The following is a 119,595-nucleotide window of genomic DNA, read 5'->3' as shown; positions in this document are numbered from 1 at the left end:
CTACTATAGGCATGTTGTCCATCTTACCAAGCTAGGTGATTCTTGTTGCTTGTCTTCTTGCTCCTGGGCTAAATTTCCGAGTCTGAAGAACAGTAATCTCCAGCCATGAACTCTTCTGTAGTGAAATTATCTGCATTGGATTTGCTATAAAAGATATTTCATTCACTGTTCCACCCAATCTTTTCTTCTGTATTCAAATTCAGTCTATATTATACTTCAGTATTTCCCATTCAGAACACTAGACAATTCCCAATGCTTAATGTGAACAGGTTACTACAGGTAGTCTCGACTTACAACCATTTGTTTAGTGACCAAAGTTGCAGTGGCACTGAAAAAAGTGGCTTACAACTGTTTTTCACACATACAACTGTTGCAGCATCCCCCCATGATCAGAATCACACTAATTAGGCATGTATTTATGATAATTGCAGTATCCCAGAATCATTAGACCACCTTTTGCAATATTCTGAAAGCGAAGTCAATGGGGAAGCCAGATTCACTTAACAATTGTGCTATGAACTTAACAACTGCAGTGATTTTCTTAACAACTGTGGCAAGAAAGGTCATACAATGGGGCAAAAGTCACTTAACAACTGTCTTGCTTAGCAACGGAAATTTTGGGCTCAGTTGTAGTTGTAAGTCAAGGACTACCTGCACATCTAATGATTTCCAATGTTGATAAGGGACATTACTAATGGGCGTGGTGGAGACTTTGAACAAGGAAATCGTGCCAAGGGTTGATAAATCCTTTGATAGAACTGGCCTATCAGATGCTCTCGTCCTAGTCAAAGTATTTGGGGAAGGAACTCTTAAGCTCTGCAATCTAATCATTGGGTCCTTTAGCAAGTGTTCTTTCAGTAATGGTCTGATCATATAAGCTGCCTGGTGCCCAAACAGGCCATTGGGAGATCTTTCGAGCCCCCTAAGTCAGGCGTAGGCAAGTTTCTGGCACAAAGCAGCTTATTTGTTCCTAGTAGAACCCAGAAGTCAAGTAATTGGTGTAAAATACTGGCATGGCAACGGAACCAATTACCAACTTCACTAGACAAGCTAGAATGATTTGTAGTATGATTTGTATTGAAATTCATCTCAACTGTGCAGAACTAATTAACTGAAGGAGAAGAAAGCCCACCCCAGCCACTTTGCTCGTTCTGATTCAACAATTCTAAGCTGAATGTTCTCATCAATCTGTTGCAAATAATCCAGGACATTCAATATTTATCTTCTACCAATTTAGGGATGGGTTCATATTTAAGAATAGCCTGGACAAATTGGCCACTGGTTGCTTTCCCCCTACACTGACCTATCAGTGGCATAAAGTGCTTTTTCCAATTTTCTGCAATGGTCTGTAGTGATCCCAACTCAGAAAAGTTGGAGAATGGTGGGAAATAGAAAATTATGACTGTAAGCCAGGAATCAGAGCCAAAAACATCAGGGCAAATGAACCCTGGGAGTCACTGAAGAGAATGCGGGATAGTATAAAGCTCAGCATACAGCAAATCATTTGCTTCTTATCCCCATCACCAGGGACCTGGTCTGCGTCCTCTATACCCTTCCCCTCCACTCAAAGACAGAATTATATTCTCCAGCCAGAATTTGGGGATCCTGGATTCTAATGATTTTCTCATTTTCCCCCAAATTGCACAGTAATTTGTGTCCCCCACTTGGTTAGCACTAAATTTTAAGTTGTGTTTTTAGGTAGGGTTGTCTATGGGCAGTGGGTGGGCTGGTGTTATTTCAAAAAAGTCAAAATAATGGCCATATCCATGCAATCAGAACCCCTCCCCCCCTTTTGTTTTTAAAGATGTGTAAAAAGGTCAGGGCATTGATCACTTATGACTACCATTTTGACTTTGCTTTTTACTCCCCTGCAAACAGGCCTGCAAGGTTGAAGAGAGAGAGAATAACTCTTCCTCTTTTTTCATGAGTGAGAGAAAACCCATCTTTGAACAAGAGGAATTCTATCAAGATACCTAGCTTTTGAAAAAGTTTACAATATGGCTTTGTTAAATAAGGTGAGTTTTGCTTTTAAGTCCAGTATTAGTGCTGCTACTGAACTAAGTTGGTGAATGAGTTGCCAGCATTAAAAGAAGTGGAATACAGTGCAAAGGGTAGGCAAAACTAACCCCACTGCTCCTCTTCTTCACTAGAGCATTCAGAAGCTATAACCAAACTACTAGGACGGGTATGCAACCTTGGCTCTTTTATGACTCGTGGACTTCAACTCCCAGAATTCCTGAGCATGGCTGGCTCAGGAATTCTGGGAGTTGAAGTCCACGAGTCACAAAAGAGCCAAGGTTGCCTACCCCTGTCCTAGGAGAACCAGTTAGCAAAACTCTGCCATTGTTTCCCCAAATCCCCAATTCAGGGCATTGCTTTTTATCTCTGCCTGGTTTTCTGTGTTACTGTTCCACGTATCAGTAGTGAAGAACATTGCAAATAGTAGTTGGTTATAGCCAAGGGTCTTCCTCTTGTCTCAAAACACACATTAATGGATGCAAAGACACCTACAGAGAACCTCTGTATCCCATAGAGTTTATATTTGCAAATAAAACCAGTAAATTACATTAATTGCTCTGCACAGGCATTGAAGGCAGAGACAGGACCTCCAGCCCAGGATAACGGATTTGGTAGAGGAAGGTTTAAAGGAAGTTCTGTGTGTGTGTGTGAGAGAGAGAGAGAGAGAGGGAGGGAAGGAGAGGAAGAGGGAGAGGGAGAGAGAGAACATGTGAGGCAGATCTGCCTGAATGCCATAAGGTAATCTTAGGCAGCACAGGATTAAATACATTCATTTCAAAAGATTCTGCCCACAGCATGAGGTACAGTTCCTTTGGGGGTGGAGGGTACCGAAGAGGAATGTCTAGGAATCCTAGGTTCAAAAGAGATAGAATGGAGGTGGCACAAAATGCCAGTTTTCCCAGGGTAGGTGGAATTAAGTCAAAACAAACTTCAAATGCCAACCCAAGCTAGATTCTAAAGTATGAATCTAGTACCTCCGTGCTCTAGGTGATGGAGGAGCCAAGAGAAGCATCTAACAGGACAGGAACCCATCCTCCCAGCATGGGAAGAAGGGTGAATAGATTCAATGGAAATGAGGAAACTTTAGGTGTTGGATGCCATTTTTGTAGCTTCCAGACTTGGGAATCGAGCTGAACCTTGCAAAGTAGAGCCCAGCAGGAATCTCAAGCATGTGGTGGAATTCTGGTAGAATTGGAAGACACCCCTCTGCACTCAAGAGCCAAAATAGGTTCTTACCCCAGTGTTCTTGTAGGTTGAAGTTGAATCATTGACCCTGGATTATGTGGCCTCTCTCCAGTAATAACAAAAACTGAAGATGTGTATGTATATATGTGTATATATGTATGTGTGTATACACACACACACACACACACACACACTTAACACAAACACACACACACATTTGCATGTGTGTGGGGATGGATTGTATGTTGGAGAAATCTATTATACATTACACCTGGATGCTACAAGGCCAGGTGCAGACTTGTGGGAAGGAGAGAATGATCACCATGGACATTTACAGGAGAAGATTAAGAAAGATAGAGGGGAACAAACCGACTCTCCTCTCCACAGCCTCTGTCTCCACCCAGCAATCACAATAACATTCAAAACACAACCCTGTCAAATGCAGGCATTACCACCACTCCCACCCCCACCCCCACTCCCAATAATCATCCCAGGGAATGGATCCCTGAACCACAAAGTCAACATCACATACTTCATTTCAATACATTAAGGCAAAAGGACTCAATGCTGTAGTTCTCAATGCTTCTAGGACCAGTCCAACAGCCCCTTCTTCCCCCACTCTGAGAACCATAAGTCCTGCCGCCCTGCTCCACCCACAGCAAAACCCAAATAACATTTGGAGGAAATAAAAGATTTCCTAGGCAGTTCCTTAACCAACATTTTTCAATGTGGGAGGCCTTCTTATACGAGGACTAGAATCCTGACTAGTAGCGACATCCTCTAATTTTGTCTTAATGAAATAGTCAGACTTTTCAAAATCTGGGGAAGTTTGTCCTGTCCCCCTAAAGAAACCCCATCTCCCACTTTCAAGAATACCTCATGTTTTAAGCTACTGCCCCCATAAGAACACATCCCACGGTCTGGGAGATGAGAGACATCTTTTATGAAGTTCCACTGATTCTAGAGGGAAAAAAAACCCCTGGAAACTGTGGTGAACTTGGAATGAAGGGAACAATGTTCTTAGTCTTTGCCCAAAGATGTTCGTATGAAAGCCACGAATAAGTTGGGCCTGTAATTCTTTCTGCCCTTCTTTCTAGGCAGTGCAGAAAATTCCTTATTTCCCCAAGAAGAGAAGAATGGCTACTTCATCCTTCTAAAACAGGAGTCCTCTGATCCCACATTTAGCCCATTCAACCCCCATTCACATACTCCAGAGCAGATGCCTTTTTCTAGCTTCTCCCCATCTTTAAAATTCTTCACTAGACATCTATTCCCCTACATTACCCAGCATTCATTTTCCTACAAAACCACACGCTCCACATTTCCAGCTACCAGCGCTCTTTCCCATGAATCTGAGTTTGACCCATCCTCAGATTCTTCATCCCTTCCCCACTCTTAGCAAACCCAAGAACCTTGCCCCCAAACCATCACCCCATAATTCCATGCTTTTCAGAGTATAACTCTCTTTCCCAGAGCTGAACTGTTAGCCCACGTGGGCTGCCCATGCAAGAAGCTGAGAACAGCAGCATAGACTCCTTGCCTGGCGCTGAGGAGACCAGTGCTTTCCTGTCTCTCAGTAACATCATTTATGGAAGACATTCTAAAATTTGTTTCGTTTTGCTCCCTCAGTGGGGCCTGTGAATGAGAAGGGCCGGTGCGACCAGTCCGACAAGAGCCCTTTACTTTTGAGAAGAGTAAGAAAAGATGGCCGCATAAAGGTGCAATGCCGGCAGCACGTCATTAGCCACAAAGTGGGGGCGGGGAGGGAGAGGGAGCTATCACCACATGGCACTGAAGTGTGGCATCAGTGGCTGCTGGACTGTGGAGGGACAGGCAACTACATGCCTGAACCCAAGCGATGAGGCCACGAAATGGAGCTGTGGCTTTTGGAGGCACAATAGAAATAGCCACATGGCATGTTCAAAATGTGGCAGCAAAAGGGTGACCCACAGGAGGTGCACGTGGGTGGGACAGTGATGTGGCAAGAGGCATCCTGAGAGGGAGGCACAAAGAGTTACAGGGCAGTACCCTGGCATCAGAAGGGTTAACCCAGCCATGCAAATTGGTTGATGCCTCCACTCAAAATATCCTGCAGACCAGCCCAACATCACTCAGTATTGTTGGTATATCTTTGCCTAAATAGACAAGGCCATTATTTTGTCGGTATGAGTTTCACCCCTTTCATCTTGTCTCTCATATCAACATGGGGGCTGACTCCTTCCCACCTCATTCCATGATCTAGCTATTCCTATTGGTGGTTTCTAGTCTTTCCAGGGATTTCTGCCACCCCTTTACATACATTTTAGGCCTTCAGAGTCCAGACCCAGCCTCCTTCTCCATTTTAGGCTGCAGGGAGCCACACAGTATCTCAGAAAAATTGCTCATGTAGATTTCGTGATCCTGTATTTTCCCAAGCTAGGCACAGGGCAAGAGTGCTTGCTGAAAACAGGTGCTTCCTCCTGGAGATACAAGCACTTGCAACCTTGGCTGCACTTTTTGAGCATCATCCTTGCCCTGCATTTTCCAACAAGGGCCACAAGTTTCCCTTGTTTAATAAAAGCAAAGCTGAAACTTTTAAGGTTTGGTGAATATCCTGGCTGCCCATGTAAAACTTTATTTGCAGAGGGGGCCTACCACAAGTTAGATATTTTTTTTTTGCATGCCTGGGTTAATTGTGTGATCATGAACAGAAAAGGGTACATTGCTGGTCTCAACAGGTGTCAGATGTGCAAGTTACCCAACATCATGGAAATGGGTATGTGCCAAGATCCACATTACACAAATATGGCGTGGCTACGCCATGTTCTTAATGATGGTGGAAACAGGACTTTGCTATCTGACACAAAATGTTTTCAAGGAGCAAGAATAGGCCAACTACATGGCCCAAATGTGCCAGGGTGGTGGTAGTGGCAGCTAGTGGTAGAGTCACAGCATTGGTGAGGTGATGAAATGGGGCTGCCACAAGGCCTACAGCCATGGAATGAGTCCTGCAGACTTCTCCATAGCTCACAATCTCCAGTATAAAGATTGGGAAGGTAAGCAAGTGAAGAGGTACACCTGCTCCCATTCAGCAACCTCCTTAGATCCCAGCAAAGGGCAGGAGCAAGAACTCTCTTTATCTGAATCGTATCTTGCAAAAAAGCTGCCTGCTGAGGTCTGGCACTGTCTCTGTGTATGGGGGGAGGGGACAATTTATGGAACACCCTCCCCCTCATACATTGGAGTCTTTTTCTTTGGCAGCTCAGCATATGGGAGGGGGAAGGAATACTCCAACCACAGCACAGATGTGGTCAATATCTAAGATTCCCACCCCACTCCCACTCCAAGTATGGGCTGGTAGTAGGAAAACATGATAATACGGAAGGAGACCAGAATGAGAGAATTTATCCCTATCCTACATTCTGCCCCTTTCCGGCTTGTCTTTGCTACAATCTGGAGCTAGAATGTTGCCACAGATACTCCATAGGTAGAAGAACATAAGAGATGTCCCGCTTCAAACTTTGTTGGGGAAATACTCAAATGCACATCTCCGTATTTGGAAGTACAGAAATATGAGTCATGTGCAAATGAAAGCGATTCTGAAATGAAAGCAATATGAAGCCTGTTGCTGAACCTGAGAATGCAAGGAGTGGAGCAAGAGCACAAGAGCATGGAAGTACAACATGCATGGACCAAACCACAAGATATATGAAGGAACAGTATTTGTATACTGCTATGGTCAGGATTGTGTGTACTCTGTGGTAGAAAGAGATCGGGAAAGGAAGAGCCATTTATTCAGCTTAATATTATGCACTCCGAGTGTCCTAGGCTTGTTCATTAATGAGCCCAACAACACACAAGCATCAAATACAATCAAATTTCCTAAGGGTATAGACTTGAGATTCAAGTGGTCTCTATGAAAAGTACTAATCATATTAACAGGAAGTGATTGGTAGTGTCTGAGAGTATTATAGGCAAACCAACACCTTTGATTAGTGATCACCACACCAAGTATCAAGAACAGCTTGAAATGCAGACTACATTCTATCTTTATACTGTAGTGAAAATCTAGGATGCTGTCCTTTAGCTGAAACATAGCTAGGTCTACATGCAGGTCATTTAAATGCACATTTTATGGGAACCAGCCCACCTGCTTTGGCTCCACTATAGGATTAAGCCACACACAATCCATTGCTTAAATTGATTGTCTAATCGGAATCAATTATTACAATGAAAATAATTTCACAAGGTTTTGGCTACATTAGCAGAGGAATGTGCCATTTCCTTTTATGTAGCTTTTACCCACAAACTTTTTTGTAGGCTCAACACGTTCAATCTCTCCCCGACAGGATCAGAACACAAAGGACCATCCCACCCATTTGAAGTGTCTTGCAAATGGCCCCGTTAATGGAATATTAAGATGTGCTGTTTCATGACTGCTCTTTTTATCCAACTGAAATAACTTGGGACAGGTGGATCACAGGGAATACCCCATGCTAGTGTTGCTCAGATCCATCCTTCAGGATAATGCTGGCATCAGTCCCTACCATGCTGTCAATTCTAAGCAACCCTAACTTCCGAATTTCATTAGTGCTGATGTAGGGTACAGCCTCTCAAAAAGGACAAACCCACTTTCTTTTGTCAACGTAGTGACAGCCTTGATTTATAGACAGTACATGCCCAGCATACAAAAGCTACTATACTCTTATGCTTAGGTTTAGTACTATCAAAAATGTTTTCTGTCTTCCTAAAAAGGTCATATGCAATGGGAGTCAGAACTGTGCAACCATGGAGTACAAGACGTGCCATGGATTAGTCACAGCAGTGTGCCTACTTTGAATAAGTATATCATCTTATTTTAAGTCAAGCTTGATTCTTGGTGACTTCATGGACATTGTCTATGCCATTTTCTTGGCAACAGTAGCATTGTGACATTGCTTTCTTCTGGGATGGGTGATGTCCCAGTGTAGCCTACTACCGTGGTATCTGCTGAAGGAGCCCCATCTATGTACCAATGTGCCTTATCTTCCTATTACAAAGTCAGCCAGGTGTTGTTATTAAGGCTCATAATCCCACATCCTTTCTCTATTTCCACGGAAAATTCAGAAAGCAAGTTTCTAGCAGTATTTATCAAAAAAAGGAGACGTTAAATTTAAGACATTCTTCCTGAACAACGGTAGGTAGGTAGATAGGTAGGTAGTTAGGTAGGTAGATGGAGAGGGGGAGGGACAGAGAAAAACCTATGCAATGCCCATCTTCCCCATCTTGTAAATCTAGGCTGTTCCCCCATCCACCAATAAATGCCTGCATATGACAAATTTGTATATGCACATGCAAGTATGACTGTAGAAATTATATAAATATCTGCAGAAGCCACATCCCCAAAATGGCCAGGACAGGACACAACACTGTTAACTTACACTCGATCTGCATAAACCAAATACTTTCACACAGAAACACAGATCCCCTTTCCTTCTTCCAGCGGAAACAGTCAAAATGAAAATGAAAACAGTAACACAGAAGAGGATAAGAATAAATTTGATGGAGAAGGCAAAAGAGGAAAAGGTAACGGAACCAGAAAAAGGTGAAGAGAGAAAAGTAGGAACAAAAACAATTGGAAATAAGGCAATAATTGAAGAGAGATGGAAAAAAAGAGAAAAGCCCAATTTTGGCATCACCCAATGAAAACAAGTGTTGGCTTATCTTCCAAGGCACCCATGCTTTTCAGTAGCTATTTCTAAAAATTCTGCTTAGCTAATATTAAGAGCTCATTCCAATTCACGGGTAATGATTGGGAGGAGGAACCCAATATTCCTATCAGGTAACGATGGCACTTGAACGATCTGAGGTTCTCCCTAGAGAATGTTTTGCAAAGTTAAGGAAATATATGCAAATTTCAGTTTCTTGTAGCAGGTTTTTTTTCCTTTTCAACGGCAGAGTACTTAACAATCCTGGTAATTGTGGAGATGTACAGAGCAAGCTGTTACATGGTTGAATGAACTGATGTGTAAATAGCAGCCGCTACATAAGGACCATCAGCAACAACAGAAAGGATGAGGGATGGGGGCAGGTAGAAGCTGTTGCACTAATGGATGGCTAGTACCAACCATCTGATTGGCAAAGCTGGTGGCTATATTGATGGAGAATGAAGAGCAAGTGTATGTGTACAACTATAGACACACACACTGGGAAGTGATGATACACGGGTTAAGTGTTCATACACTGTCGGTGCTGTTGGGTTGGATATATGAAATGGGTAAAATGCTACATGGCAATGCAACAGAGAAAAGTGCACACCCATGTGGGTGCCCAGGCAGGCTTTGGTGAGCTTCTCCAAGATCCCCCACTCTACCCTCACCCCCACAGGGTCTCTCTTCACCGCTTCCCCTGTGCCCGGCCCCGCAGCTGCAACCCCCCACCTCTTTGTTCTCCCCATGGTGGAGGTCCATTGTACATTCAGGCAAGAGGCTCCCCGGGGCAGGGCAGTTTCCCCCATCACCTCTCCAGAAAGAACTTGAGGGCACGGGCGATGTTCATGCGATGCCCAACTCGCGTCACGCCCAGGTCAATGAAATCTTCTTTAGTGAGGGAAGGCAGGTGAGATCCATCGATTTCGTTGTCCAGGAATCGATCACGGTGTTCCCCCAGCTTCAGGTACTCCAGCCAGTCAGCCACATCGTACTTAGTCCAGAAAGGCAGCGGCTTGGAGCCAAACGGCTTGTCCGTGGCTGGAGGAAGGAAGTGGGTTGGGGACAGAGAACGGCTGCCTGAAGGAAAGCTGGGGAAGGGATGTTCACCCCCAGAAGTGGGTGAACCACGGAGGTCAAAGACGCCAGTATAGATGGGCACAGAAGGCAGGATGGGAAGAGAGGAAGGCCTTGGGGTGGGGCTAATCTTGTGCTCACTGGGCAGGGCGGCTGGACTCGGGGCCCGTCGCAGGGCAGGACGGATGTCAAAGTCCACACTTTTGGGATGCTTGCCCTGGGGGGACTTAGGCCAGTTGTGGAAAAGGCTGCTTACAGGCTTGGAGGAAATCAATGATGGGGATGTGTCATCTGGGAGCCTGCAGGGAAAGAAGAGGAGGAAGATGAGATAGTTATCATCTACCAAGTTCCCTGCTGGAAGAGAATTAACTAGGAATCCTTAAGTCTAGCAGGTGCTTCCTATTAATTTATTTCAATGATCTTTTACTAACATATTTCTCCAAGGTACAGACTTCAGGTTATAGTAGACATAATGTTTCAATGCATTAATACTCAGTAACAGTAATAGATCCATTAATATTAATCTTTATATTATCTCAAAGATGGGGCACTCAGTTCCAATGCTGGAATTATTACTGAAGAAATCTGAATTGAGTGTTAGTGGTTAGGAATACTAGGAATCAAATTCCAACACACCCGAAGGATACCATTATGAAGGAAACCCTTCCTTGTTGCTAACTTGGGAGAAATCTGTGGGAAAATCAGGAATAAGTGGCAGATACACAGCACTGCTGGAAAAAAAATGTAAGGTGATCATACATTACTGGAATAAGTGCTTTATAGTCCTTGATGGATTAAGGAATACCATTACAATGGAAAAAAATCACTGAGGCAAGAAACTCATATGAAGCATGCCTCAACTATAATACAGGAAATAATATGATATTGGAGGAACTTCATTGTATTTTCCCAGCACTGATGTGATTGTGGATGAATGAAATAATGGAGCAAATGAAATGTTATAATTGTGTTGAATGGGAAGATGCTACGAGTGCCCACATCAATCATGTGCGTTGATAGGTGTACGCATGCATGCAGAAACTACAGCAGTGTTTCTCAACCTTGACAGCTTTCAGATATGTGGACTTCAACTCTTAGAATTCTCAAGCCAGCTATGTTAGCCAGGGAATCCTGGGAGATGAACTCCAGACATCTGAAAGCTGCCATAGTTGAGAAAAACTGACCTACAGCATAACAGCTTCTACTTTAAATGAGCAGAAAAAGTTACAAGCAGCTTTAATAACAACAGAGATGAACCAGGGGTAGGAAATTCCATGATACAAAAGGGCAAAGATGTCAGGGCAAGTCCATAATCAGCATGTAAGTGATAGAAAAACTGCTTACTGGTTTTCTTCCATTACCCATTCCTTTTCTTAAAAAACCAAAAAGGTCAAGAACTTGACCATCCAAAATACACTAGGATTTATGAATCTGAGGCTGTGCAGGAAAGACCAAAAGCCTGTTATCTTCTATCAGTCTAGGACAGCAATGGTTATCATCCTTCCTTGGAAGTTGGGGGCAATATATCAAGTACCACCAGTATGGGCCTTCCTTCCTAGGAATCCTTCAACTGAAACAGCTGGCTTGCACCTTCTTAGTTTTCCTCTAAGCTTTAGCTTCAGTTCAGAACAGAGAGTTCATAAGTTTTTTTTAAAAAACATTTTTTCCTAAAATCCATTTGGGGTAGTTAAGGACTTTTCCTTTTGTGTTCATGCACAATACAATTCCCCCCTTCAGCTCTCCCAACTGTTAGGTTGACTGAAATTACAGAAGTATCTCTTTTCCCCTTCCCCTGGACTATTGGGCTGACTGAGCAGTCCAAATAAAGAGGAAGACGAAAGTAAAATATCTTGCATGAAACATGGAGTTGGGTCTGATGGTAGTGCTTGGCCCACTTCAGACCTGGAATTGACACTTTAGAACGTGGTCTAATTCTTTGCAAGTTTCATGGCAAGCAAAAAAAAAAAAGATTCAGCAGGCACATGTGGTGGAATGGAGTTCAGTTAACTAGTGAAATTCACTAATGCAATGGATATCTATTTGGACTGCCTTAAAGTGTATTAGACAAATCCCTGAAGTCTAAGTTTAGCAAAGGCTAGGAGTCACACTGGTTAAACAGTGGGGAGCGATAGTATCCTCAATTCCTATCTAACAGCATTTCCCAATCTTGGCAATTTTAAGATAGGCGGATTTCCGGAACTTTGGAAGTTGAACTTGAATTTCACACCTTAACTGAACTCCATTCCACCAGCTGGGCCGAATAGATTTTTGCTTTTACAAGATAATATTCCTCCCAAACAAATGTGAAAATTACTACACTGGAAATCATCTTCTTGCAGACTTTCAGTTCGAAATGGGAAATCTCACAGCTACTGACACATGCATGCAAATATTTGTTTGTAGCACACAGCCCGTATATATCTTCTGATTCACTACAGCTAATGCAGCTATGTATACAACTGATTAGGATTGCAATATATTGTCTAAGTTACATAAACGCAGAAAACAGAGGTAATTTGTGAGACAATAGATGACTTTCAGTTTTGGTGCTCAAGAAGCTGCAGGTTGTGGCATACCTGACCAGTTTCAAAAACCATGAATTTGGAAAAAAAGCTTTGCACTTTATCAAGGACTACCAGTATCAGGCATAATAAGCTTGCTCCTTTCACCAATGTAAATGACTGAACCATGGAATTAATTATATACCTTTTCAAAAGTATACACATACAAAAATGAATTCTGCTTCACTGCAAGACATCTGGTACATTTGTTTATATCTACAGTTATTTATGCCACATACCTAGTTTTTAAGGGTATGCTTTTAACTTTTGTGGGAAATTCTTGATTACTGTCAGTCAGAAGGCACCTTTGCCTAAATATGTCTACGTGCAGACAATAAAAAAGCTGCAGCCACATACATTTAGGGAGACTTTATAAATACATGCATTTGTAATCAAGCCATTTTGTGCTTGACTGTGCACATAATGGCCATGTGTGTCAGTTATCTATTCTGCCTGAGCGTAAGAGCAATCAGAGGAATGCACAAAATGTAGAGCATGTGCACATAACTGTAAGCCAGAGTTGTACAGCAAACATATGTACAAGGTACCATAAATACGCATTGCTATTTGGATATGAAGTATGAATTGCTTTGTATGTGGCACAACCTTGCCTTGTGCTGCTAGCATTTCAAATGATGTAATGGTAGTCAAAAAAAGCAAAAAAAAAAGAGAAAACAACAGAAATCATAACCAAGCAAGCACTGACGGGAGAATGAGAAAAGGAGACAAACCCAACTGAAACACGAGATGCAGCATGCACGGAGCTGGCTTCCTGCTTCCTGTTCCTCCTCCTCCTCCTCCTGTTCCAGTCGACTAATACCTTTGCCTCTGCAGGGAGCTGGGTCTCTCGGAACCAAAGGGAGCCACAGCATCAGGTGGTCGTGACCACGACACCCCGCCCATCTGCTGCAACTTGGTGCTCAGCTCACTAATGATGCTAGCTTTCACGGTGGACATGGGCGATGCCTTAGGCTCTTCCCACGGCAGTGAAGATTTCTGCGGCAACTCTTTGCCAGGCTCAACAGCTGCTGGCTGCTGGTGGTATGGAGGAGCAGGTGTGAGGGCAAACATATTTTCAGTACAGGCCGAAACTGAGATGGTGGAGCTAGTAGGGGTAGCCACCGGCAAGCGACCGGGAAATGGCCGGGAGCGTAGTTTGGTCTGCAGTGGACTCTTGTCTATGCTGCCACCACCGCCACCTACTCCACTACCACTGCTGCTGCTCCCCCCAAAAGCCTGACCATCCAAGTAGGTGATGTAGGTGTCCAAGAGTTCTGTGCCCTCCCCAGACATGCTGGACAGCGTTGAGACGCTGCTGATAGTCTCTAAGTGATGATCACTGCTACTTCGACTGTCCACCTCCTCAATTCCCGAGTCGGTTACTGCTTCAGATGCTTCTGCTGCAGGAATGGCAATGGAGGAGACAACAGAAGAAAAGTTGACATGAGGAGATTCCTTGGTTTCTGCTGTACCAGCTTGGGTCAAGGTGGCCACCTCACTGTCATAGGAGGTCAGGCTGGATGCTGTAGAATCTAAGGTGGCAGGGGCAGGTGGAGCGGCTGAAGGGGCTACTGCTGGGGGCAGTTCACCAGCAGCTTTGGGGGGAGATTCAGGTTTATCAAAGCTATTGGAGAACTCAAGGGGTGGAGGAAGTGGTTCTGTGAAGACAAATTCATCATCCACATCAATGGAAGGGGCGGGTGGGGGCAGCACCAACAGCGGGAGTCCATTCTCTTCTGCTGCTCGCTCCATCGGGGGAGCAGCCACCTCATTTTTCCCACTCTCCTGGCTGCTCTCCTCCTCCTCCTCCTCCTCCTCCTCTGCTGCTGGGCGGCAGTTCTCCACAAAGCGCACATGTAGCTCCAGTTTCTCTCCTTCTTCAGGCCTTTTTTCCCAAGGAGTTGCTCTAGTTGAGGTTGGATGGGGCTGTTGCTCAGGTTGGGGGCTCTCCTGCTCCTTTCGGGGTGATGCAGGCCGCTGATGATGAGTCTGCTGCTCTGATGTCTCCCAGAGGCGCAAGATGGAACTGCTGGGAGACTCAGGAGTTTTAAGGGCTTCCCCAAACCGGGGAGAGGATGGGCGTGAGTGCCTCTCTTCTTGGCTCTCTTGTTGAGACTGGGACTCCTTTAAAGCCCGCTCACGTGCGACTAATGCGAGTCCCAAGGGGGATCCAGGATCTAAAATCTTGCCAGTCAGTGGGTGAATGAGAGGAGTTGAATGGGGCTGGAGTTGTGGCAAGAAAGTGAAGGCACTAGTAGTGCTGGCTCCATACGTTTTAGCACTGCGAGACTGAAGATAACCAGGGCTGCTCCCACCACCACTGCTACTGCCAAAGCCAGAAGCCATGTTTAGCTGAATGTATGGCTCACTGGAAAACATACCTTCATCAATGGATTTGGAATGGCGGAGACGGGGAACAGGCATCTGCTGAGACTCATCATCTGGTTGCTCAGTGGAGAGGAAGAGGGCAGACTTGCGGCGAGCCTCACTGTACCATTCACGGTCTCGTCGGGCTGCCCCAACTAAGGCAGCCCCAAACTGACTAGTAAAATCCATGCTGTTATGAAGCTGGAGCGATGGGACAGGCACCACAGGCTCTGGTTGGGTCTCTGCCTCCATGCTGCTTCCCTGGCTACTACGCCCACTGCTGCTGGTTGAAGGAGCTTTAATTATAATGGTGGGTATTGGGATGGAGCTCTTTTCGGACTGTGTGGATGACTGAGATGGTAAAGACGATGCTTGCATCTGGGAAGAGGGGGTACCCTGCTGCTGGCGCTGCTCATCCTCTACTTTGGTCTGCTTGACCAGCGGACCTTTGCGGCGCATGGGCTTGGTGGGAACATACATGGCGGTGCTAGTTGCCCGAGGGGGCAAATTATAATATCGCAGGTCAGGGGTGTGGCCCCTCCATCCACGTGCTGTGGACCCTTCGGCCCCTTGCTCAGACTCTTGGCGGTAAAGAGACATTTTGTCACGGACACGAGGAGGCGGCTCATATGACGGATCCTGATGAAGAGAAGTGGAGTACAGCTTGGCCTCAGTGCTGGGATTGAAGGTTGAGCGGGCTGAGGGAGTAACTCGACCAGACGCAGGTGATGTACTGCTGTAGGGTGGATCAGGAGGGGAGGTGGTTGGAGGTGGGGGAATGTCTTCAGAACCAGGGACTGAAAGGCTGCGGCTGAATTTCATAACAGGGGGAGCCAGATAGGGCTTCTCGTCCTCAGCTGCTCCTGTGGAGGGAAGGAATATTACCATCACTGCATCCAGCTACCAGGTTATTTCTTCCCTCTTCTCTCAGCTGTTCCTTATTTATTTAGATGTGATGTTGGCATATTTTTTACAATTACTATAACCTAACCCCACAGGGATGGTTTTTTTTTTACTGTTATTGCCCCCAAGCCATCAAAAGCTTTTTCACACCAACCCACCACATGATAAATGCTTCAAGTAGTTAAGACTATTCTGTGAAAGTTACTGTTTCATAATTAGACTGCAGCAGCTGTAGCAGCAGATCGTTGGGTTCACTGTGGCCACAGATGGGAATTGGTTGGTGAGTCTTTGTCAAACATATGCACGGCTTACATTTACATATTACCTATGTACACCTGTACATGAATCCATAAACGCATACAAAGAAAAATTGCCCCTTTCCCCTCTTTTGTAGTGATGTCTGTGTTTCTAAGGAAAATGCCTATTAATTAACGAGTCTGGAGCTGCTGATTTTCTAGAAAGCCCTGTTTCTGCAAGGCCAGTGACTACAGAATTCTTTCATTACCAAAACCAGTGTCATATGGTCTAGCTTCTGTCTGAGAGGGCTCCATGGACACCAAACCTTTAGGAAGAGACTAATTTCCTGAGTTCTAGGTTCCTGCAAGGCCTAATAAGCGCACCAACTCAGTACAAATAAACCCACTCATTACAAGGGGAAGAACGTCAGGCAATCTGTCCTCCGCACAGAGAGGACTCTGGCTACTAACACACACACACACACACCCCGTTCCCCAAAAAGGAAGTTCCAAGAAATTGGCAGCAGATGAAATATTGTTAAATCAGACAAATACTAAAAGGGTGAATGGCTGGGGTGTTTGTGGCAAGCGAAAAGATGTTAGAGATCTTCCTAAATTTCTTCTCCAGGCTCAAATGCAGTGTTGTGTGCCAGCCTGCTACCGGCCCTGCAGATAAGGCAGGGACAACCCCTTTTACAAGAAGGCAAGAGGCTGGAACTAAGCCTGCCAAATTTATGGACACAAAAGCAAACAGAGCAAAAACAAGACACGAACCACGAAACAGGAGCTATTCAAACGGTTGCCTTCAGCAAACCAGCCCTCCCACGCATTCCCCCTTTTAAACAGTTCAGGGCGTGGCTTCTCTCTGCCTCCTTCCGAGGTGCCCCATTGCCTTCCTCTGTTTACTCCTGGTTGACTGCCTCCTGCATTGGGCGTCCTTGAACAGGGCCAGCTGTGGGTCATCTTCATCCACGCTGTCAGGCTCACACAGCTGGGTCTGCATCGTAACCAGGTGGGAGGGGCCTGGCTGAGGGCTCTCATCAGCAGGCTCTCCAACACCCTCAGCAAGCTCTCCAACACCCCCTCCTCCTCCGAATCGTCCGACCCAACTGCCGAACCCACAGGCTGACCCTGAATCACAACATGCAGTTCCTATTTCACACCTTCTAGACCCAATCTCACCAATAGATTTCTGGCGAAGCATCATGCCAGGGGGATGGCTACTTGGCAAGTATGATGGACGCTCATAACTGGCCTGACCAAGACGGTGTTGTTCAAAACTGGGCTGAAAGAAAAGAAAAAACAAGAGAAAAAAAGCCAAGAACTGGTAAGATGAAATGATAAAATATTTACAGGCATTAGGAAACACCATGGTCATAATTTCTTTTATTAGTAGTGAATTCAGTTGGCAAATGTTGCAGACATAAACCTTGCCCCCTCCCTGGATGTCAGTCTCAAAAAGCAAGAGTAGTAAAGTTTAATAGCCTGTTTGGAAACAAAGCCTAAATTCTTAAACAAGAGTGCTGTCATTAGGAGAATGAATACAATGCAATGCTTTCTTACACATCCCCAATATAAAATAATTGCAATAATGCTTTTAAATAATAGGTCAACAATTCTAACTTTCATTAGCATTGCTTACTAACATTAACAACAAATTTACATATTTATAACATCCTTTCCAAGATGTCAGAGCCTTGTATATGGTTCTCCTTCTTCTCTATCTTATTTTCATAGCCGATTGTTGAAGCAGACTTGACCAAGAGAATGTGAGTAATAGAGGTCCATAGTCATCGAATACATTTTGTGACTGAATAGAGATCAGAATTTCTGTAACGAAGATAGTTCAACAAGTTAACAGTTACTAAATTCAAGTTCTGTGTTAAATGGTCAATCTTCCATCTAAAAGAGATTCTAATTTGGAGAACTGAACTAGACCTCACAACTTCCTCATGAATACAGTTGTATTATCTTCAGTACCAAATAATCTCTTTCTAAAATTAAAGAGGATTTTACTACCTTTTTGGGATAATCTGGATGGCGAACTGAAGCCTCAAGTTGAAATACTTTCAGATGAACAAGATTTTGGACATAACCAATTAAAAGCAATGAGCCCTATCCTTTTCAATGCTTTCCCCCCCTTTGTTTTTGCATATTGCAGAACTTGGACTGACAGGCACATAATCCTCTGGCTTTCTCTAACAGCAATTTCTCACACACCTTTCCAATTATAGATAGTAAATTTAACATCTGAAATAATTCATGTTAGAAATACAAACTGTTCTTTAAGATGAAGCAGCATACATTGACATCCCATTCTATGTTCAATGGAATCTAGTCAGGGTTTCTTCAACCCAGTAAAGATCCCAAATAACTTTTTAGAGACCCAATGACATTAAAAACCATTACTGCTTAATGAGATCATTCGTGGCTTTGGAGTTGGGTATCATCAGTATGCTGATGATACCCAGCTTTTTCTTTCGACCCCAAACCAGCCCAGTGATGCCCTCAACGTGATGTCCCGTTGCCTGGAGGCGGTTCGGGTCTGGATGGGGAGGAACAGACTTCAACTCAACCCCGACAAGACCGAGTGGCTTTGCATACCTTCATCCCGGGTCTATTCGGATATTCCATCTCTTTCTATGGGGGGTGAATTATTACCCCCCGTAGATAGGGCTCGCAACTTGGGAGTCCTCCTAGATTCACGGCTCACCTTGGAAGATCACATGGGGGCTGTGACTAGGGGGGCTTTCGCCCAGGTTCGCCTGGTGCGCCAGTTGCGGCCCTATCTAAGCCAGGATGATTTATGCACGGTCACTCACGCGCTTGTGACCTCTCGTCTAGACTACTGCAACGCTCTCTACATGGGGCTTCCCTTGAGGACCACCCGGAGGCTCCAACTGGTACAGAATGCAGCCGCGAGAGTTGTATTGGGAGTCTCCCGATACTCCCATGTCACACCTCTGCTCCGTGAGCTGCATTGGTTACCAGTTGTCTTCCGGGTGAGATTCAAGGTGATAGTAATGATGTTTAAAGCCCTACATGGCAGGGGTCCGGAGTACCTTAGGGAACACCTGCTGCCGGCGTCTACTTCCCTCCGCCCTGTGCGTTCCCACAGAGAGGGCCTCCTCAGGGTGCCACCGGTCAGAGAATGTCGACTGGTGGCCCCCAGGGGGAGATCCTTCTCTGTGGGCGCCCTGGAGCTATGGAACCAGTTACTGGTTGAGCTCCGGACGGCGCCCGATCTTCGCTCCTTTCACCGTGATCTGAAAACATACTTGTTCGAGCAAGCCGGCCTGGCCTGAGGGGGGATTGGTGGGGTTTTTTACTATTTTTATTGGGGTTTTTTACTATGTATTAACTGTATTTTTAATCGGGCATGTATTTAATTATCTTTTATTTTTTGTAAATCTCTGTGTTTTATTCTTGCCCTGTACACCGCCCCGAGTCCTTCGGGAGAAGGGCGGTATAGAAATATTAATAAATTAAAATTAAAATTAAAACTAATCAGATGCTGCTTCCAGGGGCATTCAACCAATAATGACAGCGAATGGTAATGGGCGGAACTTTTGTTGCTCACTTTGTACACTTCTCAAAACAAAGTGTCAGCAAGTTGAACTAATCTTTATTTCTCAAGAAGGCTACTTGAGAAATCACAGGCCTGTCGTGTTGTCACACAACACTTCCTTTGGTTGAGATATTACTTGATGGTTCAATGCCTGGAGCTTGTAAGTTGAAGATTTATATTTGAACATACCTTCCACTCTTAATTTTTAATCAAGATATTGACAAATGGAGAAGAAAGAGGGGACAAGCCATGGTAGAAAAGGAACTGTGGAAGCAACAGAACAGCAAGTAATAGATGGCGGTGCTACCAAATAAAAGCATGAGTGTTGGAGAAAACATGCTGAAAGAGGAGCAGACTGATGGCCACCTCAAATCTCACAGGGCTGTTGTCTATGTTATATTAAAAATAAATATATTTAGTATGTTTCATTTGAAGTTTAAACCTTTGCTCTGAAGAAAAGAAAAATATTAGCAACTGCATTAAAAGTAATATGTTTTATCTCTATTTTTCTCACTCATCATAGCAGAATTTCAAAGCAATTAAAAAAAAACCCAAAGCAATACAAGATCTCATCTTCTTCAGGTCCATGTTCTTGAGTAAGACAGACAGCAGATAATTAAATGCTTCAAATATGATTTAGGAATGGTTTGGATTTCATATGAACACATAACTTTCTTCTATTTATTTAAGCATGCAGTTTTTTCCAGCTTCTATACAAATGTACATGCTGCTGCATTAAATGTTATATTAAAGGTGTGCTGCTTAAATCCAAAGCAACCCTCTGAAACATTTTTAAAATGCCTGTAACCATTTCCACCACATCCCTTCAATGGAAAACACCTCATGGCCTAGTGAAAACCTGGTATCCTCCACAGTTGTATCATCTGAGTGTCCATCTTACCTCAGAGGAGAAATAATTTTTCGCAGTGCCCCGCGTCTTCCCCAAGGAAGGAAGTCCTCCACTGCCACACCCATCCCCCACACTAATTGTCTGTTGAGCTGCTGCCAGAATCTCATCTAATTTATCTGCAAAAGAGAGTGAGGAAAAAAGAGGAAATGCCATCATAAAAGACGGCAACATTATAGTCAGTGCTCTAACCATCATTCCTCTTTTTATAAGCTGCTACTTAACAGAATCTATACAACTTTAGTTCCTTTTCTCCATCTAAAAATTTAAGTCTATGCTAAAGTAAGCAGATTTCACTTCCATCTGATCTGTTATTATTTATAATTACTATTCACTAGAATCCCCAAGTCCTGTTGATACATTTTAAATGTTGAAGGAAAAAGTACATATTCAAGATAATTTTTTTAAAAAATCTGGCTAAATTTAAGTTAGGGGCTAAACAAACAATGCTGTTTGTCTCAACCATTGTTTAGTAAAATTAGGGCTATGAGTGGCTCCTAGCTATGGAGCTCTACTTGCCTTCCTTTACTAACCAAATGATCAGCTGTCAGGTAGGTAGCAGAGGAACAAATAACTGTTTCCTGGAGCACTCATGGATTCATGGAAGAAGACTATTTGCCTTCACCTCTGAATACTTGCAGGAAAAATGGCTGTTTACTAACAGCTATTAGTAGTAGAGAACATGGTGATTCTACGGCTGGGAAGTGAAGGAAGGAAGCAGGAGGATCAGGTTAAAAGCTCTCTGTTCTCTTCAGCAATCCCACACTGTATGTACAAAAGCATACAACAGAATGGATATACAAGAATGAAAGAGAACACGCAAGGACATTTAAGGTAGAAGATGTGGGGGGAGAGGTGTCCCAGACTCATTCACCTTTTTGGTTCCTGAAATGTTAATGGGAAAATGGTGTGGCCTCCAACATGCCACCCATCCCTGGTATAAATAAAAAGGATTACAGTATTAGAAATCTAGTTTATGTCCAAAGGAACAATAAAATAGACCATAAATATTCCTAGTATAGGTTGACAGATATTACATGGACACAACTGACATATCTGACTAAAAGAACTCTAAACATGGCCAAACCCTTATAACATCTTGCCCAATAAGACTTCCCATACTAAAAGTATTTATACAAGAATTGTGTTTGCTATACAAACTACTGTGTTCTAGAAAGCACCAATGATGAACTCATTTCCTGTCAGCCCACCTTGTAATTATTTTTTATTTTTCCCAAGTCCTCTCTGTGAATCTTTGAAAAAAATGTGTATTTTTGCCTATAGTTCTCAAATGCATTTGTAGTGTTGCCATATCAAGGAAAGCTCCCTGCTTGGTTCCTATTGTATTTTTCAAATTTGTTCTTGAGAAATGGCAAGCAATACAGGGGACTGCTTGCAGGGGTGTCGTAGGTGTTACCATTGGGGTTCAGATATTTTGGGCTGCATTTTTGTACAGAGAATGAAATCCTGCAATCCCTGGGAAATAGAGGCCCAAACAGTTCTTAACTCCATGGACTGAACCAAATGCTGCTTGCTCTGTAGCATTATTACAGTCCATATGAGCATCTAAGCCAGAAATAAATCAAATTTAGGTCCTGAATTGATCTGCTTTTTCAGCATGTAACTCTTAGGTAATCTACTCCAAAGCCAAATGTAACCTCAATTCATAGCAAGTAGGTAAACAATCTAGTTGCTGTGATTTATTTAACAGTCTTATTTAACACTCAAAATGAATTATTTAAAAATAAAAACTGCTAAAATCTTATGAGGCAGCCTAATATTGAAAAATCTCATATGAAATCTCATTAGATTTAGGTAGTATTTTGGCCCTTGTGACACTGCATGACACACCACACAGGGATGTCTCATACTTTAAAAAGTTACGGATCCTTGGCCCGCAATAATAACTGAACATAAATGGTCACCAAATACTAAAGTGACATGTACATCTTATACAAGTCAACAGATTATATGAAGTTATTTGTGAGCAAGCACCCCAGAATCTCTACAGATATCCCCTCCCCCACCCTTTCCATGTACAGTTTACTGTGCTGAGGTAAGTTTGCGACTCACTCAAAGCCATCTGATAGACAGTCCGCTTCTTATCAGTGCTCATCGCTGGTTCATAATCTGTAGAGACGACAGGAGGGAAGGACAGTGGGAGTGCGAGATGCAGACTGGTGTTGACGTGTCACAGAAAACCGGCTTCTGAAGCTCTGTGCATGGAAGTGGGTGGCAGCGATGGATAAGAGCATGGGGCAGGGAAGTGTACAGAGCAGGATTGGGTGTAGGAGTTAATGAGAGAGAAGCAGGTGGGTCAGGGTGCGTGTGGAGTGGTGGGAAATGTGTGACACTCACCTGCTTTCTTCTTCCAAGGGGAGACTGAATGATGGGAGGGAGATAGCAAGAGGGGAAAAAAATTAGCATTTTCACTTGGGCAGGCCAGATAACTGGGAAGGAGGCCTGAAGCTCCATTACATTTTGATAAAATTGACAGAAATTTCCTGGCAGCAGGAAGAATATGTAGGGGGAGAGATGGAACTGAAGCTTTAAGTAGTCTACCGCTCAGGAAGGAGGTTAGGATTTCTGCTATTCAGGGTTGTAGTCAGAAGCCTAGTTTTAATTAAAAATAAAACCAAGTATAGAAAAGGAAGCATTCTTAGCCACTTGAGCGGAGGGAGTTGAAAAAAAAAAAGAAAAGCTTGCAGTGTGCCAAATGAAAAATAAAAAGTAAAACTGTTAAATAATTGTAAATATATTAGACTATCTACATAGACATATGTTCTGATTAGTTCGCAATGTTTCTCTAGCACTTTAGATTTCCCCATTACAAAATAATTTCCTGTGGGCTATCTTTCGACTGTTTGTTTTCCCAAGCCAAAAACATTAATGACAGCAATGGGTGGAACCAAGATGTGATCAAACTGGAGATAATAATGTTTCAAAAGTGACAGGCTGAAGCGTGTGAGTATGTATGTAATATGTACATGTATAATCCACTTAATATTTCTGCTATGGCTGGAGCAAAGTTCTGGAGGGCAAGGGGGCAGAAGCTCACCTTTCTCCACTGTGACAGACCAAGATTTTGGAAGTTCCAGGCAGCAGTGGATGAACAAAAATAAAGAGGAAGGTGACAAAAGAGAAGCAAAAAATACTGCTCCTGTCCAGCTCACAGCATGACCCTCTCTATGTGGAAGATCTACCAGAATAGTCTCCCATGTTTTTAAGAAAGAAATCTCCATCTCTCTCTCTGCCCCACGATTACCCTTCCACAGTGTCAAAACAAACTCCCACTACACAGATAATGGTTGAATATCTGTCTGGCCGTCTGGAAGGTACCATATGGGAAAAGGATGGCTAAGCACCTATACAGGATAGCCTTCAAACAGTCCCTATGGGATGCTAAGTGGGATATCAAAAAACTATAGTATGAATTGTCTGTGTGAATCTTCTCAAAAGGATATTACGACATAATATATTCCCCAAATGAACAAAGAAGGTTCTCCTAGACCTAGACTGATTTGTTTACTGATTTGTCCAGATTACTTCTATTCTGTAGTTTTTGTCATCTATACAGAATTCCTGTGAGCATTTTTAGGTTACCGCACCTGTCCTCTTGAATGCTCTGAGGCAGGGGTGTCAAACTCAATTTCACTGAGGGCTGCATCAGCACTGCGGTTGCCCTCAGGGGGCCGGGTGAGTATGGCCAGGGTGGGCGTGGCCTACTGGGTGGGCGTGGCCAGAGTGTGTATGGCCTACTGGGTGGTCGTGGCCAGCTCTACATCGTTCGCATCAAGGGGGCCTATGGGGGCCTGGGCAGGAGTGGGACAGATCTGGGGGTCTCTGGCGGAAGGAGGGTCTCTGGGCCAGGGCCAAGGCAGTGGGGGCCGTTCCCTCACTGTTTCCAGGATGGCTTCGGGGGCCACATGAAACCACTTCACGGGCCGGATCTGGCCCCTGGGCCTTGTGTTTGACATGTCTGCTCTGAGGCATCTGTTCTCTATGAAAAGGAATTTCAAAATCCGTTTAGATGAACAGCATGTATAGGAATAACACTCATGAACTTTGAACCATGCTAAATTTCTCCCAGAACTTGAATATAGCATGTCATGACTGAATGCCCATCAAAGCTCAGTAAAAATCCACTGGGAATCTTCCCTAGGTCCTCCACCTTGCTAGTCTTTTTTCCTTTGTAAATATATGAGAGAAAAAAGTAACAGCTTCCATTCCCTTGCTCTCTTCTTCTGGGCAGCTTTGTAAACTTTACCTGTAGAGAAGGGGGCTTGTGAATCAAGGAAAATGTGAGTATTTGCCCAGGGGAGGTGGCACTGAATTCTGTAGTTACAAGGGTGGGAAACCTATTGTTATATATAAGCTTGGCATGCATTAATTCCAGTAAATAGTAAAGGTATGTTGAATGTAAAAGATTCAAAATGATTCAAAAGCCTTTTCTGGCCAATTATATTTAGTGTTCACACCAAAGCATAATTATTATTTTTTTTACAAAAGTTACAGAAGAATACAAGTTCACAGATTATATTGCATAATCAGTATGATGCAGCTTCCCCTCCTATAATGGATGTGTGTGTATCATCAGTTTGGGATGGGAAGCACTAGAAGACAATCCCCCCCCCTACTTTTGGTACTGAAAATGGCAAATCACTGGCATCCTTACCCATTTCCTCCAATTCCGATGTCATAGATTTGGAACGCAAGGAGATGGCTGGAGGGGGTAATCGTCTTGTCTGCTGTGGTGCAGCTAAAGTAAAAAAAAAAAGCAGTAGGTCTGGGATTTTGTCCGATGATCCAGACTTGCTCCAACTCTCACCGCTAACCTTTTTCCCCAACCCACTTGCCTCCTTGCTTTTGAAAAGAATTCTTGGTTCGGTTCACAACGCTTGCTTAACTTGGTTCTTGAATAAATTTATTTGGGGAGTTTACACAATATATTAAAGTACAAAACCATTGAATGGCCTTAATTCACATAACATGGCTAAGTCATTAAAGCCACAAAACTTGGCACATGGCGTGACTGTATGTACTTGGTTTGCTACGTTGTGTGAATATAAATTCATGTTTTTATCTCAGCACTCTTCTTAAAGGTAATGAAGTCTATTCATTTCTCAAAGAATGCAAATACTACTTGCTAACAACTACAATCCAGAAGATGCCATAATTAATCCTAAATCTTTCTGCATGCAAAACAGATCTCTCCCCTGCTTCCATATCCAGCCCCCTCAGGATAACACACACTCATCAAGACTCCTTTCCCCACTCAAGACAACTGGAATAATCTCAGAATGGTACCTTTCTTCCTCATGGCTTCCTCCATCTCAGGATTCCGTGTTACCATGACAACCTTTACCATCAAGTTGTTACCCCCTTGTCGAATCATATTGACAACTTGCCTATGACCAACTTTTACCACATTCTGTCCATTTACCTGAAACAAAAACTGACATTATCCATGTGGGTGTGGAGTTTTGGGGACAGCAGAGAATATCTCAAAATTTTTGGATCATGTGCCCTTGTTACCTTATTTCTCTTTACGGCAAGCATGCTCCAACTATCTTCTTGCATGTATTCAAATGACTACACAGAACAAAGTGAATTAATCTATGCAACCTTTTCCCCTGATATGCAATTAACTTGATAGGATTAATTTTTTTAAAAACACCAGCAGCTACTTTTGGTTTAGGTTATCTTAAATAAGCTATACGCTGATTCACAGAAGGAAAATCCGTCAAACAATGCTATTCATGGAAGTCTTTTGAAACGTCCATGTTACAGAGCAGTCTACCACTGGTACTATCTCCTAAGGGGAGGACAAATGGCTGCACACTTTGAGAAAAGAAAGGGCTGCAAATAGACAGAATGAAATTCTATTGTCTGACCCAACAGAATTCTTCTTTTTGATCTGTTCTTGTTGGTTGGAGGATCATGCATGAGTGTGTAGGAAGGATGTAATGAAAATCATGAATTTTCAGAATGCACTGATTAATTCATATCCCTCATGAAGCACTATAATCCTCCCCAAAACACACCTCACTAGTAGCTATCATGCAAATGTATACTTTCAGGGAGGTAAACAGAAACCACACCATGGAAATAGCAACCAAAGAATAACAGGATTTTTTTTTAATTTGGGATCCAATATAGTTGATTAAATAAGCACTGATGTATGTCCATATATCTTTGTCAACACAATACTACTGTAGTGAGACCTGGAAAGCACCTGTACTGTTATATATTGCTTTTTTATATACAGAGCAGCATTTCTTAATCTTATGAACTCTAAGAAACATGGACTTCAGTTCCCAGAATTCTGCAGCCAGTATGTCTATATTGAGTCACATAGAAACAAATGCAGGTGTATAACTTCATTTCTCTATATGTTCACACAGCCATGCAAAGTCTGAGTGACCAGGTGCGAACTTGAGAGAAATTCAGATAGGATTCCCATATGGTACCTCTTTCCCTGTGATGCTCCAAATGATTACAGTTCCCACACCTTAAAATATCACTTGATCAGTTATACCTTTTAACAGTACTTGACCAATCCATCAAAGCTTAGCCAATCTCATTTTTTCTCAAATATCCTGGCATTTTTCTCCCAGTGTGCTACTGCCTCATCCATTTCATATGAGAACCATCTGTTGTTTGGGGAATTATCTTTTGTTGTGAGATCCACATTTTGTTGTTTCTTCCAAATTCTGGGACAATTCCAAATGCTTTGTAAGCTTAACCAGAACAAACCTTTCTGCATTTTTCATACATGTCCATTCCAACATATACACAGCATAAAACTGCATGACACTTTATACTGGCTAGCAACCATATTCTGACATTACCTTACTGAAAATTTGTAGGTCATTTTCTAACAGTGCTAAGATATTGTACGAAGAAATCCAAAGAGGAGTATTAGCACTGTGCCAAGCCATTACCTCAATGAGAAAATCACCCATGCGGAGACCAGCTCGCCAAGCCACACCTCCTTCATCCACTGATTCCAGGTACTGAAGAGCAGGAAAAGCAGGTGTGGGAGTGAACTCCTCAATTGGGGTCTGCGCTGTAAACAGAGAGAGGTGTGAAAGGATGCATCTGGAAATGAGTCCTTAGGAAGATGGGGAAGACTTACAGCCAATGAAAGTGCGTGGATTTGGAACCTGGCTTTGGAATTCTGTCATACCAACCTTCTAGGAAATGAAATCAAATTTGTCTCAAGCATACAAATCAGTTTCTACTGCCTCAGAGCATAGGCACGACTCCTTTGTCCCCTCATTTTGAGCATCCAACATTGAACTCCACATGCTATCTGGGAGAAAAGGAAAGGTTCTAGCCAACCACCAACTTGGACTTCTTTGTTAGAAAACCAAGTTCCATACAGTCACATTTTCCACCCATTTCTGTTGATCCTGATGCATCTGCTGACAGCTCCACAATACCTAGGGGAAAAGGACATGGTTCCAATGGGAACTATTTATTCTTTATTGACTCTTCCTAGAAGCATCCACAATTGCTGTAAGCGTTGTAGATTGGTGGGGAATCACTGTGAATGTCCATCTACATAATCAGTCAAAACAGCTAGGGACAGCCCTAGTTTCCATGGATGACCTTAACTCCCCCTCTCACCCTTAGCCCCTCTTAGCACAAAGCCAAATCCTTCGTTGTCCTTCTTCTGAAGCAGCACTGTCTTCTCTTTAATGATGTAATCACTGCGAAAGAAAAAGATGATAGGACAGGTTAGGAGTCATCTAGATGTTAAAGCAGACACGTCAAACACAAGGCCAAGGGGCCGGATGCGGCCCATGAAGTAATTTCATGTGGCTCACGAACCCATCTTGGAAACAGTGAAGGAACGGCACCTGCTGCCTTGGCCCTGGCAAGTACAATTTTGTGGTGGCCATCTATGCTGAAACGCATTCAGTCTTAGCTCCACAAGGCCGTCTGGAAACAGCGAGGGACCAGCCCATGCCGCATTGGCCCCACCAACTGCGTGCACGCTGGGGAGGTATCACCCTTTGTGAGGAATGAAGAAACGCATCATTGCCTGGAAGTGGCCAGCACATGGCCCTGCCTACTTCAGGCAAGCTAGGGGCTGGGCAGTGTTGTGCTTCTCTTCAGATTCATGTCACCCGGCTCAGCCTCTCAGCACTTTGAGAAGAACATCCCGCTGCCTGCCAAAACTGGGGAGGTTGGGGGCTGGGCAGCATTGCGCACGTAACATCGACTCTCATGCTGCTTGTGGCATCCCCTCCCCCAGAGCCCACCAAGCCGGATATGTGAAGTAGGCGAGGGTCATGTGCTGGCCACTTCCAGGCGATGGTGCATTTCTTCATTCCTCACGAAGGATGACACTTTCCCAGCTGCGTTTCTTGCCTGTTTTTCTTCCTCCCTCATCTCAAATATTTTCCCACCATTCTAAGGAAGGAAGGAAGGAAGAACAGGGAGAGTCTGAGGGAAGTCCTGCCTTAGTCCTGTCCTGCTGCCCTTTCACCATCCCCTTGCCCCCTTCTCTTGGCCTATCCTGGGGGGGTCTCCCATCCTATTGCTAAGGAAGCTTTGGATACAAAGCCAGGTTTCCTCACATGGAGAGGGACTGGGCCTCTCTTTTGACTTTGCTCTCGTACCCATCATGAGCAACCTGGCTAAGGAGAGCAAGCACAGGAGCAGCAGTCTTGAGGAGGAGATAAGTGCAGCTGGGCGCCCCCTTGGGGAAGTGGGGCTGGGCTTAGTGCCATGGGTGCTTGAGGGCCAGGCTGGGCATTTGACCTCCGTGTCACCATCCAGCCCCCTCTATCCGCATGACCTGAGAGGAACAGTGAGGCTCCTCCAGTAGACCATGCCTTGGCACCTGCCCCGCTACCTTTTTGCCAGAGACCCTCAGATCTGTCCCACTCTTGCCCAGGCCCCTATAGGTACCCTCGACGCGGATGATGTAGAGCTGGCCATGCCCACCCAGTAGGCTGCACCCACCCTGGCCACACCCACCCGGCCCCCTGAGGGCAACCGCAATGCTGATGCAGCCCTCAATGAAATTGAGTTTGACACCCCTGTGTTAAAGGGAACTCCCAATTCAGACTTGCCCAGTGCATAAAGAATCAGAAGAGCCCTGTGGGCCCTGTGTTACTCATATGTTGCCAACGTAGAATCATTTGTGCAGGTATGTAATTTGTAGTATACCAGGTCTGCAAAGCTTGCAGGCTCTAATTCTGTCTTCTTCCTCTTCCCTACACTGAGCCCTGACAGTGCAAACATAGCAGGCACCTGCTCTCTGTAAAACAATAGCATCGGTGAGCCAGAGCCAATGAAGACAGCATTGCTTTGGCCAGAATTCCAAAGACACTGCACAGAATTTTGGCTGCACTAAGCCCCACACTACAAATGCAAATAGTCTACTCGTTCACTAGCCAGGGATGAAACACTAGAAGGCGCAAAGGGTCACCGCAAAACAAGATGCATACATTATACCTCACTGCAAAAATAGCTAGCATCATACAGGAGTGTCTCTGTTACTGCCTACTTGAGACATACTGTACCAGATTTATAGATGTAAGATTTAGCAATACAGGTAATCCTCAACTTATGGCCACAATGGCCCAAAATTTCTGTTGTTAAGTGAGACACTTGTTAAGTGAATATTGCCCCATTTTGCAACCTTTCTTGCCACAGTTGTTAAGTGAATCACTGCAGTTGATAAGTTAGTAACCCAGTTGTTAAGTGAATCTGGCTTCCCCACTGACTTTGCTTGTCAGAAGGTCACAAAAGGTGATCACATGACCTTGGGACACAGCAAGAGTCATAAATATGAACCAGTTGCCAAGCATCTGAATTTTGATCACATGGTGCTACAAAGGTCGTAACTTTGAAAAACAACAAGTCACTTTTTCAATGCTGTTATAACTTTGAAGTGAACTGTTGTAAATCGAAGACTACCTGTACACGTATAACAAATTACCACAATCTCCTACTGCAAATATATTTTGCATGAGACTTCACCACTAAAATAAGTAGGATGGCTAATATAAAAATTGCAAGACAATGCATTTATAATGTGACGTCACTCTATAGAGGAAACCTAGTCTGCTGCTCCAGGAAACAACTGTAGAACATTGAATATAACTGTGTATATTCATGGTACTGCACTCCCTTTATTCTCAATTTTGCAGAAGCAATGCAATCAGTTCAGGCTGCAGATATAGCTTTTACAAACATTGCACATCCCCTACCCTTCCACAGGGCTCCAAGCCTTCAAACAAAATGTGCATTGCTCCATGTGAAAGCATTAAGTACAGCAAAAAAAAAAGCTTAAAGTCACAGATGAACTCCACAGCACAGAACAAAAGTATTGTACTTGGTTGTCTCATTGTGTGGTCAAAGCTGGTATTCTCCCAAATAAGAAAAAAAAATACTCCTCAGCAGGAATTCAGACAAAGGGCACAAGTTGCTTAAGTGCCATTTCTACAATTGGAGTGGTAATGATCATTAGCACTGCTAAATTTTTCAAGACATCAGATTTCCTTCCAAGTCCATAAAGTTTTCTTCTGCCAGTGTGAACTCCAGCTGTTATACATGTTATACTATTTTTCTTATAACAACTATGGTATATCTGACATCCCCTATCAGCACGTCACCCACTGAAATCCCCTATATCAGCATGTTAAATAACTCATGAGTATTTTTGCTTTTTTTTCTACTTCTGCCCCCCCTCCTACGCCTGATGTTATCTAAATGAGTAACATCAAACACCTTACAGGCCATAGATAGGCTTGTAAATTACCCATGCTTTACTTCTTTCTGCTCATGTTTATTCATATTATTAATGCATTATTTTTTCAAATTATTTAATTCTTTATATACAACAATATGTAACAAAAGCATGGAAGATAAGAAATTTTATAGAACAACAGACAAGACAAAGAGGTCAGAAAGGTAAAAACCAAATTGTGGATAAATAGGATTAACTGGAAAAGTAAGGAAAAAGAACTTCAAGCTGCCAAGTAGGAGTTAAAGAAACAGGGCAATCTCTGTGAATTAAATAAATGTGATGAGAGTTAGAAAAGGCTTAAGACTAAGTAGCAACTGAATTATATCTCAAGAGTGGTAAGATGACCAAAACCAGGAGATTAAATCACCAAATCTCTGATTTCTAAAAAAAAAAAATACTCTTATGGAAGGCTTCTTTTGCTCTACTAATGCACTTTGATTGTGTGTATCACTAGGGAAACTAATTAATCTCTTTAATACATATACAGTAAATTGTATTAAACTTAAATGTTGGTCTCAAGACTTGGGTTGGTCAATAACTCTCCCTAAGATCCTACACTGAAGGACTGATTATTTTGGCCTATAAAGGGAAGTAAGGTCAATTAAACAGAATTTCTCAACATTATGCGTAACAAACCCATACCCGCCAGACTGTATTTGCTTTGGTGGATCACAAGTATTGGGGCAAACAAAAGATTAAAAAAGCTCATATATATGAGGTGAACATGAAGTGGAAGGATGCAGACTTCCTAATTTATGCAGATATGCACATATGTCCTTCTTCTCAAATATATTTCACTTACAGAAATATTTCTAAAAAGGGTCTAACACTGTCTCACATAGGCAACAACTGTTGCAAAGAAATGAGATTTCCTGGACAGAGAGCATTAGTTGTAGTGAACACATATAACCCAATCTGGCACCTCCAAAAATATTACATTGTAACTCCCATAGTTTTCAACGGTACCAGGTTGATATGTATACCAATATATATAACAGCATAGCTCACTATGCTCAGAAATGAACATATGATCTGTCAAGTGCCTTAAAACCTTGCACAAATCTAGACTCATCCAATATTTACTAATGCTTAGCATTCGCCAAGTATTTCCAGAATTTAAAAAGAAACAAACGAGAACTCCAGCCTCTACTTCTATATGGGTTTCCATGAGATCTTTCTTGGAGTCAGAAAGGATCTTTCTTACAGTGAAGATCAATTCTTTGAGCTTCTATAAAAACGGGAGGAAAAAGCAAGTGACTATGAAGTTCTGGCGATAAGCATGGAACATGAGTATGAAGGCAAACCTTTTCCTTTTGCACAATAATCAATTTTATAATGGGGAATTTTAGGACTTTCTGGTGTCTCTAAACCATAATTCATTGTATTCTCACTGCAGGCCTACTGGCTCATAGTTGCCGAGATCTAAAGCTCAGCAACCTCTGGAGAATCACAGTTTTGAAGGAGGTGTATCGTCGAACTAGAGTACTTTTGCAAATAGATTGGTGAGTTTTCATTAAAAAGTCCTCCAGGCCACATGTATTTAGACACACCACCTCAGTATCCTGATATAGCAAACTGTAACTGATAGACTAGCTTTCCATTTCTGACAGAATCATATGCAGTGAACCCTTGTTGAACAAGGCCTTAGAAACTCTCCATTCTCAAGAGTCCAATCTAAGATACAACCAGATGAGCTTCCCGCCACTGCAGTCTTCAACAATGCAGTCTAAATGTAAAAGGATCTGAAATCTCAACCTTCTAATTAAAATGGGAAAGTGCTATCTTCCATCGTTAGATGAAAAATGTGAAAAAGTTGGTTTATGTATTCAAAGAGTAACATGAATGTACTATAAATCTGAGCAGGTATGGATTGTGTCATATTCAAATGTCAATGCAGGCCTGCATTAAGTTGCATATTAAGTTATGTGGTGTTAGAGAAACATCTGAATTAAAATATACATGCAAGAATCGGCACTGACATCTGACCAAATACAACAAAGCATCAAAAAGGTATCATCCAATTGTATATATACATAAGCTATGTGTATTTCAAATATTTTTCCATTATCACTCAGCACGTCTTCAGGTGCCCACATAGAAGAGAACATACACATAAAACAGTATAAAAGAACACATTAACATGATACCTTGCAGGATGATGTCGAAACTGGATGGAAATGTGCTGCCTTAATGTACACATATACACAATAAAAACATATTTTAGTTTAGCACATCATGCTTTACAGGTTTGCTGTTTAAGCTTTTGTGTCCCACTATAGAGGTTAAAACAAGCTATAATACAGAGAGTATGCAGAGAGAGATATAATGCATGAATATCAGATACGTGCATATTTTCATTTCTTGTCCACAATAGTCTCAGAATGTTAAATAGTTTAGACAACAGCATAAATCAACAGCAAACCTGCATACAGCGAACGATACCCATGCATGCCCAGTTGCAGATACACACCCACAGATGTACATACACATACACAAAGCCTTCACAGGAATATATGGATTCATGGCCACACCACGGCAAACACCCAGAATCGGTTATTGGATTGCTTTCCAGCTTCCTAAGTCTTCATGCACAAAGCACACCTCCACACAGACACCATGCCAGCCATTCCCACACATTTTTAAGCATCCTCTACAGAAGCAAAAATTCTAAGCAACTGAAAACACCCAACAATCCTTATCCATATGCAGAGCTGCATCTGTACATGCAAGCATTCTTACTGACGCACACCCTGAACACACCGACTCCTTTCCAGAAGAGGCATATTAATACCCACACAGTATGAACGCGCGCTCACATACCTAACGTCTCTGGCAGGCACCTTCAACCCATCACACACCGCCAGCATCTCTCCTGCACCCCCAGCCCGCGGGTCCCACTCGTTATCCATCCATCCGGGCGGGCACGCGCAGGTTGAATGGCCGGATGCATAGAGTAGGTTGGGGGAGGGGGAGCGCTCTGCGTGGAGGGCGCGAGCTGGGAGCCGAGCCGGCAGCTGCGCTGGATGGCTGACTGAATGGCTGCATGAATGGCGGGCGGGCGGGCGCGCGGGCGTCAATGGGCTGCGGAGGGCGGGCGCGAGGCGAAGGAATGAATGGGGCGCAGGCGAGGGGCCCGCGAAGCGTGAATGGCAATCATCTTGGGAAGGAAAGGGGGAGGAGAGGAAGCATTCGCCGCTGCGGCCGTCGCGCGAGCCCGGGCCCCACGGCCGGGTGCTCGCCGATCGGCGTGCTCCTGTGTCCTTCTACCGTACCTGTAGATGTACCAGACGCTCCGGCGCCGGGGCCCCAAAGCCGGCCAGCTTGACGAGAGGGCCGGCTGTTGCTGCTGGTTCCCGCCGCCGTCGTAGCGGGCCATGGTTCTGGTGCCGCCGCCGATATCAGGCTCCCAGCCGCCGCTGCGGGGCCCAGCCACATTCTAGGGGCGCGCGGTGGAATGGGGAGGCGGGCGGGGGGCGCAACAGCGGCAGTAGCAGCAGTAGCAGCGGCGGCGGGAGGGCTGCACCATACTCACATCATGGCACCGCGGGTAAGAGAAAGATGAGACAACGACGGAGAAGAATAGGCGACAGACAGGCCAACCGGCCGGCCTTGTTCATTGGCAGCAGAAACCTAGTCCAACGCCGCCGCTGGAGCGAGCGGGAGAGCGCACGCCGACTAGCCGGCACGCTTGCTTAACCCCTTGCGCACAAGAGCACCCGGCGACGCCACGGCACTGCAGGAAGCGGGCTGGCAGGCCAGCCAGATGGTTGGGCCAGCCAGTAAAACTCTGGGCTGTGAGAAGGGGTTGTGAGTTCCTCGGAGCACGTGCAGAGCACTTCGTTCGGACTAGTCGCACGTGCACAGTCCAACTCTTGTTCCACAGTACTAACTTGCAGGCAAGAATTGATTCCACCATAAATTTCCACTTTTGCGATAGGTTAAAAAAAACAACCCACAAGTGCAGTCTCCTCGTCTCCTACATTCAGATGTTCTAGGTAAATGTTCCTAGAACAAAAGAAGTTTTGTTTCTGGTCAGTTTGATGGTATTTCACTACAAAGATGGAATAGGACAGACAAATGAAGTATTCAGGTGACACAGAATTGATAAGATATATTTTCTGTATCTGCATCTCTTGTGCAATTAAATTATTTATTCTGGGTTCTAAACATGCTGAACTATACTGCCCCTAGTTCAACCAGTGAGGGCAAAAGCTGCCCAGGTTCAACACATTTGGTTGGGGAAACTGCTTCAGCTACGGTTGCAACTACCTGCCCTGCTGTGGATTTCTCAGAAGCATCTCCTGGGCAGTTGCGAAGCCAGAATGCTAATCTACCTTTTTCAGTCTAATTCAGCAGAGATCAACCAATCATATGTCTCCAACAAAGCTGCTCCTGGCAAAAAAAAAGAAAGAGTAATAATCTTTTACTTTATCTAAATTCTCCTTTGGATCACCATCAACTGGTAACAATTTCCATTTCCAGCCTGCATTTATAACTTTCATCCATGCACTCCCCAACCTTGACCTTGCCAAGCATCTGAGTTCAAGTAAAGTCAAATGCAAACACCTGCTGAGGTCCTTCTGCCTAAATTCTGTGGGAAAAGAAGCCTTGCTCCCAACTCTGGAAATCTTACATCACACCAAAAAAGAGTTTGTTATAAAGTCTCTTTTTATGAACAGGAACTATGGTTGTCTGACTTCTGTTGAGAGACCTAAATCTAGTCTAGCAGTCAAGGCTCTTTCCTGTGAAGCAACTGTGCCAATTCTGGCAGCAGATTTATCCAGATGGATAGCTAGCATCTTGTACTACTGACTGAAAGACATTGTGGATGTATTTCATCTTTTCCTTCTTAATCGTTTTTTTTCCTTGTAAGAGAAAAATCAAAGAGGGTTATAAATGAAAGTGCTGTCATCCAGACACCTTATAAAATTTTGTTAATGGGGCAGAGTGATAAAACTCTAGTCTTCCTTGGAGCGAAGGGAGTTAGTATCAAAATCTCCACTGAATGCAATAAAAGCCAGCTTGTGAATGTTCTTATTCCACTTTACTATTTTCAGAATAAGGTCTGATAGTTGCTTAGCATTATCTGGAAATATTGGATCTTGTTGCGCTTATTATACCTTGACAGATTCTATGGAGATGTTTTCTGCAAACATCCTGGTACATAGGTCAGGACTGAGAATGCTCTTACTTCTGAGCAATGTGGCTTATAATTATGTTGCCTATATGGTGCTATAGCCTAGCTCTACGTTTTTGATTTCAGAAGTTGATAGCAGGCTTGTGGAATGAGATTTATCTTCAAGCACAAAGGTATATTAAATTGTTAACCTGAGTTGCAGTTCTATGAAGATATATTTGGGTGTAAGTTACTCTGAAATCAGTGGGGTTTATGAACCACCTCTATTAGCAGGATCCTTACCTTCCTTAATCACATATGATTTTCCTATTCTCAAAGAACAATCTTCATATACAATTACATATACATACAAATATGTAATTCTTACTCCTGGAAATATATGCCTACGTACATCATTCATACATATAAGCAGACAGGTTCCTAAAAGAATTTTTGCTCGTCTGAATGCATTTTCTTCTGGAAACCTTCATGCAAGGTTTTTTTTTTTAAAGGAACAGCATTTTTGGCAAAGTCACAGAATGCTAAGCTAGGTACATATGAGCTGGGATGAGGAAAAGATTAAATGCTTGATGAGCCGATAACTTAAACTTCCTTATAAGGCTACAAAAAATGATTTATACATTTTGATTCAAAGTTCTTGATTTGCAGTTAGAGAACAAAATGAGAAAAGATACCTTCAAAATATACATTCTCAGAGAAACAGAATAGAAAAGATAGTTCAGGTACCCTTGTCCTAAATGCAAGCATTTAAAATCAAACCTCTCTAAAATTCTTTATACAAATGTTTTAGAAGCAGCTGTGCTGCTTCTTAAATTAAAACAGCTTCTTAAATTAAAACAGCTTTCCCCAGAATTGGGTTCTGAGAGCTGAAGCTAACTAAATGCATTGGCTTGGAGAAAGATGCACTAGAGATATTTCCCAGCGGTCTTGTGCAATTTCTTTGGAAGAATGTAGATTTTTATAAATCTGTGAGGAAACATACATTATCATTTCTACAATACTGAAAGCATAAATGTTGCATACTGTCATGGATGAGCACATGAAATGTATGTAATATATACACACAGTAATGTGTACAGAATCTTGTATGGGGACACAGATATATAGACACAATGAAGTCACAGAAAGAGCTGATACATTCATTAGCAAAGATGATTATCACTCAGGTTAAACTGCATATTTCATACAAATGTAGATAATGAATCTCTAATAATTAAGAAAAAAAAGAACTTTAGAGAGGGGACTTATTGTGCCTAATAATAGAGTCAGCACTGGCTTAATACTTCCTTCTCTGGACAATTTTCTGCAGGAACTACGAACTACACATGCACACCATCCCAACTGTTCTTCCTCTGCAGCATATCAGGTAAGTATTTATTCTCACAAAGCCAGAGCTTATCTCTAAATAGTAGCAGCCAGCTAGAAACATTCCAGGAAGAGAACAAATGAAAGCAAATGTGTGTATTGGTTAAAAAGCTGGAGTAGGAAGGGACAAAGGTTCAAGTCTACTCTCAACCACAGATGCTCCTGAGGTGACCCTGGGCCAGTCACTGTCTCTCAACTAAGACTGCTTTACAGGGCTACTGATGTGTGTGTGTGTATTTTACAACTGAACTGATATATGGGGAAAAACAAAAAAATGTGCACTGTATTTGCATTCATCATACTCACATAATGCTCAATAATCTTGTATTGTGAAGAATTAATGCACAGTCCTTAATCATATAAGATGCACAAGCTGTCAAAAATGCTCATTCTCATCCCCTTTCTCACACACAAGCAACTTTCTGGAGTTCCTGATTTGCCCTCGTTACATTTTTAGTTCATTTCTTCTCATTTCCAGATTACTATAACATCCTCCCCTAAAAAGCAAGACACCCCCCCCCTTCCTCCCAATTTTGTTCACTCTGATTACCGGCTAAGATAAGAACACTTAAGAAAAATTAGTCAGTACTGTTGAAGGGGGAAATGTCTCCCACTACTTCACCCCTTCTCCAAAGCACTTACTGCATTCCTCTCTCCCCCCCACTCTTGCATTTTCCCCTCCCCACTGGCTTCAAACCCTGCCCACTCACCCAGCCTCCTCTGGCCCCATGGTGCTGCCCAAATGGCTCAAGGGGCTGCGGGCCCCCTGGTATGTTCCATCTTCACTGTTTGGCTGAGGGCAAAGGTTGTTGCCTTGGAAAGTTCTGGGATCACTTGGCCCTGGTAGGTAACCCCACAGGCAGTAATCATGCAAGCCCTGTGTTGAAATGCTGTAGGGATGTGCTTGCGTAGCATGTGCAGACCCCGAAGCATCGCAAGGGAAAGCTCTGGCTGAAGTGATCCTGCTCTCAGACTGAGAGCCAGCTGAGTCTGGGACATACTTCCTGCTTGCGGAGCTCAAGGACATTTGCCAAAAGGATCGAATGCAGCACAGCCAAATTGGAGCATCAGAGACTTAGTGGCTCGGAATAACTGAGTTCACTAGGGAGCAAGTGCAGAACAGAAGGGCCCAGCAGGACAGGAAGGGGCGGGAGTGTGGTGGTGGAGTCCAAGCTGAACTGTGGAAGACTGTGAATTGAAACTGAGAGTCACAGTTGGGAATCAAAGGCTGTTAAGAGGGAAAAGAAGCTGCTGGTGATGGGAAACGGCACCAGAACATGTTTCTAACAGCATGTGGTCACAAAGGAGAATACTAGTGACAATAGGGTAGGTGGCGTTAGCACCAGAGTTTCATAGTCAAGTACGAAATGTGGGGTTGAGAGGGAACCTTTTGGAGGCTGAAGACTGCCAGGAAGAGAATTGGGTGATGGATGATGCAAAGTGGGCAGGATTTCTTGAGACAGACAGATGTGGGGATGGTGGGGAATTGGAGAAAGTTTTCATTTGTCTTAATTACTGTATTTACCCAAAATATTTAGTCACTCGGCTGTTTCAAAACTTGTTTGGGTTAAAGTGACATATAAATTACATAGTAAATAAATAAAAGGAAGACAGGGTTTCTCCCATTCAGTTATCTCTGAAGTAGGAAAAATCATTTTGTATTTGGAGAAATGAGGCACTTACAGGGAGCAAACTAGAAAATGCATACAAAGGCCATGGCTTTGGAGGGTAGAGACCGCATGTATCCACATCAGTACTTATGTTTATGTTTGTATGATTTGTGTGCATAGGAGGTCTATTAATGGTGTGAGAGACTGTTTTATATACAATTTAATTAGTAGTTATTAACCCCAATTAATATTAATTTATCATGTGGGAATGTGGCTTCTGACCAGTGTTTATCCATACATGCACTTGCATATGTGTCCCATTATACTCAAACACACATACTGTTACTCATCTAGTTTTATTCTTTTATAATGTTTGGGAATCACAAATCCTCCTTGATTCACTGCAGAATTATGCTGTATTACAGACAGGATTAAATCATTTGCCTTCCTCTGGTCAGCATGTAGGAGCCCAGAATAAGGGGAAGAACACAAAATGCCAATTTTCCCTAAGATACTAATTTCATTTAAATAGGTAAATTTCTTGATACCTAAGCTGCTAATGTAGCTTGCATAACTTTAAAAAAAGAGTATTACATCTTGGGTAGATGCCTCCGTGTATTTGAAGACAAACTATAGTTTACACAAAAAGTTATAATAGTCCTTTGAGGATTATTATTGGGTGAGAACAGCATAAAGCATTTTTTTAATTTGTTCCCCCATATAGGCGTAAGATGCATGCTTGTCCATGTAAGTACAAGATTCCTTGTAAAAAGCTGTATGGCCCCTTAAACCGGTTAAAGTTTGTCCGATAAATAAAGATTTGGCTACAGGGAACTTGTGTAATCAGAGTCTGCATCCAACTTCAACCTCTGGAAATTCTGCCCCTGCTGCTTGGCTCTTTTTGTGTACTGGCATAAGGTCTATAAACTTAGATTGGAGTGTTTCTACAGGACTTTTAGTTTTAGGGCAAGGGTCTTTAAACTTGGCCCTTTTATGACTTGTGGACTTCAACTCCCAGAATTCCTCAGCCAACATGCCTGGCTGAGGAATTCTGGGAGTTGAAGTCCACAAGTCACAAAAGGGCCAAGTTTGAAGACCCCTGTTTTAGGGTAACTGAATCCTACAACAACCTTTTGAAGTAGGAGTGACAGTAAAATTAGCATTGTTTGCCCTAGAGCAGGCAGCATAATTAGCATCTGATCTATGCTGTGGAACCAGCTTCAAGCTTAAAGGAGCCTTTTGTGTTTATAACTGCCATTCCCTATGTCTCTTAATGAAGTGGGACCAGATAGTTGATACCCTGCAATTTCAACCTGCACCACTGTAAGGTGATGCTGTAAGGAATTTAGATTGTCTGCATGGGAGGCAGGGAGAAAATCGATAATTATTATCAAGGGTCCCTTTCCAGAATTCTCGAACCCTTGCAGTTATCTGGGGATGCCCACCATTGGTCCCATCCCTGCTATATATGTACAAAGAAACAGCATTATCGAACATGGTGGAACAAGTTGTATGACTCCAGCTTGCAGGTATGCAGACTCACTTTTCTGAGTGTTGTGTCTCAAATCTAGTATCGTCCACATGTGTTGGGAATTCTGAGAGCTATAGTCCCAGCACACTGGAAAGACATGAAATGGGGGAAAGCTATTTTTTCTTTCTTAATCAGTTAATTGAATTGAGTTTGTTGACCAGTAGAGGAAAAGAGCCTAGTCTTTTAGGGGTCAGAGAGGGTCCACCCCAAAATGCTTTCTGCTAACATCCCACCTATGGATTTAACTTAGTAACAGCATCTGATTCACTGAGTCAACATCTTAAGCATCCCTGGATGCCCTAAAACACCTGATATAGCATTGTTCCTGGGACATTTGAAATAAGGAGCCGCTGAGTCAGCAGCTTGAGACAAGAGGGATTAGCCCAGAAGTACTGATGCCAGGTCTGTTTGTTGTTGTTGTTGTTCTTTGGAGTTTGAAAAGGACAAAGAATCTAAAGCCAGAATTTTTGAGCTGCCTGGAAACAAAGTGACAATGTCTTTGCTTAGGCAAGTGAGCAGGGGTTGGAATGGGGTAGTCGTGCTCTACAATATTTAAAATTATTAAAAGGAATCTTTTTCCTTTTTCTTATTTTTTTCCCTTTTTTTACCCTTCTACTGGTTTCTAAGGTGAGAGGTCCACCTGGGAAATATGAAAACCTTGCCAGAGTGGCAGAACAACTACCAAACCCAATATGCAGGCTATCAGGATGCTGAAGATGGAGTTGGAGGCCCACACTCAAGTGTTGAGCCAGTCTATTCTTCTTTAATTCCCAAGCTTCTAGTGAGACTAATCAAGATACAAATAAAGCACTTTCTAAATTACAAGTGCTGTGTCAACGATTCACATAACTCAATCTGGAAGTAGTGGGTGCTCTTGTAATTAGTCTAATAACAGAGATAAAAAAACTGGCTGCCTCCTCCACATGTAAGCGAAAACAGAGCAGATATTATTTTGCTAGTCTTCTGTGCAGCAGAGAAAGTGACCTCTTGCATGTTCTGAGAAATACACAGGGGGAAATAGGATCATCTTCCATGGCAGTTATTAAAACTTTTTCTGAGTTATCAGCTATGATCATAATAGATGGGCCAAAAAAAGAAATAGGAATGGTTAAGATAAGAACTGAATTTATAATTGCTTCATATGCATTTACTAACTGAAATAATGCCTGTAACTCTCACATCACATTAAGAACACATCTGAATAGCAATTTTGGACCTGGGGGCCACATTTAAGCAGGAAGAGACAGGAAAAACTCAAGATGGTAACTATGAATGTGCAATTCAAACCTGGGCTCTTTTTCACATATATCACATGTACGCTGTATCACTCTGCAGTGACACTATGAATACACACAGTATACTGTAACTTGAGCCCTGGTTCCCATGTTTTGAGTAATCACTTAACTATCATGTCAGCTGCCAGTTAATTTAGCTCCTTTGATAAGCTACTGAGAAACCTTGTCCAGTTAGCAACAAGATTTCTACTATTAGCAATAGCTAGTGTTTAGTAAATGTAAGCCCTTAGCTAGTAAATGTAAGCTTAGCTATAAAATTTAGCATGTGAACAACTGACAGCATTTACTTGCATTCTAACTTATGTCACAGAGTTTTGGGAAGGGTGAAAAAGTGAGCATCTATGTGTGAAGAGCTCTGTTGCTTTCACCATTTTAGGAGAAATGGGAAAGGGAACCTGGACCTTGATTATTGTTCAGAAATGTTATTTATTTTAGTCATTCTTCATTATAGCTTAGAATGTTTTAAGGAAAGGGAGCTGAAAGAAAAAAAAACCCTTCTCAGGAAATCAAAAGAAAAAGCCTCACTTTTCCATAGGCTCTATATCAGGGGTAGGCGACCTTGGCTGTTTTATGACTCATGGACTTCAGTTCCCAGAATTCCTGAGCCAACATGGCTGGCTCAGGAATCATGGGAATTGAAGTCCACAAGTCATAAAAGAGCCAAGGTTGCCTATCCCTGCTCTATATCATATGGTAAGGTGAGTTGTTCTACATTATACCAACATTAAACTCATAATGTTTTAAGATTCTAACACAAGACTGCCATTTTGTAGCAATAGCTAACCCACTAGTACTTGGGCTCTGAAAGAGATAATCAGTCACTGGTTATCATACATATTTCTCTTTTTTAAACGTTACTCATAATTCAATTTATGATGCTTTCAAAGTTTTAATATAATCACCAGACTACAAAGGACCTGAACTATCCTGTGCAGTCCCATTTCACCACTATATATTTTCTCTGTCCGCCCCCTCCCCTTCCCATGTTCACACAATTCATACCATCAGAACAAACTAGATACATCACAGTACTACAAATGTGAACAGATCATGTGAGATGACTCATGCCAGTGACCAGACTATATTCTGCAGGAGTACAAGTAAGTAGTATAAGACCATTTTCTCTTAATCCTTAAATATGGTCATTTTTCAAGCATAAATCAAATCCTCCTGACAAGGGAAATCCTATACAAATGTATTAAGCACACTACTGCTATGCTCAGTGTGGCATTCTGACAAGAAATGGGTGTAGGTTTGCAAACTTCCTTGAACATTTTATAGAAGTGCATCAACTCCATGGAATATCCTGATTCAACCTGTGGTTGTTTCAGATTTACTGAATTACTAAATACACAAACAGTAATTCTTGAGCCACTAGACCACGGGCGTCAAACTCGATCGTGTCATGTGATGTATCGTGACATTTTTTGCCGTTGTGGAGCTGGGGTGGGCGTAGCCACCAGTTTGACACCCCTGTACTAGAATAAAAATCACATGGTAGCCTTAAAAATGCATTGGATAATGAGAATTGAAGTCCAACATATTTAGAAGACATCAGAGCAGGGGAAAATACATTAGAAGGAGTCTGAAGTTCAATACAAAAGAACTGATGAGATCTGGATATGTGTACAATGGCATCATAAGGAAATAAACCCTTATGATCTCAATATGCCATACCAGTCCTCTTCAAACTGGCTCTCTTAAAAGATGTTGGTATTGCAACAGCTAGAAATCATCAGCCAGCTTTCTGAAAGTTATAGAGTTATATAGAGAATGTCAAGGTGGGGGAGCTGTTGCAATTAACATTTATATTCTTTTGCATAGCTGCATATCTACACACTTGTATTCTGTATATCCTCCCAGATGGTCTAACTTTTGTGGATCATTCACTCACCTAGGGGCATCAAAGCTGTCATAGGAACCAACTGTGTAGTGTCTGAAGAGTCGTTTGGCTTTATCGCTGCGGCTCTCTGCAAAGCAAAGTGGAGAGAAGACGGGATTAGGGCAGAGGGGCATATGAAACCAAGGCAGCATTTTCTCTGGGTTCAGGACACTTTTCCTCCAGTAGCTGCTCAGTGGCAGCACAGATTTAGGGCAGCTAATGGTGGCAGAGTGAAAAAAGATGTCCATGGAAAAAGGTCATGTTAAAGAAAAGGAATAAAGGAAATCAAATGCATACTTTCCAACTTTCCTGTAAACTGCTGCATTTTCTCCTAATAGTTATACAGTATTAGTTACCAGCATACATCTGTATTTTGTAAAACATCATGGGTGATTAGTATTAATGATAATGCATACTTGAATTTAGGCCAAAGATGGCTCATTAGAGCCAGTTCTTTTCTTGGGCTTTGCTAATTTTCAGTTTCCTGCTAAAGTAGAAAACATAGGAAAACCAGTATATAACTTCCAATAGACTTATATAATTTAATCCCTCCAGACCCTCAGGTATTAGTTCATACCCTTTACATCAGGGGTCTTCAAACTTGGCCCTTTTATGACTTGTGGACTTCAACTCCCAGAATTCCTCAGCCAGCAAAGCTGGCTGAGGAATTCTGGGAGTTGAAGTCCACAAGTCATAAAAGGGCCAAGTTTGAAGACCCCTGCTTTACATCAAACGCTTCCATGCTATGGTGTTGTCACTCCTCAAACAACTAACTGTGGACTTCGACCACAAAATCTTGTCCATTCTTGTCCAAGTTCTCACTAATAGCTATTATTTATGATAAGAAAGTGTGTCCGTGCTTGGAAAATGGAAGATTAAATTCCCTGTGTCTTTCTTTAGTCCAGCAAAGAAAATAAACTATCACCCGCAAGATATACTCCAAAAGGAAGACAAAAAGGGACACTGATCTATTTATGCACATCTTGAGATAATGGCTATACATTTAAATATAAATCACTTTAAATTACTCAAGATATAGTATGTTTAACTATAAGCAGAAGACCACTCTTCTAGTTTTAAGTTAGCCTTCCCTGGTCCTTTTTTTAAGGTCCTTTTTTAAAAAAAATCCCACATTTTATTTTATTTTTATAAATAACTCAAGGTGGTGAACATACCTAATTTTACTTCCTTCTACTATTTTCCCCACAACAACCCTGTGAGCTCAGTTGGCTGAGAGAATAATTGGGCCAAAGTTATCTAGTGGCTTTCCATTCTAAGGCGGGACAAGAAACTCTAGCATAGCTATTGTTCCTATTGGCCAAGGATACTGGGAGTTGAAATCCAACACATCTGGAGGATAACATGGCCATAGCAATCTATAAAAAGTAATCATGCAAAACTTTGAAGTCCATAATTCTTGTCTTGCCTTCAGTTTCTTGACCTTTTAACTAGTCTCCGAGTAAGCACATCTCAAAATAGGGCAGGAATGGGAAACCTGTAACTTTCCAGATATTGCTATACATCAGGTTCCTTCACCAATAAAGTCTGGATGGTCTGCTGAAAATTATGATTCATGACATTTGAAGGGTCACAATTTCTCAATTTAGGAGAGAGAGGTTTCTTCATATAAATCACTCTCCCCTCCTACTATTAGCAATGCTTAACATGCATCTGTCTGAAATTCTCCAGCTGTAAAACTGTATTCTTTCTATAATGAGCCTTAAGGCACAATCTTTGTATAGATTGCCACTTCACACACTGCAGCTGGTGCAGCTCAAGTGTTAAGTGTAATCACATATTGGATAAATACTGTGTATTCAGTATAATACCTTTTTATTATTTTAAGTATTCTCTCCAGATCTAGGCTGTCGAAAATTTTAAAAATATCATTGTCTGGATTTCAATGAAATCCCATGACTGAGGCACAACAACTACACAATAAAACATTTTGTCTGGAAACTTTTATATGAGAAGATGTGAAACAACAAACTGAGAAATATTTCAGTATGAAATATTATGCATTGGAAGCTCATATGGGTTGCATGTGTTCTTATTTTTGTTTGTAAAATGTTCCTGTGCATATGACTGACAGAAACAATACTATGCTGTATTACAGGGGTGTCAAACTCAATTTCATTGAGGGCCGCATCAGCATTGCGGTTACCCTCAGGGGGCCGGGTGGGTGTGGCCTGGGTGGGCATGGCCTACTGGGTGGGTGTGGCCAGAGTGCGTATGGCCTACTGGGTGGGCGTGGCTAGCTCTACATCGTTCGCATCAAGGGTGCTTATGGGGGCCTGGGCAGGAGTGGGACAGATCTGAGGTCTCTGGCAGAAGGAGGGTCTCTGGGCCAGGGCCAAGGCAGTGGGGGCCGCTCCCTCACTGTTTCCAGGATGGCTTCGCGGGCCACATGGAACCGCTTCGCGGGCCGGATCTGGCCCCCGGGCCTTGTGTTTGACATGTCTTCTGTATTACAACAAGTAAGGCAGCATTCTTCAAGAAGAACGCATCACTGCAAAGGACTGCAACTGAAAGCAATTTTTGTTCCTGTCTTCTTTCTTTTCATCAAGCTTCTATTGTGGAAAAAAGGAACTGATGTTGGTCCTATTAGGAACTGCTCATGTCAAACAACTGTTTTTATTTTTTATTTTGTAAAACCCAGCATTTTGAAAGAGAATCTATAGTTGAAAGATAAATAGATCTGAGCAAAACTACATTTTGCATATATGCATTTCACTATATTGTAATCTACCCATTTGTTTTCCATATATCTGGGAGATGCATAACGTCATGAGTCCTGAAGGCTTCGGAGGGCATTAAATACCAGTGTAATATTTTTGATTGGGGATTAGTTAATGCCAATTTAAAATGATGGGGGGGGGAGGAGAGAAATTTTTTAAAACTTAACAAAATAAAAGACACCACCAGCATGCTGCCTGGAGAATTCTGGGAGCTGAAGTTCACTCATCTTGAAGTTGCTATGGTTGAAAAATACTAATTTAGCACCTTACAATGAAGGCTGCTTTGCCATTTCTCCCTCCCCTCTCTTTTTTTGTGATTACAATAAAGTAATGGGAGTATTCCCAAAGGTGCTTTTTTTCATGAGGCAACCATGACCTGGATAACTGAGAATCTCCATAGACATTAATGGGAATATTCTGGAACATTTTTCTCACATAATACCTCCGTGAAAGGCAGCTCCATTTTGATGTGCTTTATTTGGAGAGATATAAACCTATTTTATATCATAGCTGCCCATTTCCCCCCAGCATTGCCATGGAACTAAACTATGTCAGGTGTTTTCAAACTTCTCCTGGACTTGGACACTACTGAAAACAGTGCCCAGAATGTCTGATCAAGAACCAAAGACAATAATATAATTGAATAAACCTTTTTTTTAAAAAAAAATTGCGGTAATCCTCAAATTCTCATGGAATCCTGGAGTTCTGTGAAACACAATTTGAAACCATCCACAAAAATGCTTACAGGGGTGGTAAAATAGCTCCAGAGTCGCTATGAGTGCAAAAAAGAAAGAAAGAAAGAAAGAGAAAAAGAAAGAAAAAGAAAGAAAGAAAGAAAGAAAGAAAGAAAGAAAGAAAGAAAGAAAGAAAGAAAGAAGGGGAGGGTGGAGGGCAAAGAAAGACAAGGTTTCCTTCTCCGTTAGTGCTAAATCTAATCCAAGAAATTTCTAAGAATTTTGTTAACCTACTTTCTCAAAATGATGGAAGTGTGTGTCCATGTCATAGGTAAGAAATGGAGCAGTAGTGGCAAACTGGTCTTTTGCTCAAATAAATAGTGAAAGTTCCAGTAAGCTATTTATGTCCTTTTCTATGTTACTCCATTTTATTACCTTTCCCCACCAAGCACAGCTTTTAAAAAAATTAAATAAAATCAATAGTCAGTGCTCACCAGACTTGCTTAATTTTTTCTTCTTAGATTTTTCTTTCTTAAAGACTTCTTATATGCTTGCAAACTATTTTCCCCTATCCTGTTGTTACCTATTCTTGGTCCATTGAGTGGTGTATTGTTCTGGCTACACAAAGGTTCACTCTTGCAAAAACTGAACTTGTTATTATGTCTAGTAAAAATGTCGTGGAAATTGCCCTTGAAATGATATGAAACTATTTAGCATCATAATGTTTTCTGATTAGTAATGAGACAAAATTTTAACCCATTTCATCAAAAGGGACACATATTTTCATTGAATAAAGTATTCAGAAACAGCAGAAAGTGAGTTGTCATGGCTCTGTGTGTGTGTGTGTGTGTGTGTGTGTGTGTGTGTACACAAACAAGGGAACAGTTCAGGGTGCTGGTGATCACCTTTAAAGTCCTACCTAGTTTGACTTTGCTGAGGCCACATACTCCAAGCATAATCTGCCCTTTCAAAACACTGGCTGCGCAAGAAGATCGTGGAGAGTCCTCATTGCTTGCAGGGTGTAGGGGATTCAGAGGCAGGCATTCCCTGTGGAAGGCTCCTTCCTATAAAGCATCCTCCCATCAGACATGAGAACTAAACCTCCTCTTTTAATATTCGGGAAGGTTTTTTTCAACAGGGAGTAAGGTGAGAGTAGATAGAAGTATCTGAGTTTGGGATGAATATTTGTTGTCTGATGTTGCATAGTACATGTTGCATTATGACTATTAATACTGTAATTGCTAATTGCTTGTATTTCTGACATATTGATAAATTTTGATTATGTGGACGGTACTGCAACAGATTTCTATCTTCTAAATCTACCTTAAGAGTCAGATGATTGAAGCGGCATGAAAGCACTTGTAACAAATAAATAAAGGCATGATCTGGAATACCTACCTTGCTTCCCTTCCTGGAACTTGTTGGGCACTTCCTCCACGCAGTCTGAGGGGAACCAGCCTACACGACCCTTTACCTGTCCCTCCCAGAAGCCGCCTTCCCCAACACTCAGCACTGCAAAGGAGATAGGCATGGTTAGGGGCATAAAGAAACTAGGGATTGTATGAGGGTAGGCCAGCGGTTTGTCATTTCCCTATAGCCAGTTTGGTGCAAGAGCCAAGCCCAAATCTACACCTAGCAACATCTATCATCCTTAGGTGATCCACAGTCTTTTGGCCTAGATTTCCCTAGAAGATTGTCATCTGCAGAATAACCAACTGAGTTTAATTTTCTGATTTTTTATTTTTTTAAGCAAGGATTATTTTTGAAGCCTACACTAAAATCTTGCCTGGAAATTTCCCAGAGATCCCCAGATTCCAGCACTTTCTGTTGAACAACAATTTGACTATCCGTTGTATCTTACCTACCTGTTGATATAAGAATACAGTCCCCCACCATACCTTAGAAAACCAAACCTTCAGTGGGCCAAGAACCCATTAGCTCTGTTCTCCAAGGAAAGGAAACGACTGATGAATCCAGCAGATATGGCTGAGGGGTGGGAAGAGGATAGCATTGCTGCTCTTAAATTCTACCACCTGAGTTCCAGTGCATTGAACCAAGAGCGCTTTAAATGAAATTGACTCTTTTTCCTATTTGCTTTTTCAGATACTGTAGACATCCATCATCTTCCCCATATATTTTTAATTTTGTTCTACAAAATAGCATAGGGGATTTGCAATAGTTCGCACTCATGGGAGGGAAGGAGGAGGAAAGGTTAACTGCAATGGAAGTCTCCTGGTATTAAACTCACCCATATATGGCCAGTGCCATAGTTGTGCTGCTTCTAAATCTTTGCTTATATTTCCCTCAACTGTAAATAAATTGGATAACAAAAGAAAGGAATATCTCATGGCATGAAAGTCCCACCAACTATACCTGTTGAGATTCCTCTTTCTGTATATTAAAGCTGCAGGAGGCCTTTGGTCTTCTGCATCTGATCACCACTCTCTTCTACTCTACATGAAAACCCGAAATCAGGCCTCTTATCTTAGGATGTGTAGTATCCCGCCGCTCCAGTAATTTCATAAATTATCTGCATACCCAGGGCTTTTTTTGTCACAAAACGCTCAGAACGGAGTTCCAGCACCTTTTTTGGATGGGACCTTGTAGGGTAGGCAAGGCGGGTTGTATGACATGTGTGAGTTCCGGCACCTTTTTCTTTTACAAAAAAAGCACTGTGCATAACCATCAATTTAGGGAAGAGCCAAGAGCACCAAGCAGCTCTTAACTAAACAAGAGATCAATTTGGATATTTGTAAAGGCAATCTGGCAGCTCACTAAGCAGAGAGCAGGAAAAAGAAAGGGACTGAGAAAGATAAATAAATGTGGTTCCTGTAATATCCATTCTGCAATTTGACCATGACTGTTATTGTCATGTCAGCTTTTATATCTGAAGCAATGTAATCGTTCACAGGAAAAAAATATCTTCCATTCCTGATTTAGAGTAGCAGTAGATTTCTGGCTTGTAAGATCTACTGTATTTTTAAATTTTAACCTCAGATTTAGTGAACCTCACTGCAAGAGACACAATCTTAAAATGAAAGAATTCTGAGTGTAGATATTCAACCTGAACACAAATAAAAATGGAACATGGTTTTTCAGGGGTGGGGTGGGGATAGCACCATGCACGAGAAATGCAACAAATACTGTAAGCAATATAGAGAGTTGGTTTTTTTTTAAAAAAGATATAAACTGAAGCTATGACTTGCATTTCTCTCAGAGTGCTACATACTTTCAAAGAATCAGTTAAGTCAGAACTGGGATCCATTAGGCATTATTTAAGCATCTCTTCCATTTAACATCACAGTCTCTGAGAGAGAAAAGGCCGCTTTTAGGTTTTTTTTTACCTCCAACATTAAAGGATAGAAAGAACCATGCCATTATTTTACCAGCCAAAACCTCAAAATTCAATCTCTGTATCTCCATCTAAGTGATCAAGATTATGCAAAAACCCTCTGGCCTAAAGACCCTAGAGATCTACTTCCAATTAGGTTAGAAAGTTCTGGGTTAAGAGGACAAATAATATGAATTTGAATAACACAACTTCCCATCTTTCATTAGAATAATGTAGATTACCTTTTCGATATCAAACACTTGCTCATTTTACAAAATTCTAATCCTGCTACTATTCTCTAGGCACAGATACACACAAAGGAAAAGGCCATGAACCACTCACATGTAGCTGGCTGATATACACCAAGACATTGTAGACACGAACAAGAAACCATGTACACAAACACAAGCCAAGCCTCACAAATAGCCTGGCTTTTAAGCTGAGCCGAACACAAGGTTCTCAAAGCATGAAGTAGGAAGCAGCCCCCCCCCCAATTTAGAGAGATCTAAAGTCCATCCTACCCTCAACCCCACCTCCATTTATGTGTGTGTGTGTGTGTGTGTGTGTGTGTGTGTATCACTCTTTGTTTCCATGTTCTGTTAAGAATTAAGTATGGTTTTCCTTACTTGGGTGGGATGAATTGTATGCATGTTTATCTAAAAACATGTGGAGCAACTTCTGTTTTTTTAATGTCCTAATTTTCCCCACTTTTCTCTCCATTAAGTCTTCACCTGACCTACTTCCCATAGTAGAACATCTCTAGATGGTGAAAATCAATAAGGCTTGAAGGATTCAAAAGAACTGAAAGGGATGGATTAAAGATTCTTTCCTGCTGCCCTTCTCCGCACTTTAAAGAAAGTGAAGGAGATTTTGAGAGGTCAAGTCAAAGTGTCCTGGACACAGGAATCTTGCCCAGACATCTTCCACCAGGTGATTCTCAGGAATCATGTCTCCTAATTTTTTAAAAAAGAGTCTTTCTTGGAGAGGACCAAGTTTCTTACTCCTTTAGTTCAAGGAGGCTCACTACAACAGAGTTTGAGAACCTCTGTGCTAAGCCGAATGATTTCTCCCAAAGAAGCTGAACAATACTGTAGACTCATGAAGAATCCCTGGACAATCCAAGGGCGTGCACAAAGATCAACATACCCTTGATCTTCTCGCCCTTGCTGATGGAGAGCTCACCCTCACCCTGGGCCTGGTAGGGTTTCACAGCCATGAATGTGCGGCCAGGCACAGCCGAATAAAGTTTCCGCTTCACACCTCGACTACTCAGTGTACTGCTTCCAGCAGATTCTTTCTGGTAGCCACTGGAACTGCCAGGAGACGGAGGGAAAAAGAGGCCAAGATAAAAGCAAGTACAATACAATGAATTACTTTGGGCTCCTCTTCACTTTTACATGAGAAACTATATTTTTTGACTTATTCTATTATTTTTCTAGTAGTTCTCTTATAGGTAAACTATAAATTAGATTAAAAAGATGCAATTTTCATCTTTGCCTTAGTTTGAAATAAGTGCATGCTGAGTATCAGAAATGGGATTATAGTCTCTTTCCACGACATCTGCTGGGAAGTTAAAAATGCACGGTAGTGGTTGCAGCAGCACAATGAATCCTTTGCATATGTATGTGACGATGATGACGTTCCGCCGTTGCAGATCCCTGTGCATTTTCCTCCTGATGAAGAATATCAATAGCAATAATTCTTAGACTTATATACTGCCCACAGTGCTTTACAGCACTCTCTGGGCAATTTACAACGTCAGCATACTTCCCCCAACAATCTGGGTCCTCAATTTACTGACCTGGAAGGATGGAACGCTGAGTCACCTTGAGCTTCGCCAGGATCGAATTCCAGGCGGTGGGCAGAGTTTGCCTGAAATACTGTATTCTAATCACTGTGCCACCAGGGTGAGTTCTGCCACCTAGGTTCCTTTAAATGTTGCTGCACTACAACTCCCAGTAGACTTAGTCAATTTAGGCAGTGGTGAAAGATGTTAGAAATATAGTTCAGCAACATCTGGTGAGCTATATACAGGTAGTCCTTGACCATTATGTAACCTGGAATTTCTTTTTCTTTTTTGTAATTTTTTTATTTTATTAAAAAAGTTAAAATATAAAACTCCAAAAGATAAATAAAAACAAACAAAATACACAGCAAACAAGACATTAAAAATGATAAGAAAGACGAAGTTAAAAGTTTTAGAATCCTCTTTTAACAAACTATTGTTGTAATCAGCTCATGGGAAATTTTCCATGGCATCTTACATCCCAAATGTTAATTCATTCTCGATCAAATAGCCATGTTTGTTTTTAATTCCATCTCTTATCAATTGTTGTCTGATTAAATATTATAAATTCAATCTCCAACATCGTTTTATCTTCCCAATCCAGATAAAATTGGTTCCCAATAATGTGTGATAAATCCATTCACCCATCTCCATTCACCCATCATACGATGTATGATCGTAAATCCCCAGGTACTCTTAGCAAAGGCAGCTGAAATAATCAAATAAATAAATAACAAATATAAATAAATTTTAGCTCAAGATGCTCTCTCTGTTAAAAATCCAGAATCTTGGCTCCATGAGAATTCTTTATTCTCTTGCCACACAACCTCTGATAATTTTTTTTTACGTCACAACTTTTCCAAAACAGCAAATCACAGTTCACCTTAGAGAATCTTTAGATTATGATCTTGTGGGCCTAACTGTCTTCAGACCGTCTTTAAGTCATGTGCTGGGCCACCACTCTAAAAACTAGATGAAGAGAGCCTAAAAAAAGCAGCTGGACCCAGAACTAAAAATAATTCTAATTTCATTTCATTTCTATTCAATTAAACAACTTTTAAGTTGAACATACAGGTTCCCTTTTACTTAATAATTTCTTCCATTTACTACATCAGAATTAACAATTTAGACCTCTTAGGGTGTTCAGGTGGAATATTTTGGTCTTAAAATCTAGTTCCCTGCCAAAAACAAAAACAAAAACCCAAGAGCAGATATTACCGCTGGGGAAAGGCTTCAGGAAAATCATCGGGCCTTCCTTAACAAAATAAGCAGGAAGAAATTAAACAGCTTAACCTATTTTGAAATAAATAATTACATGAAGTGGGGGCAGACAAATATTTTACAGAAAGAGAACATACTTTTTAAAAGCTATCCTATTTAAAAGTTTAAGATTTATATTTTGTTATGTTTTAGATTTTTTTTGGGGGGGGGAGTGAGCTTTTAAGGCAATGAAGTTGAAAGAATTTCGGTTGGAATTTAACTTTCTTTTTATTGTTTGGGTCCCTCATTCAGCACAATGGGTATTGGAAGCTTATCATTGGTATTTGAGAATAGGGCAAGGAGGGAAAACCAGGTACGTTCTAAATCTGAACATGTGGTATGATTTTTGAGGACTTTTTTTTGGTTGGGGGTGCAATAAAATATGAGGCTGAGAAACAATGGCTTGTGCTCCATGGATTTCCCACCCCTAATTGTTTTCTCTTGTATACATGCATCACTTAAGATCTTAAGCCCATGGTGAGTGGGTGTTAAATCCTTCCCTTCTTCTACCAAACCGATCAGATCACATCTATTTATCCAAACCAGTTCTAAATTTTCCAATATGGACCTCCAGTCTTACCTGGGTCGACCACGCTGTTTTTTGGCCTCATCTGTATGGCGTCCCCGTGATGGTGAGCGGCTGCGAGCACCACGGGGACTACTGGAGCTGCGCAATGTTCCTGTGGTGATCTTCTGGCCCTGGACTGCTACCGTGGCAGGTGGGATAGATGGCTGGGCATAAAGCATCCAGTCTGGGAGATTCATGCTAGTATCACTGTTGGCACGCAGCAAAGTATGTGGCACTGTAAGATTCTGATGGCCATCCCGGCGCCGGCTAGCATATTGTGGTGTCTCCTGGAAAGGGACTAAAAGGAATGGTGATGTTAGTAAAAAGCTAAAAAGGAAAAACAGGGAGAGCTGATGATGACTAATGATGATGCTGCACTTTAAAATAAGCAGAAAATTCTCCTTTGAATCTGAGGAGCCAAAGCAGGGGCTTGAAAAGATTTTTGTTTTCATAGGTGAGGCTAAACTGTCTACCCTGACCCTTGCCTAACCCACTCATGAAGATACCCATTTGTTCAATGTGGATCCTGAGATCCTTCTGGCTCTTGGCTTTGCTGAGAGAGAAGAGAAGGAATTAGAGAAGAGTGAATACAAAATTATGGGAGTAGCTCCTGATACGAAAGCCCTGAAAGTGGGGAATGTGAAAGGAAGACAACCCAAGGGCAAAGAGGTTGAACAGGTTTTTGCCAAAATGTCCTTTGCAGACTCTCTTTTCCCTTAGCAGGTCCCTACTCTAATTAGCTTGCAAGGTTATAGCTATGAATGGTGTACCGGCTGCATAGTATTGCCAGTTGCAGGAGGAGGACACAAAGCTGGTTATATTCCAGCAGAAGAAGTTGACTGGAGGTGATGAATCTGCTAAATGGTACATAGGTCTGAACAGAGTGCAGAATCCTCTTAAACGGGCCCGAAGCAGGATTAATGGTAATGGGCTCTGGTGTTGCACGTTGAAAGTTTTGGTCACCAGGTTGCTGAACTTTGGTTTTACAAGGACTAGGGGGGAAAAAACCTGGAAGACAGTTTGGTGAAGGCAAGGTAATTATTTGCTTGAGGAAAAACCGTTCAGGAACAACAGTGCAGCAACTAGGAACAAAGAGCTTTGCAGTGAAACAATGCACTTTCTGAAATGAAAAGCACACTCTCTGTCACAAGAGTCCAAAAGATGTCAAATTCCTGTCAGCAAGAAGAGCTAAGTCACATACTAAAATCCCAGCAATACAAAACCTCAAAATAATAAGTGAGATTCCTAGCTGCTGCTATCACATTTCTTATTATTCTTGTCTCCCTAGAGATGAGGCAGCAAAAAAGAGGAACAGTACAATCCATATTTTATTATACTCATAAGGGTTTTTAATTGTGTTTATTTATGTGTGTTTATATGACTTCTAACCTATTTTACACCATAAAAATAATCCAAATATTGCCATATGCATTTAGAATGAAACAATAATTTTATAGAAAAACAAAAAAGCAAGGTAAAAATCACTGGTACAAAAAGGCTTTAAGTTGCATTTAAACTGTTTCATTTCCCATGGTGACTTTCCCTATATCTCTCCACAAAGAACTTGGAAATGGTTAGTTTTGCCTAAGCTCTGAAAGGTTTGCTAATAATCCTTAGCTTCTCTGGAGAACTACATGCTCAGGGTTTTTATTTGTATATATAAGTTTGGAGATGTGGTGGATCAATAGCTGTAATATGTACAAAAGCCGGTAGTCCTTGTTTAGTAACCATACTTGGAACCAGCAACTCAGCTGTTAAACAAACCAGTTGCTAAGTGAAACCACAACTGCATTTAGGATCTCATTTCAACTTTCACAGACTGAATGTGAGGACTGACTGTAAAGTTACTTTTTCATTACCTTCATAACTCCAAATAGTTGCTAAATAACTCACTAAAAAGGATCACCTGTATTTTTGTAGAGCGTCCACATCAGTCTCCTTTCCTCAAATCAAACTTACCTACATCTGAATCCCGATGGCTTTTGATCAGCTCCCCCAACTCAAAATTTCCTGCAATGACTGCCACCTAAGATAGAAAGAAAATGTATCTGTGTAAACAAAGAACTTTCTTGCTCTACCTCTTTTTGTATATATTGGATAATGCGGAAGTTCAAGTGCCAAGATGCCTACCAACCCCTTCCCCTCCGAAGAGATGCACCAAGCTTCCCCAAACAGTACAACTTTAAAAACCCTGAAATCTTGTGAGATTTCAATATTCTTGCCCAAATATGAAAAGTGGCCTGAAAATGCTGCTATCTTATCTCTACATACAGGTAGTCTTTGACTTGTAACCACAATTGGGACCAGAATGTGGTTGTAAGGTCACATGAGCATATTGCTTAGAGACAGCAATTCCAGCGTTCCGTTGCTGTCATTAAACAAATTACATTGCCCTTTAGCCAAGGATCCTCCCCAATCCAAGCCTGGGCTTGGTCCCACCCAACCCAAGATTTGGTAAGATAAGGGACTGCCTCCAACACCCCCCCCCATCATCCTATCTCCCCCTCATCTCTGCTCTTTTGGCCACCCTGCACTCTGTCTTGGGACTTCTTGGTGTGTCATGGCTCTGGGACTACAAGAAGCCTGAGCACAATGCAAAGCCACATCCACCTCTGTAAGCCTCAGCTACCCCAGCAATGAGATGCAAAGCCACGTGCTTTGAGAAGCTCTAACAGCCTTGTGCAAATCCGCAGTAGCCTGGGAAGCCCCAACAGCAGCGGCCTAGGAAGCCAGCAGCATAGTGCAAACCAAAGCAGCCCAAACAGCTCCAGCAATGGGGTGCAAAGCCATAGCTATGCCAGGAAGACCCAACCACCCCAGCCTAGAGACCCTTGTTGCTCTGCATTTTGAGATGCCAGCTGACCTTTTCTATCTTCTTATTCCCACTTATTCCCATACCGCAGATGAGGTATGCCTGTTCTGACCTTACACCTGGAAGCTGCTGGACACATGAGGCAATCTTTTCCAGGTCTCATGAAGAAATTGCTGTACATGATCTTGGGAAGAAAGCCTCCTGTAGCCAGCAGTTGCCTTCTGAAGGGCCAGGCTGGGCCCAGCAGTTGGAGCAAGAAAATGGCGAAGGTCAGCTAGGGCGAGCAGGGCTTCTAGCGTGCAGGGAGTCCAAATGGCATAGATGGGGGTGAGGAGATAGGTGGGTAAAGGGAATTGAAGCCCTGCTGTAATCGTAAGTGTGATCAAATATCTAAATTTTGATCGTGTGACTGAGGTGGCTTCTGCAACAGCTGTAACTTCAGGGACCAGCTGTAAGTCCCTTTGTTCAGTTGCTGAACAAATAGTTGCTGAAGGAATGTAACTCAAGTGTCTACCTATATGAGAAATAAATACTGAAAAATCCCTAAGAAACTGGTTATTTCTCAAGAGTGGTCTTTAATTTAAGCTGGGGAAGATGACCATTCTACTTCAACACATCTGACTAATACCAGATTGGCAAAGGCTGGCAAAAGCAACATCCATGCTTACAAGGAAAGACTATATGCAGAATCTACCTTCTGATGTCTTCAATACCTTATTTTATTCCAATATCATCTGAGTCCGATGTTGAGCCAATGCTAGGGGGACATGAGTCTTTCTCAGTTTTGGAGATTTGAGACAAGGAGAGGATGGGGCTCTACTTCCTCCTCCCAATTAACTCCTAGGTCATACAGTATAGGTGGTGACACACTGGGACTGCAGTACTTGTGACAACTTTGGGGACTTTAGTGCCAAAATCAAGAATTTACAGAAACTGGCAAGATATATAATACAAATGAACCAATTTCCTTGAGGAAAAATATGAACTAAAATTGTACTGTGATGTCTGTAAATTGAGACACAGGAGTCATGACACAATTACTCCTTTTCCTAAAATATCAAATTAAATCTACAAACACCCACATTTATAGGCTCTAATGCAGAAGCACTAGAAAAGAGGGAAGGTCAGGGGCTCAGCCCTACGATGCCTGGGATCAAACTGCCAACATGCTCTGCTCTCATTCTCTCTTGGACCCAGCTCACTGCACACCTGGAAGGCAGTTTGCCCATGGTTGTTCTTGATCTCTTTGTTAGCTCCTCGGTACAACAGGATTCGGGCACAGCTTTCCTGGGAGACAGAGAAGAGAGAGAGGAACAGAGCCTAAGGAGAAATACATAAGAGACAGCTTCTACGTTTAGCAATTTCAGTGGACAAAGGGAAGAGTATTAGGAATGGACTTATTAGAGATGGCCTGACTTTGGTTCTTTTTACATTTCAATGCAGATTACACTTCTTAAATGTATATTATATGTATATTTTGTTATTATATTATATATTATATTTTTCTCAGAATGCTAAATTTGAACTTTTGGGGCCACATTTGGTATTCTGAGAAAAATAAAAGGCTGCCAAGGAGAGGAATCTTCTGTCACAAAATGGTTGCCACAGAGAATGATGCATAGGTAAGTAAGGTAAAGGTTCCCCCGCACATGCGTGCTAGTCGCTTCCGACTCTAGGGGCCGGTGCTCATCTCCGTTTCAAAGCCGAAGAGCCAGCGCTTGTCCGAGGACGTCTCCGTGGTCATGTGGCCAGCATGACTAAACGCCAAAGGCGCACGGAACGCTGTTACCTTCCCACCGTAGTGGTCCCTATTTTTCTACTTGCATTTTGACGTGCTTTCGAACTGCTAGGTTGGCAGAAGCTGGGACAAGTAACAGGCGCTCACTCTGTTACGCGGCACTTGGGATTCGACCCACCAAACATCCGACCTTCTGATCGACAAGCTCAGCATCCTAACCCACTGAGCCACCGCGTCCCACGAATGATGCATAGCCCATTACAATAGATTCATATCATAGAAAATCACACTTAGCAAGCTAAAGACAATGGAAGGCACTGATTTCTAGTTATACCCTATATTTTACTTCCTAAAAATGTCTCTTAGTCCATCTGGGTTCAAAGACATTCAGGAAATAAACTCAGCATGGAGGTGGATTCCAATGCTTCACTATGAATTATTCCCCATTAACTGAAATTAAAATTTAAAATGAAGCTGGCAAAATGAGAAGCAGAGCGTAAATGAAGTAGATTGATGATTTTGTCCCTTTTGACAATGGTAAATCCAAACAGATCTAATTATTTTTTTTCCTCTCCCTCTTCACTATTACATACCTACAATCCCTGCAATATATGAGAATTTCTCATTATATAGATAGGGCAGAGTGGGACGAGCATTTGGCAGAAGATCTTTGATCAAGGTGTGCAAGTTTTTGTAAGAAACTGCTGGTCACCTATGTGTGAGCTGGGCAGCTATATAAATTTGTTTAATAAATTAATAAATAAAATTTAAATAATCAAAATGATGGTTGTGCGCATAAAAAGGCATGTTTTTCACATCGTGGCTGCCATGTTAACTTATTTGACTTCATCCCTGTGAACAGCTCTTCCTCGGATTACAATTCTGGACAGATCAGTATTTTTTCAAAGCTGAAACCTGGAAAGGAAAGCTGCATTTGGATGGAATGCAGTACTAATACTAATATTACTGGAATGCTTCCAAATTGGCCTACAAGCTGCTTTCAGTGTTCTCACCCTCATGAATATGGGAAGTGGAGGATGGGGGAGGGCAGAATCCTCTTTTGTGTTCCTCTAAACCAGGGGTCTTCAAACTTGGCCCTTTTATGACTTGTGGACTTCAACTCCCAGAATTCCTCAGCCAGGCACGTTGGCTGAGGAATTCTGGGAGTTGAAGTCCACAAGTCATAAAAGGGCCAAGTTTGAAGACCCCTGCTCTAAACAGTGCTTCTCAACTTGGCAGCTTTAACATGTATGAACTTCAACTCCCAGCATCCCCCAGCAGGCATGTTGACTGGAGGATTGTGGAAGCTGAAGTCCACACATTTTAAAGTTGCCAAATTGAGAAAGAACAGCTCTAAAACATAATTGTAAAGGGTTGTTTCCTGTTTAGTTAAAGGAAATGTCTCATGTTAACAAATTCCAGAGCAAATGATCAATTCTACAGAAATAAATTTGGAGGTGTACACATTTAAAAGAGCCATTTGGTATAGCGGTTAAAGCATTGGACTACTAGAAACTGGAAGGCCTTGAGTTCTATCCTTCCTTAGGCACAAAGCCAGCTGGATGACCTTACAGTAGATCAGTCACTTCCTCTCAGCCTAGGAGAGAGGCAGTGGCCATTTCCTTGCCAAGAAAACCATAGGAACTTGTCCAAACAATCTTTGAGAATTGGACACAACTAAATGGAAGAAAAAAAATTAAAATAAATAAATGAACCTTCCTTTTCCATCTAACTGCAGAAAATCCCAAAGAAAGCAAATTTTTAATTTTGATCCTAGAGCCAAATAAATCCCATTCTTTAGGTGATGAATGGAAGATGATGGAAGTTAGAGAAGGAATTCACAAGGTTTCTGCTATCTACCTGATAAACTAATGAATTAAAAACATTTCTAAAACTTTGTAGGAAAGAAGATGGTATGCTGTGCATTGCACCGCTAAAGACATCAATATCTACCATGAACGTTGCTGTCATTGTTATTTTTATAATTAGGTGCTGTGTAAATGCTGCCATGACACAAAGGAAGATACAAAGAGTGGGGCTACTTAACCACAAGAGGACATACATTATAGTCACTCTTTGTAAATTATGCCTAGAATGAAAGGGTGGCTTAATTTTATATTGTCTGACATATGAGGGAAGATTGAGTGAAAAACTTCCAGATAAGCAGATTTATTTTGGGGGGGAAAGAAAGCAAATGAGGAGGAGAGGAGGAGGAGGAAGAGGAGACATTGATGTTCAAATAACAGTTATAAAGTCAATCTAATTTAGTAGGTTTCATTTTATCTACTTGAATAGATTGTTGCACTTCACAATATGTGAAGAGTTATTTGCAGAAAAGATGGGCTAAGGGAATGTTAGTTTCTTGCAAAGTACTTCTGGTCACCTGACTGTATAATTCCAAAGACAATAGACAACCCACACACATTTATGGGGGTTTGACGACAATGATAGCTAGTCTTCTATCTGAGATAGAGTATAAGCTGGACCCATAGTAAAATAAGCTACCTATTTGATGCAGGTAGTCAAGGTAGCCTTTCAAATTGTACATAGAAAAATGGTTCCAACTTTACAATAATTTTTGTCTTCCATGAGACAAAATTGTCTCAGATATTTGGACAACCATTTGTCTGAAATGGTATAGGCTTCCCTGCTTAAACAAGGGGTTAGACTAGAAGACCTCAAAGATCCCTTCCAATTCTGTTATTCTGTTTATTTGAGGCGGGATGTAGGAAATTGTCCTAGCAGGTAGAAAATATGTGATTATTTCCCATGTGTGTAACCTACTGCTATATGCCATTCACAGCCATATTTTTGCAAGTTGGTGACAAAACATGTATATTGTATATTAATTAAAATATTAAACCCATTAGTTTAGAGATAAGAGGGAATTAAATTAGGAAAGTGAAGTACAAATATACACCTAGGATAATGATCAATGTGGGTATCAGCCCACTAGGTAGGAAAGACTCAGAAATCAATTCAATGTGAAGGCTAAAAGTACTTGTATTGAGATTAGCTACCATAGAGAATCTTGCAAGTTTACTTGTATTTCCCCCCCCCATTTCTTATACCCACTGAATTAGGGAGACCTTGGAGACAGTAAGGAGATCTGCTTGCCAATATCATCTCCAGAACATTGCTTCAGCCCCTTTTGCCTAGATAATGGTTCCTGCATATATCACTGTCATGATCATCATCCTTACTCTCTACAACAGGAGTCCTCAGCAGGAGTCCAGACTTTCAAATACTTTAAATCACTTTATTGATTAATGCTGGAGTGTAAAAATTAATCATTCTTACCTTGTTGTAGAGTGCACAGATGTGCAATGCTGTATTCCCGGATGCGTTCTGTGCACCTGGCTCAGCACCGTAAAAGAGCAGGTGTTCCAAATGCTGGGAGTTTCCATGTTGGCAGGCCTGGTACGTGGAGAAGCAGAGGTCAGGAATGGAACGTGGGGCTAGATGGTCAGATGGACAGGTGCAAGTCACAGCCACCCCCCTCAATCTTTAGACTTCGAGCCAGCCCTAGCAGGAAACACACACAGGGCATAAGATGGCTTGCTAGCTGTCTTGCCCATACAATTGAGTTACCACGCATGGAAATTTGGGATGGCTGGATTTTGAGTGGTATGTAGGACCTCACCTGGTGTATTTCTTGCCAGCCATTCTCATCAGTGGTGCCAATGTAGGCTCGATTGTACAGCAGAAGTTCACAGCAGTGTGGGTCACCTCCAACCATAGCTGTATGGTAGAGTGGGGTCAGCCCCCGGCGGTCCTTATAATTGGGGGAGCCACCCAGGTCCAAGAGCGCCTGTGTAAGCCAAGGAAAAAATATAGCTGAGCAATGGCAGCATCAGTCTTACTTTACTTCCTATCCTGAGTGAAGTCAAACTTGCTCTGTGGCAATTTTGGGGCATCAAGCAGCGTTTAGTGGTAACACATCAACCAGACCATGTTTTTCTTACTTTTATTTTTAAAATCCATTATTTCAACTCACAATGCCTCCAGAAGTTGTGGGTACTTCAACATTGGAGGTTTTTAAGAAAAGATGGGACCAACAGTTTGTCTGAAATGGTATAAGATTTGAACTAGAAGACCTCCAACACCCATTCCAACTCTGTTATTCTGTTAACTCTTTCCCTTTTGTGAAAGGATCCCAGGATGAAATCAAAAGTTTGCTTCCAAGGGTGTCTTCTGAAAAATGACCTATCATCTCAGCCATAGGCTTCCCTATCATTTCTCCAAAACTGCAATAAATAACTTTCACTTTCCCAAGTATATTAAACCCAGAATCTCTTGATTATTATCTCTTACCAAGTATGCTCTATCAATCTGCTGATGAAAAAAATTACCCATTATACTGGATTATTATAATTGTTTTTTATCTTAATTTTGTGTGCTATCCACTTACCTGTTGAGTTAGGCAGAATTTATTATATGCCGCTTGGGGTGTGTGTGTGAAAGCCCTAATAAGCAGGCATATACATAGAATGAAGGCTACTGCTAAGCTTGTAAGCCGCCCTGAGTCTTCGGAGAAGGGCGTGATATAAATGGAATAAAAATAAAAATAAAATAAAATAAAATTATGCTTGCACCTTAAGCAGGCACCCAGCACCTTGGTATATCACACAAATCCTGACGCACATAGTAAGTATGTCAACTAGGGATGGGTATTCAGAGCAAAAATGCTAGATCTTCAGGGTCTTTTTAAAAAAATATATATTCATATTATAAAAGGCTCAATATGCATTATTAACCGAGTATGCCAATAGACAGGAAATAAAAAGGTTGCTTTGGATCTTTATGTGCTCCTTTCACATTTGCCATAATTTCTGAGCACAAGTTAGCATTTGACTTTACCATGAGGGCCGAATAGTGGTGAGAACAGACAGCTTTGTGAACTGCTGTGGCTCCATCTCTTGCCCGGAAATCTATGTGGGCACCGCCAAGGCACAGTAGTCGGATCACATCAATGGTTCCATCTAACTGGGCAGCCAAGGTCAAAGGTGTTTCTGTAGAGAAAACCTTGCATTACTACTGTGGAGAAGGATGTTGTGTAGCTGGCATCCAAACTCATCCTTTCCTCCCTCTTTGTGACTCCCAGATAACACTTACCACCAGTATCAGAATCATGATAGTTTGGATCAAGTCCTTTGTCCAGGAGCCGTGCCACTTTTTCAGCTGCTCCATGTTGCACATATTCCAGGAACTTCTTCAAACCCGTCTGGGGAAAGATTTGTCAGGGATAACCAATGAGGACTGAGAGAGATGGGACGGAAAAGGGCAATGTAGGTTTAAAAGAGGAATAAGGCTGAGCTGGACCAAAAGCTCAAACCATTTATAACTTCTTGAGGCTGGATAAATTTTAGTTTAAAAAAGAACAACCTGTCCCCAACAATCTTCTCATCTATACTGGAGGCTAAAACAGATAGGGAACGGTTGCTGGAATTGGGTATGTCTAGTTTAACGAAGAGAAGGGTGAGGGGTGACATGATAGCAGTGTTCCAATATCTCAGGGGCTGCCACAAAGAAGAGGGAGTCAAGCTATTCTCCAAAGCGCCTGAAGGCAGGACAAGAAGCAACGGATGGAAACTAGTTAAAGAGAGAAGCAACCTAGAACTAAGGAGAAACTTCCTGACAGTTAGAACACTTAACCAGTGGAACAACCTGCCTCCAGAAGTGGTGAATGCTCCAACACTGGAAGTTTTTAAGAAGAGACTGGACAGCCATTTGTCTGAAATGGTATAGGGTCTCCTGCCTGAGCAGGGGGTTGGACTAGATGACCTCCAAGGTCCCTTCCAACTACTTCTTCTTCTTCTTCTTCTTCTTCTTCTTCTTCTTCTTCTTCTTCTTCTTCTTCTTCTTCTTCTTCTTCTTCTTCTTCTTCTTATTATTATTATTATTATTATTATTATTATTATTATTATTGTTTGCGGAGTTCCTCAGGGGTCGGTCCTCTCGCCTCTCCTGTTCAACATCTATATGAAGCCTCTGGGTGAGATCATTCATGGTTTTGGAGTTGGGTATCATCAGTATGCTGATGATACCCAGCTTTTTATTTCGACCCCAAACTACCCCAGTGATGCCCTCGATGTGATGTCCCGTTGCCTGGAGGCGGTCCAGGTCTGGATGGGGAGGAGCAGGCTTCGGCTCAATCCTGACAAGACTGAGTGGCTGTGCGTGCCGGCATCTCGGGAAACTCAGATCATTCCATCTCTTACTATGGGGGGTGAGTCATTACCCCCCGTAGATAGGGTTCGCAACTTGGGAGTCCTCCTAGATTCACAGCTTTCTTTAGAAGATCATATAGTAACTGTGACTAGGGGGGGCCTTTGCCCAGGTTCGCCTGGTGTGCCAGTTGCGCCCTATCTAGACCAGGATGCCTTGCGTAAAGTCACGCATGCGCTCGTGACCTCTCGGTTAGACTACTGCAACGCTCTCTACATGGGGCTGCCCTTGAGGACCACTCGGAGGCTCCAACTGGTGCAGAATGCAGCCACGAGAGTTGTGTTGGGGGTCTCCCGATACTCCCATGTTACACCTCTGCTCCGTGAGCTGCATTGGCTTCCAGTTGCCATCCGGGTGAGTTTCAAGGTGCTGGTAATGACCTACAAAGCCCTACATGGCATGGGTCCGGAGTACCTTAGGGAGCACCTGCGGCCAGCATCAACTTCCCTCCGCCCAGTGCGCTCCCACAGAGAGGGCCACCTCAGGGTGCCACCGGTCAGAGAATGCCGACTGGTGGCCCCCAGGGGGAGGGCGTTCTCTGTGGGTGCGCCTGACCTGTGGAACTGTTTACTGGTTGAGCTCCGGATGGCTCCCAACCTTCGCTCCTTCCAACGTGATCTAAAAACCTATTTGTTTGAACAAGCCGGCCTGGTCTGATGGGTTTGGGTTTTAATTATTGTTTTTTAAGTAATTTATTTATTGTATTTGGGCACTGTGGTTTAATCTGTTTTTAATTTTTGTATTTTGGTATTTTGGTATTTATTGCCCTGTTCACCACCCTGAGTCCTTCGGGAGAAGAGCGGTATACAAATTAAATTAAATAAATAAATAAATAAATAAATTATTAATTATTATTATTATTATTATTATTATTATTATTATTATTATTATTATTATACACGTTAGAGCAAACAACTGTCTTCTACTAGAAGCTTCATTTTACTTTTTACCTGAATTATGTGTGTGTTTGCCTCCAACATTTACTAAAAAGCTTAGTAAAACTTGCCTTAAGATTAGTAAAGGTTTAACTCCTTTATTTTGGAATTTGTTAAAAATAAGAACATTTCAGAGCTCAAAACAGGCAATCTGCTGCAAAATTCTGGCAATATTTTGGGGATGTTCAAAGACGGTGCAGGAGCTATAGGTTGCTTGCCCCTTACTAAGCAGAAACATCTGCTAGCTGGTATTCTTCTTCGTATTAAGTCTTATTAATGCAGTCATGTCAATACAGAGACCAAATAACCAGCCTGATCTTTTCTTCTTATTAATCTGCCAGGAGGCTAGTACATCTTAAAAGGAGTAGGGAAGATTAAGTAAAAAGCAAGCTCTTTATACTTTGTCTTATTTGCATAATAGACACCTAAAAGGACACACCAACTTTGCATATTGGATGATAATTCAAAAAGTTGGGATTTTTACAGCCAATTTAGATTCTCTCCAGATCCTGACTTTTTTATTCTTACATAGAACTTTAGAAAACTCACTCTCTTTTCTCACCTTTGTGTGGAGTTTTGCTAGCTGCTTCTCATCTAGGTTAGTTTGCTTGTATACTCGAGTCTTGTAGCGGAACTGAAAAGAAGATGACAATAAGGGGACCATAGATGAGGGGGAGGGGGCATTTACTGCAGCTATACACAGAATGGATATATTTGCAGCCTCAGGTAAAACATTTGTTGTTGTTAGTTGCGAAGTCGTGTCCGACCCATCGCGACCCTATGTACAATGTTCCTCCAGGCCTTCCTGTCCTCTACCATCTTCTGGAGTCCATTTAAGCTCACGCCTACTGCTTCAGTGACTCCATCCAGCCACCTCATTCTCTGTCGTCCCCTTCTTCTCTTGCCCTCAATCTTTCCCAGCATTAGGCTCTTCTCCAGTGAGTCCTTCCTTCTCATCAGGTGGCCAAAGTATTTGAGTTTTAGCTTCAGGATCTGACCTTCCAAAGAGCAGTCAGGGTTGATCTCCTCTAGGACTGACCGGTTTGATCGCCTTGCAGTCCAAGGGACTCAAGGTAAAACATGAATTAATGTAAATACACCTGATGATTTCTTCCTCCTACACAGATGCTACCCATTCATGGCTTGTTTGAAAGCTAATATCTAATTCAACTGAATGGCACAATTCTGCAAATTTAAAACAAATCATGGATTTCTTCTCTGGCATCACAAGACAGCAGACACAAAAATCCTTGATGGATTGCTTACATGTGTGTAATCACAGTTGTTGCCTAAACATTTCCAGAATCCTCATAAGTATCTGTTTGATTTGGGCAGCTGCCACCTTTCTTCCCTGTACTGACGCTCTCCCTCCATACATTAATTTTCTTGGAGTGACACTTTTAATTGGCATCAAATGATCAGGTCCAATTTTTAATTTCCAATAATGTCCAACAAATAGTTCTGCCCTAAGGCAGAAAATCAAAAGCACAGCTGGATCCAGCAGGTCTGGGCTATTGGCTGTACATCCCTCCAGTATTTCTTGACTTTACCTAAATCTAAAGCCATACCTGGTTCTTTTAGTTCAGAATTACACAACTTGTAGGCTGCATATAAACTCTGGTACATGTTTTGTAGCCCCCAAAGGCACCTCCACCACATCAATCCCAGAAAAAAAAAATTGGCCTGCTTTTGGGAGTGGCTGGGAGGCGGCGGGGGGGGGGGGGGGAGAAATTGAATACATTTTTCATTGGTGCCTTAAGCTTAAGATTTTTCAATCCATTCCATCCCTTTAACTATCACTGATACCCTCCCGTCCAATAAATTAGAGTATTTTTTCAGGTATGGGGTTTACCCACTAGAAAGAGGCATCTGCAGGGAAGGTCAAGAGTAGGCAAATGACAAAAGGCACATCGTACTAATCTGATGCAAATTCCACTGTATGCTGCTGAATGAATTCTGCAGGATGAAATGTGTGAGAAATACTGAATTCATAACACTATATGGGCTTTTAGCATTGTCAAACTCAATTTCATTGAGGGCCGCATCAGCACTGCGGTTGCCCTCAGAGGGCCAGGTGGGTATGGCCAGGGTGGGCGTGGCCTACTGGGTGGGCATGGTTAGAGTGCGTATGGCCTACTGGGTGAGCATGGCCAGCTCTACATCGTTCACATCAAGGGTGCCTATGGGGGCCTGGGCAGGAGTGGGACAGATCTGAGGGTCTCTGGCAGAAGAAAGGTCTCTGGGCCAGGGCCAAGGCAGTGGGGGCCGTTCCCTCACTGTTTCCAGGGTGGCTTCACGGGCCACATGAAACCACTTTGCGGGTCATATCCGGGCCCCGGGCCTTGTGTTTGACATGTCTGATTTATGCACACATTTCTGTGAGTGCCTGTAGTTAGAAAAAAGAATCTCCAGTTCCAGTTCCTCTGAGCATTAAGCTTTAATTTCCATAGATCTGAAAGAAATACATCATCTTTGAATATTCATATGATTCAGTACCTCCTACCCTTCAAGAAATGACTCAAGACAAATCTATACTTCCAGACCTTACCTAATTTATCACTTTCCCTCTGTTGTTTTACCTTGTTCTTCCCACTCTCCTGCACTTCATGAATCTGATTAATCATATGGCAAGTTTACACGCAAGGATTCCTTACTGTTAATTTGATTATGACCAGTCTTTCAATCTCATTGAAGGTCTTAACAGGACTTATGCATGACTAACTTCTAGATCCAAACCGTAATGGGCTATATTTCACTGTAGTTTAATAGAAGGCAGTTACAGTTCTGGAAAACACATCCAATTTTTATCATTCCCCTATATTTCATAATTTTTCAAAACTCTTCCACACTGTAGATCAGTTTTTTTGTGAATCCAAGGATTGTCAGTATGATAGATACTGTACATAATCTTGGATATCCAGCTAAGGTTAGATATATTTAATGCATTGTTCTTTAATCTTGAAAAAGCTCTATTCCTATTATGGGTGTAAAGTAAATAAGATAAATGCTTAACAACATTGTGTTTTAGTTATTGTAATTATAAAAAAACAATGGCTGACATTAGGTCTGTGAAGCAACTGGCAAACAAGAGAAAATTTGCACATACAGGTTGTCCTCAACTTACAACAATTCATTTAGTAACTGTCTTGGTTAGCAACAAAAATTTTGGGCTCACTAGTTAAGTCAAGGAGTACCTATACAATGAAATATTTTTTAAAACACTGCAGAGCCTGATGAAGGCTTAATGGACATAAAAGGTAAAGATAAAGGTTCCCCCACACATGCGTGCTAGTCGTTTCCAACTCTAGGAGCCGGTGCTCATCTCCGTTTCAAAGCTGAAGAGCCAGCACCTTGTCCAAGGATGTCTCCATGGTCATGTGGCCGGCATGACTAGACGCCAAAGGCACATGGAATGCTGTTACCTTCCCACCATAGTGGTCCCTATTTTTCTACTAGCATTTCTATGTGCTTTCGAACTGCTAGGTTGGCAGAAGCTGGGACAAGTAACAGGCGCTCAACTCTGTTACACGGCACTCGGGATTTGACCTGCCAAACTGCCGACCTTCTGATCGACAAGCTCAGCATCCTAACCCATTGAGCCACCGCGTCCCTTATTTAATGAACATATTATAACATAAAATCCTGTGTGAAGCCTTTCCTTTTCTACATGCTATTTAGAAATTATCATAGAGGAATGGGAAGGAAATCAGCTCACCCTGAGAATCCATGCCTCAGTAAGTCAAGCCAGATGATTACAGATATAGATAGTCCTTGTTTAGTAACCCCAGTTGGGACTGGCAACTCGGTCATTAAATCATTCTTTTACAATCTTGCTTCAGCTTTTCTCTGCAACAGACTTGTGAAGGTCATAAATGTGAGGACTTTTTCATTACCGTTGTGTAACTGGAAACAGTTGCTAAACAAGACTTTTGCTAAATGAAGACTACCTGTATTTACATCACGGGTGTCAAACTTGCCACATCACGTGACGTGACGCGATGTATCGTGACTTTTTTTGCATTGCTGGAGCTGGGGTGGGCACAGCCTCCATATGATGCAACCAACTCATGGGCTGGCAGTTTGACACCTGATTTACATCTATAGGGGAAAAATGGATAACCTATAGCCAAAGTGCACATTTCTGACTTCTGCAAATTATACCAAATTTCAGCAATCTTCAGTTTTACTGAAACTTTTCTCATCAAGTTTCAGTAAAAATGGAAAAAGTGGAGTATAGTCTTTGATTTAGATTTTACAGATCATTTCTTCCCACATATCCCTTCCCCCCATACACACACATACAAGTCCCAGGAAATACAAGTCCTGCCCATTTTGATGATAGTAAAAGACTGTTGCCTCAATTCTTACCACCTTTTATTTTATTGGCATAGTGGCCATGGCTACTAAAAAATTCCCCCAGGTTTGAAAGTTCTCAATCTGGGGTTCTGGCAAGTTTATCATTCTCCCCAAGACATGAATGCATTGGTGAGTAAGGAAATCTCTGGTGGAGAGCAAAAAAATCAGTGGGGCCTCCAGGACAGGCCCCCTATAAAAGAAAAATATGAGTTAGATGGCTGGAAAAAGTCGCTAATATGCTCCATTTAAAAGCCCTAATACAATTCCCTTACATAGAAGCAAGCTGAACCAACTACCCATTATCTTGGGGATTCATAGCCAATAGGAGCAGTGGAACACAGAGACTTGTTCCACATTGACTTCACAGCTACATTGGTTCAGTTCACTACAAGGCTAGGCAACGAAATACTCGGTACTTTAAAATCAACTTGGCTGGCCAGCGCAGTGCTTTTATTTTATGTGTAATTATTGACTAGCTGTCAACAATCAACAAGGAGAAGAAATGATAGCTTTGCTCCTAGTAGTAGTAAGAATAATAAGAAACAAAGGTGAATCAAGTGATTGAAGCCTCGAGAGGAAGGAAACCAGAGCCAAAAATATCATCTTGCCTAGGAACTATTTAGATTAGAAATGCTTCTCAAGTTGGTGATGATGTAAGCAGCCTTTCCTAGTCTGGGATTTTGCAGATAGTGGACAACTGTATGCATATATCGTTATTTGTTTTTTTTAAATAAAGTACCAGTTCTCTCCCATAATGCTCATCCCTCTCTGACAAAAGAGTGCTGTCAAATAAGCAGCAGCCTTACCTCAAGATAGGGTACCCCCTTTTCAAAACTCTGTGGGTACTCGCGCAAGAGTCGCTCTTCATCTAGGAATTTCGCATCCCGGCCATTGGTGGCTGGCTGGAAGAGTCCATAATTTAGAACATCTTTGAGGCTTTCGTTGAGGGTGCAGAGAATTTGTTGTTTTGCCACCCAAATGGCTGCATCAGGGTTGAAACGTAGGCATTTCTAAAGCAGAAACAGGCCATGCAGGAGAAGGGTGTGGATAGAAAGCAAAACAATTCTATCAAATTGGCCCCAAATAATAGATGATTCTGCCCCAATGGAGCACTGTGTGTCCTATAATAATACTTTTTAGCCTTTTTCTTTTCTGGGATACACTTAGCTAAACTTGCTTGATCTGAAGTAGCTAAGCTGGGCCAGTCTAGTTAGTAGGGCCATGGAGAGCTTTGGGTATGATTTCAAAAAGGCATTTTGGAGCATGTGGGAACATAAAAATAGAACCCATCTGCTGCACACACACAATCCAGGGAAAAGGCCCAGCTGCTTAAAACAGCTTGTGTCCCTGAACACTTAGAAGCACCTTTCTGAAACTCAACCTAAAGCACAAACAGTCCTACTGGTCTGTACTTAGATGGGAGACCTCTAGGCAATATCAAGATTAAAGGCTAGATTTTTGGAAGAAGGTGGTGGCAAAACACTTCTATATTCTTGCCAAAGAAGCTATGGATGCATTCATGATATTATTAGGAATTCATCTCAATCTGGAAGAAATTTACTTTAATAACTTTAATAGATTGAGCAGGCCACACAGTCTCACTGATACAAAGAATTTCTGAATTCAATTAAGCCATTTTTAATGAGAAGGGCATCAAGCAGGGGAGAACTTAATCTTGGCCAGCCTCTGTCCATAGCCAGAAATGTTCCAATAAGGAGTCTGGGAATACTATATTGTGACAGAAAAACAATCCATGTCCGCTGTGGCTTAGAAGTAGTTTACATTTATACTGAACTTATTTAGGTGTATTAAATAAGTATTAATACAATGTTATTTTAATGCCACTACTTCTCAATTATTCTATTGTGTTTGCATTCAACCTTTGGTTCGGTCATTTTGCAGAATATGAACTTTTCCTCATATGTCCATAAACAAAACAGAAAAATTTGTATTCTTAATTGAAACTCATTGTTCAATTAAGGCACTTGCTGCCTTTCCCATGGAGGTCAACTCTTATGGATCTTCTAAAATGATGGCCTGGGGCAGCTCCAGCCGTCATTTAAATTTTTTAATATAGTCTTTAACACTGAGCAGTAGCCCATGGGTGGTACTATCAAAAGTGCCAGCATTTGTTCAGAAAAATTGCTATCACCCCTGTAGTGATATGTCTACTGAGTTTCCCTCCGATGCCTCCATTTTGATGGAAGGTGTAGGCCAACATATAAAGAAAGGCTGCTGCAAACAGTGGTAGTTTAGACTTTAGATATAATGAAAATAGTGGGTGTGTCTTTAAATAGTTATTTGTTTTAATATTGCTTATATCTAAAACATGAGCAATTCCAGGGCCTTTCCATTCATTTTGGGCACCAGGATTCTGCTCGTATTTTCCCATAATTTGGTGGAGCAGTGGGCTAATGCCTCCTTAAGTAACACCAGCTGCCTGCAATTAGTGCAGGTTCGCATCCCACCAGGCTCAAGGTTGACTCAGCCTTCCATCCTTCCAAGGTAGGTAAAATGAGGATCCAGATTGTTGGGGGCAATTAAGCTGACTTTGTAATAATGCCGCTTGGGGGGGTGTATGAAAGCCCTAATAAGCAGGCATATACATAGAATGAAGGCTACTGCTAAGCTTGTAAGCCGCCCTGAGTCTTCGGAGAAGGGCGGGATATAAATGGAATTAAAATAAAATAAATAAATAAATAATTTCCTCTCACTGTCCTACTGTATCAGCTTCTTTGTGTTAGTGTTTTCTATGTGTTCCATCATTTGTTTAGTGCTCATAGTAGATGTGAAAATGCAATAGTAGCAGTAGCTATGTAAGGGAAACTATGTCAGATCTATCTATCCCAGGGGTAGGCAACCTTGGCTCTTTTATGACTCGTGGACTTCAACTCCCAGAATTCCTGAGCCAGCTGTTGGCTCAGGAGTTCTGGGAGTTGAAGCCCACGAGACATAAAAGAGCCAAGGTTGCCTACCCCTGATCTATCCCATCAGGACTAGCAAGAGAGGCATATTGCAGGTCCCATTTATGAAAGAGTATCATCTACTGGTAGTGGGATACAGGGAAAAAAATCCTCCTCTATTGGGGCACCCAACCTGTACAACAAACTTTTGCCCTGGATCTTGGACTGGCCCTGGATCTCCTAGCTTTTAGGAAGACCCTGAAGATATGGCTCTGCTGCCATGCTTGAAGGACCAGCAATGGTGGGGAGAACTCCTGTAATGGCTGTGTCGAACTGATGTAGGATGCATTCTACCACTGATCATGATTTTTTTAAAAAATGATTATGGATTGTTTTTATATGTTTGCATATGACTAGTCCTTGGTTAACAACAATAAATTGCAATTAGAATTTCCACTGCTAAGTAATGCAGTTGCAAGGCGCAATGTCAAATGACTACATCGCTTAGCAATGGTATCCCAAGACTTCCAGTTGCTGTCATTAAACAAGGATTGTGGGTCATTAAGCAAGTCCCAGGCTACTTGCAACACGCCAGAAGTCAGTTAAAGTGCAGTATGAGGCACAGCACGTGGTATGCTTGGAGATGATTGCTGCAAGGCAGGGGAGGGTGGTTGAAGGTTCACCAAGTTGCAGTGTGAGTATAGCAAAGGAATTGCTGCTGGGCAAATTATAGGAGTGACCTGTGACCTTTCCTGTCATCTTCCCCATTGACTTTGCTTATGAGAATCTGGCAAGGAAGATTGCTAATGGCGGTCGTGTCTGTGGGACAGAGCAGCCATTGCAAGTGTGAGTCAGTTGCCAAGTGTCCAAATCACAATCACATGATCACAGCTTTGCTGGGACAGCTGGAACTTTGAAGAACAGTGAAAAGTATGAATGTAGCTTTGAGCAGTCACTAAATGAGTGGTTGTTAAATGAGGACAACCTGTACTGGTTTCTTACTTGGTTTTATTAGACTGTTTTTACCTGTTGGGGGCTGCCCAGAGTCACTTAGTTGAGGTGGGCAGCCATACAAATCAAACAAATGAATGAATAAAGCAGAAAAGTCTGAAGAATTCAGTCCTTCTGTCAAGTGATAGAAGCATCAGTGAGCCATCATCACAAGCTCCACATCTTTTGTATATATATGCAGTGTCTTGGAGCTCCACCATGGTGGTACATTGCTGCTTTCATCACTCCCCACTCCCCCTCCCCCCCCACGCAATTCCCTCCACTTCTGTGGATGCTTTCTGATCTGATTGTAGCAGGAAAAATAAGGGAAATTTTATGCTGTGAATGCATCCCTTATTTCAGGTACAGAAAATTAACTGCTATATTGCAGTTCTAACACAATCTTCCTCAAAATGGCATTTTCCTTATGTTTTCATGACAAATCTTACTCCCAGCAAAGATCTGCCTGTGGATGATTGATCTTTTGATGGTTTTGTATATCCAGAAGGTGCCTGATTGGGAAAGCCTGTTATGTATTATGAATTATAGGATTTAACCAAAATGTATACTTGAACCAAATAGGACTGGACATTTCTGCCTTTTGCTCCCTATACATTTTATTCATTCTGTCGATTTCTTGATGCACCTTAGTATCAAGAAGAGGTTTCTCTTTCCAACTTCCCTTGCAGTTTACATCTCCTTCTCTCAGTGCTAAGACATCCAGGGTCAGAACTGGGGAGCAGGGGAAGGTAAGAAGGGACAATCAGCAAGACACATGCTGGCAACTCTATCCTGGTTTCCATGGTCACAACAATTTGTGATCTCTAGCAACGGTTTCCATGGTTGCCCCATGAATAGAAGTGGGGCCCAAACTGAACATTGGCAGGGCATGGGTTTAAAGAGAGACTAAAAATTTCTGGATGGGTAGAGAGAATGTAACCAGCGGGTCTGTCTTCTCCAGAGTGATAATGATCAACCTACTTGGAAATTCTTTGTGACAATAACCTGGTGGATATGTTTATATTTTACAAACACACACACTCCTATATACTAGAGTAGGCAGGCATCCTGTATGTATGCACTATGAAGTCTATTTAGAACACAGTGTTAAAGAACAGAGAAATTAACTGGGTTAAATGAAAGAGAACATAAGATTATTTTACACAGCTATTAATAAATTACAAAACAGAAGCCACAAATCTTCCATTTGTAAAACAGTTGATTGACCCTGTACTCTCTGAAACCAACCTGTATGTTCTGTTTTCAATGCCGAGGAAAATGACAATCTTTAATTACTAAGTTTACATGGCATGTTTGATAAATAGCAGTGGTATATAACTTTCTCCCCTGGTTTCATGTGGTATCTACTAGATGGACCCTCTTTGATGTTGGGTCTCCAACTATGGTGGCCAGCAGCAGCTGTGAATGACTAGGGATGGTAGCTTTCATGTAATGTCTCCAAATATCTCAAAGTGGCATTGCAGGAAATAAAAATAGTAGCTCTTAAAACTCAATTATGTTTATGAAGAAAAGCTAATGTGCTAAGGTTTGCTGGATAATTAGCATCCTGATAGCTGTCCAAGATCTCTGTCCAAAACAGCTGACCGCCATGTGTTTCTTGTGCTTTATTTTCCAAAAGAGAACTCCAGATGATACTTACAAGGGTAGCCCCCCAATTCCAAATAGAAGAGGAAATTTGCTATGTTTACCCTATGTTAACAGAAAGGCATCCATATGTGCTTAGGCAGTTGTTATCTCTCATAATCTTAAGGTAAAGGTAAAGGTTCCCCTGCACATGCGTGCTAGTCGTTTCCAACTCTAGGGGCCGGTGCTCATCTCCGTTTCATAGCCGAAGAGCCAGCGCTTGTCCGAGGACGTCTCCGTGGTCATGTGGCCGGCATGACTAAACGCCAAAGGCGCACGGAACGCTGTTACCTTCCCACCGTAGTGGTCCCTATTTTTCTACTTGCATTTACCTTTTGGGATTGAATCTTGGTTTAGATTCAAGACCCAATGCATATGGACCTTTGCATTGAGATTGAGGACTCAGAGAGATTAGAATTGATAGTAATTGACAGGCTGGAAGAGGAGACAGACTGAAAAAAAGGTCTGTAATATAACAGAGACTGATTTAAGGTTCTTTAAAGATTGTGTGATCAGCTCATTGCAATAAATTCCTTCTGAAATAATGAACATTACAGGCTCTTACCAAGTCTTCTCCAGCTTAACTCCTAATTTTGACTACAGCAAATTATAATTTCTGGAATTCAAATCAAACATATGCAGAGAGCACTACATTGAAAAAAACTCTAGGGTATAATTATATTTTTAAATTCTTAATAAAAAAAATATATAATGTGATTGAAAAAGAGGAAATGATAATTTGAATCTAATTGTCTCCTCCTGTTATAATTTTTTTCACATGGTTCTGACTCTACCCCTAATTTCACTCAGCTAGCTTTTCTTGGGGCTTGTAACATCATTGTCACCTCACAATCTCCTGGAAGAAGATGAGATAATAAGCTAGAAAAATCTAGAATGTATACGTATATGGAATATGTGGAGAATTTCATAGCAGCTCACATCAGCACATGCAATTGCACATAATAAAAGCAAAAGCATTTCTTAGACGCTCAGAGATGGTGAGGGCAGCTGTACAAAGAAACTGTAATGGGAGAGGAGGGGAAGGGAAGCATGTTTTGCCTAGATCTGCAGTTGTCTCTCCATATCAAAGGACTGCTGGATGAAAGTACAGGCAGTTGTGGCAGTGTCCTTGTTTTATTGCTAATGAAGCAAAAAAGTAATATGTTTCTTTTATTGCTGAGTTCAGGGTGAATTCAGTCCTGTATTAATTACTTCTCAAAGGACAGTGTTGGACTTGGTAAGGGACTAAAAATGGAAGTTTAATCTTCTTTTATCTATCCATATTTCTTGTGCCACACTTCCCTATAGCAGAATCAATGATTTAAAGACAAGGTCACCTGATGCTACACACATTCTTGCCCCAAAACCCACTGCAGATTTTACCCACCCTTACTTAATAAGTTCATGTTGTGCAGCAGCACTCTGAAAAATGAAGAAATATAGTGAGCAAGGTGCCCTGATTCAAAAGGGATGTATTTGACTCAAGAAATAATTCCATAAAACTGGGCACAATTTCATAACATCATGATCTACTGGAATAAAAATTAGTTTCAGTAATTTGAAATAAAAATAGAGTCCTCCTTCCACTTCTGCTCCCTTGTGAATTAGTAAACAGGTCCCTTGGGTTAGGGACCTGTTACTTTTATACTCCAAAGAGTGCCTACAAATGACATGAAATCATAAATGGTTGTAATAATATTTCAGCTGGATCAAAAAGCAGAAAACCTAAATGTCATTTGAAATAGATTTGATTCAAGTGGCTTTGCAATTGCCTTCTTTCTTTTTTTAATTCTGCAATTGAATCTACAGCTTGGTATTCCCTACCTTCATAGTCCCCATTCAAGTATCTACTGTGCTCAACCTTATTTAATTCCAAGACAGATAAAAATGGTAAAAAAAATCATAAATTGCTGGAAAAGAGCAGCAAATACATTTTTTTTCAATGCACTTTCGAAGCTCAGCGTGCCTCCTACAGTGTTTCAGCTTTTGCCCTAACCCTCCCTCCTTTCCCTGTGGTCCCTTACCGTCTGGTGCAGATCAGGAATACCAATTCGGAAGACCATCATACTGAAGTGAGCGTCCTCAGGTACTGACATGGAGCAATTGTGGGCAGGGTTAGCAGGACTGGCCGGGGGGCTGGGCCCCTCGTGGGAGCTCTCTGAGCCCGACTCCCCTTCGGGGCACTGGGAGAAGTGCTCCTCCTCCTCCGCGCTCGATTCGGGGCTCTGGGGCATCATCAGAGGTGCTGGGCACCATCACTGGCTGCACTGCAAGGATGAGGAGAGAAGAAAGATACAAAGATTTTTCCATGGAGGAGAGCAACAAGGGATATATTACAAACAGCAGGTGGGACCCAGGAACATATACAATGATAGCCTCCCCATCTCAGAGTTATAAGACGCCATCTTCTAAAATACACCTACAGTGAGGGAAAAAATTATTTGATTCCCCCTGCTGATTTTGTACGTTTGCCCACTGACAAAGAAATGATCAGTCTATAATTGTAAGGGTAGGTTCACTTTAACAGTGAGAGACAGAATAACAACAAAAAGATCCAGAAAAAATGCATTTCAAAAAAGTTATCAATTGCATTTTAATGTGTGAAATAAGTATTTGATCCCCTATCAGTCAGCAAGATTTCTGGCTCCCAGGTGTCTTTTATACAGGTAACGAGCTGAGATTAGGAGCATTCCCTTAAAGCAGACATGTCAAACTCGCGATGTCACGTGACATCCCATGACATATCGGAGCTTTTTCCCCATTGCTGGCAATGGGGTGGGCGCAGTTTTGTTGCGACGCGTCTGGCCCGCGGGCTGGCAGTTTGACACCCCTGCCTTAAAGGGAGTGCTCCTAATCTCAGCTTGTTACCTGTATAAAAGACACCTGTCCACAGAAGCAATCAATCAATCAACCAGTTCCCAAACTTTCCACTATGGTCAAGACCAAAAAGCTATCCAAGGATGTCAGGGACAAGACTGTAGACCTACACAAGACTATCGCCAAGCAGCTTGGTGAGAAGGTGACAACAGTTGGTGTGATTATTCGCAAATGGAAGAAACAAAAATAACTGTCTATCTCCCTCAGTCTGGGGCTCCATGCAAGATCTCACCTTGTGGAGTTTCAATGATCATGAGAACGGTGAAGAATCAGCCCAGAACTACACTGGAGGATCTTGTCAATGATCTCAAGGCAGCTGGAACCGTAGTCACCAAGAAAACAATTGGTAACTACGCCGTGAAGGACTGAAATCCTGCAGCGCCCGCAAGGTCCCCCTGCTCAAGAAAGCACATGTAAAGACCCATCTGAAGTTTGCCAATGAACATCTGAATGATTCAGAGCAGAACTGGGGGGATGTGTTGTGGTCAGATGAGACCAAAATCGAGGTCTTTGGCATCAACTCAACTAGCCATGTTTGGAGAAGAAGGAATGTTGCCTATGACCCCAAGAACACCCTCCCCACTGTCAAACATGGAAACATTATGCTTTGGGGGTGTTTTTCTGCTAAGGAGACAGGACAACTTCACATATCAAAGGGATAATAGACGGGGCCATGTACCATCAAATCTTGGATGAGAAGCTCCTTCTCTCAGCCAGGGCATTGAAAATGGGTCATGGATGGCTATTCCAGCATGACAATGACCCAAAACATATGGCCAAGGCAACAAAGGAGTGGCTCAAGAAGCACATTAAGGTGCTAGAGTGGCCTAGCCAGTCTCCAGACCTTGAGCCACTCCCATAGAAAATCTGCAGAGGGAGATGAAGGTTCAAGCTGCCAAATGTCAGCCTTGAAACTTTAATGACTTGGAGGGGATCTGCAAAGAGGAGTGGGACAAAATCCCTCCTGAGATGTGTGCAAACCTGGTGGCCAACTACAAGAAATGTCTGGCCTCTGTGATTGCTAGCAAGAGTTTTTCCAAGTCTTGTTTTGTGAAGGGGTCAAATACTTATTTCACTCATTAAAATGCAAATCAATTTATAACTTTTTTGAAATGCGTTTTTCTGGAATTTTTTTTGTTATTCTGTTTCTCACTGTTAAAATAAACCCGTCATTACAATTATAGACTGGTTATTTCTCTGTCAGTGGGCAAACACACAAAATCAGCAAGGGATCAAATAATTTTTTTCTCTCACTGTATGCACACTTACTTGTGACATCTTCATAGACTGCAGTGCTAATAAAGCATTTAAATCAAACAGGCCCGGAGCAAAACACCCATGCACACCCAAATAAAACCTCAGGCAACTCTAGTACAAAGTCATCCTTTATGCTGTCGTAAATAAGCACAAATATTAAAGGTTATGTTGATTTTAAAAAAATAAAGGCACAGCAAGGTCATCCATGCTGTTTTGCTGGCCTAGGGTGAATGCTAATTGTGCCACCCACCCACATCTTATTCTGCGTAGGAGGCAGATTTGGTTTTCTCCTTAAGGAGTTTCCCAGATTGTGACTTGCTTTCTCTGCTCAGTACTAGGAAATGGGAATTTCCAGTTTTACAACTATGCAACAATGGGAGAAAAAAGATCTGAGATCAGTAAAACCTAATTTCTTCATTAATCGAGATAATGCCAAGTAACTAAATCAGCCTTTCACAGTGTGGTGCTTACCAGGTGTAACAGACTGCAAGGCCCATCAAATTCAGCCAACTAAGAAGTACATGACTGGGAGAAGGCTGACAAATGTGATGTGCTGAATACTGGAAAAGTTTCGAGGGAATGGTAGCAATTGCTACTTCAATATAGCAAGCTGTCAACATGTAATGTAATGCATGTAATGAGCTTTTCACACTGTGCAGGGTATGACTATCAGCACCTGGTCTCACAATAATGGATTCACACAAGCATATAGGAGGGGGGGGAAAGTGGTTTGTATGTATTCAAGTATGCTTCCCAAGCAGTTTATAGAAAACTTGTTCAGACACAAAGTGCTATAATAAACATCACTCTGAAAAACATACAAAAATCTCACCTGATCAGTCTAGCACATCTCAGATTCAGTTATTAATTTTGATTTATAGCTTAGAAAGAAGTCATCCTGCCCTTCCATTCCCTTTTGTCTTTTAGATTTCTTCCTTTCGTTCTGATTGCACATCTGTTTTGTTCTGTGTCTACCAACTTTTTTCCCCCTGTGCTGTCCCCATAAGAGTGGCAAGTATAAAAACCCCATCACAAGCTATTCCCAATCACATGCCAATCAAATTCCCTCTCATATCTCTTCCACCTCCATCCCATTCTCCTTCTCTGACTTTTCATGCTCTGTGTCCCAGTTCCAGCTGGCCCCAAGGCCTATGTAATCTGGAAATAAGCAGCACGTAATGTCCCAGAAAGTGTAACAAGACCTGGAATGACTGCCCTACTTCTGACACTAGCCCAAAAGGCTATTAATTAGCCCAAAAGGACATTGTCATTCCTCCAATTTCAGACAGACAAATATACTACAAGGTGGAGGGAAACATAGCTCAAAGGATGAACGTGAAGTCTGAGAAAGTTCCAATTTTAAGCATTTCCAGGCACTTGCTTAAAATGATGGAGAAGTGTTGCCAATTGGAAAAAGAAAATTTGGGACTAAACGGGCAAATAATCTGAGTTAGAATAAGGCAATTTTGATATCTGATAAATTATTGCCCAAGAGAGAGTTCCTTGTTTGATAACACACATCAGATCACGCCCTCTGTGGCCATGACCTTAGAGACTCATAGATTACTAGCTGTTTCTGAAGCACCAGTGATTGCTGTGATTGAACAGAACACATCAAGAAAGAACAAAGAGAATAAACACCCTGACAGTCAAAGAAAAAAGAACTCTCCACAAAGCCAAGTGGAGAAAGACAGATGATTGAACAGTGCTAGTGTAGTGCTTCCAATTCTTTATACACTGTGTAAAGCTTTAATACCAAAGATGTTTTGGAGTATTAGTAACAGTGATGACCCATGATATCAGTGTAAGAACAGTAAACAATGTGTTTTAATAGCATCTAGGTCAGTGTTTCTCAATATCAGCAACTCTCAGATGTGTGGACTTCAACAACCAGAATTCTCCAGCCAGTACTAGTTGGAGAATTCTCAGAATTGAAGTCCACATATTTTAAAGATGTTGAGATTGAGAAACTCTGATGTGGGAAAGGTCTCAAATTTGTTCCATTACTGGTAGGTATGGAACAAAAAGGCACACAAGAATGTCAGACTCTCTTGGAAAGAAGTTGAGCGATTCTCTAGTTCAAAGTAAGGAACTGTACTGTTTGTTGCTTTTCCACTGAAGAAAAGGTAAAATGTATCCATGGCCTCCACATTCATATAAATTGAATGAATGTATAAATAAATACTTATATTTCAGAAGACATTTAAGAATTTTTTTCTTTTAAATCCTTCAACTTTCACTGAACAAGGGCCATATTGCAGAAGATACTTTTTGGCAGAAGCTGTCATTTTAGCTGTGAACTGTCACAGCATGATAGCAGAGAGAGATCCAAGTAAAGAATCAAATAGATATATCAAACAAAAAACAACAACAAAAAAGACTTAAAAGTACTTCTCTCTCTGCATGCAGTAACCATAGTAGGCTTTAGCACGTGATCACACACACACAAACACACACACTGAGAGCTATGTATAATTAAAATAGTCATGGATCATGAAGGGAGCATTTAACATGTTTAGTTAGATTTTGCTCAATCTGATATGCTCCAAATATCTGGCTCTCAACTCCCATTAACTACTCAGTTCATACCAGTCATCTGTTAACAGATAAATAGGAAGAAAAAGAGAAACCCCAAAATGAATTCACAAACTATGCCATTATGAGGTTTATTTCTGGTTTAGGGCAAGAGTTGTCAAATTGCATGGAGCTGTTTGTTACACATTAATAAAGCTGATTTCATTATGTTTGGGTTATAAAACAAAACAACTATAGAACTCACAACTTTGTTAGGCACAATGCCACAAACCTTAGTTTTATTTTATTTTTAGACGGTCCTTTTCACTTTTTGTTTCACATTTTATTTGGATTAAATCAGCTATTTAAAATACCGCCAATCTACAGAAAATCCTGGCTTGGCTGTCAGCTGTTCCAGGCAGCAGGTAAAGCCACAGTTGGGTTAAAATTCAACCTACATTTTGCTTGGACTGCCCAGCTGTTAGCACATCCAGATAGAGCAGAAGTTCTAATAACATTCCTGTTATATATATACTTTTTTAACAAAATACTTTTCTATTAGGAAATATTTTTGTGCACTTTTTCTTACTGTTTTACTGAAATGGTGTTCCTTGATCTGCAAAGCAGATCCTGCACCTGCAAAAAAAATGTAGGAAGAAGATGTTTTCTAACTGTTTTGCTTTTTGCATATCTCTTATTTAATGAACTGCATCACAAAAATCTCAGAAGTGCAATCAGTGAATGAGAAGTGCAATTACTGATGAAGAATTGCACTCCTCTTTGCATATTTATTTGGGAACAGCTAATTTAGTAAGTTCCTGCCAAAGTGCACTCTGAATCAAATTCTATTTCATGTTTGAGGTTAGTAATAGATTTGTACTAAGATATTAAAGAGAAACACCATTTTCATTATGAAACTGCCACTGCCTTATAGAAGAGTGCAATTTTTTAAAAAAATTACAGGACAATGAGTGGTTTAAGCAATATTTTCAGGAGGTGCTAAGAAAGTAATTCACTTCCATCATCTACCTCTCTGTACTATCCTACCAACTTGATAAGTTACCTACTTTATTCCCACAAGATACCTTACTCCCAGCAATCTTACATTAGTTAATTTAGCCCTCCCTATGCTATCTAAACCCCACATGTAGAGAACCCTTGTAAACCAAGGTTCACATGTGAATGGAAAATACTCATGACTCAACATGCAAGGCTAAGCAAAAATTCTTTGGTCCAATCGGTTGTCAGAATGCAGCCATTATTAGTAGCTATGGAAGCCATTAATATAGTGTATATAGTGTGGGTTTTTCCACTCTGCTCTGAATAACTGCAGGCTTCTGTGAGAATTTGATAGAATTACATGAGATGCCCAAGACAAAATGTTCACTTGAATCTCATCTCTTAGTATGTAGAAATTTATTTATTTATTTAATAATATTTCTATACCGCCCTTCTCCCTGAGGACTCAGGGCGATTCACAGGGCAAGAATAAAACACAAAGTTACAAATATTAAAAGGAAATTAAATAATTGCCCGATTTTGAAACAATTGATATATTACAATTATAAAACCCCAAAGATAATATTAAGAATACAAGAATAAAAAACCCCACCAATCCCCCCATCAGGCTAGGCTGGCTTGTACAAACAAAAACGTCTTCAGATCGCGACGAAAGGAGCGAAGATCGGGCGCCATCCGGAACTCTACCGGTAACTGATTCCATAGTTCCGGAGCGCCCACAGAGAAGGATCTCCCCCTGGGGGCCACCAATCGACATTCTCTGATCGGTGGCACCCTGAGGAGACCCTCTCTGTGGGAACGCACAGGGCGCAGGGAGATTTAGAGGATTTCTTGACTTAATCTGTAATTCCATTTTCATAAGGAAAAATCCTTAGGCTAAAAAACCAAACATTATGATTTCTATGAGTATTTATTTCCTTTTATCTTTTGTAGGATTTATTGAAGCCAATCAAAAACTGGGCCATGGTGGAGAGACTTCACCCTTGTGTCCTTAAACCATGTTTTGCTGTTTGAGAGAGATAAAATTCTCCAAAGTAGCATGTCCTCTAAAACAGTATTTTTCCAGGGTTTTTTCTTCTTTAACGCCAGGCTAGTGATATTCATACTCATGATTGGATATTGCAGCAAAAAGTGCAAGGTCTTGTTTTGGTCTTAATTTTATGGGGTAACTCTAATCATAACAAAATTGCATTATTAAAACTCTTTTCTCCCAGATATATGATGTCCCTTTTAGGGGCAGGTATGTTGTGAAACTAACGGATGCTGATTCTGCTTGGCTAAATCTAGTGCCATTTATTGAAACTTTCCAGACCAGATAATATTAAATCCCAAGGCTAATAGGAATCAGGGTTATTAGCAGGAACTGCAGACAAAAAACATACATACAGAGTAATGGATTTATGTATTGCATTAAGCTATGCTTTCCTTAACCATGATTTATTAAATACATATAAATAAAAGCAGAACATACTTACCTGTTCTAAGGTTACCATATTTGACCTTTTCAAACAGAAAATGCCCTAGAAAGGTGATTATTTTATCAAATACTCAGGGATGTGGAGAAGGGGATTTATTTTTTGCACTTATATCCTACCTTTTTTCCGAGAGTAAAAGGAAGCCAACAAAGAAATGCTATTCTCACAAAAATTGTCTGAGATCGGCTGGGCTGAGTGAATATATTACCCAGCAAACTCCATAATGAAGTGGAGGACACAATCTTCCAGGTCCAGGTTCAACACAGCTGTACACATCACCCAACATTTAATCACAGAAATATACACAGACATATTCTTGCTTGTCCTGAACAGTATCTTTTTTGGTGTCTATGACCTAAAGTACAGTAGTAGCAAGAACAACCACTGAGGAAGGGGTAGATGTAGGAAAACAAGGAAGAGGACTACATTTTGGACCCAGAAAGGCTGGGGTAGAGGTTGAGGAGGCAGGAAAGATAGAGGCGAATTCCAGCTGGAGATGTGGAAAGTGATGAGAAAGAGAGTAGATAGGCAGCAAAGGGAGCAGGGCTTGGGATAACATGATAACTTTATTGTCACTTTGAATGTACACCAATTGGCATACATCAAAATGAAATTTCGTTGCATACAGCTCTCAAAGGGTCACCACCTCCGATATATACTCCTTGTTCGGGGCTCGCTCAAATTTCACATTGTCCATTTTAGTCTCTAGGGAGTGAGCGATGGCAAACAGGACAGATGGAAATGGGGCTCCATGTGGATTAGCCCTCAGGTTAGCTTGTATTCTGACAACCTCGCCTTCTTTCCTTTTTCTGATCCTGACTCTTCCACCTTTTCCTTAAAGAGGCCTTGCTTCTTTTCGCCCCTGGAGCACGCTGCCACCGCCACCAACTCCTCCAAAAGCCTCTCTCTCTTCCTCTGGGCCTGCCAACAGCCTCATCCAGTTCCTTCGCTCCATAAGCTCCAGGTCCTCTCCTCCTCTGCCTCCTCTGGAAACAGCCCTGATTTGCAATACAATCCATCACTGGGCCAGCAGTCAGATCTTGCTGCTGGTAGAACAAATTCAAACAGCGCCAACGACTTTTAACAGTCTCACCAACAGTTCCAAAACAACTAGAAACTTGCCATGAGAGCAAAGATTGTCGGTCGTATGTCGTATGTTACCTTAGTTCCACCATGTTGCTCAAACACATTAAAATCTTCCTGATCATGTGGCCTATAGCCCTTACTATCCCTCCCAAGACTATTCACCTTCAAGAGCCAATGCAGCCGCAGCCATTCCAGGTGCCGCCATCTTAGAACAATAAGAGCGAAGCCTCTGTGTACAGGCAGGGGAAGGGGATGGACTGAAGGGGTAGGCAAGAAAAACAAGAAGGAACACAGAGATGGGAGAATAAGCAGGAGTAATAAAGAAGAGCAGATATGTGGGAGAAGGTGGACAGCCAGATAGGGGAGGAAAAGAGTGTTAGGATGAACACAGAAAGAGGCACAAGACTGAAGCTTAGTTTGCTCCATCCTCTTTCAGAAACAAGCAAGCAAATCTAGCCATTTTTCTGCCTTTTAGAGAGTCTCAATAGGGCTGACATTCAAAGTCTTAAGATCAGACTTATCTAGGCAATTATGAATATATGAAAACTCTTGCTAAATCAAACAAATTATAGTACATTATAATATGTGAAGCAAACAAGAGGATGATATTACTGTGTTGGAACCCGGGAGATGAGGTAGAAAGATGCGTATATTCAACATTGGGGCTTTGAATGTTACTTGATCTTTCGAAAATTCTACTTAAATCTAGAAATCAGACCAGGCTAGCATAACAAGTGTTATGGCAACCTTATTCTTGTATTTGTCTAGGTCAGGATGTTCTACTAAGTTTTCCATTATGTCTAAACTGAAAAACAGTGGCTATCGGCTTAGGAACATGCTATGATCCTAAAATATACAGTTCCAAATTGATTATAGATATTGTCTTGTCTCAAACTGGTTAACTAGAATAATACCGTGTTTCCCTGAAAGTAACACCCAGTCTTATATTATTTTTGCCTCCAAAAGAGGCATTAGGTCTTACTTTGGAGTGGTATCTTATATTTTCAATGACAGCTGCCTCACCTTGCCGCGGCGGCACCAACAGCCCCATCCAGCAGGAGCCCGCATGGCTGCTGGCCCACTTCTCCTGCGGCCGCTCGTGGCAGGAGGCCACGTGGCACATCACACCACTGCCACTACAAAGAGGTGAGGCAGGAGGGGGAGCTGTTCCACGTGCCCTCCCGTTGCTGTTATAGAGCTTGGCACACCATCACCCAGCTCCTCCCTCTTCCTGAAAGCAAAAAATTTCTTCACTAACCTGCTTTCCAGCTCTGGCACATTTCTCTTCTCCTGGAGGGAAACGGAGTTCATGGGACTCAGGAAGGGAATGAAAGGGAGCAAGGAATGGCCTGGCTGGGGGGTACTGCTGAAGGAAGCGGGTGCAGGGCATGTGGGGCAGCTCCATCCCCTCCCCCACCTGCCTCACCTTATTGTGGTGGCAGCGGCACAATATGTTGTGCGGCCTCCTGCCCCATGGCAGCAGCCAGGTTGGACGGAGTGGGCAGGGTCCTAATTAGGGCTCATTTTTGGAATAGTGCTTATATTAAGCCCACCCCGACGAATCAGGGTAGGTCTTTTTTTCAGGGTGAAGTTTACTTTCGGAGAAACATGGTAATATTCTTGAATAAACAAAATGGGCCTACTTCCCCCATAGAATTGCCTCCCTCCTATGTATATCACAGATGGTTCATTAAAACTGATCTGACGATGAGTGAAGCTAGAGCTGGGCAGAATCTGCAGCTTTTTCTCTCTGGGTGCCAATTTAGCTCCGTCTTCTCCCTCTCTTTTTCTCTCTTTGCTTCCCTACCAACCACAGCCTAGAAAAACTCAAAAGAAATAGTGCAAAACAGGAAGATATGGAAAGACCTGACCCACAGAATCGCCATGAGTCGGACTCGAGTGAGCAGATAACATCACCACTATGGTTCTCTCTAGCTGTGATACACCCATAAACTTAATCATAGTTTAGTCAATCAATTAAATCACCTGGGTTTGCTAAGAACAACATCTATCAGTAGGTTCCTGTAAGTGCAGGTGCCGAGATTCAAGCACAGCCTCTTTTGTATGCCTGTCTGTCTCCATCCTGCAGAGTTGATAACTCCACTGATTAATTGTTCTCACTGTCAGGAAATTTTTTCTTAGTTCTAGGTTAGATCTTTCTTTAATGATCATCCTGCCCTCAGGTGCTTTGGAGACTAGGTCAACCTCTTCTTTGTGACAACCCCTCAAGTACTGGTAGACAGTTATCATATGTCCCTAGCTATTCTTTCTCTTTGTTAGGCTGGACTGCACTACCTTTCTCTAGCATGGCTTCAAGGAGGTTGAAACATCCCATTTTTCTTTCATAGTTTCATGTTATGTCTAAACTCTTGACTAGGCTACCATATCTGGATGGGAAAAATCCAGCCAATCATTTAAAAATAACCAAGAATTTTAGGTACTGCCATTTAGCAACCATCTGAATGTTTGCAGCTGATATTTGAGTGTCCTCAACTATGGTTATTCAGCTATCTGCTCTCTGAGCACCAGAGGGCCCCAAGAACAAAGGAATTGAGGCAACTTGGGATTTATGCTTTTGTTCAAGGAAAAGGTAACTGCTGTCCATTTATTTTATTACATTTATAAACTCCGACATTGCTTGCTAGAAACTGAATCTCATGAGGACAGTCTCTTAAGTAAATGTTCTAAATGTGATAATTCTGCAGAAACTAACAAATTTTGTTCTTCTGTTCTGATAAGGAAGTCAGGAGATACTAAAATAGAATTCAAGTAGAAAATGTGACAAAGATCAAATTGTGGGCAGAAACTAAGACATCAGTTCCCAAAAAATCACATTGGAAAGTGAATTCGGGGGATCCTCTCATGCATATTTTGAGGCTGCAAGAAGAAGGACAGAAGGAAAAATTTCTGTTCAATGATTACTCATTTTTTCTCAAAATATAGAATCTTGACAGATCATACTTTCACCAAACAACCATTGCACAGAAAAAGCAGGGACTAAAATAAAATCCAGCAATAAGGCATAAATTAAAGAGGGGGCATTTTAAAAAAAAGATAAGCAGCAATGTTCAGATACATAAAACTATTTTTTATTGATCAAATGCTATAGTATAATTTTGTTTTTATTCTATTGTACAGTTTTATAAATATTTAGGAAAAAGCAGGAAAAAGTAGGGTTGTGAAGATTATAAGAATAATAAACTACCCATAGGGGTGAATTTACCTTTGCATTATGCAAGTTACCTGATTTTGGCTTTGCATAATACATGAGCCCTGGCAATGTGTGTTGTTTAAACTAACTACTATGGTTTATTCAGTAAACCACTTTTAAAACTTTAGTTTTACATTGTTGCTGTAGCTGGATGCTACAGCTGCCATAACCAGGTGGTTATATATTATTCTAAGTTATAATGTGTTTTGTCTGGTTATGATGTAATGTTATATGAACTCAGTTATGCAATAAACCATGATTAACTAATCTATGACTTGGGATACTGTGTGAATGCAAACCGTCATTTTTTTACTGGATTATTTCACATAAAACTTTCCAATTTTCATAAATTATTCTCCCTTTCCATCATATATATTGTTATTCCAGGCTTCCTATAATTTTAGATAGATCCAGATGCTTAGTGCTTAACTTGATTATGAATTATCCCATTTTCTGGGTCTCAGACTTTAAGCCAGGAAAAAAAACCCTAAATTAACATGTACACGTTTAGCCTCTTATGGATATATAGCCAATATATCATTTTAAGCATTCAATGTGAAAGAAATAGTGGGAATAAATGTTTAGAAAATAAAACTACATAGTGACTTCCTGGCTTTGGTATTAAAAGCCTCAACAGTAGGCACAATTGCTTATCTGGACAGCATCTGAAAGACACATCTTGCCTTCTGCACAGGGGAAGCCAATTGTTTGTGGGCACTAGGGTGAGGAAACTTCTGCAGTTCCATGACACTAATCTCATTTCTAAATATTAGGGAGCTGCAGAAGCCCCATGAACCTCCATGTCCATTCCCAGGTATTTCAGTCAATAAGAAAGAACATTTAAGTTTGCTTGTCCCTTTAAATCAGAAGTGGCATCTTTCTAAAAACTTGAGATGACTAGAAATGATTCAAGCTATCCACTGACACCTCCCCCCAACCCCACTGTGGTGCCAGAAGAACTGTACGCTTGGGGGCAAAACAGCAGGCCCTGTGAATCTGTAGGCACAGGTGGGTCTTCCAAATACTGCAAGCTGGGCTGGTTTGGATGTAGGTCGCTAGAAGTAGAAATGGAGATGCTGGGGACTGGATGAACGAGGCAGGTAAAAGCATGGAAAGGGATTTGGAAAACAGCACTAAGGAAGGGAAGGTTGGTCTCTCTGATTTAGTGTGTGCTGGTTAAGTGAGAGAGATTGAAAGACAATGTAAGTAGGTGTTAGGTGTCTGATCTTGACAGACAAAGAAGTGAGTCAACTGAGGTGACTGGAACCTTTATATTTCTGGGGAGGTGGTATACAAAATGTTTAAACCAGGTTGATTAAACACCTAGAAACTGTACAGCATATGTAGTTTGGTTAATTTTTAACCATGACTACTTTGTTGAGGCTTAGCATGTTTTTTAATTCACTCTATTTTGGCAATAAGGGACGCGGTGGCTCAGTGGGTTAGGACGCTGAGCCTGTCGATCAGAAGGTCGGCAGTTTGGCGGGTCGAATCCCGAGTGCTGCATAACAGAGTGAGTGCCTGTTACTCGTCCCAGCTTCTGCCAACCTAGCAGTTCGAAAGCACGTAAAAATGCAAGTAGGAAAATAGGGACCACTACGGTGGGAAGGTAACAGCGTTCCGTGCGCCTTTGGCATCTAGTCATGCTGGCCACATGACCACAGAGACGTCCTCGGACAAACGCTGGCTCTTCGGCTTTGAAACGGAGATGAGCACCGGCCCCTAGAGTCAGAAATGACTAGCACGCATGTGCGGGGGAACCTTTACCTCTACCTTTACATTTTGGCAATGTTTCAATGGCATGCATATTAATACTTGATCACCTGATAAAGTTACACAAACTTGGATTTTTTGAAATATAAATTGGCAGCACAGATTATCTTTACTGTAAAGAATTTCATTGTATTCTATTTTTAACATTGTTATATTTTGTTGTATTATTGTGGTCCTCCACAGGGTTCAGGATTTCTGTTGCTAGGCAAGGCAGTTATTAAATGAATCACATCTGATTTTACCACTTTTTTTGTCAAGGTTGTTAAGTGAATCACTGCAGCAGTTGTTAAACTAATTGCACTTCCCCCACTGACTTTGCTTGTCGGAAACTGGCTGGGCAGATCACAAATGATGATCAATTGGCCCTGGAACACTGCAACCATTGTAAATACATACCAGTTGCCAAGGTCCAAATTTTAATCATGTGATTGTGGAGATGCTGTGGCAATTCTAAGTACGTGCTGGTCATGAGTCATCTTTTTCAGTTCTGCTGTAACTTTGAGCAGTTGCTAAACGAGGTCTACCTGTAACTAGAGAAAATGCCTGGAATTTTGGGGATGAGGCAAGTTTTGAGTTTTATTAAATAAATACATTTCATAAATGTTATATCCAACAGCCCAGTGCGCACATGAGAGATATGATCCTGAAAGAGGGATCAAAGCTGAGGATATGTTTTGATTTTCAGATTTTTGGTCAAGTTATTATTTATTTATTTATTTATTTATTTATTTATTTATTTATTTATTTATTATTGGGACTTATATGCCGCCCTATCTCCCGAAGGACTCAGGGCGGCTAACAACAATAAAACACAATAATACAAATGTTTTTAAAAAGATTCAACTAACAAGCCCCAGTGATAAAATATTAAAAACATTTTTTAAAAAACCCATCGTCAGACCAGGTCAGCCTGATGGAAAAGAAATGTTTTAAGGCCACGACGAAAGGACCGGAGATCCGGGGCCATCCGGAGCTCAAGGGGAAGCTGATTCCACAGGGCAGGTGCCCCCACAGAGAAGGCTCTCCCCCTGGGGATCGCCAGCCGACATTGTCTAGCCGACGGCACCCTGAGGAGGCCCTCCCTGTGTGAGCGCACCGGGCGATGGAAATTGGTTCCTGGCAGCAGACGGTCCTGCAAATATCCCGGGCCTAAGCCATGTAGGGCTTTATAGGTAAGAACCAGCATCTTAAATCTCACCCAGAGGGCAACTGGTAACCAATGCAGCTTACGCAGGAGGGGTGTAATATGGGAGTATCAGGATACTCCCATCACAACCCGTGCGGCCGCATTCTGCACCAGCTGGAGTCTCCGGGTGGTCTTCAAGGGCAGCCCCATGTAGAGAGCATTGCAGTAATCTATACGGGAGGTAACGAGTGCATGAGTGACCGTACGTAGAGCATCTCGGTCCAGATAGGGGCGGAACTGGCGCACCAGGTGAACCTGGGCAAAAGCCCCCCTGGCCACAACTCCTATATGATCTTCAAAACTGAGTCGTGTATCCAGGAGGATGCCTAAGTTGCATGCCCTATCAACGGGAGGTAACACCTCTCCTCCCATAACCAAAGATGGAACCTCTTGGACTAAACGAGATGCCGGTACGTAGAGCCACTCAGTCTTGGCCGGGTTGAGCTGGAGCCTGTTCTTCCCCATCCAGATTCGTATCGCTTCCAGGCAGCGGGACATCACATCGAGGGCATCACTGGGTTGGTTCGGGGTGGAGATGAAAAGCTGGGTATCATCAGCATATTGATGATACCTCACCCCGAAACCATGGATGATCTCGCCCAGTGGCTTCAAATAGATGTTGAACAAGAGGGGAGAGAGGACCGACCCCTGGGGCACCCCACAACTAAGGGGCCTCGGGGTTGACCTCTGCCCTGCTGCCAATACCGTCTGTGAATGGCCCAAGAGGTAGGAGGAGAACCACTGTAAAACGGTGCCTCCCACTCCCAACCCCCCAAGATGTCGCAGCAAGATACCATGGTCGATGGTATCAAAAGCTGCAGAGAGATCTAATAGGACCAGGACAGAGGAATAACCCCTATCCCAGGCCCGCCAGAGATCATCCACCAGTGCGACCAATGCCGTCTCCGTGCTGTACCCGGGCCTGAAAACCGATTGGTACGGGTCCAGATAATCAGTTTCCTCCAGGACCAAAGGGAGCTGCCATGCCACCACGCTCTCAACAACCTTCGCAAGAAAGCGAAGGTTGGAGACAGGATGAAAGTTATTTAAAATAGCTGGATCCAGGGCAGGTTTCTTGAGGAGGGGCCTTACCACCGCCTCTTTCAAGGTGGCAGGGAAGCACCCCTCACTCAAGGAAGCATTAATAACTGCCAGGAGCCAGCCTCGTGTAACCTCCCGAGCCGCATAAACCAGCCAGGAGAGACACGGGTCCAAAAGACACGTGGCAGCACTTAATCTCCCCATGATCCTGTCCACTACATCTGGAGTCACAGGATCAAACTCCTCCCAAATATTATTGGCCAAACCCGTTGCTTCCCCCTCGTCAGATACTGCCCAGTTGGAGTCCAGACCAGCCCGAATTTGAGCGATTTTATCCAGCAGATGCTGACTAAACTCCTTGGCCCATCCCCGCAAGGGGTCCTCCCCTGTCCCGATTTAAAAGGGAACAGGTCACCCTAAACAGGACGGCCGGGCAGTTACAGTATCTGCGGACGCAATGAGGGCGGCGAAGTGAGCACACTTCGCCGGCTTCATTGCCACAAGGTAAGTTCTAGTATAGGATCTTAACTGTGTTTGGCCAGATTCGGACCAACTGGACCTCCAAATGCTCTCTAGGCCCCTCCTCCGGCACTTCATCTCTTCATTTGCCTTTTATTTTGATGACTTGCTTTTTTGTGAGATGGGCTTGCCTTTTAGAATGCAGTACTGCAAGGCTAATTCTGCTGACTGCCGGCTGCCTAAGTTCAGCAGTTCGATCCTCACTGGCTCAAGGTTGACTCTGCCTTCCATCCTTCTGAGTTCAGTAAAATGAGGACCCAGATTGTTGGGGGCGGGGAGCAATATGTTGATTCTGTAAACCGCTTAGAGCAGGGCTCCTCAACCTTGGCAACTTTAAGACTTGTGGACTTCAACTCCCAGAATTCCTCAGCCAATTCTGGGAGCTGAAGTCCACAAGTCTTAAAGTTGCCAAGGTTGAGGAGCCCTGGCTTAGAGAGGGCTGTAAAGCACTGTGAAGCAGTATATAAGTCTAAGTGATATAGCTATACCTCCATAGGATTTCAGTTAAGAATGGTATCCTCAGTGGTAGTAATTACATTATAGAAATAATATAGTTATTGTAATATAATATAAAAGGTAATCATACATTGACTCAAAAAGTGGGATACTCTTGAGCTAAAGTAAGTCGTGTTCAGTCTAGTATTAGCCCATCTCAGAGCTTCTACATCTGGGCTGCAAAACTCTGTTGAACCACCAGATAGCAGCAAAGAGTGTTTTCCATATCTTTTGGCTGTCATCTAATGGTCACCCAGAGGTTTGCAGGCCAAATGTGGTAGTCCTATCCTATCCTAAAAGTAAATGATGAAGTCCCCACAGCCAGAGTGCTGTACCCAGAAGCCTCAGTCATGCAGTGGACTTTCTTCCCTGCTTTCTAGAATATAAGAAAACTTGAGTAAATGGTCTCATGCCAACTCTTGAAGCTATTCAACCATTGCATTAGCTTTGTACTGTTCACTCAGAAAATTAAAATGTTGCTTTCAGAGCAGGTAATGCCAAACAATCCAATAGACATTTATTGGCTTTCCTGACATAAATTTGCTCTGTTTGCATTATGTTTTCTAAACCAGACATCAAAGGTTTCTCATCACCCATCTGGATTTGTAATATAAATGATTAAATAGTTGGGAAAAAGAAGGACGGGCAGGCAAGTTTTTGTAAAGATATGTGTGGAAACTGCAAAAAAATAAAAATAAAAATTGGGCAATTACAACAACAGAATACTCCCCTAAAGAGTGCTGTGTTATTATATGCCATTTACTACTCAGAAGCTTTTAGACTACACCAGAAATAAACATACCAACCCCGTGAAGTAGGCCAATAATGTTATTGTAATTGTCTCTCTGGGAGACACAGTATTTAAGTGGTTGGCTTCACAAAAGCGTGCTTTAACCAGGGAAGAACCACCAGCTGTGTTCTCATAAAATTGTTTTTCAAGCTGGGCAACTCTTAAGATGCATTGATTTCAACTCCCAGAATTTAGACAGATAGCATTCTTAAACCTGTCTTAAGTTTAAAGTTGTCTAGTTTGAAAAAGACTTGACTATTGTTTTAAGCTTGATTTATCGGCTATGGCTTAGTATGTTGGGTAAACCCACCTCCTTCGATTACTGTAGCTTACGGTTCAATAATTATTGCAAACACAGGGAATGAGTTAGTTCAGTAACCAGATCATATCTACTGTATTCTGTGCACTATTGGGTTAGTTCATACCTTCCATATTCTGTTTGACAGTGCACATTCCCCATCCCTTATCTGAACAAAGCAAAACAGGATGTGTCAAGTTCACTGACTGTGGGTCAGTCTCTGTCCATGTTCTCACACTAACTTGTGGGGAATTAGATGACTCTGCATTTGGGGGAAGCTGAAATGTGCAATGAATGGAGCAAGGATGTGAAATGCACAGGACTATATTATGTACAGGCAGAGTTTGTTTTCTCTTACATTATGTTAAGCCTGTTTTAGGACACCTATTACAATCTTTGTATATATCTCAAAAAATGTCTCTTCTCAGCATTTCAAAAGCAAATGTAGCACTATCTCAGCAAGTGCTAAGCCATAGGACATATGGCTTTGCTTCTTTGCTTCTTCATGTTTACTCCAAGCAGCTCAGTGAAAAACCCCCCAGACATTTGGGTTAACTGTTTCCCACAGCTTCTATATCCTGATAATGCCAAATTCTTGGTTAAGCTCTTTGTGGCAACTGGAACAGTTGCCAGATGATATAATCTGAAACAGATTAGGATTGTAGATGTGCTCAAAAGGCCTCAAAAGGATAATCAAATCCACAGATAATGGCTATTGTTTGAGATAGTATTGTAATTAGGTTTAATATGAAAGCAAACCATGATTCAGTTAGTTTGGATGTATACTTTGCTCAAACAGTGCAAGGGCAAGATGAGTAGTTTTCCAGCCTACTACTTATTCACCATTTCTAAAATCAGCTACAAGTAGTCCTCAGGCTATGATCATTGTTCAGTGATTTTTCAAAATTTATGAAGGTGCTGAATGAGGGGACATACAACTGGTCATAGAATTTTCGGCCACCACAGTATCCCCACGGTCACAAGATCATAATTCGGGTGCTTGGCAACCAGCTCTCAAATACAACAATTGCAGCGTCCCGTGGTCACAACTGCCGTTTGCAATCTTCCTGCTGACTCTCCACAAGCAAAGTCAATGGAGAAGCCAGCAGGTGGTCGTAAATTGTTCCTACTGCTGCTGCTGCTTTTTTGCCCACCCATGCCTGCTCGCAGCATCTGCCCAGACTTCAGCATGTGCTGGCCTTCCACTCACCTTGTGTAGTTCCTGTCTGCAACACTCATCCATACTCCTGCCTGCCATACCTGCAACACCTGTCCTCCTGTTGCTCTCATGTGCCAGCCTGCTTGCCTCTCCCTAAGTCATGGTCATGCAAGGTCCATGCTTAATGACCCACACAGTCCTGGGATTATAACAGCAACCAGAACTGCCACCACGAAACAATGCAATCACATGATGTTGCGTTTTACAACCACAATGATTAGCAATAGAAATTCTAGATCCAATTTCCATCGTAACCCAAAGGTAGCCTACAATTCCATGACTTGGTAAAAATCACACATATTTTAAATGGAAGCACGTCTGACCTTTTGCCTAGCTGTGATACACTATGCCAAAATCTTTCAGACAGGTATATTCCAAAATTTGGGTTTTATGAAAGCACTGTGCTAAGTGTGCTTAATTGGCAGAAGTGGTACTTCCGAACAGATCTGGTGGACAAGTGATACAGTTAATAAATACATGGTAAGCCCCTCATCAAAATGAAGCTTAACAGTAAATCTAACCCAGTAATAAGCAAACACAAATTGGATATTCCCCTCGAAGAGTTTAATCTGTTCCTTGTTCAATGGCAAGGTCTGGAGATCTGCCACCAACCATGATTGAAATTTGAAATGGTGAAAGAGTTAGTCCTAACTACTTGCTTGAAAGGTAGATTCAGATTTAATCAGGCTAGAATGGCTGGTGGGTGGTACATGACACAGAAAAGTATCACATGTATTGGTATTACATTCTGTACATCCGGCAATAACTAAACCCAAGTCATCTTCCTCCTTCAACACATTTGTACTTAATGTTAAGGCATGTGCATCATATGCAACACTCCTACACAGCACAAACTACCACAGGGAAGCTTTCTTAAGAAAGTACAGTATGGTTGAAAAGGCTGGAAGAAGCTGAGTTCCCTTCTCTGCAAATGGATTTATACAGCACATTCCAGATTAGAATCTGGACAATAGTCTGACTTTGGACAACTACTGGTTTCTTTGGATAACTGCTAAATCCCATCCTCCTGCAATGTATGGCTGAAGATGCTTGAACAAATGGAGAATAGCCAATTCTGATATCCATCCAGCAGATGCTAATGTGTTTCATTTTTTGCTTTTTATACATATATTTATGCCTAGTCTACAAAAATCCATACCATTGCTAGATGGCAGGAAAAAGTACACATAACTGTAATTCTTTACTGCCATCTAGTGATTATTTTGATTTTTGCAGCCCAGTTCTACTAGCTAGCCTTACACACTGTGATAGGAAAGCAGAGGAGAAATGTGAAATACAAAATACTCAGAAAGACAGATTTCTTAGACTAGCTATTGAGGCTTTTTTTTTGTCGGACAGACCAAAGCTAATACCTCCTATTTTCCAATGGTTTTACAAATTCCTCCAAAGTAGGGTTTCTTTTTCCATGTTTATTGAATGAAGGCTGGAATTTCACAGCACAGTGAGTCATACCTTATGATTTAGGAACCATAACGACTAAGCCAAAATTAAACAGATCACCTTATGGGCTAGCATATTATGTTCATCAGGCCACCCTCAAGAATAGAGGTGTTTTTTTTTTCACATGTGTGTGACTTACTCATACTGCAAACTTTCTCACAATGACAGTGCAGATCAAGACTGGGATATCAAACCTTAGTAAAAACAAACAAACAAGAAGCCCATGTACTGAGTGATGTTGAGTCAGTCATTGTCTCTTAGAATTACAGTAAGGAGAGGAACTTTGATAGTTCTGTACATAGGTGAAATATAGGCATGTAGTAAGTAGCAGTCACGGTCTTTTTAAACTACTCGTGTATTCAATTTATAGTTTTCTATTTCAGAGTGTAGCCCTCAAGGTGTTAATGTACAGAATCTCTTCTTAGATATTGCTCTCTTCCAGTAATCTTCCACACGATGATCGGAAATATGTAGATTGTCTTTGATTTACAGCAGTTCATTTACTGACCATTCAAAGTTACAACAGCACTGAAAATAGTGACTTATGACCACTTTTCATACTTACGACTGTTGCAGCGTCCTCATAGTCATGTGATCAAAATTCAGACACTTGGCAACCGATTCATATTTATGACCGTTGCAGTGCCTGGGAGTCATGGGATCACCTTCGGTGACCTCCTGACAAGGAAAGTCAGTGGGGAAGCCAGATTCACTTAACAATCGTTATTAACTTAACTGCAGTGATTCACTTAACAACTGTGTCAAGAAAGGTCATAAAATGGGGCAAAGTTCACTTAACCACTGTCTCACTTAGCAGCAGAAAGTCGAAAGTCAAGGTCTACCTTTATTTTGGTCATCTGGGGACATAAGTCAGTTCATCTCTGTTCTATTTCATAGGCTGACACAGACAGTTCTGTATTTGAGGGGCTACCAATTCAATACCAGTTTAAAAAGAGAAGAACCATGACAAAGACTAGGATGAAACTGCCTTTGGCCTGAGTTAGTGAACCGATGGGTTTCCCAATCAAGGTCTTTCCGATAATAGTGGGATGTCTGTATTTTTAGTTACACTGAGACTTACTTCTCAATTTGTATTTGGGTGGCTTCCTTTTCAGTGATGTGTGGCTGTGTATTTTTGAACACATACGCATTCCTACACAAGTAAGATTTATGCATTCTTATACAATTCTACATTCTTTGTGAAAATCTTTGGGTTTTTTTGCACAACGCAAGCCTAGTATATTGCATATTATTGCAAATATTAGGGTCCTAGCATGACCTACTATTGCAACCCCCTTTTTCAATTTCCCCAGAACAGAAGAGGGCATTACCTTTTCATGTCTGTAAACTCCCTTCCTTAATAATTTAATTATCTTGCAAAACAAGATTGTGTATTTTTGCTCAGAATCTGCTCCAACTGTGCTATTATTGAGGAACAGAAAAATATATCAATTGTTCTTTTTCTAGAATTTGATGAATCTTAATGCTACATTACAGGTAGATTTTTAAAATTCCCAAAAAACAATACATACTTTTTTCTGAATTTCTGCTGTGCATTTTTTTCAGGTAACCATTCCTAATTGACTGTCTTCCTTATACTATTCTCAGCTATGTGTATTTGTCCTAAACAGTAAGTAGTTGGTAGATATTTTACAATAAGAAAACTTTCCCAAAATTCAGAGGAGTCTGAGTTTTGAAGGCAAAATGTGAATCATATAAGTGGTTTGACATAATAGGATAAATCTGTGTTAAAATGCAAATAGAACTAATTTTTCTCTATTCATAGCAGTCACATGAATTTTGGCATGCTGGAAAGAGCAGATGCAAAAGCTCTTTAGATTAGTGTATGATTTTTTTTATTCCTGTGTTCATACATTATGCATATCCCCAAATAGAAAGATAGGTGCAGACATGCTCTAAATTAATTATTCTTATGCATCTGTTGGTTGCAGTGCGCCAACAATTCAAGTGTCTCTAGTCTCATATATTCCCCATTGCCCCCGAAAGAAATGTGCAGACATAGACAGTTTTTCAACAATTATACCTTTTCATTCTGTAGTGGGGCATAAAAGTATATTTGTGTCATTATGCATGCCATGCATTAGACCCAAGCAGGTTTGCATACCAAATATGACAAGAGAAACAAGAAGAATATCAGAAATACACACTTCACCTGCACATAAGCATGTCCACATATGTTTTATCTTAAGCATGCCTGCATGTATGCTCATATACAGCCTCACAGATTTAGAGCTTTGTGTCTGCAAGCCTGCACAGAGAGACATTCCCGCATACACTGAGCTGGGCATGTGCAGCCCTCTCCTCCACCCCACCCCACTCCACTCCCTCACACCGCAGTAGCTGTTCTCTCTGCACACCCAAAAGAAATACTCTCAGAAGCATGAATCAAAGACTCCGGAGCTAAGAATAGCCAAGCCCAGCTGGGTGGGGGAGAGGCCGCGCACGCGCTGTTTGGAAAACAGCCAGCCTGAGAATGGTGAGATAAAGAAAGGATGGCCTTTTCTACACAGACTCCATCTATACTGGCACTGGGGCGTTTGGGAAAGAAGGTGCACTCTGGACTTTCACAGCTCAGCAAAGAGCTCCATCCAAGGAGTATTTAAAAAGAGAATGACAGACCAATAGATCTGGCAAACAAAGAACATGAAAACGAAGCCAAAAATGACGGAAGGACAAAGGGAGAGAGAATACATACATACATACATCTACCAGTGTATGCCATTGCATAGCAAACACACAGACAAAAATCTGGTACATGAGGAGAGAATGTTATCTATATAGACTGCAGCAGTCAGCTATTTTGGGAATAGAAGCCCAGAGTTCTTTTTAAGCGTCATGCGTGCTTCAATGTGAATGTTGCTTTCTCAGGCTTTTTCATCCCCCTGGTCACATGCAATATGTGAGAATAGAAGCAAGTGAGGGCAATTCTACCTACAATACATATCTAACCCAGGGGACATCCATCTCCTTTGAGCATGAATACTTTTGTCCTCTCTGTTATGTTGTAATGGTGGGTTTATCTTTTTACTTATGTCTGCCTGCCTATTTTCCTCCTTTCTCTTATGCAATCATCTAGGCACATACTGGTTCACGTGAGATGTCATCCTAGGAAGCAATATGGTCGCTTCAAGACAAATCTTTCAAGTTTAGTCCTTGGAAAGAACCTGGTCTTACAAGAACCTGGACTGCTTCTACTAGTCAGATCTATTTGGGTGATCCTCTGGTGAGTCACTCTTCCGGTTTTTCTAAGTCCTAATTCCCTTATCAATTAAATAAAATTAGGACAAAACAATGTGCTACAAGGCAACTGTGTGGTTCGCAATCCTGTATTTCTCAGGCAACATTAATATTATGTAAGATAAATCTGAAACAAATAGGGATGCTGCAACCTTTCCGCATGCCCAGTGTATAAGAACTGGTCTGGAAGATAAGTACATGGGGAAAACGGGACGGGAGAAGAGGAAGGCTTGCATCCTTTCCACTTGTGATTTTTCTTCTTAAAATAGATACGCAAATACATACTTCTCTAGTTGTGCTTTCTAAGCATGTGACTTCTGCCCGTCACCTTGGCCCAGCTGAATGCACTATCTTCTGCAGTCTTCTAGGCAGGGCTTTTTTTTTTTTTGTCGTAGAATGCTCAGAACGGAGTTCCGGCACCTTTTTTGGATGGAACCTTGTAGGATAGGCAAGGCGGGTTGTATGACATGTGTGAGTTCCGGCACCTTTTTCTTTCACAAAAAAGCACTGCTTCTAGCGGTGGTATAAAAACATTTCTTTTCAGCTCTGTGGAATAGATAGCTCTATGGAATCCCAAAGGCAAATACTCTTTTGTTGCTTGCTTCATAGGGAATCTAAGAAACACCATTATCCCATTTTAAAGAACAACCATGGAAGAGAACAAGATACTTATCTGTCACTTCCTCTACCTGACCGATATATCTTTCCAGGTTGCCCAACTTGGTGTCACTATTGGTTCTATCTGTACTTACCTACGGCTGAAGGCTAGTACAAATTTGGGTGATTTCAACTGTTATCTGTTACTAAATTGATTTGTTTGTATATAACTTTATTGTATTTTAAGCCTACTTTTCAGTTTTAATAATAATTATAGGTGTGTATACTTTTATCGGAGTGTTTTCTGTCCTAAAGGCTGTGCTAAAGGTTTTGTTGGGAGTATGTGGCTTTGGGAAACAAGCTTGCTGATCTGTATCATTTAACCTACTTTCTCATGATTGTTAGGATAAGAAATAAGAAAACATCAATAATGCCCCTTCCATGCTCGATATTCCAAAGCTAATCCTGCCACACATCCATCCATGCGTATTTGCAGAATTGTCAAGTGAAACAAACCATATTTTCTTGCCAGTACAACTCCGCAATTTGTATGTAACTTTAGATCAGGGGTGTCAAACTCAATTTCATTGAGGGCCACATCAGCATTGCGGTTGCCCTCAGGGGGCCGGGTAGGTGTGGCCTGGGTGGGCGTGGCCTACTGGGTAGGCGTGGCTAGTGCGCATATGGCCTACTGGGTGGGCATGGCCAGTTCGTATCAAGGGTGCCTATGGGGGCCTGGGCAGGAGTGGGACAGATCTGAGGGTCTCTGGCAGAAGGAGGGTCTCTGGGCCAGGGCCAAGGCAGTGGGAGCTGTTCCCTCACTGTTTCCAGGATGGCTTTGCGGGCTGCATGAAACCACTTCACGGGCCGGATCTGGCCCCCAGGCCTTGTGTTTGACATGTCTGCTTTAGATAGAAATCCTTGCACACCTGTAGGCTCTCTGGAGGCTAAACCATTTCTGCATAAAGAAATCTCTTGCAAAAGGCCATTTCAATGGGATGGTCCTTTAGAATAGCCATCCCCACTCTAGGTTCATAGGTAGTCCTCAACTTACAACAGTTCATTTAGTCACCATTCAAAGTTACAATAACACTGCAAAATGTGACTTATGGTTGTTTTTTTATCACACAACCCTTGCGTCATCATCATCATAGTCATGTGACCAAAAGTCAGACACTTGGCCACTGACTCATATTTATGACGCTTGCAATGTCTTGGGATAATGTGATGACCTTTTGCAACCTTCTAACAAGCAAAGTCAATGGGGAAGCCACATTCCCTTAACAACCATGTTACTAACTTAACAACTACAGTGATTCATTTAACAAATGTGGCAAGAAAGGTTGTAAAATGGAGCAAAACTCATTTAAGAACTGTCTCACTTAGCAACAGAAATTTTGGGCTCAAACATGGTTGTAAATCGATGAGTATTTGTACAACAACCTGCAGTTCTCAATCACCATTGTTATGTGAGACAGGGAATTATAAGAGCTGAAGTGCGATCACATCTGGAGAAGGATAAGTTTAGGAAGTTGCTCCAGGAGGCATGCACCATATGAATTTAAACACCCACATGGCCAATTAAATTGTAAAATTGTCTCAATGTTGCTGTAATATTTGGGCATGAACTGCTATATAAAGAGCTCTCACAGTGCTGTGGCAGCAGGTCCAGTCCAGCAAAGAGTTATACGTACATGAGCCTCTTGTAAATATTTCTGAGGAAACTACAGATAGTTGATTCCTAAATAAGAGATGTAATTTGCAGAGATATCTGGAAAAGAGACATGCCATATATGTCAGGGCATGTTTATATGCAGAATCCTGCAAGTATCTTTGAGATATATGTCTCTTCAAGTACCACATGGGATTATGCATGAAAGCAGATATATGCTCTGTAATAGCCCAAGAGAGCAAGGGAAAACGACTTTAACCAAATTCAAAGAAGCTGAGCTGTTATGAGAAAAAGATCTTTGAAGTTTGTCAGTGTAATCATAAGCTGGCTTGCTCAGCCTGAAGCCCTACTAAGCTTAAGAGAGCTATCTTCTACTGATTAACAGCATTGACCCATCTTTCCCAATCTTGCTTTATTAATTGGGAGCAAGTCCTTCCTTCAAGGTTAATGGCAGGGGGACGTTTTCCAGGTGCACTTTCAGATGACAGGAATCCAACCAAGGTCCATCAGCAACCCAAGCAAGTGGTCTAGCCTAAGCTACAACCCTGTTCACAATAGGCAGACCAACGGTCAAACCTATTCAATCCCATTTTGTTTAGGAAGCCACATCCCACACAAGATTGCAGTCAAACATTTCTTTTGTATTAACTTCCCATAAGGACAAAAGTCCATTAAAAACCACTGGACGTATTCCTGAGTCAATGAACCAAGGTCTGGGTTCTTAAATGTTACAAATTGTGAAAAAGACAAATAGCCTTTTGTGATAAATTATGTGATAAAGAGAGAATTTTATCTCTATGCAAGTACATGCATATACCTCAAAAGGTATATAACACGCATCTTCCTCACTCTCTTTCTGATACAATTATGACTGTGGTCCTTTTAGGCAAATACTCTGCATTGCATCTCTATTAAATATAATAATGCCTGGAATTCTATGGGACATAAATTCTTAGATTCATAGAAATTGGGAACTAGGAAGCGTATCTGAAGCAACAGAATGAGGAAAATCCAGTTAAGAGTTTTCTACTATGCCAGGAACCATGCTGCACAATGCATAGGCAAACTCTACAAATAAATGTAGTACATGCTATATTTATACAAGGATCCATCATGGGATGCTATTGCATGAAAGCAACAAAACCTTGCACTGATTAAAGGCCAAGCAAGTACATTATGGAAATTCTGTATGCATGCAGACATGTGCACACACAACATGTGCTTTTGCACCCAAGAAGTCAGAGGGAGGAAATGCTAGCTTGCATGAGCTTTGCCGCAAATGACAGCCTAGTCAGAAGGGGCAAGTGGCTCTGAGAAGCAAATGAATGCTTGCCCTCAAAGAGCTTATGACAGTCACTGCTCATATATAGGTGAAGGGGATGGCGGACCTCATGACTACACCCATTCAGCAATAGGCAGGCATACTGCAAATTTGGGCTTGTGTGAAAGCTATGCCAGCACACACACAGGCAATTGCAATTTTTAATGCCACAGGCAGGATGGAAATACAGAAATATGGCACAACTGTTCTCTGTTACTCTATCTGCTGCTTCTGAAATAATTATTTTTTTAAAAAAAACTGATTGATTTATGTATTTTACAATTAAGGGAGGTGAAAGAAGGGCATAAATATATGAAGGGGGACAAATCAGAGGAAATAATAAATAAAGGGTACCGAATCCACTGAAGCCCCAACTATATATACTGCTCAAAAAAATAAAGGGAACACTTAAACACAATGTACTGTATTTAATAGTAGGATGTCTTATCTTGTGTTCCCTTTATTTTTTGGAGCAGTATATATAGTTGGGGCTTCAGTGGGTAAGACAGTATCTACACATTTTGTTTTACCACCCAGAGGACTAGGAACCTGCCTTCCTATTTTGATGAAAACTGAGATTACTAGGTTACAAGTGTAAGCCTTTGTACAGTGCACACATTGGGATACAGAAAAATATAACTCCATCTGTATGGATATAAATGTGTGGAGGAGTCCCAGTTTTATAAACTCATGTATTCATATGCACATTATGGTGGGATCCAAATACACTTCAACTGCTGTCACCCCATCATGCAGATCAATTTAGCCTACAAAACTCTTACTGCCTGCCTCTCGGTCTATTCACATCCTCAAGTGCATATGCACCAAGACAGAGAGAAAAAAATAGTCCCACAAATGTTGGATCATTGCAAATGTGCAAAACATGCATGCATAAGTGCTAAAAGAAAAGGTATCTGGACACATACCATGGGTGGTGCAGGAAAAGCCGTTTGCACACATCAGGCAGAAAGGAGGCAAGCACTGTCACACTTACTGATTAAGCTTATATGATATGGAGGGGAGATCACATAATGATGCCCATAATGATATACAGAAATATATACACACACAAAGCAGGATACATGCACATTGTAAAACAAACAGAAAATCTCTTCTTTAGGTGTCCTTTCTCAGTGTCAGTCTTAAGCACATTACTACGGACACATGCTCACACATATACTCACTGAAGCTCCTAAGCTCAGCCTGCGCACGTGCACTTGTGCTTTTGCACATGCCTGTGCAAACATACACATATGGGGAACACATGTCCACCACACACCCCGATATGTTGGAAGCTCCAACACAGTAGCTTTTGACGACCCCATGCCAAAAGCGAGGCTGTAAAAGAAAAAAACCCTAATGCCTCTGCCATTCAGGCAACCCCCCCTTTCTCCATTACCGGGGTCCCGTTACGTAGAAGCTTTCCCGCTCTGAAAGTTCACCACGGGACCCCTCACCTTGCTATGGAGGGGGCGTGGCAGGGGCCACGGCGGTGGCTCCGGTGTCACCTCCAGCCACGACCGCACCTTCCCTGCCCGGAGTCACGATCAGGCGGCATATTTCCGTCGTGGGAACTCCGAGCTCCTCTTCCAACCACTGAGATTTGGTGACATTTTGGTACCCCCGCAGAAAAACCTATTCCTCCACCCCGCTCCCGCATGCACCTCCCAGAAGACCCGCACCTCCCTGGCCCTGAGCGCTCCCATTACCTGCCACGGATAGGAGCCGCTCAGCACATGTTCTTCTCGGGGGGGACCCAACGGCTGGTCCCCCCCGCCCTTTATCCACCCCCTTCTCTCTTCGCCCGGTGGTGTCCTTGCGGTCCTGCACGGAGGCAGGTGGGCGGGGAGGGAGCGGAGGTCTAGTGATTTCCTCTGGGAAGGAAGGGGCGGAGGCGCAGCCACGCTAAAAGAGGGGGAGCGCGCGTCAGGCTTCCATGGCGGCGCCCCGTGCCGTGGACGAGCAGCTCAGTCTCCGAAGGCTGCGCTGCTGCCAGCCGCTCCCTCCCTCCCTGCCCGCCTCTCCTCTCAGCCCGGGAAGGAGCCCCTCCGCTCGCTCGCACGCCCGCCCCGCCCCCTCCCCTCCCCTCCCGCTCGCTCGCTTTCTGCTGTTCAGGAATGCAGCGCTTCGCCCAGCCCCCTCCCCAGACTCATTCATAGCGTCACATGGATCGGAGGGTGGTGGGGGGAGAGGCCCACTCACTCTTCAGACACCCGCCCGGACCCCCCCCCCCACTCCCATCTCATCCTGCTCTACGACCGACCGACCGACCCCTTTCCTGCTCCACCTTAGCTCTTCGTTTGTCTCCTTCTTCTAAAGCCTGCCCTTCTTTAGCATCCCCTTTCCTTTGCCTCCTGGAGAACGATCAACTTCATTTACATCCCTATCCATTTTGCGCTGTCTTCTGATTCCTGACAACGCGTTCCAAAAAAAAAAGATAGAAAGAAAAGAAAACCACGAAGGAATCTTCTCTGTCTCCAGCAGCAACAATCCAACTTCAGCGGTTTTCACAGGGGAGGCTTCGGAGGGCCCTGAGGATTGGCTTTCTTCTCTTGTGCTTGTATCTTTCTATTTCATCTTTCTAGTCTATTTTTCTGCTCCCATTTAAAAACTCACTCCTGTTTATACTTTAAATGTTTGGTTGCAGCATTCACACTGAATGCTCAGTCTCACTTGCATTGGGCACCCCCAGACGGTACCACCGCCTTGTATATCTGTCCTGACTTTCTGGTTTTGGTTCAGCTGGCACCTGGGATAAAGAGCTGTGTGAGAAACCTACTTTAGAAGTAGCCCTTCACTTACAACCACAACTGAGCCCAAAAGTTATGTTGCTAAGTGAGACAGTTGTTAAGTGAACTTTGACCCATTTTACAACCCTTTTTGCCAAAGCTGTTAAGTGAATCAGTGCAGTGGATAAGTTAGTAACACAGTTGTTAAGTGAATCTGGTTTCCCCATTGATTTTGCTTGGCAGAAAGTTGCAAACGGTGTTCGCATGACTTTGGGACACTGCAGCTGTGATTAAATATGTGTCATTTGCCAAGTATCTGAATTTTGATCGCATGGCTGGGATGCTGTAACAGTTGAAAGTGTGAATAATCATCATAAGTCACTTTTTTCAGTGCCGTTGTAACTTTGAATGGTTATTAAATGAACTGTTGTAAATCGAGGACTATCTGTATATGTTTCTCTTTGTTCTTTGTCCCTGATTTCACTATCAGAAATAATATTTAGAGTAGAATTACACAACAGCTTTACTTGTGTGGAATCATGTTTTAACTATTTGAATTAACCACATGGTTGACATAGCATATTAAGGCAGGCTTGCCTATCTGTGATCTGTAGCATCCAGTCATATTTTGTGACACACAGACTCCATCAAGATAAGCCAACAAACTGAAATAATAGCTGCTCAGTTTTAAGTAATGTACTTATTTTGTAAAATTCAGTGTCTCTAACTATTGGGATACAGCTCCTGGCTGCAAAGTCATTCCTCTATCTTAAACCATAATTCACAGTTACAATCCAAAATGTGTGGACTTGCCCAGTACAACTCAATGCATCACCATATGGCACATTGTGTAACCCAACTTCATATACTGACAATAGGCTGTAGCAGCAGTAAATTGTTGCTTGTCCATGTACAATGCTCAATATTTGTTCCAAAAAATTGGGATAATAGTATGACCTGGGTGAGTCAAAGAAGTAAGAAGAATTAAGTATATGTGACACTACACTATTGGCGTTTGATGAACTGATACTATTATGCATGCCTGCAAAACATTATTGCCTAATATTTGCAGAATTTAAAGAGATCTAACCCACACACATATCTTTACAGAGAGATTTTTTATTGAATTAGTCATTTCTAAATTGTAAGTCTTCTAATGTATTTTAACTGATTTTAATTCTGATATTGTTAAAGCAGTGAACAGGAAATAGAAATACGTATGCAGTAAAGGCAACAAAGGATTGTTTTAAGAAAATGGAAAATACATAATTATATATGGCACTGGGTAGATACGGTAGATATAATTTGAAGTAAGATCAGAAAGGGAGAACTCCTGGCTCATAAGCCCATAGGAGTGATCCAGCCTCATTTTTAAGCATTCAGAATTTAACAAAAAATGAAAATAGGCATATTAAACCTCTATGGGGGAAAAAGCATGGGTCAGTCCCCATTTGAAGCTGCTTTTAAAAAAAACACCAAATTTTATTTCCCAATACATTGACATTATGCCTCCAGGAACTCATGAAAAGGAGATGGCAACCTGTAGTCATAGTCTTTATTTTATTTTATTTTTTTTATTGAAAAGTTTTACAATACATTTTAAACATATACTCCTTCCCTTCCCCCCCCCCCCGACTTCCCAGAGCTGAATACAGGGTATTGCCTCTAACAAACTTAAGCTAAAATATGCTAACCAACTATAAATACGCTTTAAATCCTATCGCACTTTAACTCCCCTTAAACATAAGTAGATAATAATACATGTTATAATTCTAATATTCATTCATATGCTAGGTTAAATTTTTTAGTCCCATATTTATTCTGAATATAATCAATCCATCTTCTCCATTCCGAGATATATCTCTGTTGCGATTGTTCTTTCAAATATGCCGAAATTTTTGCCATTTCTGCCAAATTTGAAACTTTTAAAGTCCACTCTTCTATAGTAGGCAGTTCCACCTTCTTCCAATATTGCGAAACCAAAAGTCTTGCTGCCATTATTAAATTCAACATCAATTTAGTTTCTATAACAGTACAATCAGTAATAATACCCAGTAAAAATAACTGGAGTAAACCTTATCTTTTTCTTAAATATCTTCTGCATATTCCACCAAATTTTAACCCAGAAAGCTTTAACTTTTTTACAAGTAAAAAATACGTTGCGTCCTCACAACCACACCTCCAACATTTAGGCTGATAATTTGGATACATACATGCTAATTTTTTAGGATCTAAGTGCCATCTATAAACAATTTTATAAAAATTCTCTCTTAAATTTTGTGCCTGGGTAAATTTTACATTTCTGACCCAATTTTTTCCCCAAACATCCATCGTTATTGGCTCTTGAATATTCTGGGCCCATTTTATCATACAATCTTTAACAAGTTCTGTTTCTGAATCTATTTCTATCAATGCATTATATATCCTTCTTATATGTGCTTGACTTTGATCTCTAATTTGTTTTACCAGATTTTCATCTGTTGTTGAAATGCCAATTTTCTGATCTTCTTTCCATCTAGCTTGTATCTGGCCATACTGAAACCAAGTTTGTACTATTTTCCCTTCTTTTAAAGTATTAAATGGCTTTAATTGCCATACATTCCTTTCCAGTCTGAGAATATCTTTATATGTAGTCACATCATGTTTAAATCCCAGACTTATATTTTCTATCGCATGTTTAGGTATTGCCCAAATTGGTATTTTATAATTTAACTTGTATCGGTATTTTTTCCAAACTCGCAACAGAGCATACCTTAATATATGTGTCTTAAAGGTATTATCCACCTTTTTATCATACAATAAGTATGCATGCCAACCATACAATAAATCAGATCCCTCAATATTCAAGTATCTAATTCTTTTTGTATTTTTAACCATAACAATTCATAATTATTTTTGTATAATTTCACATTTGAATCTGAAAGATATACCCCCAAATATTTAATCTTTTTAGCTATTTCAAATCCGGTTAATTTTTCTAAAACTACCTTTTGTTCTGTAGTCATATTTTTAGACAAAATTTTAGTTTTTTGCCTATTAACCTTAAATCCAGAAACTTGTCCATATTGTGAAATTATTTCCATTAAATCTATAACCGACTGAATTGGTTGACCCAATGTAATAACCAAGTCATCTGCAAACGCTTTCAATCTATAATCTTGATCTTTAATTTTAATTCCCTTTATTTTATTTGAGTCACGTATCTTAATCAATAATATTTCCAATGTTAAAACAGACAGCAATGGTGACAACGGACATCCCTGTCTTGTGCCCTTTTAAATTTTACACAGTCATAGTCTTTATTGATGAGAGATTGAGACACCTGTTTTTGTTGTTGTTGTTAGTTGCGAAGTTGTGTCCGACCCATCGTGACCCCATGAACAACATTCCTCCAGGCCTTCCTGTCCGCTACTATCTTCTGGAATCCATTTAAGCTCACACCTACAGTGACTCCATCCAGCCACCTCATTTTCTGTGTATAGGTGAGACACCTAGACTCTCCCAAATGTAAGTTTGTATATATGTATGTGTCCCAATCTTAAAAAGCTTAACTCCTGATCACTTCATTGACCTATCTATATAATTTTCTCAAAGAAAATAAGCCATAGATACCTACTGAATTGTTTTTCAACTTCTTCAGGTTTAATATTTCCTGTATTTCTTTTGGGGGCTCATCCAAGATCTCTTAGGTACTACCACCTAATTGTTCTTTCCTAGTTAGATACTTAAAACATGCCAATTTATACTACTATCCTATTGAATATGTAGCATTACTATACTATGCATTTTGACTCGTTCTTATTGTGTACTATAAATAGTATAGATATAGTATTCATACTGTGCATTTAACAATAGCTTATTAAAGGCATTAAAAGTCCAGTTTTAAAAAAATCCTTGGTATAGTTTACAATCCTTTTAAAATGCAGGGCTTTATTAAAAACCATATGTTTTCAGGAAGAAATATGTGAACAGCCGGTTCTCTGTATGGATACTGCTTCCGGAAGTCCATTCTGGGCCTGGGCAACAAAAAATTAGCTACCGGTTCTGCCGAACTGGTGTGAACTGGCTGAATCTCACCAGTAAGTACATCCCAATATTCTTTGCCTGCTCCCTCTTTCACCTGCTCCTTCTCATAGGACAGATACAAAGAAAGGGATTGAATACAGTGGTGGTGAACCTATGGCATGCATGCCAGAGGCGGCACTCAGAGCCTTCTCTGTGGGCACGTGCGCTGTCGCCCCGCAGGCCCCCTGCAGTCCCCTACTCACTAGCAGCCCCCCCCAGAGGAGAGTTGCCTCCAAGCGCAGCCCACATGGAGCAGTGCAGCCAAAGACATGGCAGTGGGGACAAGACTCCTCCCTCGCACCCTGTCATGCGCAGTTGATGTTGCAGGGCGTGGGCAGAGGGCATGGCTACCATGGTGCTGCTGGGCCACCTGGGCGATCTGTGGCAGGCTGTGGAGGCAGTGAATGGTCCTGTGGGCAGGTGGGACTGGGGGTGGACCATGGGTGGGCAGGGGGTGGGGTGGGGTGGGGGGCGGGATGGGATGGGATGGGATGGGGGCAGAGCGGGGGCAGGCAGAGATGGTTTTGGGGTACTCAGTCTCTAAAAGGTTCGCCATCACTGGAATAGAGGGAGCAACCTGGCTAAAGAAAGAAGTCTGACCCCTCAGATATTGCTGAAGTACAGCTTAGAAAGGCATATCCAGAATGGCCAATGCCTGAAAATGTTGGGAGTTATAGTTTAGCAGCACTATGGGACTGCAAGTTTCCCATCCCTGCAGCAGAAGTGCATTTACATTTGCTGTAAATGTAATTAGATACATATATAATGTTATTTTTTGTAATTCAATATGCTTGGATACATGAACACTCAGGAAAGAATGAAACATGTAATGGGATATGTCTGGAACCAACAACAGCTATCATTATGTCTGGATGAGTCATTACATGTGGATGCCTGTGTATACACGTTACGTTTTGTCTGGTCCAGTTGTTTATTTTGGAGATTCTACAATATACTGTTGCATACTATGGCTCTTGGAATAGGGACAAGGGGTTTTGTAAAATCCCAGTTTTGAAATGTGCAATTTTGTATGTTTAAATGATTTAGACATCTCATATTTCAGATTTTAATTTAAAAATGCCACATAGGACAGTCCAAAGACTTGTACTAAAGGAAAAGCAGCATAAAATATTCATCCACAAATTCAATGAGTTTTAGGAATATTTCTTATGATTTTTGAGAGCTAGTGGTGCCTAGAACTGTGAACCCTAAAGTATCTATTTTAGAATAAACTCATTTAGTTTATCTGCTAGTTTCTGACCAACCTTTCTCACCTGGTGCAATGGAGGAAATCTGTCTTTCTTTACCAGGCTGTTCTAATTACTTTTTAGATGATGATATATAGTGGATGTGGACAGACTTCGAATTTATGAAATCTATTCTTAGAACTCAGAAGTCCGATAATGATGAAGCGTGGTATCACACAGAATAAAACCTAATACAAGTTCTCTTCTGGATCCAGTGAACTGTATCCTAGAATGGCCTGCATGTACAAGTCCAAACCAAATCAGATACGATACATATGACTGAATTCACCAAACAGATTTGTTGAGTCTACAACTGCTAAATAACTCCCAAGGAAAGCTGCTTTAATAAATTGAGAAAATCTCACATTATGCAACCTTTTTTTATGATTGTTGGACTTCTAGGAATAAGACCTGTGGCAATCTGCTGGGAACTGTAAGGAAGTCAGTTACCAGTAGATCCCAGTCTACTGCCCAGATATCCACAGTGGTGCTACATGCAAACATGAATGTATACATTATCACCAGTAATAACAATTAATGACCATGGTTACCTTGAAGTCTACTATCTGGAACCAAGTGCTAAATAATAGTTTGGTAAATGGGAAGAAAAATGCTCAGACCTCATCCTCCTAGAGACAATTAATAACCATGGTTATTAATTGTTGGTTGTCCTATCCTAAAAACAGAAATGTTAAAATGGTGTTCTTTTAAGCAAAAAGATGTGTGCCTTTTTTACATGCATCTTAATCTATTGCAAACCATATAGCAATAATTCCTCATTTCTTGTTTTCTGGCAGGGGTTGGTGAGATTATGGCCCTAAGGTAGCATGGACTCCTGAATTATCTTTCTATAGTCTTTGGAGTTCTCTCTGTTTATACTTGCTAAACATTGTAAGTTCATTTTCCATGCATGATTCAGTGTGTAGAAGCAGTGAGATGTCCAAAAATATAGATGCTCCTGAGATAGAATTGAAAGCCATGTACAATGATGAATGTGGTGGGATGAATTAATTTTAATTTGAGTAATCTCCTTCATTTTTGCCTAAATCTTGAAGTCTACTATCTGGAACCAAGTGCTAAATAATAGTTTAGTAAATGAGAAGAAGAATGCTCAGGCCTCATCCTCCTAGACATGTTTAAAGTGCTGTCCACCACCTTGAACTGCCAGCATAAATTATGTTCCTCCCAAATATGCCACAGTAATGAAGCTGATAAATGATGCTGTTCCAGTTTACTTACTGCAGTCCAAGTCAAGGAAAAGGATTGGTAGATTCTCCCAGCTTTGTTTTCCCTCCCACCCAGCATCCGTGGGGAAACAAGAACAAATTGTCTTCCAAATACAGTCTGGAACAAGTTTTGACAGATGTTAGAAAGGCAAGTTTAGCTTTCTGTCAAGTAGTCTGACCAATAGATGGCAAGCAGAATATACTGGAAGGAGCTGTCTTGATATTCTTTGCAATCTTTCCTCTGCACCTGTTACTATCAGGTAAACTATTTCTGCAAATAACTAGTATATATAGACACACACACACCTGGATCATGAAGCCTTGCTCATGGTCACTCATGTACTAGTCATCTCTCGGCTGGATTACTGCAACACCTCTACATGGGGCTACCCTTGAAGAGTATTCATAACCTACATTTGGTGCAGTATGTAGCAGTATGCATAGTTCTGGGGAGCCCCTGGGGCAGGGGTCCCCAACCCCCAGTCTGCATGCCATCAACAGGTCTGCGCAAACAAACAAAGCCCCATCTGCGAGATGCAGGCAGCACACAACACGTCCGCTGAAAAACCTCTCTCCACGGAACCGGTCCCTGATGCCCCAAAGGTTGGGGAACTCTGCCCTAGGGTGCTACATATACCACTACAGTTGGGAGAGATGCATTAGTTACTGGTTTGCTTCTGAGGCCAATTCAAGGTGTTAGTCATTCTCTTTAAAGCCCTGACACGGATCTAGGGTATCTGAGGATCCATCTCACTCTAATGGGACTAGCCCATCCAACTTGCACCCAGAAAAAGAGGCCTCCTATGGACCCCATCTACTAAGGAATTTCAGCAGGTGGGGTCAAGGAGAAGAGCATTTTCTGCCATGGCCCTGTCCCTGTGGAAAACTCTATGGGAGCTGAGAACTACTTCCACCCTTTTTGCCTTTCAGAAGAATATTAAAACTTGGCTTGGCTGGTTGACTTAGGGCCCCGAGCTGGAGGTGGTTGATAGGGTAAGAAGACCTCATCCCTGGGCTGCCCATCTATTAGTCATATCTTTTATATTTTTTAATAATCTGTAAGATGCCCACAGTCACCTTACAGGCAAGATGGACAGCATAAATATTTAATAAATAGTAAATAATGAAGCACTCTTCTGAAAAAAGTACTTGTATTCAGGAAAGGCTGACCGATAACAGTTATTGGAGGCAAGGGTTAAGAGTAAAATGGACCGTGGAGTGAAGAAAATCTGTCAAAGCACCTGCTCAGCACAATCCCTTCTCTGTTCCTGTTACCTGTTTATTAGGCTGTTTCTGATCATTGATTTATTTTATTTATTTATTTATTTATTTATTAATTTAATTTATATACCGCCCTTCTCCCGGAGGACTCAGGGCGGTGAACAGGGCAATACATAAAAACTAGATACAAAAATTAAAAATTATTAAAACGTGATTAAACAATGCCCATAATAAATTAATACAGATTAAAATTGAAGTTCATTTATAAAAATCCCACCCCGTCCCATCAGGCCAGGCCAGCTTGTTTAAAGAGATGGGTTTTAAGATCGCGCCGGAAGGAGCGGAGATCGGGCGCCATCCGGAGCTCGACCGGAAGATGGTTCCATAAATCTGGTGCACCCACAGAGAACGCCCTCCCCCTGGGGGCCACCAGTCGGCATTCTTTGACCGGTGGCACCCTGAGGAGGCCCTCTCTGTGGGAGTGTACTGGGCGGAGGGAAGTTGACGCCGGCTGCAGGTGCTCCCCAAGGTATTCCGGACCCATGCCATGAAGGGCTTTGTAGGTCATTACTAACACCTTGAACCTCACCCGGAAGACAACTGGTAACCAATGCAGCTCGCGGAGCAAAGGTGTGACATGGGAGTATCGGGAAACTCCCAATACAACTCTCGCGGCTGCATTCTGTACCAGTTGGAGCCTCCGAGTGGTCTTCAAGGGTAGCCCCATGTAGAGAGCGTTGCAGTAATCAAGACGAGAGGTCACGAGATTCTTCTGAAAGATTACTAAGACCAGGAACCCACTTCATGATTGGCAGCATGCAAAAGTAGGCAAGGAATGGCCAAGGAGAGCACATACTGGTAAACCAGACTAGATCACTAAAACTTTGCAGCTGCTACTGATACACCCCCCCCCATCAGCAGGGACATAAGTGAAGCATTGCATAAACAGCCATGGAAACTGCAGCTGAATAAGATTAATCCTGGAAGCATTTCCTGGTCAGAACATCACTTCTAGTGTTTTTGTATAGTTCTCAGGGATAATAAAAAAGTTTAGAAATATAAAACCTTGTAATGGAAATCATGTAGTGGATGCAATGACAGCAGAACTACCAACACAAAGCAGGCAGAGATTTCCCAGTTTAAATGTGCTTTCTGGGCCAAGTGGGATTAGTACTCTTTCAGTTGAGCACTAAACCTGTATTTCTAAGAAGCCACATGAGACAAGCTGAAGCTAAAGCTCAAATACTTTGGCCACTTAATGAGAAGAGAGGACTCATTGGAAAAGACCCTGAGGTTGAGAAAGATTGAAGGCAAAAGGAGAAGGAGATGGCAGATGATAAGATAGTTAGATAGCATAATTGGTGCAATGAGCATGAATTTGAGGAAATTCATGGGAGCATGGCATGTTATGGTCCATGGAGTCGTGAGGACTTAGACACAACTTAGCAACTGAATGACACATGAGACTTGATAAATGCTGTGAAAAGCACTTATCATGTCTTATGTAGGCAAAAGCCTCTGAACAAGCCAGGGTCCAATGTCTCTTATGGTTCAAGTTAAAATAGTCCTGGAGAGCACTGATCAGTGAGGTATATCTGCAGCAACTTGAAATTCTTAATCCATCAGCAAACAAATGATTAGTGAAGAGTGCGAGGTCATAATCTAGACAGAAATTGAACCAGGAGAAGGGAAACAATCCTTCAAATCTGGAATTGCTCAGGACAACTTTAAACTTACTTAGGTACAGTCTTGGAATGAGATGAAGACAGCATTTTGAGGACATGGCAGAAAAATGGTTTCTGGGCCATGTTTATACCTTGGTTGAGAGCAAATATGTATTTTCAATGGTAGGAAAGCCCTTTTAAACAGAGTCCCTTATTATTTTCCCTAGATTTCTCTATTTCACTAACCTAATTTCCTTAGAGGAAAGTGTTGCTATGGTTAAACAATTGGAAGATTCTTAGTAATTGGCTGTGACTCACCCAGAACTCGATCCTGAATCCCGATCTACTATCTGCTCAGTTCTAAAGAGTGAGATACAGAAACTCATCTACATACAGAGCTCACTGAATCATATACAAATACACAACAGGAAGGTATTATAGCCAATGATTGCATGGATATGATATGCAGACATATCTTGGATGGTATAGACATTTGATATATTATGTTAATTATATTAGCCTTGCTTTTGTGCCAAAATCGACTTCTAAAGTAACTCATAGCCATTAAAATTACAGTGCCAAAGGCTGTCGTCATTGAGACTGGGACCCAGGTTGTCAGATAGATTGTTAGCAGCTGCCTTCCTTTTTTCCATTCATCTCACTGATGGAAGCTGTCATTCTGGCAGAGAAGAGCCTCAAATATGGTGAGAGCTAACTGTTAACTGGGACTATAGTACTTCCAATAGTCATAACTGGAGTGAAATATCTTCCAGGAGAAGATGAGAGAAACCGTGTGAAGACAGATTATCCTGGAACCTCTTTTGTTTCTGAAGCATCTCTGGGCTGGTATTGTTTTTTAGGAATAACTGCTGCTCTATGAACAGATATAATGAATTCATCACAATATTTACTGAATTTTTAATTTGAGCAAATGCCTTATGCCAATGCATAGGACAAGAAGACAGATTTTGAAAGCTCACATGTGCTTTATTACTTGTATTTACCATGGAAACTCATGCCAGAAGTTGGCAGTGTACAGTTGAAACGGTAGAAGAAACAGGAAATCACAAAGGTAATTTCACATCTCTGTTCTTAAAACCTGATATCCATAGGCACCATACAGTACCTACGGTATCCCATAACTATCTATGATGATGCCAAAATGGAGAAATGTGCATTATGATGTCATAATGAAAGCCCTACATTTTCATATTTGCATTGCAATGTTGTCTGCAAATATGTAAGGGGAAGACTTTGGTTATAACATTACTATGCATGCTTCATCACTTACCGGTAATTCCTCATCTGTATATATTGTAGTTATTTTGTGACCACAATTGGGACTGGCAACCTGGTCATAAGTGAAGTGGCCACTAAATGAAAACACAGTGGTGCTTATGATCTTATTTAGAACTTTCCTTTATTTTACAGACTTGCAAAGTTTGTAAAGGCAAATATTGGTTGTGAAGTTATTTTTTCATTCAGTGTAAATGCAAAAGGCTGCTAAATGAGGCTAAATGAGGACTACTTATAATGCTGCCTTGAGTTTTTGGAAAGAAGGAAATCTAACAAATTAATGAACAAATCTATATGAATCAATGGAAGGATGGATGGATGAATATATGGAGGTTTTAAAGCTTTAAAAAACATGGTTATTTACAATCATACAATTAAAATTAAGCACCCACTATCACAAGATAACAGTTGACCAATTACCACCTTCCTGAAATGAGAGGAAATGGAACAAACACAAACACAAACAACCAGGAGGGTTACCAGAGGGGCACAGGGGCAACCCCACCCCAGGCAGGAGACTGACAGGGAAACCAGGCAGTCACCGGAACCCAGCATAACACAAAACCCAGGCACCTCAACACACACACCCAAACACACCACAATCCACCACAACATCCACAGCAAGGAAGAGAGTCAAGAAACAGCACCACACCACCAGGAGAACCAGTCCCAAGAAGATCAAGCAGGCCGCACAAGGCTCCAAGCTACCTCGCTGATTATGTGCATTCTTGGGGGGGGGGGGGAGGAGAAGCAACTAAGGAGTAACAAATGTAAATTTTGTGTATAGTGTAAATAAGTGTATATAGTTATGGGAGACAGAATGACAGAGGGTAATTCCTCACTATGGGGGAAGGGGTGTAGTGAATAATTTTACATATTTAAAGGTGTTTGCCTTGTTAAAAGTTATAATATACTATATGTCAACATACATAACACATGAACTGGAAGAAATGACAGTAAAATAGGCAATAAAAGCCTAGGGAAAAACCAGCACATAAATGATAAAAGGGCATAGGTTGAGGACTGTAATATGTCTT

The 119,595-nt window shown here is 41.8% G+C and overlaps 1 protein-coding gene across 1 annotated transcript; it reads right to left on the bottom strand.

The window, feature by feature from the left end:
- Positions 1–9,157: 9,157 nt before the first annotated feature.
- Positions 9,158–78,274, bottom strand: SHANK1 (SH3 and multiple ankyrin repeat domains 1; the record flags this gene model as incomplete). Its single annotated transcript, XM_083376226.1, has 23 exons — positions 9,158–10,246; positions 13,329–15,738; positions 17,197–17,299; positions 20,484–20,608; positions 22,563–22,619; positions 22,848–22,871; positions 25,165–25,248; positions 25,797–25,932; positions 27,434–27,558; positions 28,122–28,204; positions 44,090–44,165; positions 48,888–49,001; positions 51,967–52,133; positions 54,447–54,732; positions 56,394–56,460; positions 58,456–58,533; positions 62,285–62,401; positions 62,628–62,795; positions 63,845–63,996; positions 64,100–64,208; positions 66,710–66,781; positions 71,310–71,513; positions 78,065–78,274. The coding sequence occupies 23 exons, from the start codon at positions 78,272–78,274 to the stop codon at positions 9,679–9,681; spliced, it is 5,535 nt and encodes a 1,844-aa protein (XP_083232352.1). The 3' UTR covers positions 9,158–9,678.
- Positions 78,275–119,595: the final 41,321 nt, after the last annotated feature.

Source organism: Vipera ursinii (genome assembly GCF_947247035.1).
Source record: "Vipera ursinii genome assembly, chromosome: Z".
NCBI lineage: Eukaryota > Metazoa > Chordata > Lepidosauria > Squamata > Viperidae > Vipera > Vipera ursinii.
Note: the sequence above shows the minus strand (reverse complement) of the source record. Positions and strands in the feature narration are given on the sequence as shown.